This window comes from Haliotis cracherodii, unplaced genomic scaffold (assembly GCF_022045235.1).
Source record: "Haliotis cracherodii isolate W230 unplaced genomic scaffold, xgHalCrac1.p SCAF_11, whole genome shotgun sequence".
In the NCBI taxonomy this organism is placed as follows: domain Eukaryota; kingdom Metazoa; phylum Mollusca; class Gastropoda; order Lepetellida; family Haliotidae; genus Haliotis; species Haliotis cracherodii.
In genome coordinates this window covers 44,844,111-44,963,056 of record NW_027266266.1, presented here as the reverse complement: position 1 = coordinate 44,963,056, position 118,946 = coordinate 44,844,111, and the positions used below count along the sequence as shown (strand labels likewise).

The 118,946-nt window shown below is 40.3% G+C and overlaps 2 protein-coding genes and 4 pseudogenes across 2 annotated transcripts; 2 read left to right on the top strand and 4 right to left on the bottom strand.

Moving 5' to 3' along the window:
* Nucleotides 1-20,655: 20,655 nt before the first annotated feature.
* LOC139455131 (uncharacterized) lies at nt 20,656-21,143 on the bottom strand (annotated as a pseudogene).
* Nucleotides 21,144-21,431: 288 nt separating this feature from the next.
* On the bottom strand, nt 21,432-24,852 carry LOC139455130 (uncharacterized; annotated as a pseudogene).
* Nucleotides 24,853-25,606: 754 nt separating this feature from the next.
* LOC139455129 (uncharacterized) lies at nt 25,607-28,766 on the top strand (annotated as a pseudogene).
* Nucleotides 28,767-33,888: 5,122 nt separating this feature from the next.
* LOC139455853 (uncharacterized) lies at nt 33,889-54,143 on the bottom strand (annotated as a pseudogene).
* Nucleotides 54,144-57,645: 3,502 nt separating this feature from the next.
* LOC139455852 (uncharacterized) lies at nt 57,646-63,268 on the top strand. Its single transcript, XM_071237397.1, has 4 exons — nt 57,646-57,702; nt 58,670-59,141; nt 60,235-60,314; nt 62,877-63,268. The coding sequence occupies exons 2-4, from the start codon at nt 58,849-58,851 to the stop codon at nt 63,266-63,268; spliced, it is 765 nt and encodes a 254-aa protein (XP_071093498.1). The 5' UTR covers nt 57,646-57,702; nt 58,670-58,848.
* A 12,604-nt stretch (nt 63,269-75,872) lies between these two features.
* On the bottom strand, nt 75,873-114,678 carry LOC139456540 (mitogen-activated protein kinase 1-like). The gene is made up of 11 exons (XM_071238310.1): nt 114,534-114,678; nt 91,500-91,626; nt 86,767-86,822; nt 85,640-85,829; nt 83,896-84,028; nt 82,602-82,673; nt 81,483-81,562; nt 79,815-79,893; nt 78,713-78,822; nt 77,102-77,227; nt 75,873-76,292 (listed from the first exon to the last, which is right to left on the bottom strand). The coding sequence occupies exons 1-10, from the start codon at nt 114,665-114,667 to the stop codon at nt 77,105-77,107; spliced, it is 1,104 nt and encodes a 367-aa protein (XP_071094411.1). The 5' UTR covers nt 114,668-114,678; the 3' UTR covers nt 75,873-76,292; nt 77,102-77,104.
* Between the last annotated feature and the right edge of the window lie 4,268 nt (nt 114,679-118,946).

Sequence of the window (118,946 nt, the reverse complement as noted above, 5' to 3'; positions counted from 1 at the left end):
ATGCTCATGATATCAATCACTGGATTGTCTGGTCCAGACTCGATTATTTCACAGACCGCCGTCATATAGCTGGAATATTGCTGAGTGGTTGATGCATGTCATCGTTTTTCATCTTGTCAATCAGTAGATTCTCTGGTCTATACTCGATTATTTACAGTCCGCTGTCATTAGGCTGTATTATTGCCGAGTGCGGCGTTAAACAACAAACAATAACGACATCAACATTTTTGCTTTTGCTTTTCTGTCGCAAAACATGCACTACTTTGATCAATAATCAGAGTTAATGCGTTAATACTTTCTTTCTTTGTTGTTTAACGCCGCACTCTGTAATATTCCAGCTATATGACGGCGGTCAAACATTTAAGTGTTTGCCTTTCTTACCCTCTGATATTATTTTACGCCGCTTTTAGCAATATTCCTGCAATATCACGGCATCACACAATGTACCCATGTCGGGTATCGAACCCGGGTCTTCTGCGTGACGAGCGAACGCTTAAACCTCCAGGCTACCCGACCGCCCCTGTTACAAGTTGAATAAAGCCGAACCAAGTTAACTTTTCACCATAAGACGGATGAAAATAAGGGAATGAAAAAGAAAAGGCGTGTACATTTGTTTTGTTAAATTATTACTTGCACTACAATAATTAAATGTAACAAAATAGGACTGTTTCCAATACAATATCTTTTCACTTAGGTAGGTCCTAAATTATTCAACGCATACGGGTGGTCAAGTCGTCCAAGGCGCCGCAATTCCTGAATCCCAACTCTGATGATTAGCAGAAACCCAAACGTATACCAATTGTGTAGATAGATGTTCATGATGTCAATCACCGTTTGGCTGGTCCCGACTCGATTATTTACCGACCGCCGTCATATGTGTGGAATATTGCCGAGTTAAACAACAAACAAACCAAACCAATTATTCTAATGTGTCAGTCTAATATACAGGTTATCTTATTCCTTCTATATGATTTATGTCAACTCGTTTGTCCTGTCAAATAAACAAGCTATTATTAATTGGAAACATGAGATGTAAAGAAACGCGTTGAAACATTATTTTAAACAAATCCAGGAACTTAGAATCGTTTAACGTTGGTTTCAGCAACAACCATTAAGATTATTTACCCACAAACTAAATAATAAAATCAGAGCTACTTTTCACCCCGCGCCGAAAATGTGTCATGATAATAATGAGTAGTCATGCCTCCAACGTACGCTACACTTGTGATGGGTTATATTGAGGATATCTTTACAGGAAGGTACGCGATTCCATGACAGAATCCATTGCCAAACATGTGCGCTAAACTTGGAAGCGATTCTTGGACGATTGTTTTTTAGTTTGGCTCTCAACTCGTGAAAATTTAGACATTTTTCTGGAGATTATTAATACGCTCCATCCTTCCATCAGTTTTACTATGGAGTCTAGCGAGAGTGAAATTCCATTTCTGGACGTCCTTGTAGTAAAGGAAGATACTAAATTGAAAACTGATATCTACTACAAACCAACGGACACCCATCAATACCTACAATTCGGTTCATGTCACCCCAGGCATACAAGAACCAACATTCCATATTCACTTGCGCGGAGAGTATGTACCATCGTGTTGGAAACAGATAAACGAGACTTAAGATTGAAAGAATTGATGAGGTATCTCAGGAAGCTAGGATATCCGCTTCGCGTCATTAATGACGCTTTAGAAAAGTCGTTAAAAATTCCAAGACATACTCTCCTGAAACCTAATGAAAAATTATACCGTTTGTGTCCACCTTCAATCCTAATAACTGTGATATCATGCCTGTCATAAGGGACAACCTCCCAATTCTACAGCAAAGTTATAAAATGAAACAAGGACTGAATAAATTTAAAATTATAAAAAGTACCAGGCCACCAAAAAAACTCAAGCAAATTCTTTGTCCATCCAAATATTCTTGTACAGAGAGTGTACCATGTGTAAGTAGATGTAACACACCAAGATGCGGCACGTGTAACATCATAAGTGAAGGTACTACTTTCCTTTTTGCAAATGGCAAGGGTTTCGATGTGAAAGCCGACATGAACTGCCGCAGCAAAGATGTGGTGTATGTTATCAGATGTTCGGGGTGCGGCGAAAACTACATCGGTGAAACCGGCATGGAATTAAAAGATAGAGTCACTGTACACAAACAGCAGATTAGAGACCCTGATGTTCGATGCTTAGATGTCAGCAAACACATTGATGATTGCGGAACGGGAAATTTACTATTTTTCCGTTTTACAAGTAACAAGGAGCTGAGACTAGAAAAAGAACAAATGCTTATCCAATTGATGAAACCCAAATTGAACTCTAGAATGAATTATTAGATTTGTCATTTCAATCGTAAATGTTACACTGTTACTTCACAAATACTGTATATTTTAATTCAAATGTCTCCCTACAAATGTTAAATTACGTGGTGTCGTCGCTGGAGTGTGTAAATACATTATAACGTCTCACTTGTAATTTACGACGTCATCATAAGTATGACGTCATATTATATGTCATTGTCAGTTACACTGAAGAGCTGTCATAAGACAGCAAAAGTACTATGTCTGAAACTGATATAAAGAAGATGTACTAACGTGGACTATATTATTTTATTATATATATAAATATACATGAGATATTGTGGGGTCATTCATTATAACTTTGTGCAATTTTTACAATTAATGGCGACAACTTCTACAATTAGTCGACGGGAAACGAAAGTTCTCTCTTCAACGTTTTGATTCCCTTCAACGTTTAAATGTAAATCACTGGATTGTCTGGTCCAGACTCGATTATTTACAGACCGCCGTCATATAGCTGCAATATTGCTGAGTGCGGCGTAAAACAACAAAACAAAACAAAACAAATCAATGTTGAGATATTTTTATATGACAAAACAGGATTTTTTTTCCAATGGTACATTGTCGGTACAGGTCAAATTTCCCAAAGGTTTTACTCGTTAGGTTGGTTGGTTTGGTGTTTAACGCCGCACTCAGCAATATGTCAGCTATATGACGGCGGTCTGTAAATAATCGAGTCTGGACCAGACAATCCAGTGATTAATATCATGAGCATCGATCCACGCAATTGGGATCGATGACATGTATCAACAAATTTAGCGAGCCTGACCACCCGATCCCGTTAGTCGCCTTTTACGGTTGCTGAAGACCTATTCTACCCCGGAATCTTTTACTAAAGGTTTTACTCATTAAGTAGTTTTAATTTGTTTCAATATGTTGAGATATTTCTATATGACAAAAAAAAAGAATTTTTTCCAGTGGTACATTGTCTGTACAAGTCAAAATTCCCAAAGGTTTTACTCATTAAGTAGTTATAATTTGTTTCTAAATGTTGAGATATTTCTATATGACAAAAAAAGGATTTTTTTCCAAAGGTTTTACTCATTGACTAGTTTTGAACATTACTTTAAGGGCTAAATATGATACAATCCTGAGATTTAATATCACCCTGACTGTGTTACAGGTGAGTTCAGTCAGCATGAATAAGGATAGGATACTTTCTCACAGGACAATTCGTCGTCAAACTGCCATAAAGGCTGAAGAAATGTTGATAGTTTTAGAATTAGAAAAAAGAAGAAGCTTGCGATGACATAAATCAGGAAAATAATTATGGTATTCAGGACTTTGACACTTTCATGTGGAATGATGACAATTGTGCTGATCCAGTTTGTAATGTTGCCCATGAGGAAGAAGCTGTTGCAGTAAGTGATGTAGACTGTGATTCAGATGCAGGTGTTTTTGAAAATGATCCAAGCAGTGAAACCGAGTCTAGTTGTGACAGTGACGTAGAATCATTTGGCGATGAATCAGACAACTGCAGGGACAAGCTTAGAGAATGGGTCCTCAACAGTTCAACGCCATTAGCACATACAAACACCCTACTAGCACTACTCAGGCCTTTTTTCCCCTTCGCTTCCCAAGGATGGGAGAACATTGCTTCAGACAAAAAGAACATACACAATTGAAAACATAGCTGGGGGTATATAATCACCATTTTGGAATTGAAGCTGGACTCAAACTGAAACTAACAAAACTCAAGTACTTGCATCAATATGATGAACTTCTTCTTCAGCTGATAATTGATGGATTACCGCTTTTCAAAAGTACAAATCATTCATTCTGGCCCATCTTAGGACTTGTTAGACAAGAAATTGAACCTGAACCATTTGTGATCCGTTTGTGGTTGAGGTCATCAAAACCAAGTGACGTCAATTCGTACTTGCAGTATTTCATTGATATAAATGAAGACGATCATGGTCAGTGGTGTAACTGTTGGCAATAAAGTCCATAACGTTACCATAGAAAATTTTGTGTGTGATACACCTGCACGTTCAGTGGTCAAACTAAAGAAAGGTCATAGTGGCTACCATGCATGTGACTACTGTGAACAACCTGGAGAGTTTGTGATGCACAGAATGACATTTCCTGATGTTAAGGCCAGATTAAGAACAAATGTCGCTTTCGATGAGCTGGCCTGTGAAGAATATCATCGTGGTGAATCCATGTTGAGGGAATTAAACACAGGGATGGTCTCACAATTCCCTCTGGACTACATGCATCTTATTTGTTAAGGGATCGTTAAAAAAGTCTTAAACATTTCGACTAAAGAACCATTACATGTCCGCATCGGAGCTGCCACGACAAACTTGCTGTCGAATGCTATTTAGGCCCTTGGATCTTTTTTTGCCAAGAGAATTTGCACGCAAACGAAGAAGACTTGATGAAATTGAAAGATGGAAGGCTACTGAACTTAGAACATTCCTTTTATATACGGGACCTGTGTGCTTAAGAGGGAAAGTGTCCGATGTTGTCTACAAAAACTTCATGATGCTTTCATGCCTGTCGTAAAAGGCGACTAACGGGATCGGGTGGTCAGGCTCGCTGACTTGGTTGATACATGTCATCGATCCCAACTGCGTGGATCGATGGTCATGATATCAATCACTTGATTGTCTGGTCCAGACTACATTATTTACAGACCGCCGTCATATAGCTGAGTGCGGCGTAAAACAACAACCCAACTATCTAACTTAATATATAGAACGTCAACAACAGAGCGAAAATATGATTATCTGTCTCGATTATCCAGCAAAACGATTCACTTGGCTTAAACGGTTGGTTGGTTGGTTGCCGCACTCAGCAATATTCAAGCTATATGAAGGCGGTCTGGACCAGACAATCCAGTGATTGATAGCATGGGCATCGATCCACGCAATTGGGTGGCTTAAAAGGAATAATTATATGAATGATCGCTGAAAATAAGTGATGACAAATTGTGTTCGCGAAAAGGGTAAGCATGTCCAGCCCTGACAGTACCACCCGCCATTCACACAATTTGCATAAAGAGGCACGTGTTTGCTGGCTGACACCGGACCCGTGCAGATTCCGGGGTAGAATAGGTCTTCATCAACCCATGCTTGCCGTAAAAGGTGACTATGCTTGTAGTAAGACACACACAGACATGACATCCCGATTTGCATGGGGTGACACAACGAACATCACGTAGGCATTCCCACATAACGTTCATGACTACCCATGACGGTCCACCTTTAGCATTCAGACGACCGTCTACCTAAAAAAATATATCAAGGCTACCCAAGAAAAAAAACGGATCGAAATCTGACCAATCAGAAGCCTGGGTTGTCCACCAATCAGAGGCCGCGCTCAGGCCATGCTGGGCTCTGATTGGTCGAACCGGGGTTGTGCTTTCTCTCCCATGGTAAAATCCATTTCCTATGGAAAAGAAACACTGGGGTCAGTCCGTTTTAGAAAACTGAGGTGCAGGCCAGGTATCGGAACGAACCAATCGGAGCTGCTGCCTGGGGAACCAACCAGGAAGCAGGGTATCAGTGCCTCTCCTATAAAACAAGAGAACAACCATTCGAGTTGATCAGTCTCACTCGTAAAAAAGAAAGAAAATAATCAGCAGCAGCAACATGGAAGAAAACTGGGATTTGGAGATCGTCTCAGTGACGCAGCCTTTGCCAATTAAACATAGGGATGGTCACAGAATTCCCTCTTGACTATATGCATCTTATTTGTTTAGGCATCGTTAAAAAAAATCTTAAACATTTGGACTATAGGATCATTACATGTGTATATAATGTTCATGCTTTGATACACCTACCAGTATGCTCGAGGCGATTTGGGCCACTACACAACTTTTTAGTATTCTCATTTGATTCCCATTTGAAAACAACTCGTGAAGATCCGGGTAGAATATAGGTCTTCAGCAACCCATACTTGCCGTAAAAGGTGACTACGGGATCGGGTGGTCAGGCTCGCTGACTTGGTTGATGCATGTCGTCGATCCCAATTGCGTGGATCGACGCTCATGATGTTAATCACTGGTTTGTCTGGTCCAGACTCGATTATTTTACAGACCGCCGTCATTTGGCTGGTATATAGCTGAGTGCGGCGTTTAACAACAAACAAACAAAAACAAGACTATCAGAAGGCAAGTATGGAGTGCAGAAAACTGGAACATAGGCTGTCTACGGACCTTGCCACCACAGATGTTGAGTCCAGATGAAGGAAGGCGTACATTGATCAATCTGTAAGGTGCTAATTTGGGATTGTTCACTAGCCAATAAAATAGCCAGTATCGCCGTGGGTGCTTATTAAAACGTAGCGCTTATTATGTCGAATACGGTACTCGAAATCTATATTATGATACAATTCATCACGCCCATTACCATTCAGATTTTCACTGTGTACATTTTAATATTTCATGATAAAAAGTTATAATGTAATGTGCCAGAAAGATTGAAATATATGAAAAGAAAATGTTTTGCGTTTTAACTTCGTGTATGTCTATTTGCATGTTTTACTTTAAATTAAACAGGTGCGTCATCTAAGTGGATTGGGTGGGTTTTCAACGAAAGAAGTTGTTGACAGGATGATGTCACCGGTGTTTACCACTCAAATGGCACGACTCTTCAACTGGCTGGGCAAAGACCCAAACTATGGCTTGAAGAGCCTAAAAATAACATCAGCATTAAAGGGTATTAATTGTCATTAATTTTCAAATGGAAGTTACTATTTTTTTACTCTTTTTCACACACATAATTTAATATGGAGGAAATTACAAATTCAAATGTTAATACTGTCTTTCAAATTCATTCTGACAGTCTGTGTATTATCAAATAAGGGAAATGGTTTTACCCTGATTAGAATTTTCGTCATTTAATAAAGTCAATTCCATTCATTGTTTCTAATCTCAAAAGTACTTAAAGTGAAGTGTTTTTAACTAAGTTGACGCAAATACTCATTTAGTCTGATTTTTGTTCCACACAGAAGCTGGTAAATGTGAGGAAGCCGAAGCCGAACTAGAGCATGCCATACGACTGTGGGTTAAGAACGGACATGACAGAGATAGGGGGAGAAGACAAAGGGCAGAGGGAGAAGACAAAGGGCAGAGAGGAAGAGGGGTAAGATGAAATCATATACTTACATTTCTCTTAAGTTATATACTGTTATGACAGTAAATATGTTATTAAGGCCAAATTTGGAATAATTTAGACTATCTTTAGATTACACAAAATATGTGTGTGTATTGAAAATTTCTATTTTTATTTCTTAGTACTATATTTTCTACGTGCCATAACGGCTGTGTGATATATATTGTGCCAGTGCAAAAAGCATCTAACATTTTCTGAAATAGTTGGTGGGTTGGTTTGTTGTTTAACGCCGCACTCAGCAATATTACAGCTATATGGCGGCGGTTTGTAAATAATCGAGTCTGAACCAGACAATCCAGTGATTGATATCATGAGCATCGATCCACGACAACCAAGTCAGCGAGCCTGACCACCCGATCCCGTTAGTCGCCTTTTACGACAAGTATGGGTTGCTGAAGACCAATTCTACCCCAGATGTTTTTAATATAACAGTAACCAAAATGACAATATATGCAAAACAGTAACCAAAATGACAATATATGCAAAACATGTTAAGATGTAAAATACTATTTAATAACATAACAGTATTTTACATCATAATATGTTTTGCATATATTGTCATTTTGGTTATTTTTGTAAGTACTTGGCAGTGGTGTACAATTGTATCACAACCGTTTGTCTCTTTAAAATGAAGATACTTTGAAAAAATATGTTGTGCTGCTCTCACGTAATGTAACAGCAACTTTCAGCTCAGTCTGTAAATTCTTCATTTTCATAGAGGGAGGTTCAAGCCAAAGAAAGTGCTGCCCGAGCAAGGGCCACTCTCCATGACTCATCTGATTCCAACTGACTCAAATTAAAACATAATTTTACTGTATATAAGCGTAATTTGTTGTTGATGGTGTATTTGTTGGTTGGTTGGTTTGTTTGTTTGATGTTTAACACCACACTCAGCACTATTCCAGCTTTGTGACGGCGGTCTGTAAATAATCGTATTTGGACCAGACAATCCAGTGATTGACATCATGAGCATCGATCCACGCAATTGGTTTGTTTTGTTTGTTGTTTTACGCCACACTAAGCAATATTCCAGCTATGTGACGGCGGTCTGTAAATAATCGAGACATCGCAAGCAATTGGCAGTTAACAATGACATGCATCAACAAAGTGACGGTTATGATAACCGATGGATCCTATCCGCCCGACTACGCTAGTCACCTCTCACAAGAAGCATGGATAGCTGAAGATCAATTCTAACAAGGGTCCAAGGTAAGAACTAAACACAATAGCTTTACTAGCCTGGGTAAGGGAATGCCGTTGTGATGTTAAATAATTGGGAACTTTGTACCAGGCGACAGTAATTTGTATAAGCCCCGGGCTGGCAGGCTAGTGTTACGTTCTAGCCCTGAATCATTCATCAAATTCGATTGCCTCTTACGTCGCATTGTCCCCCGTTCCCACGGGTTATGCTGAAGTGGCATGCTACGAGTGGGCCAATGGCTTACCACCGTTTGTAGTAGTGGTATCCCAATTGCGCGGATAGTCTGGTCCAGACTCGATTATTTACAGACCGCTGTCATATGGCTGGAATATTGCTGAGTGCGGCGTTAAACAACAAACCCAATTGCGTAGATCGATGCTCATGATATCAATCACTGGATTGTCTGGTCCAGACTGGATTATTTACAGACCGACGTCATAGAGCTGGAATATCGCTGAGTGCGGCGTTAAACCACAAACCAACCAACCAACAAGTACCACCCGCCATTCACACAAGTTGCCTTAAAGAGGCACGTGTTTGCTGTCTGACACCGCAAAGATGTTCTCTTGCGATACGACTGAGGCATGTCAACAAACCAGACAATCAAGTGATTGACCAGACACCCCTTCACACAGTAGAAAAAGCAAACGCCCCCACCTCGTTACTGACTTTGCATTTACTTTATGACAGCTACAGGAGCTTTATTTCAAAATGATATCGCCCTCGAAAGTAAAATACTGCTAACTTCAGTTCCCTGCATTTCATGACAAATAGTTAAGTCTTTTCTAGGCATATATAAAATAGGCAGGCGGTAAATCGCAAAGAACAATAACAACGAAGTTTGATAAATCATTTGTTGCACGATTAAACATTGTTCTATCATGATGTCATTTGTGCGCTCGCAACTTGATGACTTGAAAGCTTGTACATTTTATCATCATCCTTATAAAAGAGGCCGTACATAATGTTGACATATAATATACCACTCGCAGGGAGAATAAACCACCCGGGGCTACTCCCCTCATGATATATTCTTCCTGGAGTGTTTTATTGTACGATAAACAACTTCCATTCGTTTATGTCTTAATAAGAGGTTCGCACAATATGGGCACATGGAAACTTTATTATGGATAACAAATTCAGTATTTGTAACGTCGTTTCAGGCTACTTCTTGCCCCTTCATCAGATGAATACTGAATAAGCGTTTGAGTTAATATGTACAAATACATGACATGTCTACCAAAGGTAGGATTAATGTTTTGTTTGTTTATTGTTTAACGCCGCAATCAATCTTTACAACTTTATGAAGGCGGTCTGTGAATACTCGAGTCTGGACCAGATAATCGGTGATTGACATCATGATCATCGATCCACGCAATTGGGATCGATGACATGCATCAACCAAGTCAGCGAGCCTAACCACCCGATCCCGTTAGTCACCTCTTACAAGCATTGTCGCCTTTTAAGGCAAGCATGGTTTCCTGAAGACCTATTCTACTCCGAGTCAAAATGCTCATGTACAAATATTGGTTGGTTGGTTGTTTAACGCCGCACTCAGCAATATTCCAGCTATATGACGGCGGTTAGTAAATAATCGAGTCAGGACCAGACAATACAGTAATTAATATCATGAACATCGATCACAATTTAACCTATGCCTGTATTACGTACAAAGATATCTGAATCTTCGTTTATACCATCCGCTAACAAATTGTGGAATACATTACCTCTTCAGCAAAGAAATATTGCAACCTTCTCTCGATATAAATCCAGTTTAAGAACAGATAAATCTACAGTTCCGTCATGTTTCTCATATGGTCTAAAAGAAAACAAACGGTATCGGGTGGTAAGGGTCGCTGACTTGGTTGATGCATGTCATCGATCCCAATTGCATGGATCGATGCTCATCATATTAATCACTGGATTGTCTGGTCCAGACCGCAGTCATATAGCTGGGATATTGCTGAGTATTGCTGAGTGCGGCGTTAAAAACAAACCAACCAATTTACGTTTCTTTATTTCTTTTCTTTATGAATAAGCATACATGTAAATCTATGGTAGAGGGCGTTCTAAGTTGTGATAACTTGTGCTCAATCCTTTTCATGAGAATATAATATGTTTAAACTAAACAAACACTAGGGCCAATAGAATCTGATTCTGGAGATAATCGAGACTGATTATTCTCTGGTGTTGACGTCAACGACAAATTCTTCACCGTAAAACCTGGTTAATACAACTACGTAACACGTGGTTAGTAACTGATCCTCTCCAGGTGTATAATGCTAATCTTTCAGGTGAGTACAGAGACCTTTCTCAAGGACCATGTACTGTATTGAGACCAAAATGCTTCCTTGATAAGATTTGCCCTCTATGATTCAAATACATTTTTCACGAAACACATCTGCAGCTTCGTCAGTTATGCAAATATGGACCAAAATATCGTGAGCAGCCTCCTACCAATTGGGATCACAATTTTAGAATTATTATGGATGCTGTGGAAGCTTAAGCCGATAACCTGGTCCAAAAAGAAGAAGAACCAGTTCACTGTCTATCAGTGTGGGTTGGGTCAGGGCGTGGTGCTGTCATTGGGAGAATGCACATACTGCAACCCGTGGAGATCCGGGGTAGAATAGTTCTTCAACAACCCATGCTTGCCGTAAAAGGCGACGATGCTTGTCGTAAGAGACGACTAACGGGACCGGGTGGTCAGGCTCGCTGACGTGGTTGATGCATGTCATCGTATCTCAATTGTACAGATCGATGCTCATGATGTCAATCATTGGATTGTCTGGTCCAGATTCTATCATATACAGAGCGTCGCCATATATATGGGATATTGCCGAGTGTGGGATAAAACAAGTACTTGAAGACAATATACTGTGTCTGAGTCGGGTATGCTACATGGCCATGTTAGGCTGGGGCATGGTTTTCATGATGTCAATCACTGGATTGTCTGGTCCAGACTCGATTATTTTACAGACCGCCGTCATATAGCTGGGATATTGCTGAGTGCGGCGTTAAACACCAACCTAACAAACAAACCCAAGGATAGTTTGTTCGAAACCCGGTTTGCTTATAATGTGTCAAGGTATGTCAGCACCATACCCGTAAAGGTCCGGGGTAGAAAAGGTCTTCAACAACCCATGCTTGCTGTAAAAGGCGACTATGCTTGTCGTAAAAGGTGACGAACGGGTTCGGGTGGTCATGCTCGCAGACTTGGTTGATGCATGTCATCGATCCCAATTGCGTGGATCGATGCTCATGATAATAATATGATGTTCGAATACCAATGATCCGACGATACATCATTCGTGAAGAACCCGGTTGGAATAGGTCTTCAGCAACCCATGCTTTCCGCAAGAGAAGACTAACGGGATCGGGTATTGAGGCTCGCTGACTCGCCGTCATATAGCTGGAATATTGCGTGCGGCTTTCAACAACAAACAAACAGTACATACTGTAAAAAGAGAAACAGAAACTAGGGCTGCAACGAATACACTGTGAGGCGAATACGATACGTATCACGAATATAGGGTAACGAATACGAATCCCAATTGCGTGGATCTATGATGTCAATCACTGGATTGCCTGGTCCGGACTTTACAGACAACAGCCATATAGCTGGAATATTGCGTTGAACAACATATTGGATTAGAATACGAATATTTATTCACGAATACAATACCATGCAGTTGATATATTATTTATTTTTTTTCCGTATGTGTATGGTTGTACAGGGAGTAAACAACATGACAAACATGTTGTTTGTTTTTTATTTGGAGCTGTACGTTAGTCTTTTAAATATAGCATTCTTTTACAGAAAAATCAGAGTACTACCTTGCAAAGTAATGGAAATGTGTAGGCATGCTCATGCCACCACTTGAGTGGATTGGTATTGATATCTACACAATATTCTCCGTGAAGATTCCGGGGTAGAATAGGTCTTCAGCAACCCATATGCTTGCCGTAAAAGGCGACTATGCTTGTCTTAAAATGCGACTAACGGGATCGGGTGGTCAGGCTCGCTGACTTGGTTGATGCATGTCATTGATCCCAATGGGCGATCTTTTTGATAAAAAGGGCGACAACGCCCATTTTGCATTGCTGCAAGCGACGGTCCATACCCGCTTCCGGTTTAACGGCTCATCACTTCCTTAGCTACAGCTTCGCGGTTGACAAACCTTCACTTACTTGACAGCAGCTTTGTTGTAAGTTATCATGGCATCTTGGTATGGTTCCTCGTCTGTGCCACATTGAAGACGGAATTAAGAAGAAGAGGAGCGAAGGTATCCGGGCAGAAAGTGGATTTAGTCGAAAGGTAAGATATCAAGTAATACTTGCCTTTTCGAAGCGTATTTCTCCTGTGACAATGTTCAATGTAACCAGTTACCGTTATCCGGCAATAATAATAATGGTCCAAGATAATAAAACATAATAGAACAAATTCAATTAGTTATCTATATGTATGAGATATGTATTATAAGTGTTATACATTATATATTTTATATTTTATATTTATTACACTACCTGTGCTTGAAGGATAGACCTTACATCTATTGGGAATACAGATGTTTGTCAGCTGGTTACCAGCTCGTAACGTACGTCTCCGATATATCGTCATATATTATCTAAGCATTTGTCTTTTCTTCTTATTTTTTTTTCAGGTTTGAAGGATACGCGAGAATGGCAACTTTGGTCAGAACAAACAAATGGAGGACGAGTGCCGGTAGGTAACCTCTCAAACTGTGACTGAATAATAAAATTGATGCATTTGCAGACGTGTTCATTTTTATCATTTCTTATTCTTTTAATTTTATTATTAAGATTATATTTATTTTAGATAAGTATGCAGACATAAATTAATATTTGGCAATAAATGTGTTATTTTTTCAAGGATGCGATGCTTTGTGGTTTCTCTTTGTCTTTTTCAAGGTGATATATGCAGTAGTGACTAGTGGGTGGTAATATTTTTGCTTTCAATAAACTAATCATTAACTTAAATGACGTAATTGTCGCATTATGATTTGTTTCACTTCTATTAAGTTTTGTATCCATGATCATTTTTGGTTACATTTATTGTGTTCATCTTCGTGGGTGGTAAACTTGTAGACAGATGTACTGTAAAACTGCTGTCCCTAACGTTTGTATGTCTCAATCTTAGTTTTACATTCAACTTAAAGCAAATTATCCCATATTTGTATTTCATTCTGCCACAACATGATGCAATGATTATATATGTTTTAAAATAAAGCCAACATTATCAAAGATATTATTATTCAATTTCAGAATGAAAGTACCAACCCATGACCTATTCAAGGATTTACATGCAGACATGAATGTTCCCAGCATCAACCCTAAGAACATTTCTGTTTATTTATCCCAATTTGAAAAGAAACTTGATCAAAACTGCAAGGATCTTTATACTGAAAAGTATATTGATTATATCAGAAGAACACGTGAAAAAATATTGTATATTTCAAGGCATGTTGTCGTGCACAGATGAAGTTAATAATATCATATGTCATTGTCATCACCTGTAGTGAGGGTGGTGATATTTTGGAAACACAGTGTGGATGTGCTGCTGGAATGGTACCAGCAGCACACTGTAAGCATGTTTGTGCTGTATTGTTTGGATTATCTCAGTTTTCATTGACTAAGGTGTTTACAACTTTTTTAACATGCACAGATAGATTGCAAAGTTTTAATAAGAGTAGAAGGCATCTTGGATCACCTGTGAAATCTGAAAATGTTTCTGTCAGTGTTAGTGAAATACCAAATATTGATTTTGATCCAAGACCACGTTTTTATCGTAACACTGAATGTTATGGAGATTATTTCAGAAATGTTTGTCTCAGTTATAAAGGCATGTCAACAGTACCAATTTTTCAACTATTTATTCCAGCTAATCCATATGTTGTTGTCAATGGCCATGATTACTTAAGTTTATCCCCAGAAGAACATTTCCTTAACATGCTTAAAGTTATAGGTGTATCAGAAATATCTGATAATGCTATTCCAGAAGTTGAGAGATTGACTCGTCTACAATCTAAAAGCTCAATGTGGTTTGAACAAAAACAGATTAGAATTAGTTCGTCAATGTTTGGTAAAATTTGCAATGCCACTGAGAGAAGAGATTTAAAAGCACTTGCTACAAGTTTGACAGATATGAATGACTTATCATCTCTCAAACCTATTGAACATGACAGGCATTATGAAGCTAAAGCGGTTAAATGTTTTGAAGAAGTGTCAATTTGTAAAACTAAAAAGTGTGGTTTGTTTGTTTGTAAGGACTACCCATACCTTGCAAGTTCTCCTGACCGAATTGTTGATGGCAGGTTGCTTGTAGAAGTTAAATGCCCTTATACATGTAAAGATCAATAAATAACAAATATCACAGTTCCCTACTTGGTGCACACTGGCAATGGTGAGCTAACCCTGAAACAGAATCACCAGTACTATTATCAAGTACAGGGTCAAATGCTGTGTACTGGTGCTCAAAGAGTTGAATTTGTTGTTTACACTTTGAAAGATATGAAGATTATGCCCATTCAAAGAAACGATATATTCATAAAACTAATGTTTAACAAATTACAGAAATTTTATCAGACATACTTCAGGGAGGCTTTATTAAATTCTTTTTTGTACAGGAACTACGACAAGTACAACTTCGAAGGTTAAGTATGTTGAAGTTGTCTTGCATATGAATTGCATATGAACAAGCTATAGATGAATCACTGTCATACACAGACTGGCATGGCAATTAATTGATCACATTCCTGCTTGTACAGGGTAACACACAATGAATTTTACTTAATAATCAAGCCATGCAACAGGAACTCTTCATGATACTGCATAAGGGAGACACGTAGCCCCATCATGAGATGAGATAATACTGGTACACATATTTTTTACTGATCAGCTAATGAAATAAAGAATTTATCTGAAAATAAAACATACTGCAGGAACTGCTTTCAGTCTGCCCAAATCAGGCAATGATCAGTGAAAAAGTACATTTAAAAAATTCTCTTTGTATTTCTTAAATTTGTAAAGCCATACTTATCTAAACACATAAATGTAGTAATCATCAATTCATGTGCACTTTATGTGAGATAATAATTATATGATTGGAGAACAATGAGAATATTCCACAATCAGTGTTTAATTCTATAACAACTTCACATATATACTGTCACCCTTACCAGGGCAGTGAGAGAGGAACAAATTATTTCCATATACGTACATATCAAGAATGATTATGTTATGGGTAGGCCATTTGGAAGAAACAACATTAATTGTTTTCACACTAGTGATGACATTAGCAGGAGGGTGCCCTGGAATGCACTGACATCATGTTACAATGGATACTCAAGATAATGACATTTCAGACACTGCACAAATACATTATCAGACTCACCATAAATATTTCAGGATTCCTAAACAAAATAACACAATATCAACACCACTTTGTGGCAGCCACCATTATCATGTAAGTACTGAAACAATGAAAGAATCATTATGATCTCAGTATTTGACTATTTTTGTACTTTGTTATGTAGACTAAATACAAGGGCTGTGACAATACGCCAACTGGTGATACAGTAGGTATTGTCAAGCCTTGCTCATGATCAGATACATATCACGACACTTGCATGTGCTCTTATCTGTGTGTGTACCAAATACCATTAAGGAAACTGTCATTCATTGCTTCAGCCAAATCAAGAAGAGGTTCTTCTATTTTGGGTTAAGGAAGGGCAGAAAATTGAACCCAGGATCAACAACAGATGCTTGTGGCGTTAACTTTTTTAGCTCCACGTCTGTGTACCTCTTTGAAAGACTTTTAGATTGGCAACTTTCATACTTTGTGATAGATTCTGCAAAAGTGGCCACATTGATATGTCATGTTAGAGATAGTGGTAATTGTTTTGGGAGGGCCCAGGATATTGATGAGATTCTCAGCACGAGTGATTGCGTCCGTTTTCCTCTTTTTACCTGTTGTCACATAAGGACTGTCATCACAGCTGGCTGCTGTTCCAGATAACGTTCAATTATGTCATAGGCGCTGTTCCATCATGTTTTCAGTTCTTTAATGAGCTGATGGTCAGGAAGGTGAAAAAGCTTTTGTTTCAGCTCCAACTGGTAATTTGTAGTGGTGTTCTGATGGAAAGGATTGACAACTCTGCTAACCCTCCCAGGTAGACGTTCGACTTCATTTATCTTGAGTGCTGCAAGATTAATGACGCAAAGCATCGAATGTGAGGTGTCATCTCAGCAGGGTCAACAGCCAGGCACATATCTGCTGTCTGGTGTAACAGACTGCTTCAAATCCCAGTCCTTTGTGGGTTGTTTCAACACATCAGCGACATTGGCACCAGTGTGTGCCTCAAAAATCGGGCGTGTTTGAATGACTTTATTTTGAAGTTCCCACTGATAATTAATGAAATGAGCTGTGATGTTGATGTTACTTTGTCAACTCGCGAGGTCCATGCATCAGTGTTCGGTGCATTACATAGGGAAGCTTAGAGAGCAGCCGTACTTCAATTTCTGTTTTATATCCTCATACACAGCAGGAAGAACCTTCTTGCTGAGTGTAGAACGTGATGGCAAGGTATATTTTGGATCCAGAATCTTTGACTTTCAGAGATGGAATAAGGCATCGAGTCTGTTGCTATACACAAAGCAAGACTGCGGATGATTAGTTGAGCTCATGAACTTCCTGGAGCTAGTTTTGTTTGAAAGGCCCTTTGTATGGTGAGCTGACCCGTGAACCTGTTATTACAGATCCATTCCTTCCCAAGATAAAAATAATTGTGGGATCCCACCGGGATGGCAAATCCCAGTGGGATCCCACTGGGATATGGTAATCTCAGTGGGATATATATATATTTATCATTTAAAAGTTATCCCAGTGGGCTATTCCTACAAGAAGCATATATGCATAGATCTATATCTAAAGTATGTAGCAAAGTAAATGTCTGCACAAAATCAAATCATTCGCGTTGCAAATTATGCTTTAAGAGCAGAAAACTTAATTATAATTAAGAGACTCAGGGTTTAAAATAACACAAGTCCGCTAGTCCGAAGACAAGCATAGAATTAATTAGCTCTTTCAACAACGTAGGCAGGTACATCTGCAAAGCCCTAGTCACGTCAAAATAGTTTATAAATGTATGAACCTACCGCTCATATCATTCTTGTACTTAATCTATCACATTTTACAATGTCTGGAATACGTATTCAATTTCAATTTATCATTTTTTATAGATAGATCTAGATTAAAAATATATTCACCATTTCTCGCAATGTTGTAAATAAAATTCTCGGACACATGCACACTTTGACAACATCGAACATGTCAAAGAGGACAAATAAAGACGTTGCAAGCAAATCTTTAAATATATTATACAAAGTAATAAATAAAATCAACAAAAAATGTTGTCAAACTTACATTATTACTATGTTTTCGTGCGATCGCGTGTAATGTTAGTCAAATGACATCTCGGCTTTCGTCGCCTCGATTTCTCTGCTCGGACACAATGTTTGATGCAAAAATATATGCATGAAAAATCTTTGTCACAGCTCGTATACTAGCACGATACAACCTTACGTCTAAACATGAAATTGCTGGAGGAAAGCAACCATTGCAGTAATTTAATTGGCTGCCCTAGGTCACGTGCTCAAATTTGACCAATCACGAACTTTGTAGCAGATGTCGGCAAGAAAGCGTCATTGGAAACCGATTTTTATCCAATCAAATATCATGTTACTGCTACGAAAAGACTCCAGGCGATGTTGACGACTTCCTGTCCATGCACATGGCAGGCAGATTTCGATGAACGGTTATTCACACAAAACTTCGAAAACGGAGGTTACTGAGCGGACAGCCGTTATGATCGGGAAATGGGTCATGACAGATACTATTTATATTTCTTTTTAAAACAAGTTTCTCATTACGTAAATCATTAAATAAATAGATCTAGATCTAGATGTAAAAGTAAATATAATTGAATTTTATGAAATCTTATATTTGCCGATGAAAGTCAAATATGCGCTTACTTTGGCCTCAATCTTGACGTCATGAATGTGTTAGCTTACAATTTTTTTATTTGCAACGAACTTAATTAAGTTGTAAACGCATTATTCAAATAATATGATACACATTATTTTCATAGTAGGATTATACCATATGAATAGTGTATATCATATATGTAGTAGCAAAGATGTTTTACAAGCAGATAATTTCCTTGATAGATGTTGGCTTGCTTCTATTAGTTTGTTTCATGTGCTTTTTATCTTTAAAATATATACTGGTACATAATTAACAAGAGGCACATATGGCCTGTATTGCTCACCTATATATTTACACAATCATGACAAAATATACATTTGCATTGTCCATGTATATATTCAACTGCAAATAATTCGTAATTTTGGCAAATCTGATAGCATGAACGTGTACTTCTCTAGATACAAATGTAGCATATGAATCTGAACCGTTTCCATGTTATGATCCAGGATCTAATTTTCCAGAGGCAAGGCTGGTCCCCGGGGCGAATCCTATTGGCATAGTTGTATTATTCACTTCCTAACAAACAAAAGTATACAATATATCGGTTTATTTTAGGGTGGGCATAAATTCCGTTTGCAAGTTCGTCAAGGTTCTAACTCCTTGGGGAGTGCTGGACAGATGAACAGAAGGGCCAGTCCTGCATGGTAGCATGGATGTATTGTCTAATGAAGATGAGCATGGGTATATAGCATAGGGATTTCGACGATATTTTAAGTAATTTTGACCCAAAGTCCATTCGGGTTGCATCAGACTCAAAGGCATATTTTGGTAACATGAATGTATTTGTGTTATGATGTCAAGTATATGTATATATTGATTCCAAGTTAGAATTAAATTTCTCCCATCGGCCCCACTCCATCTATACAATGACGATTTTAAAATACGGTGAAAATTACTCCATCTGTACGGCAAGACAACTTCTAAAATTTACTTGTAAATCAGCTATTAAGCCCCACCCACTTTGTTTATAAACCACTGAGTTTTCTTGGCCAAATGAGGCAGGGGGTCACACCTTTGCTTAAAAAAAAAGTTTGCTCGGCCATATTTTGGTACTAAACTTAGTACAACTCTAATCAGCCATTCTGGACTAGTCAACCAAATTAATTTTAGATAAGTAAATTAACATCCAATGGGAAATAACTTTTGTCACTATGCTGTAGTAACGGTTAAAGGGAAAAGCTGCGGTACATCACAGGATAATTATAACTTCACATGGCTATTCGGATTGAAACACACATGAAAACAAAGGCAAAGTTTTTATATACAAATTAAGTTGCTTTCAACCAAATATGGTTGATATCGAGAGTGTGTCATAGCTGTGTTATGAATTACCTGTTCATACACTTGCATTGCATCTGAATAAACGTCACAATGTCACCTTCTTTCAAAATGTTCATTTAAGATACATTTTAAAACATTTGTGCTATTATTCTTATTTGTAGCTAAATTCTGGTTATCATTAGTGCAAAAGACATATTTGCTTTTATGACGGACATGATGGACATTCCTTTCAACAACCTGTATACAGCGTTAGAAACTAAGTTTAAGTCCACTAGTCCTAAATATAATGATACATATAGCAAAATCTTTTAATATCTCAAATTTCTTCAAGTCCTTATGATACGTTAACTACTGGGCACTTTGGCAAGCACTTCAGGACTAATGCCAATTTCTAACGCTGGTATAATGTTACAACTATGAGTATTTTGTTCAAAATATAGGGCCTATAGAAATAGAATGATTTGGGGTGAGACTTTGAACTAATGCAACACAAGCAATATATTGCCTTTAACACACATTCCCCTTTCATGTAATGGCTACTTTAGGGACGGTAATAGTAATCATCATGACATAGCAATATCTTCCGCAGATTCTCTGAAGAAGAGGTTCCAACCAAAATGTCTTAGTTGTGCTCAAACTGGTTTGGTGGAATTGCAATGTACATCACATTGTTAATGTCAATTTGAATACATTTCCTGTGGATATGATCAACTGGAAGAAGTATTTCTTCTTTTGAATCTGTCACCAAAATGATGTGTTTGAAGGTCATGCCATGATATTTTTGCAGTCTGTCAGACTCAAGGCTAAAATCTCCATCAGGTCCTACTGTAGAGACATTAAACAGCTTAACAACTGCAAACATTTGTCTTCATTATCTATGAAGTACAGAACTGAACCATAACGGGTTGCAACTTTGTAGGTGAAGGAAATCGTGTACGAATTTCTGATTTTGCAACGCTGGTATTCTGCACTCCATAGATGACCTTTGTCAGTTGCACAGCGGAAGGATTTATGAACCAAGCCATGTAACTGGAATTGCTCTACAGTTGGGTCATCTGCCTTCAGTTGTCTCCACTTTCCCAGTACCTGAGCATCCTGTTTTTTCATCATCATTGGGATGGGATCCACAAATATCTTGACCTCGTGAACCGTCCCAACTATTGCTTGGACAACTTTATATGACAGTATATTTTAGTGGGTGAGTGAGTGAGTTTGATTTTACGTCGCTTTTAGCAATATTCAAGCAATATCACGGCGGGGGACACCTGAAATGGGTTTCACACATTGTACCCATATCGGGAATCGAACCCGGGTCTTCAGCGTAACGAGCGAACGCTTTAACCACTAGGCTTCCCAACCGCCCACGGTATATTTGAAGATACAGGATGATGTAATATGCTACAGCTGACCTTTCCAGTGAGCATGCTCAGCTATGCTGCTTGGTCCTCGGGCTATGAAATCCGGCACTTGAATGTGTAGGAGCCTTCTATCCATCAGTGCAATCTGGAACAACACACTAACCTTGTCAACACAGATGTTGAGGCTTACAAAGTTGTTTTCAAGACAGCAAGGATATTACTTAGAATCAAAACAAGTAGGGGTGAAACGATACAGCAAGGTCACGATACGATATGTATCACTGAAAATGCTAATTTTGCGATATTTGACTGACAAAAATGCTGATGTCATTTAATGAGTAGTAAGTGAATCGAGACAGAAAGTAACATTGTGTATCGTATCGCCACTTGAAAGCACCGGTGTAACGATGTATCGTTTCACCTTTAAGAACAAGGTCATCAAAATTACACAATTTCACAATTTTTTAAATTACACTATGAACTAAGTTTGCCCTTGGAGAAAGACATGAGTGAAAAGAAACATTGTACTTTATCTCCAATATAAAAGGATCTGTTCTTGTGTGTAGGACACAGCCAAATTTTCATCAAAGACTTAACTACTCCAAGGAGCACACAGTGCATCCAGTCGACTGGACAAATCTTGGATAAGTCCACATGCCTTAAGGCAAGAAGGGCAGAGCCACCTTTCATTCCTCTTACCTAAACATAAAAATAAATGAAAATAATTTATTTGCAAGTCTGACATGTACTGTACACAAATAGACCATAATATATATAAAAATCCAAAACTGGTGCCCACAGGATATGTCGCTTGGGTGAGATCATGCAATATATACATTGTAAATATGGCTTCTACATTGTAGATATTGCTGCATTGAAATTGCATCACAATGCTTTGAATACCATTGTGATGTCATTGGTTACCATGATGTCAATCAAATGACATTGCAAATGGTTCTGCTACTGAAGCTGTTAGCTTATACTTTTTACACTTAAGACACTGCTTATTACTGTCAACCAAACTGAAAAAGTTGGAGGAATGATGTAGGATGATAAATAGAATCTCACCCTTGTGTCTTTTGATATCAAATATTTATTTACAAACTACATAAATATGATAAATACTTACAGCTTGTCCACTTTGGACAGCTGTGCGGACATGATTCAGCATGGACTTGTGAGTTCTTTGTGAGCTTTCTCCAACTGGATAATACCTGTGCAGTGTGCAGTGGGCAAGTTGCTCCCTCTGCATGACAAACATTGCATCCATATTTGCCATTAAATTGTTTCATGTTTAAGACCATGGCTCTGGCTGGGAAGTCAACACATACGGCTAGTAGAAGTCCTTTGACGGATTTCTTTCCCAAAAAGGTGTCAATTTCAATTCCTGAACCAAAATTTGGACTTAGTTATGAAATAATATAGTTCATTCTTTCACATTGGACATGATATATACACTGGAAGTTTAAGTGTGTCCAACATTAGGTCATCATAACATTAGGTTAATAATTATATACACACAAAAATGTTTGCATGCTTGTATGATAATGATTTAGTGCACAGTTCAATTCAATTCAATTCAATTCTTTATTGTATGAAAGGCCACAGGCCCATATACAACGGAGTTACATAACATATTTTATAAAATACAAAGTCAAGGTAACAATTCACTTCGTAACAAATAAGCATTGTGTATGTACAAAGCCAGTTGATGTTGTGTTATAAGATCCTTGCAAGAGAGTAATGAAGACAATCTTTTAGCATTAAAATGAGATAGAGACCACTTCGGTAAGTACTTGTCTCTTAGATTTTCGTATATAGGGCAAATAAACATGAAATGGTATTCATCTTCGACAACAATGTCACAAAATGGGCATTATCGTATCGATTTCTCGATAGATGAAAATCTCCCTGTGTTAATTTTTACATCATTCAGGCCAAGTCTAAAACGATTAAGGGTGTTACGAGAATTCCTGTACCATAAAATTGATAAATAAGATTCTGATTCTAGCAATGACTTGGCGATAAGTATCATATCTTGAACTTTCATAATATCTGAATGCCATTTCTGATGAAACATGCCAATGGCACGCATGCGAAAGTACTTAATGAAATCATTTGCATTACCAATTGTCTGGGACAGCCAAATGAAACACAATGCACAGAACATAGCCTTTTGAAAACTATCGAGTGTCTGCATTAGACTTGCCAAATAGGTCAGCATGTTTGGTTTCTCTGATAGGCAGAACAACAGGCATGGCAGTAGGTACCTCCTTGAAAACCTGAAATATTTGTAAATTAAACTTGAAATGGCAATTGCTACATTTAAAAAGCATGAAGTGCATTTATCACAGTCACATACATTAAATAGGCAAGTGATAAAATATTGTTAATATCCTTTCATTTGTACATAATTAAAATACCTGCACCATAAATCACATAAATTTGCCAAACGATATGGCACAAGTAAGAACTGAACTATGGTCTAACAAACATACCTCAAAGCTATTGGAAGTTCATTAATAGCCAGATAGACTGGCCACAAGCTGCCTTTCTTTGATGAGGATTAGACAGCAACCCCATCTATACAGGAAACGGAATTGAATTATGCACATATCATTTTTTTCACAAACAAGTGTTCACTGGCCAAGATTTGAAATTGTTTCAAGTACAAACAGCCATCTCTACTTCCTTTAAATATGTATTGGCTGATGTCACTCATCAAGTTATCAAATCTAGAGCACTAAATAATTCCCTGTTATCTGATTGGTTGTATAATTATATCGGAAACTATGAGCACAATATGGGAATGCACTTCTCAAGAACATTATTGTTTGAAAAGAGTTTACAATTACCAGTATTCAGCAGAAAAGTAAGATGAAATCTGCTGGAAGGCTGAAAGTCTGACTGGTCACATAGTAGCTTCCTGTACTGCAATCCATCACATATATCTGCCAATTGTCCTTCTTTTGATGATTCCCTCTCCTTCGTTACAAATTTGCAGAAGTGCTCATCTGAACAAAGAAAAATAATCCATATATCATAGATATATAATTCATGTACCTGGTACATATCCTTCAAGCTACATAGGAGTACTGTGTTTAAGTATTACACAAGAGACAAAGGAGAACGCTCGACTATTTAAATCCAAATTCTAGAAAATATTGCAAATAACGTATTGACGAAAATATTTCTTTGGAAGCCACAATTCGATTCTAGACCATTTAAAGTAGAGTCATTACTTTATGATAATCTGATTACAATCCTTTGAACACGTCTTTTATCTGTTGTTCAACGTCTAAATTGTGATATTCCAACACAGAAGATTCGTCACAGTGTTGACATCTATTCCGTTCCCCTGATGGAACTTCCACCTGACAGGTCTCACAGTAGAAATGTTTTTTGGGTTCCTTAGATTTCACAGATTTTCTGAGCTGTTCCTTGATCTTGTAAACAGACATTTTCAGTGTACATGTGGCTGGAAAGAGTGACTTGACCAACAAGATCATATCGGAAAAAGCTTCTTTTGATAACGAGTGTTTGATTGCATACAACATCAACATTGTATACAGTGATGTTTTTGAATGGGGACATCCTTAAAAAATTGGACAGTCATCCTTAAATATTTCGTTTGGATACTCTTTATTTGCTTCAAATTCTTCTTCTGAAAATGCGCCATCGTCTGAAGACAATTCTTCGCTGGAACTAGAGGGCAGTGACGAGGTCGATAACGACAGAGAGTCACTTGATACATCACTGGATATGTCACTGTTAGTGTTACCGATAGATACATGTATTGAAGATTCATTTTCATGATCGGTATTGTCACCTATGTCCATGGTGCCTTGCGCAAATTGTGGAACCGCCTCACCGAAGTCGCACAGTTGTCTCATCCGTTTCTGGCCACCTACTTTACCTTGGACGGAACATTTCAATTGAGACTTTGACCTGTAATATTCTTAAGTGTTATCTGTGTGATGAATCAGTTTGTAAGCATCTTCCTGAGGCAAGGGAACTAACTGACTGTAAAAGTCCAGTTTCCACCCTTGCTGAACTAGGTTGGAATTATGGAGCTATAATTTGGCTGGACTAACGAGTCTATGCATAGTCCAATCAAATTCCTGTATATAAATCGAGCGTCGACAGATAAGTTGCAAGTAAGTAGAGAAAATGCAGCATAAACACACACAATTAATTTTTAACAATGTTTATCAAATGACTGCGGTTGGGGGGAAAGTTAACTTTCAAAACATAACCTGAGGGTTCCAGACTTTCCTCCTGCATTAATTTAAACTTATTTAAACTGACCATTGTGATATGACTAAAATACTGTTGAAAGTTCCGTTTAACTCAAGTTCACTGACTCACTCACTCACTGAAACAACTTGGTGTAACATATAGTTCTCATTTTCAGCTTAACAAAATGGATGACAAAATGTCACAACTTTTGTCTTTACGACAACAAGACCAGGAGATGTTGAGGAACATGCAGGCCCAGATTGATAACTTCAAGTCCTGCAGAGCTTGCGTAAAGGGTGTATATCGAGTGAGATTTTAGATTACAGTGATGTTAGAAATATTATTTCATATTCAGGGTTCACTCCAGGAATTTTCTGACATGGGCCCTCTATGTGAAAATTTCAAATAAACCAGAGGTACGCTCATACAGCACAATGTTAAAATGCCCCATTGTATTTGAAAATGCGGGCATTTTCTTCAAATTTTGTGCCTAAAAGCACAAGCCCCATGCATCTGTTCAAGGTCAAATGTGGAGAAAACTTTGATGGTGGTCTTCATCATGCCGATACAGCTATATATAGTTATGTTCAAATACTCCTCTTCTACTCTTTTCTTCCTCCTTAGTATTTGGTCAAAACATGTCATTTCTTCTGTTTTAGAAAATAAATGCTAATAATAGTACAATATATATGTCGGTGTAGCTTGACTTCGTTTCCATGTTTTGTTTCTAAGTATTATGTTGAACTCTTACTCATTTTTCAAAAAGAACCTGATGGCCAATGGCAGTGGAAAGTCTTGTACCATTCAGTCACCACAGGCAAGAAAAAGCCTTTTGCTTGCTTCACCCACATCACTGCCATCTCCGCCACCACCACAACCACAACTATCATCGTCATCATCATGGGTCAGTCAAGGGCAGCCTCAAGTCCTTGAGGATATATCAGACTTGGCAGAAGATATTGTCTCCACAGTTGAGCCAGGTACATATACAAGAACAATACATTGTGTTCTTGATGTATGTTAACAGCGTTAGAAATTGGCACTAGTCCTGTAGTCCTTGCCAAACTGCCCAATAGTTAAGGTATCATAGGGACTAGTAGAAATTTGCCCTTTTTAAGGGCTTTGATAAAAAATAAATTATCATTATAAGGACTTATGACTAAAAATGTCAGTTTCTACCTGATATATATATTTTACTCATCTGTCATGGCTGGTTCATTGCACAAAAGACATTTACACCTAGCTGTTATATACATATGTGCTCTTTCCAGAGAAGAAAATACTGAACTAAAGCACATCTCCAGAAAAAACATTTTGTAAATACAGTTTTATTAGATCAGTTCTCAGGCATTGCACATTTAATATTTATAAATACTGCATTTCTTCCTTCTTTTTCGATTTAATGTGGAAACGTGCTTGAACCATGTTTCCAGCTTCTGAAAATAAAACATTCACCCGAACACCCCTGCATCTCCATGGTTATGCCCAGAAACTAGGTCAATTGTGCATGACAAGCCTGCTTCAACTGACCAGGTCTGTTTCTCAACTGTTTCTGATCTCCACTGTGTGGTGATCTATTTTGACTTTAAGACTGACTTTTTTCGCCAAGATCTGTGTAGAATTACACAGCCTGTAAACATGGGCTAAAAGGACTGTCATGCAAGAATGCTGAAGCACTTATTCTACATCACACCCTCACTCCTTCTGTTGTCACTATCTACTAGTCATTGTAGCCAGTGACCAATTTCAGGAGGTTTCTTCTGCTGAAAATAACAAGAAATTAATCCTTTGGCAATAATATAGTCATATTTTCTTTTCAGTTTCAGATATTCTCCCTCTATCTGAAAGAAACCAAGGTGTGTATCCAGTTCATTGTCCATTTCTCTCTCTATGGATCGGTTACTCATGTTTCTATGGGGTTTTAAACATTCCAGTATTGAGTTTAATTTCCTTTGAAGTGTCAAAGCAGTAATTTGTGCCTTTTTGACTTAAAAATGTTTCAGTTTATCAACATTAATTGAATAATAATAACAGAATAGTACTGACTTGTCAGTACAGAAATATTCCTATAGTATGTGGATTACAGCATTTCTAGGTGATCCCAGGTATGGAATAAAGGCTAGAGCCGAGCGCCTCAGGGCTTGTGAGGAAGCCAGCACCATCCCAGTCAAGCTTGCTTAGAGCCTTCTTGTTGTGTGATATGACATGTTGAAATGTGATATAATATAGGTGTGATATATGGTACGATGGTATGTTATGATATGATAATGGTATATGAAATAATATTATATAGTATGATCTTATAATAATGATACAATATGATATGATGTTATAGAATATGTTGTATGATATAACAAGCTGTGATATGGTAAAATAGAAATTATGAAATTACAGGGTATGGTATTGTCTGTATGTGTGAAATTATGTGACTGTGTTGATATGCGATGTGGAATGACGTGAGGTGATTTGGTGAGATATGACATAAATTGTATAAAATTGTATATTCTTCAAATTGTACTATATGCCTGTGGCCTCTTCAGTACGTGAAATAAAGATTGAGCCTTCTTCCTCTGCTGATAACCAAGGAAGACTACAAGACGCTATCAGTAAAGGGAGAGGCTCGAGGTAAAAGGGCAATGGATGAGAATGTCCGACGAGCTCTGAGGTGTAAGTTGAACACAATATTATACAAACAAACCTGCATGGCAAAATTAAACTATTAAAAAGAAGTCCTCCAAGTGTGTAGACACATTACCAGGTATGTAATGTCATTAACAATATATAAATAATGACTATGTAGTTGCACATTTTCATGGGCTGGAATGTATTGTATTCATGCAGTTCTTGTCATTTCATACATGCGTCCCATTATTTGGGAATACTTTTCCTGTTTGTAATTTTGGTCACATAGCAATGATTTTCTACTTGATAACACTGAATACCTTGTTTATAAGCTTTATTGCGCCTTGTCTAATGAATGAAATTATCCATCTATATATAATTCTGTTTTTCAGCTCACATATTCCAGAAGTTTTCGGTGTCGCCCATGAAGATGGAAGAGACATGGGCAGACATTTGCAAGAAGTTAAATGAAAAAATAAGGGCGGTTAAGAATGGGAAATGTAGATTAGAGTAGAGTGCTGGGAATAAAGTTAATGTTACGGGTGGTTGGGTGGTTAAAAACAAACAGGTAATAAAATGTTAATTAAAGATAAGATTTTTATACAGGACAGTTGCTAAAGTTATTAATTACATTTGTATTTTCTTTTTTTTATTAGTTACTATTCAATGTTTTGTAGGGATACATGGGCGGACATGTGCAAGAAGATTAATGATCAAATAAGGGCGGTTAAGAATGGGAAATGTAGATTAGAGTAGAGTGTTGGGACTAAAGTTAATGTTACGGGTGATTGGGTGGTTAAAAACAACGAGATAATAAAATATTAATTATAAGATTGTTATGCAAGACAGTTTTGAAAGTTATTATTTGCATTAGAATTTTTTTTTATTAGTTATCAATATTTTGGAAAGTCATTGTGTTCATTTTTTAATACAAATCAAATGTGAATAAAATTTGCTTATCTTTGCATTCATTACAAGTCATGTCTTCTATATGTACAATTAATCCATCAAGAATTAATTAGCAGTGAAAATCGAGTTACATGTCACTGATATATGATAAATACCTGGATTCAGTTATACATTTCAGTGGAATGAATATCATATGGATTTACTGACTATATTGGTGCTAAACATCATGGACTCCTGTAAGCATGTCAAGTTTTGATTAAACAAGGTTTGGACTACCTGTGGGATGTGATTCTGACCAAGACCATGCATCCCTGGTGGGATCCAACACAAGTTTCCCACCCACTGGGATCCCAACCAAATTTCCCACTGCAAATCCCACTGAGATCCCACTGCAAGCAAATCCCAGTGGGATCCCACCGGGATCCCAACCAATTTTCCTACTGGGATCCCACAGAAATTTCCTCTAGGGTTATGTATATGTCAAGTATTTCGGTAATGTATACACTTGTATATAGCTGTAGAACATTGAAGACAGGTAATTATCCATTTATGTTACATTTAATGCACTTAATTATAATATAAATGACCATAAAAGTAAAAAATATAATTTTAAAGGTTCAAATATGCGAAGTCACAAGACCGCTACTTCCTCGGCTTATAAATAGATTTTCTAGATCTATCTGACAGCTTGTCAATAATTAATTAGCAGTGTCTTTGAAGACATCTATGCGTATAATAAGATCTTATTGATATTTTTAGGTACATGGTATACAAATGCACATGCATTCATAGTTGTAAAACAATACTTGAGAAAGTAACAAATGTAACACTTTCTTTGTAAACTACAGATTCTGATACTTTTTGGAGTTGAGTCCCGTCCGTGGTTCGAGCCCTTACTGCCAGAGTGAGGCACGTAATCGCCAGCACAAACAGTCAGCGATCTAACCCACTCAGTCTCCGAGGCTTCCACAAAGAGAAAGTCCGAAAACTGGTAGTATAGATCAAGTACTTTGTGTACCCCTCTGACAAGTGTAAATTGGCATGGCTCCCATGGCCGAACGCTATGAACACACAACACCTCACTCTGGCAGTGTGGGTTCGAATCCCGGACGGGACTCAGCCCCAACAATAGTACGAGAAACTGTACTTCAAAAAGAAAGTTTTTATCCCAAATATAACATTTGTTACATTTGACCACTTTCTAAATGGCATTGTGTGTTCTAAATACTTACCAATGTGTTAAAATCCAGGACCCCTGAAGATCCGTTGTCTTCGGCAACCCATGCTTGTCATAAGAGGCGACTTGTGAGGCGAGGTCTTGTTTGATGTATGTCATCTTATCCCAATCAAGGAAGGATTTTTTTCTACATTCAAAGAAGACCCGTGAAGATCCGGGGTAGAATAGGTCTTCAGCAACCCATGCTTGCCGTAAAAGGCGACTATGCTTGTCGTAAAAGGCGACTAACGGGATCGGGTGGTCAGGATCGCTGACTTGGTTGATGCATGTCATTGATCCCAATTGCGAGGATCGATGCTCATGAAATTAATCACTGGATTGTCTGGTCAAGACTCGTTTATTTACAGACCGCCGTCATATAGCTGGAATATTGCTGAGTGCGGCGTTAACGTTAAACAACAAACCAACCAACCAACATTCAAAGAAAATATTTGAGACAAGTAGAATTAATTCCATGTGGATTCTCAAACATGAAAGAATTTGCTGATTTTTTACAATCTCAGAAAAGAACCATTTTTCAACTTTGTACACGACTATCCCACATGACTTCAGGAAAAACTTCATTCTTGATCCATGGGGCTTTTGTAACAAAATACGGTGATCATAGATATAGTTACATATTTATTTTTTTTTCATTTTTTTTTTTTTTTTTTTTTTTTCAAAACTGAGACAAATTTAATAAAATAAATTAATATGGATAAACTGAAAGATGATATCATCTAGACACTCCATGACAGGTGACTGAATAAAACAACTGAACCACATTTGAGCTCACCACATATTTAATAGATAATTTTAAAACTATAATTGTTTCGCATATGCACTAACTGTCGAAAATGTCCAAAATTGAAAGTTTCCAAAAGGTTTGTACGAAAGGTCCACTGTGATAGTTGGTGCCATTTCAAACGTCCACCTAACACACAGTGAAGATATTTTTCAGGAAAGAAAACACAGTAGGCACACATGATCGTGGCTGCCTCAGGGCTTCTTCGTCCACAAGAATAATCTCCATATAGGCAGTGCTGATAGGGGCTGGGACAGGGGTCAGGGGGTAGGGCAGGACAGATAGGGGGTTGATGCGGATCATCCACTCAGTATCAGGGCACTGGGAGGGGAGACAGAAAAGGCAAGTGTTTAGTTGTGATTTGATTTCACCAAGTGACAGTAAACAAAACCCCAAACAAAGTAATGGCAGATATATGTTACATGATTGGCCATGGTAACTATTGCTGCAGAATAATTTGTTCAAGTAGGTTGGTTGGTTGGTTGTTTAACGCCGCACTCAGCAATATTCCAGCTATATGACGGCGGTCTGTAAATAATCGAGTCTGGACCAGACAATCCAGTGATTAATATCATGAGCATCGATCCACGCAATTGGGATCGATGACATGCATCAACCAAGTCAGCGAGCCTGACCACCCGATCCCGTTAGTCGCCTTTTACGACAAGCATAGTCGCCTTTTACGGCAAGCATGAGTTGCTGAAGACCTATTCTACCCCGGATCTTCACGGGTGTGTTCAAGTAGGAGTCCAATACATTTGTTATAAGCTGGATAAAAAGGATGTTATAGATGTCCACGAATGTACATCACAAACAGGTTGTGTCCCTACAAGGGACCTACTGGGTGGGGCGCGGGAAGAACTGTTGGGGAGACTGCCTTGGGACATCCTTTCTTGTAGAGCTTGTCTTGACCTTGGTGGTAAACCCTGGCAGCACTTGCATACATGATGCAGAAATCACCAGATGGGAGAAACACAGAGCGAAATTAGAGCAGAGACGTGAGATTTGCAACTGCAATAAACAACAAAATGGCGTCGTTTTCTATAGTTACATATCGACCCGTGAAGATTCCGGGGTAGAATAGGTCTTCAGCAACCCATGCTTGCCGTAAGAGGCGACTGATGGCATCGGGTGATCAGGCTAGCTGACTTGGTTGATTGATGCACAGGAGTCCGTATCTAAAAATAGACGCCCTCATGCATATTCATGACCTAGCCCTTCGGGCTCGCGTGTGGAGATGGTCATGAATATGCATGAGGGCGTCTATTTTTAGATACGTACTCCTGTGATTGATCCATGTCATCGTATACCGTCGTATCGATGCTTATGATGTCAATCTCTGGCTTATCTGGTCCAGGCTCGATTATTTACAGATCGCCTTCAGATATAGCTGTAATATCGCTGAGTGCGGCGTTAAACAACAACAAATTATCAACATATCTATTTTCAGAGGTTCAAGCAAATTTGTATAACAACGAAAGCGAGTGCAATCTGAAGTTTTACTGAGGAAGCAACATGTGAAATGCTTATCAATAATAGCTATATATTATTTGGGGGTAAGACATTAAGGCAAGAAGTAAATATCCCCATGGGCATCAGCTGCGCTCCCCTTCTTGCTGATCTGCTTCTTTATGCCTTGTTTGTTTGTTTGTTTGTTTGTTTGTTTCTTGTTTAACGCCGCACTCAACAATATTCCTGCTATATGACAGCGGTCTGTAAATAATCGAGTCTGGACCAGACAATCCAGTGATTGACATGCGCATCGATCCACGCAATTGGGATATGATGACATGTATCAAACCAAGTCAGCGAGCCTGACCGTCGGACCCCGTAATCGCCTCTTACGACGAGCATAGTCGCCTTTTACGGCAAGCATAGGTCGCTGAAGCATGTGGATTAGAATTTCTGCCCAGATTGGCAAAGTCAGTGAACATAAGCTTCAGATATATCGATGTTCTGATATCGTTCAATAACCATCATACAACCAATTCCCTTCCACTGACTTTCCCACCTAAACTGGAAATAAAGTGAGAACGCTTCATGTGTTTCATGTTTAGATCTTTGCTTAAAGATACAGAGTGACAAAACACTCCACAAGACTGTATGACTTGAACTTTCCAATAGTCACCTTTCCCTCTATATCGAGCGATATACCTGCAGCTGCAGCCTTGGTTTCACAACTTTGGAGGTACAGTCGAGCATGCTGATGCGAGATTTCATAGAGCGTCATACAACTCTTGCTCAGAAGTTGTTACAAATATTGTGTCAGGTGTAATACCCTATTTTGACTTGTACCGTATGTTCCCGTGTTGTTAAGGTAAACAATTGACTTGTCTTCGCATGTGTTTGTGACGCATGCCACCAGTTGGGCAGGATACCCTCACCCGGCACCCGTGAAGATCCGGGGTAGAATAGGTCTTCAGCAACCCATGCTTGTCGTAAAAGGTGACTTACGGGATCGGATGGTCAGGCACGCTGACTTGATTGATGCATGTCGTCGTATTCCAATTGTGTGGATCGATGCTCATGATGTCAATCACTGAATTTCTGGTCCAGCCTCGATTATTGACCGCCGTCATATAGCTGGAATGTTGCTGAGTGCGGCGTTCAACAACAAACCAAACCATACAATCGACTCTGTTTTTTGACAATGATGATCATGGAAAAGGTTTTGTCGCTTTTATTTACATCATTTTAATACATTTCCCTGGTAATATCCGGCGTAGGCATTATCCGATGATAGACCCAGTGCATGTAGCCGGATGTGATGTGCTGTGATACTGTGGTATAGCTGGAAGACAACAGACGAATAAGATTCATATCACAAATGATATGTCCCGCAGGGAGGCTTGGATAGTTTGTCTATGTACCCACGTGCCTCCTGGAGATCATGAATGAATTGTACCCTCTTTGTACTCCATACTAAAAGGTCAGATGCATGAATTTTCTTTCTGTGGTCTAAAATGCTTACTTGGTTGGTTGGTTTGTTGTTTAATGCCGCACTCAGCAATATTCCAGCTATATGACGGCGGTCTGTAAATAATCGAGTCTGGACCAGACAATCCAGTGATTGATATCATGAACATCGATTCACGCAATTGAGATCGATGACATGCATCAACCAAGTCAGCGAGCTTGACCACCCGATCCCGTTAGTCGCCTTTTACGACAAGCATAGTCGCCTTTTACGGAAAGCTAAAATGCTTACTGTGAGGTTGTGCAGGTTTTTAGATGGTTATTGATTAAGGATATACATTTAGGAATGGTTAGGTTGAAGCTTGTGACCAGCAAATACCATATACATGTACCTTGCTGCATATATTTAGGTCCCGTGGGTTGCCGTGGTCCTACGGCGTTGATATCGATAGGCTGGGGAACTGATGTTTGTTTGGCCCAGGATTCCGCTGCACACCGGAACCGGAAGTCATATTCACCAAGAGACCAAAACTCAGCAGGTCTCGCCTAAAAACAAAATCAATAAAGCAAACATAATAGAGACACTGTTGCAGATGGACCTTGCTTTCCAAATGTCACGCTTGCATCCCAAGTACCAAGTTGATCTTGTTCTTTTTCATACACCCAATGAAATAATTTTATATCATTGGACGTTCTGTCCCTTTTGGCACTAATGTTATTGACAAGATTCAGGAGAAACGTGGCAAATATGCGGACCTCGCTTTCGAAATATAACGCTGGCATCCCAAGTACCAAATTGTCCGACTCCTAATTGTTCTCGCGGCCTTAGGTTTGGTACCTCCCAATCTTTTGACTGACATTGGGAGAGTACCCGGGTTTGTTCCCAGGAATACAACCCTTTTTATCAATCTGGTTAATGTAGAAGGCTGCAGTGTCTTCACATTCTTCGAAAGGTCATTGTAAAAATGAATTAATTGTTTTCCTGTTCAAGGAAGGATCAGTGTTCATTCAAACTGAAATCCGGGTTAGAATAGGTCTTCAGTAACCCACACTTGCCGTAAAAGGCGACTATGCTTGTCGTAAAAGGCGACTAACGGGATCGGGTGGTCAGGCTCGCTCCCAATTGCATTGATCGATGCTCATGCTGTCAATCATTGGATTGTCTGATCCAGACTCGATTATTTACAGACCGCCGTCATATAGCTGGAATATTGCTTAGTGCAACCAATCAAACTGAAATCTCAAGTTTTTTATGAGTATACAGACCATACTGCCTATTAGGCTTATATCAACTTTGCATTCACGTAACCATCTCATTCTACCGGGTACCCATTTGCTGATGGATGATCAGAGGCATGAAACAACATGATAAAGTAGACTTTAAAAACGTTATAAACGCCAATCATCGATTTCGAATTTCTGCCGATTCAGCGTGAACAGAATTTTTAAAAAGCATGAAGTCTAACCTTAAAGTTGTCATGTATGTCGTAGTATTCCTTCTTGTTAAGACCAGTGCCATGGTATTCAACGATATTTGGCCCTCGCTTGTTGTAGAAAACGTTGTCGTAGATCTGATTGCCTTCATACAAGACACACAGTGAGTGAGTGGGTGGGTGGGTGACACCAAGAATGAGCCACGAGGTTATTTAACTTCGACTAAGTCAACAGCACATGCATCCTTGAAACGTTACGAAGTGGTTTGTCAGCACTGTGACTATTCTTTCGCGGATGATAGCACCATAATGAACAACTGATATGTGTGGTTTGTGTCTTACCCATTGGATACATAGGATGATAACACCATAATGAGTCACTGATATGTGTGGTTTCTGTCTCACCCATTGGATACATAGGATGATAGCACCATAACGAGTCACTGATATGTGTGGTTTCTGTCTCACCCATTGGATACATAGGATGATAGCACCATAACGAGATACTGATATGTGTGGTTTCTGTCTCACCCATTGGATACATAGGATGATAGCACCATAACTAGTCACTGATATGTGTGGTTTCTGTCTCACCCATTGGATACATAGGATGATAGCACCATAACGAGTCACTGATATGTGTGGTTTCTGTCTCACCCATTGGATACATAGGATGATAGCACCATAATGAGTCACTGATACGTGTGGTTTGTGTCTTACCCATTGGATACGTAGGATTATTGGAATCGATAGTGGCTAGTTTGGGGTACCTCTCTGACCACGGCTTGGTCTTGTATGGAAACACCTGAAATCAACGAGTATTGGGTGACGTGACTGTAACTTGCTCCACAGATGTGACTACGTTGGAGCGCAAAATGCCTCACGACATGACAGGTTTATCGCTAACCACGATATTTATATAACTCGAGTTATCGGGACATTCGTCCTAAAGAGTTACATCAAAAGCTGGGCCCGTCAAGATCCGGGGTAGAATAGGTCTTCAGCATGCATTGCTTGTCGTAAAAGGCGACTATGTTTGTCGTAAGAGGCGACTTTGCTTGTCGTAAAAGGCGACTAACGGGATCGGGTGGTCAGGCTCGCAGACTTGGTTGATGCATGTCATCGATCCCAATTGCTTGGATCGATGCTCATGTTGTCAATCACTAGATTCTCTGGTCCAGACTCGTTTATTTACAGAACACCGCCATATAGCTGTCTTATTGCTGAGTGGGGCGTTAAACAACAAACAAACAAACAAATCTCAGGGAGCTTGACGTCGAGGTGAAGATAAATTGAGTGAGTGAGTGAGTGAGTTGGGTTTAACGCAGCTCTGAACAGTGTTCCAGTTATATCACGGCGTGATGTGGGAGGAAAGCCCGAAGCCCGAAGTGATGCAGGTCTCAGACGTTTCACTTTAGTGAAACCCAAGAGCACGGGTATGGTGCTGTCAAACCTAGAAACATAATCGGGGAGAACCGGGAGGGGACTATAAGATAATGGCATCAATCTAGATGTGACTAATCAATAACCGACATTTTTTACAAGAGATAATATTTTTCTTTCCTAAACAATATCACTTAATAATGTACACCACATATACTATCCAACGGACTGGAGAGTGGAAGGTCGGGGGTTCGATCCCTATAAAGCTAGAGAGAGAAACTTGCTCCTGGTTATGCGTGCCTAATGACTTAGATATCACTACCTTAAGTCTGTTAAATAGCGTCACTTTGTTGCTGTCATGCAGGATACCACGGCCGTCCACGTTGAGGGGGAAGTTTACAGCGTCGTAGAAAACGTTGTAGCGTATGATGTTGTCACGGCCGCCTCCGATGTTGGCGTGGTATTGGTTCTGTCATAAAACATTATGTTGATGGTTGCATGAGATCTTGCATCCTCCATTAAGCAAAGTAGTATTATACTACTCAAAAGAAGTTAAAGAACGCACTATTCTTTCTATTCCTCTCTGTTTTCATTCTGAATGAAAATATGGATGCCAAACTCAGTTTCAGAAGAGACATTTGATTGACTGTTAATTAGAATCTTAATTCTGTGCTAATTGCAGCGAATGAGTCCAGGTATTTCCCCTAAGGGATAATACGTTGAATAATCGAGAATCGTGACTGTCATGGTTGTTCCTTTGACCGATACAAGTCATTTATTCATCTTCAGAAACATTTTCTTCATTTAGAAAGCATCTGTAGTTAATGTACCTAAATATGTTTTACTTTCATCAAGTTTTCCTTACTATATTTTTAACATATGTTAAAGGGGGACTCAGATACCCAAACAAATAGGTGCATAAAGCCGTGTAGATTTAAAAATAAGAAGACAATGGAAACGATATATGGCTCAATACAACACCTATAATGGATAAAACTATTTCGGAAAGCATTCGGAGTGTGCCTTAAGAGTAGAAGATCATAAGAGTGAGTGAGTGAGTGAGTTGGGTTTAACGCCGCTTTTAACAGTATTCCATTTATATCACGGCATGTCAGCTTAATGTGGGAGGAACGCCGAAGTGATGCGGGTCAGACGTTTACCACATCGGTGAAACCCACGAGCACGGGTATATATGGTGCTGACACACCTAGAAACATAATCGGGGCGAACCGGGATTCGAATCCACAATCATAGGTTTCTGGCGTGCTCAAGGGACGCAATTCTGCACAGCGAATCGTGGCGCCTTAGACGACTGGGCCGCCCGTGCCCCCCGAAGATCATTAGATGGAGTTCTATTCCCCACCAACCCTGGTATCATGATGACAAATCAAGAATAACAAGCATGAAATATTCATATCCCCCGCCAATATGACATGTCCGGTTGTGTGCAATGCATTAGCTCCCATGAAGTATGTTCACTGGACTTTTTGTTAATTGCGTAATTGCAGCACTAAAAAAGTTATTACTGGTGTTGTTTTACCATCTGCAGTTTATGATATAATACGTAACTGTATTTTTAATTGGTTGTGCTATCACTTAAACAATAGTCAGAGAAGTAAGGGAGTTCTTACTTTACTTAGAGATTAAGGAGAGCAGGGGTCAGCATGAGGTGTACTGAGAAATCATCTGGTGATCTGAGTAGTAGACTGGAGTCTGGAATGCTACAGCACTGGCATGATCTGGAAACAACAAGTCCAGTATAGCTCCAAGACAGTGAGTTGGTGAGTGAATGAGTTGAGTCATTATCCGCACATTAAAGAAATCTTCAAGTTTCAGCTTTTCACTTAGATCATAGTTGAAATCCCCAGTAACTAGGACATGTTCACATTCATGCTGCTTGGAGAGATCCTGAAGTTTCAATCAATCAATCAATCAAGGTTTATTTCAGAAGCAAGGCCATTGACCCATGTACAATAAATTACAAAAATCAATTTTGAGACAGATTGCGTTTTGTCTAACAAATAGAGAGTTGTATATAAACGTTGCACAATTAATCAACATCAACTGCAAATCCTGAAGTTTCTGCATGAAATGATTAAGTGAATGTGACAAACGCGTCAATGACACTTTTGGAGGAACATACACACAAGCAATGCAGAATTTGCCAACAAGAAAAGAAATGTATTCAATACTGCGAGATGACATTACATCACAAAGCTGGACACTGTTCTTGAAACATACACAGCAATACCATGTATAGTGTCTCCTGGATAGACTTGATATCCTGGCAGGTCTCTTTCAATGTAATCATTGTTGTGTGCTTCTGTGAAACACAAAACATGAAGCACACCAACAAACTTACACTGCGAGGAAGTAGGCTGGTTCGGGTGCCCCTGATCATGTTACCGGCATGCACTGCGAGGAAGTAGGGTGGTTCGGGTGCCCCTGTTCATGTTACCGGCATGCACTGCGAGGAAGTAGGCTGGTTCGGGTGCCACTGTTCATGTTACCGGCATGCACTGCGAGGAAGTAGGCTGGTTCGGGTGCCCCTGTTCATGTTACCGGCATGCACTGCGAGGAAGTAGGCTGGTTCGGGTGCCCCTGTACTTGTTACCGGCGTGCACTGCGAGGAAGTAGGCTGGTTCGGGTGCCCCTGTTCAAGTTACCGGCATGCACTGCGAGGAAGTAGGCTGGTTCGGGCGCCCCTGTTCATGTTACCAGCATGCACTGCGAGGAAGTAGGCTGGTTCGGGTGCCCCTGTTCATGTTACTGGTACCCACTGCGAGGAAGTAGGCTGGTTCGGGTGCCCCTGTTCATGTTACTGGTACCCACTGTGAGGAAGTAGGCTGGTTCGGGTGCCATTGTTTATGTTACCACCATGAATGCGATGATGTAGGTGCCACTTGTAAATTGTGTTTTCACAATAATTCACCATATACCTTGACCAAGTTCCTTTGTCAAGTGGTATACATCTCAATTATGGTAACGGTTCCCAGACAACCCTGCGTGGATGTTTTTGTAAAATATGTAAACGGTTTCCGAGTTATGCTCTTGCTAAGGAAACATTCGATAATACTCCCAAACTATCAAAAGGCACCAGTTTACCACTAGACCTATTTATATGCCAATTTTGGAAGGAATATTGTACGGTTTTCAAGATCTGTGCCAAGTTTGATGATTTTCAGTGTAAGCCAAAGTCATTGCCATGGAAACACAATTTTCTTTTTAAATCCAAAAGTATCAAAAGACACCAGTTTTCCACTTGACCTATTTATGTGACAAGTTTGGTGAAGAAATATTGTATGTTTTTCAAGATCTGCTCCGGAAACGAGGACTACCGCCAGTTTCAGTCTAAGTTCAAGTCGTTGCCATGGAAACTCGAAAAATATATTTTTCTTAAATTCCAAACTGTCAAAAGGCATCAGTTCACCACTAGACCTATCTATGTGCCAAGTTTGGTTAAGATATCTCTTTTGAACCAGAAACGAAATATGACGGACGGACGGACGGAGAGACAGACGGACGGCACCCATTCGTATGTCCCCCTTCCACTTCGTGGCGGGGGAAAAAAATCGGGGAGAATCGAGGATTGGAATACACGATCTGCGGATCCTGGCACGGGTAAGGGGTGCAAAGCTGTATCTTACAACTTACTCGTGTTTGTGACAAACAAGACTGAGAGAACAGGAGGACGGGTCGGGAGACATGGTGACTCCACTCGTTTACCTGGTAGAAGACGTTGTGTTCGATGAGGACGCCGGAGAACTGGTCGTCCAGCATGATGCCCCTGTTCTCCGCTCCCGGCATGTTCTTCACAACGTTGTGGATGTAGTTGTATCGGATCCTGGTACCACGCTGCAGATTGAATCGGCATGAATTAAAACAAGCATTGTCATCAGAACGGGTATTACTGATAGGCTTTTTACAGTGTCAGATGCCACTTTTGGACACCGTTATGTGAAGACTTTTTTATCTTTTACAAACCTATTACATGTTATACTCCGACGCAAAGTGGGGCTATTCTGGCAGCTAGGAATGTGAAGACTAACCGAAATGGGTCAATTTTAGCCAGGTCGAATTTCGTGATGGAGAGATAGTTATTTTTAACATATATTGCTGTTACTGGGGAGTTATTTCAAACCTTTTGCACCGTAAGTTCAACTTCAAACGTAACTTAACTATTGTTTTTTAAATAAAGTGTCTTGAGAAATACATTAGCTCCACGTTCTTTGCCGCAATTTTCTACAACTTGTCACCCAAAAAATTGAAAATGGCATTTTTATTCTGTATTTCCATGAAACGACATAGTTCAGTCTAAGCAGCGCAATGTAGGCAAAATTTTGCAATACAATTACATATATGTCTACGAAAGGTCATTTAACCACTTCTTTTGGACGCTTTGTAACCAGTTGTTGAAACCAGTAATCAAACTTGAATCTGGGTTATATTTGCTACGTTATCACTAAATGTGACTATATTTCGAACTATTCCAAGACGGCTAGCCTCTTTACTCATGTGTAGTTACGCGTTCCAAAAGAGTACCATTTTCAAAGCGTTCTTTACATCTAGAGATAAACTGCAATTCAAGGTAATTTAACTCAATCTGTGGTTAGATTACTTCAAATTTCAAAACCCAGTAGGTAAATCTCGTCACTGTATGAAATAACACCTTGTGTTTTCTAGCTATTCGCTAACTATAAATTGTTGGACGGATTTACTCACTGCGGACCAATCTCTCCCTGCAATTATCCCGCCGCAATCAGTACTGTTCACACACATGTGGTGGATGTGGTTGTACTCTACTGTGTTGTCGTTACCCTGGCAATCAAAAGGTTGTGAGTTGGAACACAATGTCTATACTCCTCTGGTTTGAATACACCACGTTCACACCCGCCATACGTATTTACGGGTGATGGAGAAACACTACGTATGGATCATGTTGATAACCGTTAATATCCGGGGTAGAATAGGTCTTCAGCAACCCTTGCTTGCCGTAAAAGTCGACTATGCTTGTCGTAAAAGGCGACTGACGGGATCGGGTGGTCAGGCTCGCAGACTTGGTTGATGCATGTCATCGATTCCAATTGCGTGGATCGATGCTCATGATGTCAATCAATGGATTGACTGGTCCAGACTCAATTATTTACAGACCGCCGTCAGAAAGCTGGAATATTGCTGAGTGCGGCGTTAAACAACAAACAAACAAACAAAATTGATATGTCCTAAACTTAAACCTACGAGGCATTACGTGGTATATGTCCCGAGTGAGATACTTTAGAGTATAGATTATATACATCCGTATTCATTTAGCGTACCGCCAACCACATGCCGGTGTATTGGCCGTCGTGGAGGTAGTTGTGACGGGCTACGTTACCGATGCCGTCGAAAAACACAGCGTTGTAACCAACGCCTCCGACACGGGCAAACTGTCAAATATGGTTGTCTTCAACTAGGTTGCCAGATGGCGTTAACGTCATCCGGTCTCCACCTGTAAGTGTACCAAACATAATGAAAAACATCAACAACAAAACAAAACAACATCGTCTTTTGTTTTCTTTGTTTCGGCGAAACAAAGTTGTACAAACAACAAAAACTGTGCGAACTGACCTCTGGACCTGACCTCAAAACTATCATAATTTAATTGCTGCAATTATAAACTCGGAATTTTGAACGATAGGTTGTCATCTATAGATGACTTACGGTATATACAAGAACATTAATAGTAATTAAAGAAGAATGTATGCTATTTATTGTTATTTTTATCTAAACCGGCAAAGTTCCGAAGTTCTAGCAGACCCACGGAACCAATGGCATAATGTATTCTAGGAGTTCCTCGCAGTGACGTCCAGTCATCATGCAGGATATGCCACTGGATATTCAGTCCCAGGTGACAATGTCCGAGGGTATTCACACTCCAGGTGTTCGCGAAAAGGGCAAGCAAGTAAGAATGGTTGGTTGGTTTGTTGTTTAACGCCGCACTCAGCAATATAACAGCTATATGACGGCGGTCTGTAAATAATCGAGTCTGGACCAGACAATCCAGTGATTAATATCATGAGCATCGATCCACGCAATTTGGATCGATGACATGCATCAACCAAGTCAGCGAGCCTGACCACCCGATCCCGTTAGTCGCCTTTTTCGACAAGCATAGTCGCCTTTTACGGCAAGCATGGGTTGCTGAAGACCCATTCTACCCCGGAATCTTCACGGGACCAAGTAAGAATGTGTTTGTTGCCTGAAACCGCACAGCCGTACTCTTACCATGCGACGGCGGCTTGTAAACAAACCAGACAATCAAGTGATTGGCCTGAAAGTCCAGTGACTCGATAATGTGTTTACTGATTTTGTTAAAACTGAAATGGAAATTATGAATTATAACCCAATTTTGAATTTAGAAGGATCTAATGAACATCTCTCACAATTTGAGATCCGGGGTAGAACAGGTCTTCATCAACCATGCTTGCCGTAAAAGGTGACTATGCTTGTCGTAAGAGGCGACTAACAGAATCGGGTGGTCAGCCTCGCTGCGTGGATCGATGTTCATTATGTCAATCACTGGATTGTCTGGTCCAGACTCGAATAATTACAGACCCTCGTAATGTAGCTGGAATATTGCTGAGTGTGGCGTTAAACAAACAACAAACAATTTGAACACAATATGCAATGGTTTATGAGAAGAAGGCTGATATTTTATTTCACAACTTCACAAACTACGGCGGCCATTTTCAGTGTTTCAAAATGAAAAGTTTACATCATTTTAATTAGATCTTCAGCAACCCATACTTGCCGTAAAAGACGACTATGCTTGTCGTAAATAAGGCGACTAAGGGGATCGGGTGGTCAGGCTCGCTGACTTGGTTGATACATGTCATCGGTCCCAATTGCGTGGATCGATGCGCATGATGTCAATCACTGGATTGTCTGGTCCAGACTCAATTATTTTACATACCGGCGTCATATAGCTGGAATATTGCTGAGTGCGGCGTTAAACAACAAACAAACAAACAAACATCATTTTAGCTTGGGACAGGGACAATATGTTATGTGAAAATGATACTGATATGTGATCAATAGATTTGGGGGAAAAGATAGTTTAAGTTTTAGTGCTAAGGGAAGGATAAACGCCAGACGAAGATCTGTAACCTGAGAACACACTAACGGTGTCAACGTGGTCTAAAAATACGGATGCATGAATAATGGAAACAGTAAGTAGGTGAATTATTTTGTTACCGGTCAGGTTGACGCCACCATTTGTGTAGTGGATGTCGCACCGGGATACGGTGATGTTGTTGCTGTCGCTGAAGCTAACGCCATAGGCACCTGAGGATAAAGGTAAATATTAAAACAAACAATTGACTATCAAAAAGAGACATGATAAGGGTCTATTCGGTCCGCTGGTAATATGAAATATTAAGGTGATAGGAGACTTTGAAATATCTGTATTCAATTATCAGAATTAGGTTTAATGGCTGACACTCATCTATATTTTCTTACTCATACGACCCATGAATGTCGGAAGGGGCTATTATGCTTGTCGTGAGAGGCGCTATGCTTGTCGTAAGAGGCGACGAACGGGACTGTGTGGTCAGGCTCGCTAACGTGGTTGATGAATGTCATCGTATCCCAGTTGCGTACATCTATGCTCATGATGCCAATCACTGGATTGTCTGGTCGAGACTCGGTTATTTACAGACCGCCGTCAAACAGCTGACATATTGCTGAGTGAGGCGTAAACCAACCAACAAACAAACAATCGTACAATCGTACAGCTTAAAAAATCAGGTATAATCGTCCGAAATAGTTTTAAGTACTCACCTAAATTCTTAATTTCCATGTTTTGAACGATGATGTTGTGTACACCTTCTCCAGTGATTCCCGCTTTGCGACACGCCTCCAAAGTAAACCCCTCAAATTTGAGGTTACTCACGCCTCGGTCCAAGCTGCAAAAAAACACACGTTACTCCGTGAATCAAACTATCTTTATGGAAATGCGCACCCTGGCGCCATCTTGCATAAGCCTACTCTGATGTCAATAAGTGAAAACCACACAAACATTTCCATAATCATTTTAACGTTTTCTTGACACTTTTGGTTGGGTTATAAAAGCATATGTGCACAATTACTTTCCAAAGAGACAAAGGCATGCAACGAATGATAAACTCATGGAACGAAAATGAGTCGAGACGTGGCAGACGTGACGTACATACAGTAATAATGTGCACTGCGGCGTAGAGGAAATGCATTACCCCATCCAAATAAGTCATGTTTTGCTACCTCAGTAGATAGGGTGTTCACATCAACGTCGCACATTACTTGCAGGGTGTGTTTGTTTGTTGTTTAACCAAGTCAGCGAAGCCTGACCACCTGATCCCGTTAATCGCCTCTTCCGACAAGCATAGTCGCCTTTAACGGCAAGCATGGTTGCTGAAGACCTATTCTACCCCGAATCTTCACGGATCTGCACGGTGTAGACGAACATATACCGAACACATGACTCCAGGATAGACGTTCCCTTATTTCATTCAACAGTCTTCCAAGGCAACTGCTGTGATATCCTCCAGTGACTATTTTGAGATGAGCCTGTCACGGGTTGAGCGGTGTTGGTTGTGGTATTAAGATAAGCCGGAAGTACTAGTAGAATATTTCCAAAGTTGACGCATCGCTGACAAAAATAATGTTCGATACAATTGGCTATTTTGACTTGTACCATGTTCCCGTAATTGTTTAGGTGAACAGATGACTTGCCTTTGCATGTGTTTGTGACGGAGTCACTGGGTGGGTAGAATACGCTCACCTTTTCGCGAACACTCGGTAATATCACTATTTTATAATGACTTATAAACACATGCTTCTTAATAAAGTCGGAATCATATAATATTTTCATTAGGGATTTCCTACCGTAATGGAAGTGATTTTTATCGTTTTTTATTGATTACATCGTTTGTGTTTCCCGGGAATGACTTCAAAATGAGTTCTTAAGTCTAACTACGTGCTTGAGACACACCTATGTCTTGTCATTGTCTCGTCATGGTCAGAAATAATAATAGATGAACTTTTGTTTTTGTTTCCGAAACGTTAATGGAATTTCATTTGAAACTTCCCGTGAGTTGACCATATTTTCAGTCTTAAATATTCATTGACAATGTTTCTTGTTTTACTTGTACAGGGTCAGCCCTGTTTTGTGTTCAAAAATATACTAGACCAGGGCCAATTGCCAGCCAGTCGTTGCAAGCTTGGTTCAAGTCGTTGAAACATACAAGTTGATAATGTAAATTATAAAGAGACAAGATTTTCACACAAAGTCGAACCACTGAGTGGAAAAGGACACCGGATCGGAGTGTTCCCCCGAGATAACGTAACCAAACATAAGTCACGTCTGCCTTTGGATTGGACGAAGATGGGTGCAGAGGGACAGAGAAACGTGCCTGATGCAGTCGTTGATGAGGGACACAGTGATGATGTCAGAGGAGTCCATGGTGCCGGTCTTTGTGTTGGGCCAGATGTGGAAATTCCCAAACTGACTTTTAACATTATGTGTTATGTAAGTGCGATATTTATAAGTTACAGGAAGAGGAGGAGGTGGAGGAGGAGGTGGTTCTTCTCACCGGCAGATCCAGCTCTGAGAGTCATGTTGATAACCCGGAAGTAGCCACCCTGATTGTCAGCATAGGCCAGATGGGCCGGGTTGTAATGACCTGGACATAATGGAACCAATCTAAATCGCCACACTTTGTACTGTTCACGTATAGCTGAACTTTCAAAGTAGGTCATATGCTATATCAGGGTAATATAGTCTGCATTTCAAAAGCTCAATAAAACTCTTTGCGTAATGTGATAGTAATCTATCTGCTTATTGTGACTATATTCGAATTTGTTTGGAATGAGTTTTAAACACAATCTGTTGCATACCATATTTACACGTTAAGTTCCCTGTTATTTCCGACCGCCTACGTGGTCTAGTTGGTAGAGCTTCCGCTCGGAGAGTGGAAGGTCGGTGTCAAATCCCCGGCCGCGTCAGACCAAAAGACGTTTTTAACTTGAAGCTCGGCATTAAGGGGCTAAATCAAGGACTGGTCGGCTCGAGGTCAGTATACTGTGTCTGAGTGGGGTACTCATGTTAATCTGTGGCATTGTATGTCAGTGGGCTAGCACTATAAATGGGCATCAGTCCGGACTAGTACAAGCAGCCACACACACACACGTGCATGCACGTCACTGTATGAATGCAATAATCCTGGACGCGACGTTTAACCCCATTTCACCTCACCTCACCCAGTTATTGACATCCTGCACTGTTCTACTAATAATGAGGATATTCAACAAATAGCATAGCATATTTCTGACCACTGAGTCACCGAGCTACCCAGCCACAATGGGGGATCAGTAGTACAAACAACACGGGATGTCCTTAGCTCTACTGACCTACTCTGAGTCCGTAGTTCGTGTCGTTTGCCAGAGTGAACTGATGTTTGCTGATGTCAATGTCGCTGATCCCAACACCATCATCCGCCCAGCTGAAATACCTGTACAGACAGCAGCCTTGAGAATTCTTTGACTAGACTTGAATTTCTTATTGAATCCTACATTCTTATAAATACGTTGTATAAGCAGTGACATCTTTATCATTTTACCCAACATCAATGCTACTACCGTGACATAAAACATCCATCCCATTCCATTGCACACATTCTCCATCCCATTCAACGTCATCCGTAACGTAACTGCCGCCGTTATATCTGGGTGAACGAACCACAACACCCCTGTGCTATATGCAACATCTGGGTGAACGAACCACAACACCCCTGTGCTATATGCAACATCTGGGTGAACGAACCGCAACACCCCTGTGCTATATGCAACATCTGGGTGAACGAACCACAACACCCCTATGCTACGCAGACACTTTGACCATACAGTGCGTAATCGGCTGTGGGACGCATGATTTCTTGCCTAAAGACTAGTTCGACGTAACATCTTGACACAACGTCACCTGGCTGAACGTTGGCAGTGGTGCAGACAGAGTGAGATGGACACGTGCAAGACGAAAGGCCGTTCTGTTCAGGGATGAGCTTTCCACTCCGACCTGCTAATGGACGTGCACGTGTCTACAGACGTCAGAACGAAGGATATGCCCTAAATTGTGTGCAGCAGGTCGACTGATTTGGAAGTGGGAGCGTCATGGTGGCCTGTCGGACCTGCTATTCGCTTTAGAGATGAGATCTTGCAACGGCAGGTCGTCCTGTTCATTAACGCCAACGGTGTACTTTTCCAACAAGACAACGCCTCATAGTGCACTTGTCTGCCAGGCCTTCCCACAACAAAGCAATATCCAGATGCTACGCTGGCCTGCTCGATCACCTTCCCTGGATTACCAAATGCGCCGATGGAATCCACCAGCGCATACACTCCAAGCACTGCTCATGGCACTTAAGAAACTTTGAGGCAGAACTTTCCTCAACACGTCATACAGGATCTGATTGCCTCCATGGGTCACTGCAGTCAAGTTGTCATCAATGCTCGTTGAGGCCACAACAGATCATGACGTTTTGGTTTATCATATTATCTTTACCCGACCTGCGTATGTTTTTCAGTCAGTTCACATGTGATCATGACATTTGTAATCAATCATATAACTTTGTCCATAAACTGATAAAATCTATGTTAGGTTTCTTTTTGTAGGAAGAGTTATACAATGATTCTAAACACACTGTTACTGTTTTCTGCAATAAATCCATTACGGTTGTGGAAATCACGTTGAATGTTACCAGAATCCGTAGGCCCATGGTTCCTTCTCGTGCACCCATCTGGCGTCTTCTATCGTGTTGTAGGTGAAGATCCTGCTACGTCTACCACCAGGAACAGAGACCAGGTTCAGGAATTTCTGCAAGAATTTCACACATTTGTATATTTGTTTCTTTTAGGATCCGATTTTAGAGTGTGGTCGATAAATATGTTCTACCTATTTTGCCGATAAGACACACTTTTCTATTGAATTATCACAGCAGAAACTGTGATCAAGTGAGAATTCTGTAAACAAAATATTTACCAAATAATATGATACCCACACACTAACAACACACATTTGTATGTACACTAGCGTTAGAGGCTGTGTTGTCAAACAAATATGTTTTCAGTCTATCAAGAAATGGGGCTGTTCTGAGGGCAGTTGCAAGAGCATTCCATTTCTGCGCTGCAGTTACTTCATAAGGTGGCGGGTTCCTGGATGGCTAGTACAAATGAACAAAATGTAGATGTTCTATATACACAGGGTAAGCAACTTAAAGCCAATTCTCTTTGCAATAGACAGCCAATGGAGGGATCGTAACACTTGTGTGTTATTGGATCTTCTGGAGATTGTTGATGTTATCCTTACGTATTTCCACTATCAGACTGTTGCATTAGGATGAAACTAGTGATTGTACTTGTGCTGCTGTGTCGTCACAGGATGATATATGGCTCTGATGTTCCTCAAATTGTAGTAGCAACTAAGACATAGGTAGTTAACATGATAGGTCATAGAAAGGCTGGAATCAAGGTGAAATCCCGCGTTTATGATTACAGGTGTAAATGGAATGTCGGCTTTGCCCACGGAAAGATATTTGGTGTGAAGCTTGTGAAGTGTGGATGACGGCCGGGTGATAATAGATTCAGTATTACAGTCATTCAGCTGTAACTTGTTACTTGACATCGAGAGCTTAACATAGGAAATACAGGTTTCCATGTTCCTCGCGGCATCTTGGTGTGGTGACTGGTCGATGGAAAGACCGTTCACCAGCTGTGAGTCGTCAGCGTAAAAGTGATGGAGGATATTGTGCTGATTGATAACGTCTCCGATTGGACATGTGTACAGAGTAAAGAGGACAGGCCCTAAAACAGGTCACTGAGAAAGTTAGGCTGGGTATTCCTTATAATCACACACTGTTTCCAAAGACGCTTTGCAAACGGCTCTGTGGCTTCTACTGATCTACTGTGTCAAATGCTGAAGAAGGAGCTCTCAGTACAAACAGTAAAACCAATGCCATTGTCAACAGCCAGGATGATATCATTCAGAACACGATTCAATACTGTCTCTTTTCCATGATCAGTTGATTGGATAAGCTGACTGGCATATATACATGAGGTTATTCGCTCCTAAATGCTCCATTAGTCTCTGTTTGACCGCTTTTTTCTATAATTATTTAGACAAATGTTAAATTTGATACCGATCGGTAGTTCTTCATCACACTGGAAATGAGAACAGACTTTTCAATAAAGAAATGATAACAGCTGATAACAAAACTGAATTAGAACCTCGATCCTCCCAAAGTGCTCTGTAATCCTGAGCACCGACATAAGTATTTTTAACCTGGCAGCTCTCAAAGTGTCCTGCCATGACATGGAAAAGATCAGATAATAAAGAAGAATATTAAACACACAAGGGCAGATTCAATATATTTCAAAGGGCGTTTAGAATATTATGGGATTTATCAGGTCGGTACTGGGCCAGTCTGGCTCTCCCTTCCCACCTCATCAGGGTACTGGGCCAATCTGGCTCTACCTTCCTACCTCATTAGGGCACTGGGCCAATCTGGCTCTACCTTCCTACCTCATTAGGGTACTGGGCCAATCTGGCTGGCTCCCCATTGATGAAGATCTCCAGCCATGACGTCCTGGATACGTAGAAGCCGAACTTGGACATCTGGCCGTAATCTGTGACGCCGGCACTAGGTAGGTTCAACTGCAACACCTAGAGCACAGGAACTTGAGCAGAGTACCATACTCCTGTAAGTAACATCTTCTAAACTGTGGGTTTCTATTACTCAGAGTGGGTAAATGGGTGAGGGTGGTTTAGTACTACTTTTAGCCTGATTCCAGCTATTTCCTGTTCCAACTCATTGAGGCTGCTCTCAAACCCTCTTGAGTTGTTGAATTGAAATCCCTGTCAACAGTCTGTTGCAGTAGTCCAATATCTTGCTCCATCACCATTGCTAGTGTTTCTATTATACAACCGTCACGTTTCACCATAGTCATTTAAAAGAATGACAGTATATTCATACTACCTTTGACCTTGAATTTGATGGCAGCATATTCAGCACGTTGCTGTCTGTCACGTGGGTAAACAGGTTTGCTGGGATCTGCTTGCCTCCTGTCTGGTGACATCACAACAGACGAAGGTTGGTATGTACAGAACATTAAATTGTTATATTTGTTACAATTCTCAGTGATCTAAAGGGTTAAATTCATGAGTCTGTTATATCACACTGAAAGTAAATGTGTTGGCTTTGATTGTGATTCTTTTGTTCAATTCAAATATTTTGAGGACCTGAGTTTGTTTCCAATAATAATAAACAAATGTGAAAGCACCCTTTCTATAACCATTCTGAATTCGACGACTCCGACGATAGCACGAGCGCGTGTTAATGAAGTCAAATTGTGGACCATGTGTTCGCGAAGAAATCATAAGAAATCCATAATCATAACTGCCAAAAAGCAGGATCCATTGTACGAGTCAAGTGAATACATTCATCACGAGTAGAAGCAGGCATTGGTTACAGCTGAAGGTGCATTTCCTAGCTTTGAGTGGAGAAATTGTAATTGACAGGGCTTCGACTCCTGACTGCACGCCGAACATTTTGACAGGGCAAAGCATGAACTGTTGGGAGTAGAAGACTACTGAGGGTCGTTTCATTTGCCCTGTGGATATTCAATACGTGTCCCTCTATACTTACAACGTGTGTCCCAACTCACCACGTGGACCTCCCCAGTAACCACTCTGGCCTCATCACTTACCACACGTGTCCCAACTCAGCACTTAGACCTTCCCATTCACCACGTGGAACTCACCACTTACCACGTGTGTCCCAACTCACCATGTGAACCTCCCACTAACCACGCGAACCTCCCACTAACCACGCGGACCTCCCCACTCAGCACGTGTGCCCCCACTCACAACGTGGACCTCCTGGTCCTGGTAGGCTCTGAAGGTGACAGGCTGGGAGTAGGCGTGAGTGAAGTGTAGGGTGGACTGCAGGTTGTGATAGCCTCCCATCAGCTCCACGTACACCGCTGCAGGAAGAGATGGGAGTTAGAAAGAAGTTAATTTAAAATCCATTGAATGTATTTATGTCAATCTGGCATATTTAAGACAAGTTAACAACATATAAATTAAGAAAATATATTCATACATACAAGAGTTTGAAAACAACATTCTGAAAGGTGAGCTGCAAAACCTACTCACTGTTGTCCTTGACCCCACTGCTGTCCAGTAACTGCCTGGCCTTGTCCAGGGTGGCAACCGGGTGGGCGGCATCCAACCTAAGTACAAGGCACATGTTTCTGTTTGCGGGTAGGGCACCTTTGCAGGGCATTTTAAGCACCATACAGATATACTATATCGATACAGTGATCAGTACCTTCACCTAAATATAAATTGCCAACGCAAGAGAAACAGGGTCCATTTGGCGTAAAGGGTAAATAGCTGTGGATAATATATGAATGCACCACTGACAATCAGTGATGACACCTGGTGTTCGTGAAAAGGGTAAGCATGTCCTGCCCTACCGGAAGCACCCGCCATCTATACAATTTTTCAAAAAAAAAAAAGTATTTATTGACTAACGCAGCACAGCAGTACTCCTGCCATGCGACGTCATCCTGAAAACAAACCAGACAATCAAGTGATCAATGAACCAGACAATCAGGTGACACGACAAATACAAACCAAATGTCCGGACGGTATGCCATGATGTTATGGGTGTCTTCAGAGAGTTCATGGGGTAGTTTGGTAGTGATTCATAAACACATGCTCATGATATAGTCGGAATCGTATCATCGACTCTGTTTTTGGCAGATATGTCTTGCAGGTTGTATTTACATGCCTCTTCAGACAAGGTGAGGGGGCACAGATGTTCAAGTTGTTTAAGATGTGGCAATTCTCCGTGTGTCCTTGGATTCAAATTCCGGTTTGGTCTGATTAGGTATCTGAGTTTTTTATCACCACACCCTCGTGTCTGTAGCTGCAGTCACATCTTCGCCAAGTAAACATACCTTTCAGTTAAAATTGCAATCAGAATCCAAGTATATTCTTTCTAAATTTGACGGGGGCACGGGTGGCCCAGTCGTCTAAGGCGCTGCGATTCGCTTTGCAGAGTTGCGTCCCTTGGGCACGCCAGGAACCTATGATTGTGGGTCCAAATACCGGTTAATCCCGATTATGTTTCTCTGTTTGTCAGCACCATACCCGTGCTCGTGGGTTTCACCAAAATGGCATCATTTCGGGCTTTCCTCCCACATTAAGCTGACATACCGTGTTATAACTGCAATACTGTTAAAAGCGGCGTTAAACCCAACTCACTCACACACTCTAAATTACACAGCAACTGTTCTGTAAAGGTGACAGGTTCCACTGTATAGTTTCAATTACTATTACATTACTGTTACTTTTGACAGTATGAACACCGTGAGCATTGGCACTTACACTTTGAATATCCCATTCAAATAGAATTCATAACGTTCCACAGGGTTGATCTATATTCCTGGTATTTTGGTTCTGTTCTGGTATTTGGATACCGTGCGGGTCTTATCTGACAACGAACCAAAACACCTTTGGCAATAACGAACCGTGATAAACATAACACATCGATGTTAGACGGATATTTTGCCAGGAACCCGGGATTCTACCATTCATATATGAGTGAGTGAGTGAGTGAGTGAGTGAGTGAGGTTTAACGCCGCTATTGGCAATATTCCATCAATATCACCCGTTGTACCTATGTGTTGTACCTATGTGCGAAATCGGACGGTTCTATGACGTGACGAGCGAACGGATTTTACCACTCAGCTACCCGACCGCCACCATTCATATATCAAGCATGCAGTATCAAGGATCAATAAAATTAATCTTTTATGAACAATAATACAATGTTGGTAATGTAAGCACGTTTGAGTTTGTACACTCCACAAACAGCAGTGATGTGCGTTTGAAATGGCTGTACATACAGCCTATGTGACCATTGCTAAGACAGCATCATACGTCGTTCAGTATGCAATGTATTCCGGCATATCGGCATTTGGATAAATGTCGTGCGACACCAAATAAAAACACCTTCAGCAATTTATCAACCTATATAAAAGAACTGCTTACCCTGAGTTCCCGTCTGAGCCCTTGGGGCTGACGTAGATGTGGACTGTCTTGGAGTGACCCAGGGGCAACAACAGCCCAAGACACAGAGCGACTACCCACGTCATTGCTTGGTTTCAAGTGTCACAGTCACATTACATATCGGCCCTATTACATAAAAGAATAGCTTACCCTGAGTTTCCGTCTGTTCCCTTCGGGCTGACGTAGATGTGGACTGTCTTGGAGTGACCCAGGGGCAACAACAGCCCCAGACACAGAGCGACTACCCACGTCATTGCTTGGTTTCAAGTGTCACAGTGTTGAAGATAACAAGCGTATAATGGATTATATAGACAGCTGGGTAACATGGCCTTGAACGAGATAAGGATAACAGAAGCTGCATGTATTGACAAAACAAATGTGGAAATGTCCTCCACATGTCTACCATAATACCATTCTGTTCAGTCCTGTACATTTCATCATTGGAAATCATGATCACTTATATCAATACAATAATTACGCTGAAAATCCAGACTGAATTTGATGAACGGGTTGAATTGTTTGAAGGCGGAGCAATATAAAGTTTATTATACTGCAATTATACAGTTATAATATACCGAAAGCATTTTCTAAATGGGCCAAAGCAATGAAAATACGAAAGTGGTTCAATTGATCTACATGATTCATAAAAGTTTTCAATTTTGTTAATCAATACAAATCTATAGAATATATAGTTTTCCTTGGAGAAATATATATTTTTGTCCCAGCTAAATGTTTTGATCCCAGGTTACCTGTCCCAATTTATACACGCGCTGTGAATCCATTCCAGTCAAATCCTGGTTTGCAGTGTATTCCATAACCAAATTCCAAAAAACATCGGTACAAAGAGAGAAACATAGATGGGTTCAGGAAATGTACCACGAAATTCCTGTTTAGTGACGTTCGTAAGAGACTAAAAAAGAACAGCCTGTGAACAAAATATTTCTCATTCATGAAATTATTCAAAATGCAAATATCCTAAAGAAAATAACAGTAAAACCATGCAGCCGGATTAGCCATCAGACATCACACGTGAACCATGCATAGTGCCACTCACTGACTCAATAGGTATTATTATTATTGACACAGATCTCAACGATACTGCTTATCTCTCCGCTGATTAACTCAATGTTTTGATCCTAAAACGGGACAGACGAGATCGTTGGTCTACTTTCATACAGTGTCAAATCACGCACACCCAAGATTCAAGTAGTCTCACACACAACTGAACCTTTAAAACTTTAGTTACACTGTAATAAACTCAGTCCGCCCCGATTATGTTTCTAGGTTTGTCAGCACCATACCCGTGCTCGCGAAGTGGTAAACGTCTGAGACCTGCATCACTTCCGGCTTTCCTCCCACATTAAGCTGACACGCCGCGATATAAATGGAATACTGTTAAAAGCGGCGTTAAACCCAACACACTCACTCACTACACTGTAATAAAAGACAAATACTCAAGTCGCCATGTCCAAAATAGATGTATAGTAGGATATAAGGCAGAGTGAGTGAGTGAATATGGTTTTACGCCGCTTTTAGCAATATCACGGCGGGGGACACCAGAAATGGGCTTCACACATTGTACCCATGTCGGGAATCGAACCCGGGTCTTCGGCGTGGCGAGCGAACGCTTTAACCACTAGGCTACCCGACCGCCCGGATACAAGGCAGCGGTGGGCATGGATAGATCCGCTGCCTGAAGCCGGATGTGACGTTCTGTGATGCTGTGGTGCATGGGGATTACCGGGTGTTAAAAACAACACAATCAGGCAGCGGAAAATAAATACTATCCTCAATAGTTGGACCCTTGACATACTCATTGCGTGGCAAGTCACGTGACTGAAACAAAGTCATCTGCTGATCTAGTTTGTTACACACAGGACAACAGTGTTGTTCCCCTCTATGTTATCACTTACCTTCTGTTGACACGACTTACTAATACCCCGTTCACATGCATACAGTTTACTCACATAAGTAATTTTTCACTTGTACATACGTGTGTATATGTAAATTTACTATGCATTCACACGAAAATTTACGGAAGCGTAGTAGGGCCACGGTGATTTTGATTCGTCTAAGTATCTCCTACGTAGGACTTAGTATCCCCTACCTAACACTTACTAAGTCCTACGTAGGAGATAGTTATTCTAGGCCAAACTAAGTCCTACGTAAGAGATAGTAAGTCCTACGTAGGAGATACTAAGGGGATACTAAGTCCTACGTAGGAGATACTAAGTCCTACGCAGGAGATAGTAATTCTAGGCCATACTAAGTCCTACGTAGGAGATACTGTCCTACGTAGGAGATACTAAGTCCTACGTAGAAGATACTAAGTCCTACTTAGAAGATACTAAGTCCTACGTAGAAGATACTAAGTCCTACGTAGGAGATACTTAGACAAAAAAGATCACCGTGGCCCCACTACGCTTCCGTAAAAATTAGCTAAGGTGTGTAAAAAAAACTATGTAAATGGGGTAAGGCACACATGAGAAGAGGGTTACCTTTCAGAAATCTGCACACTGGGCAACATGTGTTTAATCTAATCTATACACAAATTTTTGACTCCTTGAATCCCAAAGTAAACACCGTCCGCCCAACTCTTTTTATTGCTGTATACTGAATAGAATACAGAACTGTTGACAATTTGTTGGTGTTGGCAAATCAACAGATATATTAATTAGATCACCCTCTGACGTTGGCAGAAACGTTCACATTACAACATATACATACAGAGCAAATTTACTATTGCACTGATCCATTGAGTGAGTGAGTGAGTCTGGTTTCACGCCACTTTTAGCAATATACCAGCAATATCACGGCGGGGGACACCAGAAATGGGCTTCACGCATTGTACCCATGTCGGGAATCGAACCCGGGTCTTCGGCGTGACGAGTGAACGCTTTAACCACTAGGCTACCCGACCGCCCCGCACCTGCTCCAGACATAATGGAAATGTGTTCCTGGCGTAAATATACACACATGAGTAAACATAAAAAACTGGCTCCTTTTAAAAAATATGTAAAACAGACTACTGCACATTGTGCAGGTCCTTTGATAAAGGTATGTGTGTCAGTGTTGCGGGAAAAGGCGTAAAACCCGTCTTCCTCACCCTCGCTACAAACTCCAGACTTGTGACGTTTGTTTGGAGTGTCGCAGTCCCGCCTAACGCTACAGTAAGCAACAGACAAACAGTCAGTATATCGAGGCTGGATCAATTTGGATCATCCTGGATCAATGTGGACCGGTGGTTAACAGCATGAACAACCCACACTGTCCTGGACCGAGGACACAAAACAGCAGTTACGACAAGAATGAAACACTGTGGGCGAAATCTGCCTTGGAAACAGATAGAATCTAGTTAACATTTGAAAAAGAATAAATTTGAGGTAAGAAAATTACATGCAGTTGTAGTTCGGATTAGCGATCAGTCGACAACCGATTATTCATATTTGTTCGTAAGGGGTTACCTACCATGTATATAGAGAGAGTTTCCATGCCACGAATGCATCAGTTGATTTCTTGGCAACATTGAGTTTAAAATATTTTACGAGTGTTTCAAAATATCTCGCGAGACAGAGTTGCTTCCCCTGTGGAGACTCTCCAGGGAAGAGATTTTGCGGGAAAGAGAAATCAACATTGATGGAAACGGTAACAGAATTGTTTTTGTTTACGGTTTGTGTAAAAATTTCAGAGTGCACAATTTGTGTATGTAGGTCCAACATTGCTAAGGTACATTTATTGTGTCTTTTTACTACTGCATCTTTGTGGATGTTCTGCATGAACAGACCTGCACTCCCAATCCCAGATCATTGGGTTTCATATGTATTGTTCGCCTAGACTTATCTCCAGACTCTGCTAAATTAAAAGCATTCCATTTTAACTTTAAAAAGAAGTACGTTGTGATAGAAGAACACGCATCAGAAAATGAATAGAAATATGTTACCATCATATTTGAAAGTATTCGTGTGAATTGACCACTGCATATCAACACGTACATCCCTGTGTTATGGGTTTTCGGCCGCTTATAAAATGGGTTTTCGGCCGCTTCAGAATCATTTGTAGTTTTCTCTCTAATTACATGAACGACTTAAAACATCTCATTCACTTATAAAAGACAACTTTCTCTTGAAAACAAGCAATCATCTGAGTATGTACAATGTCTGTGTGATGCTACACTCCCGTTAAGGCGGGAGTAATCGCGATAAACATGGTCGTTCTACGACATATGACGTTCGAATACCAATGATACGACAATACATCATTCTTGAAGATCCCGTTTGGAATAGGTCTTCAGCAACCCATTCTTGCCGTAACAAGGCGACTATGCTTATCGTAAGAGGCGACTAATGTGTGGTCAGGCTCAAAACTTGGTTGATGCATGTCATTGTATCCCAATCGCATAGGTAGATCAATGCCCATGATGTCAAACACTGGTCCAGACGATTTTTTAAAAACTGCCATCATACAGTTGGAACTTTGCTGAGTGCGACATTAAACAACAAACAAAACATGTTATCCTGATTCAGGTGTGTGCTGACAGAATGAAGCGATTTCCCAATCTTGGTACACCATGATTATGATGATAACTATGCATACAAAATGTTTTTCTTTTCAGATTTGTAACAGTGGAAAGCTGATTTCACCTTGACTTTAATTGATAGTGGGACCCACTGTGCGATGTGTTTCGTGCGTTCACAGACTCCAGTCGTCATGGTGTGAATAATGACCTACCTATTCTACGACCTTTAGAAGCGTGTATCCCAGACAATTCTCATCCAAAACACTATTCAAGACATGGTGTTCGGTGGAGGCATCACAGCAGCGGCATCCGATGATGACTGGTTTGTGGAGGGCAGCGATGAGGAGGGTGGCGCCGACGAACAGAAGGATCCTCCAGTCAACTGGACCCCAGATGCCAAGGACATCCTGGCGATGTTTGAAAAACTAGACAAGGACAAGATGCTGGAGCTACGCTGGAAGTGTCCCGGGAGGAGGGCGCCGTCCCCGGAGAAAGGCAGCGCAGACTATGATGTAGGAGATGAGGAAGACATGTACAGTGATGATGACTCCAAGGAAGAAGAGATAAAGTGGGCATTATATTGATGTAGTGTCAGAAATGGGAGGAAAATGGTTTTGGGATGCAATTTTATTGAGAGAAACATAAGCAGGGCAAATATAATGACTGTACTACTTCAGTTTGTATAGGAATATTTTTCTCGAAGTAGAGACAATTTATGGATAACAACTTCTACATTTACTGTAAAGGCGATGTTTCTGTATAGATCCTTATATACCTTTACAGTAAATAAAGAAGTTGTTATCCATAAGGGGGCGGTGGGGTAGCCTAGTGGTTAAAGTGTTCGCTTGCACTCCGAACACCTGGGTTTGATTCCCCACATGGGTACAATGTGTGAAGCCCATTTCTGGTGTCGCCCTGCCGTGATATTGCTGGAATATTGCTAAAAGAGGTGTAAAACCATACTTACTCACTGTTATCCATAAATTGTCTCTACTTTGTCATCCGTCAACTTCTAAGTAATGCCTATCTAACAATTGATATTTTTCTCTCTCTCCATGAACATATCTGATTATCCCTTTCAAAACTGGAGTAGTATATTATAGCATCATCCACGGTACTGCTACTTCTCCTTACTGTGACATGAGGGGCAGTAGGGTAGCCTTGTGGTTAATGTGTTCTCTCGTCACACATAAGTCCCGGGTTCGATTCCCCACATGGGTTATATGTGTGAAGCCCATTTTCTGGTGTCTCCGCTGTGATTTTCCTGGAATATTGCTGAAATCAGCGTAAAGCCATATTCACTCACTCCTAATATAGGGATATTTACGATATGGAAACAAATTCGGCACAAGAGGTGTGTCAGTACTGTCCTCAAACTAAAATTGAAACCTGACTCACTCACTTGCATTGCTCATGAGAGTAATTTGATGGCTATTTTTAGCATGCAAATTCACAACGATGCTATGTTAGCAAATGAGTCCAGGGTTTTTATAACATCTCTCCCTATGATGTAAAGTTATAATGACGGCAGAGGAGGAGGACTTTTCATTTTAATTATACTGAGATGATCAGGCAATGCTCTGAAGATGTAGTTTTGTTTTCAGTTTCATCTCGGGTATTTTTACCAGATATCACTAATCATCAATTCATCAATTTTACAGAGCTCCTGAGATCAGCGAGTTTGACTTTGATGATTTTGGATCAGAAGCATCTGCGAAGCCCACTCCGAGGAGGACACCAGGTCTGTTGTTAAGGAATTGGTATCTGTTAGCAAGGTCTGTTGTTAGGGAATTGGTATATGCTAGTCCAGGTCTGTGTATCTGCTAGTCCAGGTCTGTTGTTAGGTGATGTGTGTCTGCTAGTCCAGATCTGTTGTTAGGGAATGTGCATCTGCTAGTCCAGGTCAGTTGTTAGGGGATGTGTATCTGCTAGTCCAGATTTGTTGTTCTGGAATTGGTATGTGCTACAATCATGACAATACCTCAGTTATATCATGACATGTCGCTATGCAGGTCTTTGACATGTATGGTGCTGACAAACCTACACCGTTAGAAATTGGCATGGATTGGGTGTCTAGTTGTGGTGTAACGATACGGCAATACAGTATTGTATCACTGTACGAGGCCCATGATACAATACATCTATTTACAACCCCTGTGGCCTGTGAAGATCCGGGGTAGAATAGGTCTTCAGCAACCCATGCTTGCCGTAAAAGGCGACTATGCTTGTCGTAACAGGCGACTAACGGGATCGGGTGGTCAGGCTCGCTGACTTGGTTGATCCATGTCATCGATTCCAATTGCGTCGATTGATGCTCATGATATAAATCACTGGATTGTCTGGTCCAGACTCGATTATTTACAGACCGCCGTCATAGCTGGAATATTGCTCAGTGCGGCGTTAAACAACAAACAAACCAACAACAACCCCTGAATCAGGATACATACAACACATTTCATTGCAAGTTATATTGGTGTAAAAACATGCGAATAATAACAGAAACACCATCTTACGCAGATTCTGTAGTATTGCATGGTTTGACATAAATAGCATAACATTCACAGTGCCCCCTGCCAATGTGTTTCTGCGATACAATATCCCATCTTTGATCTTTTGAAATTTAATAACAAATGATTTAGAGTTGTGATTCACTTGCAGAAAGAAAGAATATCAACTTTTCATGCCGCAAATGTGTCAGTTGATTTCTTTGCAATTGAGTTTAAGAAGTTTTTAAGAAGAGTGTTTCAAAATTTTGCGAGACAGAGTAGCTTCCCCTGTGGAGACTCTCCCGAGAAGAGATTTTACGGGAAAGAGAAATCAACATTGATGGAAACGGAAACGTTTTGTTTACGGTTTGTGTAAAATTACACAAAAGTGAACAATTTGCGTGTGTCGGTCCACACTTGCAAAAGTATATTTGATTAACTCTTAATGTGTCTTTTACACCTGGATCTCTGTGGTTGGTCTGCATGAACAGACTTGTACTCCCAGATCATGGAGTTTCATTGGAAAGATTAACTCCAAGATACTCCGTATCCCAACCCCAAAAGTTATATATGAATGCATTGCCGCTCAGTCCTTTTAATTATTCTGTAGTATTGCATGGTTGGACATTAAAAGCATAACATTCACAGTACCAATAAGATTGATGGTAGTCAGGTCTTTGACAGAGGAACACTCAGATATGACAAAGGCCTGATGTGTCCTGCGAGGGATATAGCCATCAACTCATTGCTTGAATGTCAGGCAATGTGTTTCAACAAGTGTACACACAGAGAAGGGCGTATTTGACTTCTGTGAGTTATCTGTATCTGGTCCTGTTTCATTAACTAATTGAGAGTAGACACTCATCACTACTCCACTACACTCCAGGCACAACATTATATCAGCTGCTGAGAAGAAGCCATTGTATTCCATGTACGACGTAGTTAAGAGTACCTGTGAAGACCCGGGGTAGAATAGGTCTTCAGCAACCCATACTTGCCGTAAAAGGTGACTATGCTTGTCGTAAGAGGCGACTAAAGGGATCGGGTGGTCAGGCTTGCTGACTTGGTTGATGCTTGTCATCGTATCCCAACTGCGTGGACTGATGCACATGATGTCAATCATTGGATTGTCTGGTCCAGACTCGATTATTTACAGACTGTTGCATATAGCTGGAACATGCTGAGTGTGGCTTTAAACAACAAATGGACGAGTAAACTTAGTTATGAGTAGATAAAGGAAGTACCTCTCATATATTGTATGGAAAAGACAACCAAATTCGCGAAATTTGTATTTTTATACACACTGCCAAGAGAAACATGAATACCATACATGTTGGTTAATATAAGAAGAATTACTCATATTCAAGAGGCATTAGATTGGTTTGATGCATAAACGAACATACAGTTATGTTGCGTGAACCAACGCTCATGAACGCATCACATGTGACGTCAGAGATGCACCATTTGTCTTGTGCAGGGTTAGCATATAAAATTTCGAAATCATGTGCAGCAATTCATAATAAGAATAAAGAGATGCAACGGTAGCACTTGACTGATCGTTAGTTTTGTCATTAAGTGGTACACATTGGAAACATCTCTTCTTAACATATCTGTACATGCTTCTCTCTATGTGTCTATGGTTGGCGTTTCTTTTGGCGTTGAGTATATTAATGTTTTACCTGACGCAGTGATATGAGAATGCTATGTAATGTTGTATTCATACTTATTTCAATAACATTTTTGCTAGTCCATTCTAGTTCCAAATTATATCTTGCCAGACTAAAAACGATAATTAAACCATAATTTTCATCATGTAGGAAGCAAGACAACGCCAAGGAGCCAGAAGAAAGTTGCGAGTATGGATAATGTTCTGAACAAGATCCGACACCAACAGATTGAAAAGGCAGCCATCAAAGAAGCTAGACGAGGAATGTCAAGGTCACCTGCAAGTCCAGCCCGGTTCCGACTGGGCATGTCCGGAAGTCCTGGTCCCGCGAGTTCACGTCGACCTGTAAGTTCCACTGGGACTCCACTGCGACCTACATATGATCCAAGTGATGACCCTTTCGCCCCATCCACCAGTTTGTTTAGAGACAGTAAAGTGCCCCCGGCGCCCACCACCTCCGAGGTGCAGGGTGTTCCGGAAGTGAAGCTAGAGCTCCCTGACGCGGCGGAACCACCCACCAGTGAAACGAAACCAAATGATTAAAGATTCAATGTTCACTGTGGTGTTTTTGTTGTCTGACGTGACGGGACGGGACGGGACCATAGTTGTCATGATGGTTGTAAATAATGAACCAGTGCTTGATAATGTGAGGTGTATGTCTGTCTGTGTGTTTCCGTCTCTGTATGTGTGTGTGTCGCGATTATTAATCAACTAAGATAGCTGCATGTGTACTATCCTTATAAAGTGAAAACATTCGTCAACAAGGAAAACCTCTTACAGTAATGACAATAATTGCAAAGTCTTTTTGTCAAGAAGGGGTCACGGATGGCCCAGTCGTCAAAGGCGCCTCGATTACCGAAGTGGTAATTGTCCGAGACCTGCATCACCTCGGGCTTTCCTCAAACATTAAGCTGGCATAATGTTAAAAGTGACGTTAAACCCAACTCACTCACTCACTCTTGCCAAGAGTTTATTGAGTTTGGATCACATGGTTACAATATGGGTGAAACTTGGCACGTAGATAGGTCTAGTGGTAAAATGCCTTTTGACAGTTTGGGATTTTTTAAGAATGTAATTTTCGAGTTTCCATGGCAACAACTTTTACTTGTGTTTTACTCAGATTGAAAATGGCGGTAGTCTTCCTTTCTGGAACAGATCTAAAATCTATAGAATATTTTTATTTGATTTTTGAAAAAAATATTTTTCGAGTTTCCATAACAACTTCGACTGAAAATTTCAGTAGTGCAGATTTGAAAACCGTACAATATTTCTTGCCTTGCACACAAACGGACATATCATATTGGCAGGCGATATGAGTATTTCGTGCTTGTTAGGTTTATGAATTCAGTCATGGGTGGTATTTTATCGTATTTTGTAGCATCTGATGCATGTTATCTTAACCAGTAAATGGACTGGACTCAGTGGTACATCCGTCCTTACAACTATCTTAATAGACTCTGCTGTGGCGGCCATATTGAAAATTGGATCAAACTGCGAACTGAACACGTTAACTTTTCATTGAGGGAATATGCATGCCATTGTACAAAATTAAGCATGAAAGGTTCTTTCCTAAAAGTTTAGGGGGTACCGAGATTCATGTACTAAAGGAGCAAGCTTCAAGGAGCCCCTGCTTATGACAATCCCTGTATGGGCAATGGCGATGCAAATGCGGATACTTGAAGGTTATGTCGGACTTTGACTGCTGCACTGATCTTTTTTCAAACCAAGTGGTGTTTGCACATCACTGGAATATTGTGTGTATTTCTCCTTTATAGCCCTGGGAGAATAATATTCAAAACCCAATTACTTTCAACTGACTTGCGTACAGAAACGCATGCATAAAATGAAAAACTAAAATTATAAAAACAGCATATGTAAATACCCAATGAAGCTTTCTCAGCATGCGTACAAAGGGAGCTAATTTCCGAAACATAATTATGAGCTAATTTACTTTCTGAGTCAAGCAACAGTTGTATACATCTAAAACATTATTTCATTTTTTTTCAGTCTGAAAATGTTCACTCTTTTTGTGAAAAACCCAATAGAGTGATGAATAGATGAGCGAAAAAATATGGGTTACCCAATGAAAAATGTAATACCGTAACCCAATTAAGATAGAAACCCCAGAGTAAAAACACAATTGCTCAAAAAGCTATCTGGAGCTCTGGGTTTGTTTAAATGCTTTGTAGGTGCAGGGATTGGTCTTGGATTCTAAACTAGGTGTCTTTGGCAGGAAAATTTGAAAGAATCATTGTTCCATTTTTTAAAAAAAAGCTCTTGTTCATTGTTTAACATCGCAAGCAGCCAGCTGTATGATGATGACCTGTGAATAATCTGGACTTGAAAATCACATGACTGATATTGTGAACAACAATCCATGCCATCAGGGTACAATGACACACAAACCAAGTCACAGAACCTGACCACCTAATCCATTAGTTGCCTCATACGGCCAGCATGGGCTTTTTGAGAGCAATTCCAGGCTGGAATCCCTGTGTGGACTCGGCGTCTGCGCAGACCAACAATAAACCCCTGACATGTCCTCAACATCCCCTATGTGTAGGACATGCTGGTTTTTTCATTGTTGCATTGAAATCCACCTAGGGACATATTTGATTTATTTTATTTGCTCGATATCCTCTTGGTATGTCCTTGAAATACTTGTCACTGATGTTGAAGGTCAAAATCACTCTCAAGTTCATACACTTAAATATGTATTATGTTCATAATTTGAGAAGTTCACAAACCAAGACTTTTCAAATCATCAATGTGGTGGCACATGGTTCTGTGCACAGGTCACAAATCAGGTGAAGTTAAGAAAATCAGTCGCGGGGAGTCCTTGGATGGGTGACCTTGTTTCGGCAGCTTGGCTCCTGAGAGTTTCTAGGGCTTCTGTCCTGCCCCACACTGTAGCAGATGTGGTGTCTCCTTAGGCAAGTGAGTTTGTTCGAAATGTGCCTCCACACCCAGCAGTGAGTGGGTAACCAGTGGGGTGGGCTGGCAATTTTGTTAAGCTTCAAGCGCCTGACAGGCAGCTTGGGTTGTATACTCCCCAGGGAGCTGAGAATGGTTGTTGTGTGCTCACTGATCCAGTGACTGGGGTAATAATAGCACTTTCAGTATGCCTGTGTGGCATGGAAATATGAGCAACATAAATGGCCTATTTACTATTATTATTATTATTATTATTATTATTATTATTATTCCACTAGTTGCTTAAGGTCCGACCGAACAAAAAACAACAACTTGGTATGTGAAATTTATTCTGCGGCAATACAAGGTCAACTAAGAATACATCAACAATGTCTAAAGTTTGGACAATATTTTTTTAAGTTCAAGAAAACTGGACCCAAAAATAAATTTCAACAAGCAGTACCCATATACATAACATTAATGAAAATTAAACTTGAAAATAAGATACAACATGTGTTTTGTCATGACACCCATTGCAGGGGCCACAGACTTGTACAATACACAAGTACTACATCAACTTGTGTATTGCAAACTCCTACCTACCTCAAGGCGTTCTCTTGTATTTCTTGGTTCACAGAACTGCTGACTCAACAGTTTGAATAAAACATTTGAAGAAGTTTTATCTTCCCACTGAACTTACTGAATATGTTGCCCAATTTCATCAAACCCCCAGTGTCAAAATGGGAAAGCAGGTAATTCACCAACTGATCAATGTTTCTGAACCGCATTGGTTTTGACAAAGATAAATTAATTCACATTTATGAGCACAATGCAAAGAAGGAAATGTTTTTTGTCTGTTCCTTAATGTACATACTCCTCCATCTTTGATAGAGATACATATTTTTTCTTTCCTTTATACACAAAACTCATTCTCATAATGTCAAGAGTATGTTTAAACAGCATGACATGTCTGATTATCCCTATCAAAAGGTGAGTGGTGTATTATTTTCATATTGAGCACAAACATGGTATTTAGATCTGCAAACCAAGGAACTCCAAAGATGGGCTGGTCATTTATTATGGAAGTGGGCCAAAGATTTGTCTTTTGTCAAATCAAATACAACCCTCCCCAAATGTTGTGTGTCTTTTCATGACCCTCCCTGTAAAGCCTAACTTTATTATTCTCCGATATTCATTTAATCAAATATCTAAATAACAAATTAAATCAATTATGTAGACCATGATCTTAATGTTTTCCCTCCCTGGATTCTCGTTGAAAAGGCACCCTTTTTTTTAAATAAATGACCGGTCCCTTCACTGCAGCCAGCAGTTGCACACGCACCTTCATGTCCATGTAAACATGTTGATGCAACCTTCTAACAGAAATACTAAGTATCAACAACTACGCCTGGGACAAGCCGTGGGGTATAACATCCATCAGACCACAAGAAGTTGATTAAATATTGCCCATCTCCATTTCAGGGGATGGCTGATTTCTTGTTATGATCAGAAATTAATCTTTTTCATGAACTATCTTGTGTAAATTTACTTAGGCCAAAACAAACTCATGTTCAGATATGCAATCCTTTTAATTAATTAAACAAAATGTATTTTGAAATTTTGAAAATAACTTGACTGTGTTGTGCTGTGACATATATATACTACTTAACTTTGGTTTGGACATTTCTGTACAAAGAGTAACAGAAATGTCTTTATCCAAAGTTGTGTTGTATATACTCTTAAATAAATTGTATACTACTCAAAAGAAGTTAAGGATCACCTGATTCTTTCATATTACTATAGTTAATCTCTCATGCCATGACAGATTAACTTTTCCATTATGAAAGAATCGGGTGATCCTTAACTTCTTTTGAGTAGTATATTTTAATTTAGAAATTGCATGCGTAGAACAAATAATTAACTTGATGTGTCCCAATGGCCCAGTTTAAGAAATGTACAGAAGCTTTCAATCTCAAGCTGTTTATGAAAAAAAACCTAAACATATCTAACGTCATTCTCACAGAGAGCAAAGGGCATAATAAAATCAACATCCAACTTAATCCAATGCTTGACCCTAATAACTACCAAAACATAACAGTCGTCACAGCACAATGACATGCAATCATTTTTGTGCAACAGTAGAAAATCCACATCAAGGCCTTCAGTTCAAATGATCACACGGACAACTGACGCATTGCAATACCAAGTTAAGGTTTGGTGGCTTGTCAAATATTGACCAGTATTATCAACTTGATACACTCTATAGGAAGAATAAACCACTGGTCTTAAACAAAGCCAAGTGCTATATTATGGAGAGTAGCACCAAGCTAGAAAGTAAGTGACAGTAATTGTCAAGAACACCATCTTTTTCTGATGAAATCATTTAATACAATAATCAATGTGTCTCAAACACATTGTCCTATGACTGTCATCTCTGACAAACTAATACTTTAGCTTTCATCAGTGGAGACAGAAGAATGTTGATATTTCACCTGAGTTGGCCAAGTCTAAATGCAATGCTTAGCTTACTATGCCATTAAACTGATAAAGCCTTGATGAAGTATGTTACAAGGCTTTATGTGGTACGGAATAAATGAAGTGAATTTGTGAAGCTTGGGCAAGAATCTAGGAACAATATCAAGCTTTGGGTCCTATTCCAAGAAGTGAACTTTTCCCAGGCATCAGGTCACTAGTTTAAGAAGAGAGCTAGTTAAGAATTAGTGTAGACAGCTCTACATGAGTTTACCAAGATATATATCCCTTTACCACCAGAACTATTATACAAGTCCTAACACTTAGAGGAACGAGACTCTGGGACCTCAAGCACAGAAATGATCAAGACTTGGTCACATTTGTTTTGCCTTAAGGATCCACTGTCTTTAAAATGAAAATTCAGAAAAAAATAGCATATCAATCGGAATGACAGTTTATTTTAAAAACGCTCCGACGGCAAAGATCACTTTGTGTCCATCGTGTTCTAAATCCAGTGCTTTAATATTGACTAATTCCCCAGCATCACGGAGTAAATAGTGCCCTATGTTTCATTGGTATGAACCATGACCTTTGTACATGTTGTAGCCCCTAGTCCACCAAGTTGTCATTCTGATACTTGGCTATAGACATGTCTGTTGCAACACCTATACACTGCTGTAGACCTTGGCTTCTTGCAGTCCTAAGATCATTAAGTTGTAATTTTTATACTATACTATAGATAGTTGCCTGTTGTAGCCCTCAGATAACTAAGTTGTAACACCTATACTTACCTATAAACTTATGCCTGTTGTAGTCCTAAGATCATTGTTATTTCTATACTTTGTTGTATACTTGATGCCTCTAGTAGCCAAAGGATCATTGTAATTTCTATACTTGGCTATAAACTTATGCCTGTTGTAGCCCTAAGATCATTGTAATTTCTATACTTTGTTGTATACTTGATGCCTCTAGTAGCCAAAGGATCATTGTAATTTCTATACTTGGCTATAAACCTATGCCTGTTGTAGCCCTAAGATCATTGTAATTTCTATGCTTTGTTGTATACATGATGCCTCTAGTAACCATAAGATCATGAAGTTAATTCTAATGCCTCTAGTAGCCATAAGATCATGATGTTTTAAGTTTAATGCTTCTGGTAGCCATAAGATCATGAAGTTTATATTTTAATGCCTCAAGTAGCTAAAGATCATGAAGTTATAATTTTGATACCTCTAGTAGCCATGAGATTGTTTTTGTACTTTTTATACTCTGCCCTGTGGGGCCTAACATCATTAATTGTAATCCTATACCTCGGCATGGCCAATGAGGTTGCAGCCCCAGAATCACTTTGTGGAATAGGACCATGTTATAGAGGAAATCAAGTAAACTTTAATGTCTATTTGGATTACACAATATCATTTTGTTACAAAAGGACCAGCCTTTTCCTTAAACTTTAGAAACAGTAACAGATCAATAAAGACGAAAAGCAGATAGAAATAACGACCACCATGCAAAGTTCTCATGCTCAGTACTCCGCCACAAGGTTCATGTTGCATGACCTACAAATGTAACGTTCGCACAACTCATTGTATTAATTCGAACATTACCTCTAGAACTGCAAATCATAAATTTTGTTAGCTGTTTTCTAAATTCATTTTTTTCCTATAATCAATAATTTAAAGGCAAAAAAAAATTATTATTTTTTTGTGCAAATACTTATTTAAAGTAACATATCTTCAATTCAACAAATTGCATCCTATGACCGATCGACACAACTCGTAACTTTATGTCATGTACATGGCCTTCGTGATTCTTCACATCTCGACAACATTGCGCAAATGTACGACTTGTATCACAAAGTAACAGACTGGAGGATTGCATCAAGATTTATTTTCGTACACATAGAAATGCATTTGGAGCTGTACTGTGTGAAATGATGATATAAACAAGAAAAGGGGATGAAACGATTCACCAAAGCGACACAAAACAATTCATAAAACATGTACACAAATCAGCAAAACATCGAACAGCATTATCTTGATATAACTGTAAGGGAAAGGTATATTATGAAACACTTAAGGCAGGACCGACCATGAACATGGAGCTGGACTAACTGGGAGGGGGGGGGGTCAACATGCACAGAGACAGTCATGGAAATTAACAACTTCGGTGTTTTTGACATGAAATCAAAACCTTTTTATTTGTATACCATGCTTAAGGCATCACAGGTCAAATTTTTCACAAAAAAATCTTATTAATGCTCCAATGAAAGGAAATCACAATTTCAATATATTTTCATGCTGTAACAAGTATTTTCAGTATGATTAATATAGTCGGCTTAATGTGGATGGAAAACTCAAAGTGACGAAGGTTTTGGACGTGAAACCCATGTACGTGAGTTTGGTGCAGGGAAACCAAGGTTCAGAATTGGCAGAATCTGGGACTCGAACCCCTAATTTACTGAATACTGGTACGGCTTAAGGATACAAATCTTCACAGCGAGTTGCACTTCTTAAACCACTGCACCACCTTTTGCCCCATAAAATCTATGAAAATAAATTTGTTACACTGAAGATGATAGAGCATGGAACAGTTTGTGACCGGTGCATCATGCTGCAGACTTTGATGTATCATTTCACCCCAGTAATAGATGAAGAGTGACTGGAATGGTACAGATATGGGCGTATTCAGAGTATGACATCATATCACATCAACTGGGGAAGAAGAAAAAAATATACACAAGTACTTCACTATAAATAACATATTAAATATTTTCCAAATATTCATTGGATTAATCGACAGTCCTGCCCATCACACTTGCCTACGTTACTTGCGTAAATGGTTACCTTGACCTCTGGATGACCGAATGATCACCTTGACCTCTGGATGTGGAATGATCACCTTGACCTCTGGATGACCAAATGATCACCTTGACCTCTGGATGACATTCAAGGTCAGATTGCAAATTTTAGATCAACCATGCTACAGTAACAGTGTTGATGTGAGCTGCAAAGTAAATCATCCCTGACAACTCCCATTCACTTTTTAGTCATAAAACAAATGTTAAGTCCCCATAAATTTGAAAGGTATGAATATTTCTATGACAAAATATAAGCATTTCGAGTGTTGGCAAAATGTACACAAGAGCCTCTCGTTTGGTAAGGATATAAGTGTACTGTGCACTGCCATGGACATATAACAGCTTAATAGTTCTGCGCAGCGTCTCTATGATAAAGCATATATTGGATGTTTAATTGTGATGTAAAAAATATAAAACATAGCTAGAACTAATGTAGAATGTGGTATTTAGGTAGTTGCAGTCCCTTACTGCTGGTAGGATATAAACTGGTAACCATGGTAACACAGACTATGTTATTGTATAATTGTCTGTATAATGGTAGTTGTTCAAAGGTTTTCCTGTTAACACTGTCAAATATTATCCATTTCACAAGTTAGCAGCAAATGGTAGAATTTTCAATGGTTAGCTATATATAGTAGAATGTTTCACACAGTTAGCGATATGGTAGAATTTCCACATGGTTGGCTATAAATGGTATAAGTTTTATACTGGTAATAGAATAAAAGATCAGCATTCTGACAAGGAAATAAACCAATACCATTATAACTACCGGTAATACAGATGGTAGACTGAGGACACACATCACTCCATCCACACATCCCATCACTACTCCCTTCTTCAGGAAACATCTTGTCAGATATTGAGGAACCAGATCTGAAACTTGGACTGGATTTGTTTAATAGTATTTCAGTAATTTTGAATAGTATTTCAGTTACATCATAATTGTAAGCTATATGTTTGAAGAAAAGCCAAAGTGCAGTAGGTTGTCGACATTTACTATTTTTGTGAAACCTACAGACATGGTACCGAAAGATTACCACAGGCATCGGTATAGTAACGACAGATCATCAAAGGCATCGGTATGGTTACGACCAACCACAGGCATCGGTATTGTTACGACACTGGTATGGTTACGACCAACCATAAGGCATCGGCATGATTACGACATCGGTATGGTTACGACCAACCACAGGCACCGGTATGGTTACGACCAACCAAAGGCACCTGTATGGTTACGACCAACCACAGGCACCGGTATGGTTACGACATCGGTATGGTTACGACCAACCACAGGCACCGGTATGGTTACGACCAACCAAAGGCACCTGTATGGTTACGACCAACCACAGGCACCGGTATGGTTACGACCAACCACAGGTACCGGTATGGTTACGACCAACCAAAGGCACCGGTATGGTTACGACCAACCACAGGCACCAATATGGTTACGACCAACCAAAGGCACCTGTATGGTTACGACCAACCACAGGCACCGGTATTGTTACGACCAACCACAGGCATCGGTATGGTTACGATCAACCACAGGCACCGTTATGGTTACGACCAACCAAAGGCACCTGTATGGTTACAACTAACCACAGGCACCGGTATGGTTACGACCAACCACAGGCATCGGTGTGGTTACACACCCAACCACAGGTACCGTTATGGTTACGACCAACCACAGGCACCGGTATGGTTATGACCAACCACAGGCACCGGTATGGTTACGACCAACCAAAGGCACCGGTATGGTTACGACCAACCACAGGCACCGGTATGGTTACGACCAACCACAGGCACCGGTATGGTTACGACCAACCACAGGCACCGGTATGGTTACGACCAACCACAGGCACCAGTAGGGTACTTAGAGACCAACCAGAAACAGCACTAAGTCAGTCCATATGGGCTGATTGTTTACATAAGGAAATCAATGATCATCCCTATCCCACCATTCATAACATAACATCTTTCCTCTTTAAAGTAAATACAGATGGCGATTTCTTACAAATGTAAAAATATGCAATTTTTCGGAAAACATTTCAAATTTAGCCAAAACCTTATAGTCCAAATGATTCCACCAGTCGAGAAGCAGCCACGTTCATATACCCTGTGTACCAAAGGGTCTTGTAGCTCCAGGGGATGCACTGCCGGCCACATCTTTCCCCAGGGAAATCAGCACACAGTGATGTGCGTCTACTAGACAGGTGTAGGACCAGTCTACTAGACCACGTGATGGCATGTACCTCTGCATCTTATCTACACACATCTGGGCTACTGGAGAGTGGAGTCCATCACAACGAAACACGGAATAGGAAAACAAACATGAAATGTCATCTAATGTATAAATAACCATTGACACACAGAAACATGAGAATGATGAAGTTTGGTAAACACTTGAATAAATACCGCAGTTAGTGGCGAAAAGAAAATATTTTTACTAATGGTTCAGTTGTAACCATGGTTACACAAGCAGAAATGATAATCCTACGAATAATGAGTTTCTTTCACAGTTGGCAATGACCAGTGTTTACATACGAGAAAGATATGAAATTTGAAGTCGTCTACACAATGAAAGAAGTGCACACAGAAAACCCCAATACGAAATACTTCCAATGAAATGCTTTAACACTGGGGACTTCAGAACAAAGTCAACTTTCATGCAATTATTATCATTGTTTATGATTGTTATGATAATTGCCATACTTAGAGGACAAGGTGAAACTTGAAATGAAGCTGAAAATATGCCAATTTCTTGTCACTATAAAATACTATTAGTACGACAACATCCCTTCATGATTGTTTGTTCGCTGACTTCTTCATAAATCTTTGGACTCATTCTCTGAAGGATGGGTATTCGGGAGGGAAGCAGGGGGACTTAGTGGGCTGTAAAGGGTATTTATCCCGGTGCTTACACTACTTTCTCTCATTTGAACACCAGCTTGAGACAAGATGCTGATCGTAGTCAACTCATGCTCCTTTTCACAAAATATACACGGCATGTCTTGTAGAACAAGTCATTTTGGCAGTACTTTACACACAAATCCAGAAACAACACGCAGAAAGGCAACTTTAAGACTCAGAGACCATTCTACCGAAGATACATAGAAATTTACATGTCTGATATGGTTGGTCGTCACAGCAGGGACAAAACTATCTATCTGTAATGAAGACAAAAAAAGACTTATTTTGCTTGTAGAAAAACAGCAAAACGCAGTACTTGTGTAGGTATCACATATATATAATATAATATATTTATATATTTCTCCAAATTTAAATACACATTTATCAAAATTGTAAGACATCTTAATGGAGGAAGCTGATATAGCACTTATACTGAATACAGAGGATGGGGATCACAAATATTTCGGATTTATTTTTTTGGGTAGTGAGACTGAGCACACAATTTCATAAAATATCCAAAAAAATATTCATGATCTCTACCTTTTCTGGTTCAGTATATAAAACAAAGATAACAAACACAGTATTGGAATCAGTCTTGTGGGGAGTAGTTTATCACAAGCGCAATACTGAAGTAGAATTTGTGATTTACATTTCAAGGAAAGAAACAATAACAGATTCAATCTTGTATACACTATCTGAAGACAATCACAATGTTTATATGATCAAGAAAGTCTAAACTTGTACTTTGTTAGCATCTTGCTTGATGGGAATTGCTGAGCTGTTGGTTCTCAGATGAGACTAAGATCCATAATTCTTTTGAAGATTCCATCAAACACAGTTGTGATTACATAAGTCTACAGGTAAGTAGCATCTCAAGCAACTCATCTCGTCATATTTTAATTTAAATCTGAAATAATTGACAATTTTCATTTTTCTTAAATTCATTTAAAACACTTTTATTTCTCATGTAGAAAAAGATACTTGTTCACATTATTGCCCCTTTTATCAATGGAGTCAATATCAGGGGGTTTCAAACAAGCTACCAACGTGCATCTTGGCACGATATAACAAAAGTCTTCAGATTTAGGTCAGGACAATACTGGCGATGCGAAAATGATCAAGATGAGAATCATTCTTATTCATACTTGTGTTAATTATCACCGGCAGATCAGGAACATCAATTCCTTATCTATTTCCCAGTTCCCGTGTCGCTACTGAAAATTCTCCCTCTGTGGATTCGTCAAAAACGTGCACCACACAAAATAGAAATCGTGGAAAAAAACAGAACAGTGAAAACTGTCTATATTTTAATCTGGGGAGAGGATAGCATCATCCATTTCCTGGTCCCGAAATTCTTCAAAGTAAGCACCATACGCCCCTAACTAAAGGCTCTCTCACCCATATAGCTTTGTAAAATGTCCTGGCCCAAACTGAAATTCTTTGGAAAGGAAGAACATTTTACAAAAAGGTGAAATCTTTTTCAAAAAATATCTTGCTTCCATTATTCACCACAGCAGTATAGCTAAGAAACCGTAACAACACAGTCCTAGTTAATAATATTAGTACAAAAGTTTGTTCTTTGCAAGATGATAACGAGGACTGAGAAATCCACGTGACAACATCGATGTATGTATACACAATTGGACCAATCATCGACTGCAAATAACAATGGACCAAACAAGATCACAGACCTCCCTCGCTATAACAACTACTGGTTCCTCTTTATAATGCACACTTCGGTATTCAACAATCGGATTTCTCGAAATGAAAGGCCAACAAACATCCCTTTGTAGGAAATGCATAAAGAGCACCATCAAGGTTTTTTGTAAATTATCTAATGACTAATAATTTAATGATGTCAATAAGTTTTTTTGTGAAAAATGATTCAATATCTCCAGCATGAAATTTCTAGAATTGATTTCTGAATGATCAATTTTCATAAAACTGATTTGGAAGGAATGAATATTTTTTTTGTTAGATAATTTTTTGCTGACAGTTTCTCCTGTACAAGAATCCTGCTGACTGGTCAGTGATGACTGACAAGAGAGGCCAAGCTTCATAACAGCGAGGGAGTGCTACTGTTTACACTTGACCTGGTCATCTAGAAGGGAACTGTTTGGACGCTGTGAATATGGTCTTCTTACGTCATCTCTGTCGTCACAGCTACGTCTCCCGCTAAGGACAGTAAGACAATATCAAACAGTGAGAGACTGTGCCGCAGCAGACACGGCCATCTATACAGGAAGTAGTAATCAGAGTTATCTCCCCTGGGTCCACCATAACTTGTACCTGATGGACGTGGAAAGTATATGGCCAGCGGCATTAAATTGAAGCTCACTCTGATGTTCTTCAATGTTCTGTCCTTGGATTCTTCATAGTGTCAGGAATATGGTTTCTAATAAATTCGCATCTGGCCTGGAAGAGTGAAACGTATGTTTGTACTGACAGTATTACTGAGGTTGGTTGGTTTGTTGTTTAACGCCCCTCTTAGCAATATTCCAGCTATATGATGGCGGTCTGTAAATAATTGAGTCTGGAACAGACAATCCAGTGATTGATATCATGAGCATCGGTCCACCCAATTCGGATCGATGACATGCATCAACCAAGTCAGCGAGCCTGACCACCCGATCCCGTAAGTCGCTTTTTACGACAAGCATAGTCACCTTTTACGGCAAGCATGGGTTGCTGAAGACTTATTCTACCCCGGAATCTTCACGGGTCGTATTACTGAGGAAACTGCTGGACATTCGAGAAGCTTGTTTTACTGGTTATTTAAACAACAACAATATTCCAGTCATCTGGAGAAGACATTCCGGAGATTGTTTGTTTGTTTGTTGTTTTAACGCCGCAGTCAGCAATATTCCAGCTATATGACGACAGTCTGTAAAAAATCGAGTCTGGACCAGATAATCCAGTAATCCAGCAATTGGGATACGATGACATGCATCAACCAAGTCAGCGAGTCTGACCACAACAGACTATATAGTCGCCTTTTACAGCAAGCATGGGTTTCTGAAGACCTATTCTACACCGGATCTTCACGGAGTCCATTCCAGTGACAGATATTATGAGCAACAATCCATGCTGTCGTGGTAGCACACTTCTTCCAGATTTTCACTAGTCTGTCACAAATAGGTATCAAGCTCGCCCAAGGGATTCAACTCTATCGCGAAATTATGTCTCCTTAGATGACTGGGCCACTGGGTGAGAGTGGTCGTTACCTTCTAGAGGTTCTTGTCCGCCCGCTCCTTGATGAGGATGGTCTCCTGAAAGATGAGCTCCTTCAGTCGCTCTTTAGGCAGATCGTCAAGCTCCATCTCGAATGTGAAGGGTTCCTCCGCCACAGGCTGAAACAAGTGAGTGACCAAGTGAGTATGGGTCAGCCTTCAAAATTAACGCCAGTTCTAACAATAAGGTTACCACTAGTCCTACAATACTCCAGTACTACAGTAATGTAACAGCCTGTCAGCTGAGTGAGTGAGTTGGGTTTAACGCCGCTTTTAAAATTATTCCAGTTATATCACAGCGTGTCAGCTTAATGTGGGAGGAAAGCTCGAAGTGAAGCAGGTCTAAGACGTTTACCACTTCGGTGAAACCCACGAGCATGGGTATGGTGCTGACAAACCTAGAAACATAATAGAGGCGAACCAGGATTCGAAACCACAATCATAGGTTTCTGGCGTGCCCAAGGGATGCAACTCTGCACAGTGAATCGCAGCGCCTTAGACGACTGGGCCACCTGTGGCCCCGCCTGTCAGCTGAATGTTGGGGAGCCTACAGCAAAGCTCCACCCAGACTTTCACCAGTTGTGTACGGGAATCGAGCCAATAAACCAATGATCATAAATGGGATGAATCTTGGACATGACATATCTCCCTTCTTCCACAGGGTCTAAGTATGGGTGAGACAGTGGCTGTAACCACAGCATCTCACCTCACCTACAGGGTCTTAGTATGGGCGAGACAGTGACCACCAAATCTCATCTCACTGCATCCACAGGGTCTACGTATGGGTGAGACAGTGGCAGTAACCACAGCAACTCACCTCACCCACAGGGTCTAAGTATGGGTGAGACAGTGGCAGTAACGATGTCATCTCACCTCACCCACAGGGTCTAAGTATGGGTGAGACAGTGGCAGTAACCATGTCATCTCACCTCATCCACAGGGTCTACATATGGGTGAGACAGTGGCAGTAACGATCTCATCTCACCTCATCCACAGGGTCTACATATGGGTGAGACAGTGGCAGTAACCATGTCATCTCACCTCATCCACAGGGTCTACATATGGGTGAGACAGTGGCAGTTACAATCTCATCTCACCTAATCCACAGGGTCTACATATGGGTGAGACAGTGGCAGTAACGATCTCATCTCACCTCATCCACAGGGTCTACATATGGGTGAGACAGTGGCAGTAACGATCTCATCTCACCTCTTCCACAGGGTCTAAGTATGGGTGAGACAGTGGCAGTAACCATGTCATCTCACCTCATCAGCTGGGTCATAGTACTGCTCTAGGTATGGGTGAGACAGTGGCAGTAACCGTGTCATCTCACCTCATCAGCTGGGTCATAGTACTGCTCTAGGTAAGGGTGAGACAGTGGCAGTAACCGTGTCATCTCACCTCATCAGCTGGGTCATAGTACTGCTCTAGGTATGGGTGAGACAGTGGCAGTAACCGTGTCATCTCACCTCATCAGCTGGGTCATAGTACTGCTCTAGGTATGGGTGAGACAGTGGCAGTAACCGTGTCATCTCACCTCATCAGCTGGGTCATAGTACTGCTCTAGGTATGGGTGAGACAGTGGCAGTAACCGTGTCATCTCACCTCATCAGCTGGGTCATAGTACTGCTCTAGGTATGGGTGAGACAGTGACTGCTCTACTGTTATCCTCTTCTGTGGGTTGAACGTCAACATTTTGTCGAGGAGATCCAGAGCTGGAAAACAGAAACAACGCGGTCATTACCGTGGAAACTATGCACTGCAATCAGTGAATGAGTGAGTGTGGTTTTATGTCGCTTTTAGCAATATTCAAGCAATATCACCCCAGGGAACACCGGAAATGGGCTTCACACATTTTATGTGGGGAAACTAAACCCAGGTCTTTGGCATGACAAGTGAATACTTTAACCACTAGGCTACCCTACCTTCCCCACTGTAATCAGGAGTACAGTGTTCATACATCTTAAGTTGCCATTATGTTGTTTTCTGCTTAACACAGAAATATTACATCACGCCAACCTTTAAATAATTGGCAATGGCAAATTAGTCGGTGACAGCGTGAAGCTTCCGTGCCATCGATACACACACAGTCTAATCTTACACTGTGACTACCTGATCTCCACCAGTGGTTAATTTGATAAGCAGAGTACTGGGAACCTATTCTTACCCAGAATCCCCCCCCCCCCCACCCCCAGTTTCCGGTAGAAGAATAATTGAAAGATTGTGTATCTTAAACTCACCACCAATGGATTACCATCTCTTGTTTGTGTTTTTTTGTAAGCTCTTTCACATAGTACTCACTAACAATTCAGTTCCATAACAAAGGCCCATAAATAATCAAGCCTGGACCAGACAATCAAGTGACTAAGAACCAACACCATCAACCAAGTCACCGAGCAATTATATCATCTCTTATGTTTGTTTTGTTTGTTGTTGAACGCCGCACTCAGCAAAATTCTGTAATATATCAAGTCTGGAACAGACAATCCAGTGATTGACATCTTGAGCATTGATCTATGCATCCATGCATCAACCAAGTCAGTGAGCCTGAGCACCCAATGCCGTTCGTCGCCTCTTACGGAAAGCATTGGTTGCTGAAGACCTATTCAAACCGGGATTTTCACCGGGTCTCAATATAATCCCTTCAGGGATAGTTCCCACACTCTTACGCCTCTGTGAACTCTACGGGGGACAGCTGTACATTTACCTTTATCATCTGCCTTAGTGAATAACCTGTTCCATGGCACCTTGGGCTTGAACGGCAGAGACTGAATATACCCACGTGCCTGGAACAAAACATGGTATGACATAAGAAGAAGTAATAATAATAATAGGCTATTTATATAGCGCATATTTCCACACCAGTCGGGGCATGCTCAAAGCGCTATTACTAGTATATAATATTACCCCGGTCCCTGGATCTGTGTGCACTCAACAATCATTCTCAGCTCCCTGAGGAGTACACAACCCAAGCTGCCTGTAAGGCAGTAGAAGGTTAACAACCACATTGCCATCTCATCCAACTGGGTACCCATTCACTCCTGGTTGAACAGAGGCACATTTCGAACAAAGTCACCTGCCTAAGCAGACACCACATGTGCTTCAGTGTGGGGCAGAACCGAAGCCCTAGAAACACTCAGCAGTCAAGCTGCCTTGACGCGGTCACCCATCCGAGGACTCTCCACGACCAACATTGCTTAACTTCCTAACTTCCACAACATGAGACAAAATGTCCGCAGCAACCATTTTTTCAAATCATATTATTCATATGGGCAAGAGCAATGGCAATCATGCAATCCCCTCGAGGGACTACACTGACAAACCAAGGCCTATAATCAGGTCAGGTGAGGTAAAATGGGGTTTAACCTTGTGTTCAAGACTATTGCAATTCCATAGCATGTTTGTTTATTTGTTTGTTGTTTAACGCAGCACTCAGCAATATTCCAGCTATATGACGATCTGTAAATAATCGAGTATGGATCAGACAATCCAGTGATCGACATCATGAGCATCGATCCCAGGAATTGAGATACAATGACATGCATCATCAAACAAGTCAGCAAGCCTGACAACCTGATCCCGTTGGTCACCTCTTACGAGAAGCATCGTCGCCTTTTAATGAGCATGGGTTGCTGAAACCTAATCTACACCGGATCTTCACGTGTGAATATGTAGCATGTATGTGTCCTCCTGCTTGTATTAGTGCAGACTAAAGTCGGCTTAACAGAGCTAGCACGCTGAGCTACCATGCTGCATTTCAACATGGACATCCAGCTCAGTCACAGTATACTGTCTCCGAGGCGATCAGTCTTTGTTTAATCCCCTTAATGTCGAGAAACAGGCAGTCCCGTCTTTTAACATCTTTTGTCATGAAGCAGCCGTTGATCGAACCACAGACCTCCTGCTCTCCAAGCAGACACTCCATCTACTAGACCATGGAGGCAGTCACCAACAATCAGGTGAGGGGAGGTGAAATTGGGTTTAACTTCGCGTCCAAGATTATTGCACTTATATAGCGACGTGCATGCACGTGTGTGTCTGTGGCTGCTTGTACTAGTCCGGACTGATGCCGATTTATAGTGCTAGCCCACTGAGATATCATGCCGCAGTTTAACATGAATACCCCACTCAGACACAGTATACTGACTCCGAGCCAACCAGTCCTTGTTTTAGCCCCTTAATGTCGAGCGCCAGACAGGGTAACAACAAGTACCATCTTTTAACGTCTTTTGGTATGACGCTGACGGGGATCTAACCCCGGACCTTCTGCTCTCCGGGCGGACGCTCTACCACAAGACCACGGAGGCGGCTCCAACAATCAGGAAAATCGGGGATTTGTACCAACGACCGACCAGCCCCTACACCAGTGATGTACCTTCTCATTGATGATACAGTTGAGATCTTCTTGACTTGGCGAACCCAGCACGCCCAGGATGTGATTTAACTGATCAAGATCTACACATGTTAAGGCATAAACAATACATAAGTTGACAAATACTCTCATTTACATACAATTTTCTGATAATTTCAACAGGAATGTAAGACATCTCTTTTATTAATTCAACCTTATTATAAGCTTTTCAGCATAGTGAGTGAGTATGGTTTTACGCCGCTTTTAGCAAAAGTCCAGCAATATCACAGTGGGGGACACCAGAAATGGGCTTCACACATTGTACCCATATCGGGATTCGAACCCGAGTCTTTGGCATGACGAGCGAACGCTTTAACCACTAGGATACCCGACAGCCCCTTTTTCAGCATGGGAAAACGGTACCAGGAAAACTTAAGATATAGACGTAGAAGAAAAAGATATTGACGTTGAAGAAAAAGAAGATAAAACACATAATTCTCAGTCCTTTGTAACATTTGTGCAAGCAGGTCTACTTGTTTGTTTGTTGTTTAACACTGTACTCAGCAATATTCCAGATACATGACAGCAACCCTTAAATATTCCAGTGAAAAATATCTATAACTGGTAACAGTTTTTGTAATTTCAAACTTTCATGTTTTGTCACAAATCTACGGAAGCCTTTTAGGGCGATCAGTTTTTGTAATTCTTTCATTGACATTTCATTGCTAGGTTGAAATTTCAAGACAATAATTTGAAATTTCAAGACACTTAGTTGAAATTTCAAGATGCTATGTTGAAATTTCAAGTTGGATCTCAAGATACTATGTTGAAATTCCAAGAAACATACTAAGTTGAAATTTCAAGATAATGAACATATGTATCTTGAACTTTCAACACAACATCTTGAAAATTCAACTGAGCATCTTGAAATTTCAAAAAACCAAACAAATGGCCCTAAAAGGCTTCTGTACAAAAACAGAAACAATCCACACAATTGGATGCTTTTAATGACATTCAAATGTCTATAGCTTCAGTTAATACAACAAACAGTGAACAAAGTATAAACTGCTATGGTAGGTGTGATGTGTCACATGGACTTTGCCCCCGACATAGATCTTGGTTACAATGGGTTATAAAGGATACAGTGTTTCCCTGGAAACAAGGGCCTGTTGGAGAGCATCTCAGCGAGGATACAGCCAACCGACCACACATCAACTGAAAACATGCTAAGGAAAACATTTGAGAACACGAAATATTTCTGACAATAATACTTTGATGAACATCTAGGTTTTCAGTTCATATCGTATTGTAGTATTTAAATTGCATTTTGAACTTGACGATTGACATTTTGTTAATAGTGGTAAAATTGTTAAGAGTGAGTCAGTGAGACTGGTTTTACGCCGCATTTAGCAATATTCCAGCAATATCACGGCGGGGGACACCACAAATGGGCTTCACACATTGTACCCATGTCGGGAATCGAACCTGGGCCTTCAGCATGACGAGCGAACGCTTTAACCACTTGGCTCCCCGACCGGCCCTAAATTGTTAAGAAGTTGGTGAAAAGTTTGGGGGCCATATTTTTATGAAAATGTTTGGAAATATTTATGACTCACACCTTGCATGTCAAGACATTTCTTTCCATCATCTGTTGTGGACTCCACATTCAGTAAATAAGTATGACGAAAATGTGTTGGGAGTGAATGTTGTTTTTGCCACAGTCGGCAATATCACAGCCATGTCAAGCAGTAAACTGTGCTGGACAAACATGTGGCTGACAGCAGGATTTGTTTGTTTGCTTGCTGTTTAACGTCACACTCAGCAATATTGCAGCTATATGACGGCGGTCTGTAAAATATCGATCCACACAAAATGAATACAACGACATGCATCAACCAAGTCAGCAAGCCTAACAACCTGATCCCGTTAGTCGCCTCTTATGACAAGCCTAGTCGCCTCTTATGACAAGCATAGTCACCTTTTACAGCAAGCATGGGTTGCTGAAGACCTGTTCTACCCCGGATCTTCAGGGGTTCTGAGAGCATGAGCACCCTTGGGCATGGTAACACAATTAGTAAGGTCACACATTGGCGTGAGTGAGTGAGTGAGTTGAGGTTAAGGCCAGTATTGACTAGTATTCCAGTTATATCACTGTGTGTCAGCTTCATGTGGAAGGAAAGCCCGAAGTGATGCAGGTCTCAGACGTTTACCACTTTGGTAAACCCATGAGCATAAGTATGGTTCTGACAAACCTAAAACCATAATTGGTGCAATCCAGGAATCGAAACCCCAATCGTAGGTTTCTGGGTGTCCAAGGGATGCAACTCTGCACAGGGAATTGTTACAGATTGTAACTATTAGCTTTGAGTATTAGCATTGTGTATTTGGGACTTATCTCATGTAGTATCTACACTGAGTGTTCTCGGGCCAAGGATACTGGACTTTGTGTACCCCTTGGAGTTGAGCATGATCTCGGGAGCGCGGTACCACCTCGTGGCAACGTATTCGGTCAGGAAACCTGTGTGGTCGTGGTCAGGGTCGGCCACTCGCGCCAAACCAAAATCACAGATCTGAAACAAAACATACACATGTCAATTTCATTCAAATCAGATCTTTTTCTTCAATACTTAACCTCTCTTTATAAAGATCTGGGGACACTTCCATTGAAGGTCATGTCAGGTGAACTTTCTAATCCAGGAAGCATTACCCATTGTGGTCCAAGAAAACTAGCTGATGAGTTCAAGTAAATACAGTGAGTAAAATAGTCTCAAAGTATTGCTGGCAGATGGTCCAGCTAGCTAAAAGTTACAAGCCAGTTTCAAATTCCGCAAGCATAAAAATGTAACAGTTTAGTTTTTGTCCCTACAATGTTTGACATGGCTAATCAAAGTTTGTTAAGTAACACAGCTTGTGATTGGCATGATTGGTTTAAGTACAAAATACAACCAATCAGAACACCTTTGTTATACCGAAAGAGGATAACTCTAATCTCGCAACCTCGATCGCTACCGAAATAAATTTTAATTCTATTTCATTTTGATGGTCATATAGATCTACAGAAATTAAAGGACTTGTTTTATGCTAATAAACAAAGAGTCATGCATAAACAATCCCCATCAAAATTCTGTAGAGAGTCACTCTTGGGACATTTCAGAACCTTGAGCCCGACCAAAATTTTGCACGTCACAGGCTAGCAGGCAGGCGGGCAGCAATTTCGCACACTGATCCTGGTTGCCTGTATGTATGGCAGACAAGTCTGGGTGATGGTAAAACAATATTGCTGACAGAGCATTGCCAACATTCCATACATTACTGACTCACACTCAGCCAGGCACACCAGTCTGGGTTTGTACATTTCTCGGACATGCCTCATACTGGTTTACCCAGGCAAACCTATACACTTTGTAATGAGTGAGCTAGTGAGGTGGGTTTAACGCCGCTTTAAACAGTATTCCAGTTATATCGCGGCGTGTCAGCTTAATGTGGGAGGAAAGCCCCAAGTGATGCAGGTCTCAGATTTTTACCACTTCGGGGAAACCCACGAGCACGGGTATGGTGCTGACAAAGCTAAAAAATATCATCGGGGTGTACCGATCATAGGTTTCATGTGTGCCTAAGGGGAGCAACTCTGCACAGCAAATTGTGGTGCCATGGATGATTTGGCCATGTGTGCCCAATAAATTCTGCAATGGAAACATGCAAACACAACTATATATGTTTGTACTGAAAGACCCATATGGGATGTGTGTGTCAATAGAGGGATGACGTCAACATGAGATCATACATTGTTTTACAGATGGATGAGAACACTTTGAGATCACATCTGTTAAGTAGGAGATAGAGGTGCAGCGATAGAAACTAACAGTTTTAGTCCACTAGTCCTTATAATGATAATATACAGCAAAACCCTTAAAAAGGGCAAATTTCTACTAGTCCTTATGATACCTTAACTATTTGGCAGTTGGGCAAGGACTATAGGACTAGTTCCAATTTCAAAAGCTTGCAGTGGTTGAAGGTCTCACCTTGAGATCACATGTTGTGTTAAGTAAGAGATTGCAGTGGTTGGAGGTCATACCTTGAGATCACATGTTGTTTTAAGTAGGAGATTGCAGTGGTTGGAGGTTTTACCTTGAGATCACATGTTGTGTTAAGTAAGAGATTGCAGTGGTTGGAGGTCTTACCTTGAGATCACATGTTGTGTTAAGTAGGAGATTGCTGGGCTTGAGGTCCCGGTGCAGCACGTTGGCAGAGTGAATGTATTTGAGGCCTCTAAGGATCTGGTAGAGGAAGTAGCAGACATGGTCGTTGCTGAGTTGCTGGGTCTTCAGCAGTTTGTACATGTCTGTCTCCATCAGGCACTGTACAATGTAGCTGTCACCGTTAAGAAAGATGCCACACAAACTGGAGAACACTGCCGAGGATGAAATATTGTTGGACGCCATAGTTGGCAATATTAGCATTAGCCATATACTGGGCGTTTTAAGAACTGTTTGTTGTTTAATGCCCCACTCAGCAATATTCCAGCTATATGACGAAGGCCTGTAAATAATCTTGTCTGAACCAGACAATCCAGTGATTGATACTGTGAGCATCAGTCCATGCTGTCGGAACACAATGCCATGCAATGAACTGCTCGGTGATTTGGTTGATGGTCTGTCATCATTCCCTTATGGTGCAGAAAAGTGCTCATAATATCAATCACTGGATTGCCTGGTCAAAGACTTGAATATTTACAGGCCGCTGTCCTATAGCTTTTTCAGTGCCGAGTGCAATGCTAAACAACAAAAGAACAACATTTTGATCGCCGAAACAACATAAGCATTGATATTGAAGGTATGCAACTTAAACACTCGACCCACTTGAGTGGGAGGAAATTGGTACTTCACATCCAGAGCCAGATTTACGCCTAGTCTTTGTTGCTCAACACGACACTCGCAATATTCAAGCCACATGAAGGCAGCCTGGTTTGTTTGCTTGTTTGTTGTTTAACATCACACTCAGCAATGTTCCAGGTACATGACGGCGGTCTGTAAATAATCGAGTCTGGACCAGACAATCCAGTGAGCTTCGATCCACGCAAGTGGGATACCATGACATGCATCAACCAAGTCAGCGAGCCTGACCACCCGATCCTGTTACTCGCCTTTTACGGCAAGCATCGGTTGCTGAAGGCCTATTCTAACTCTGATCTTCACGCGTCTGCTGGGACCCGGAATGGCCACCAGAGACAACAAGTGGATAATAATTGTGGAAAGTCCAGACCAGCAGCTCATTATGTTTTCGATTTTACTAAGGCTGTAAAGGATACACATCTTTCATTTCTTCTATGGATGGCGCTCGCAGAATATCACTGATGTTGATGATCTGAAAGGAAAGGGTGAACAGATTGATAACCGCACTTCATTTCATGCCATGTTACTTGAAGACAATGGCTCTGATGATATTGATTGATTGGTTTGTTGTTTAACGCCGCACTCAGCAATATTTCAGCTATATGACGGCGGTCTGTAAATAATCGAGTCTGGACCAGACAATCCAGTGATTAATATCATGAGCATCGATCCACGCAATTGGGATCGATGACATACATCAACCAAGTCAGCGAGCCTGACCACCCGATCCCGTTAGTCGCCTTTTATGACAAGCATAGTCGCCTTTTATGGCAAGCATGGGTTGTTGAAGACCTCTTCTACCCCGGATCTTCATGGGTCAGCTCTGATAATAAGACAGGCAGATGCTAATAGAGTGAGTTAGTGAGTGAGGTTTTATGCCGCTTTTAGCAATAATCCAGCATTATCACAACGGGGGACATCATAAATGGGCTTCACACATTGTACCCATGTTGGGAATCGAACCCGGGTCTTCGGCATGACGAACGAATGCTTTAACCACTAGGTTACCTGACCGCCCCAGGTGATAATATAACATTGATTGAACGCCGCACTCAGAAATATTGGATCTAGATTTGGGCGAACTGTAAATAATGGAGTCTTGGCCAGACAATCCAGTCATTGACATCATGAGCATCGATCCATTCAAATGGGATACGATGACATGCATTAAACCATTGACGGCTCTCTGGTCAGACGTTCCAGGGGGGCAGACAAGTGAGTGTGATTAAAACTTGGGCTGTTACAATTCACTCACGTATTTGGTGAATCGAGTCGTATCCCTTCATGAATTGAATGTTATTCGTAGCCACTAGAATCGAGAATGTATGATTCTTGAACTCGTCTGTTATTTATCAAAGCGAGATATGCAAAATGGAATATGTTCAAGCCATGTAGCAACAATTTGTGTCAATTTTCAAAGGCAACTTATGGTACTGCCAACCAAAACTTCAGGATATAAGTGGCATTGTCACGATGTACTACTTGTTTGCTTCACAAGAGACAACACTGAAATGTTTCAACCAAGGCAATTACATGACGTACATATACCTAGATTTTAATAAACTTACGTTTTACAATGACACCATGTTTTACCCCAAAAGCAAAGACAATACCAGCTGAGCACATAGGACCGGCAGTAACTTGTTATCGTATTCGTGAATAAATGTTCGTATTCATTACCTTATATTCGTGACACTTATCGTATTCGCCTCTGAGTGTATTCGTTGCAGCCCTAATTAACACTACTTTACACTAAATCTCAGCCATATCACAGTGGGTCGGTTTCACACTGGAATAAAGCCTGAAGTGATAAAGCAGGTCGTCAACATTGACCATTTTGGTTAAACCCATTAGCACAGGTATTGTACTGACAGGCCCTGGGGCTTAAACTTGATTTTGCCACAACCAAGCATACAGTCACTAGAGAAGCGTTGTATTACCGGTATACCACGTTGGAAGCGCTAATGCATACATATCAGCTGACTGACTGAGTATGGTTTTGCGCCGCTTTTAGCAATATTCCAGCAATATCACGGGTGGGGACACCAGAAATGGGCTTCACACATTGTCCCCATGTCGGGAATCGGACCCTGGTCTTCGGCGTGACGAGCGAACACTTTAACCACTAGGCTACCCGACCGCCCCGTATACATATCAGAATATGTTTGGAAAATAACAGTATATTGCAATACATTGTGGTATGTATAGCATACATGAATCAATATTGCAATAAATTGTAATACAAAAGTCAGGCCAATACCCATCACTAATAAAAGTGACCCCTTGACCTGTGCCCCGAGTTGAGTGAAGCATGTTAGCTGAATGTGACCATCTTCCCGAGGCAAGGAAGTTAACTGACTGTAAAAGTACAGCTTCCTCCCTTGCCAAACTAGACTGGAATTTCTGGGCTTGAGTGGCTATTACCAGGTGTGATGTGCCTTCTATGTCCCTCCTACTGACTAATCAGATTCCACCTCTAATATCACTTGCATTTGCTTATAACAAAATGGCAGTGCCTAGTCAAGACAATATTGTACTAAAACTTTGCAAAGTGCATCAAATCATGTGAGCACCTTCATAAGAAACATGGAACGATTTGGAAAATATCTGTTAACACCGACTTGGTGGTACACATGCTTTACAAATCCTTTAATCGACCGAAATCTGCACGGCAGTTGACAAACCAGATGTCGATTTAGATACACGATGTATAGACTCATTAGCCTAGCCAACATAAAACTCCATAATTGCAGCCTAGTTCGGCAAGGGTGGAAAGTGGGGTTTTATAGTCAGTTAACTCCCTTGGCTTGGGGAGATGAATGCGGAAAGAAAAGCAACCACATTGGTGTATCAACAATCCCAGATATATGCTGCCAGACCAAGTACGAGGGGTGTTCCTTAAAGATTTCCTCTAAACCAATTAGGGTTATCATATTTGGTTGAAATTTCACATGTGTAATGATACATGTATCTATGGGTTATGTCTGAATTTGCAGCACTGAACTATTAATCTTACCACTTTTACAGGTGTTATGATCAAGTAGGGTGTGACAATGGAGCCAGTAGAATACCGAGCAGTGATTAGGTTTTTATATTTGAAAGGTCGTACACCAAAAGAAACTTTCGATGAAATGAAAGCAACTTATGGGGAAGATGCCCCATCATATGACGTTGTTAAACACTGGCATCGCCAGTTCAAGTGTGGTCGGACATCTGTGGAAACAGCTGCCATTCCTGGTCGCCCCCATTCAGCCATTGATGAGGACACTATCCATCAAGTGGAGACCGCCATTTTGGCAGACCGACGTATAACTGTTCGCCAGTTAGCACAAGATGTCAAGATAAGTGTAGGGTCTGTGGAAAAAATCATCCATGACAATTTGAACATGCATAAGGTGTCTGCACGATGGATTCCCAGGTTGCTCACACCTTTCCAAAAGCAGGAACGAGTCAATTGCTCAAAGGATCTTTTGGACATGCGCCAAAAAAAAAAGACAAACTTTTTTTACAGACTTATCACAGAGGATGAAACATGGGTTCATCACAATGATCCTGAGACTTAAGTTCAGTCGATGCAATGGAAGCATGTGGAGTCATCCCGCCCCTGCAAAGAGGGCACGTGTCCAACCCTCTGCAGGCAAGGTCATGCTCACAGTGTTTTGGGACCAGCACGGAGTAGTGATGATGGATTTCTTGGCAAAGGGTACCACAATTACAGGAGCTTATTATGCTTCACTGCTGCGGAAATTGCGGGACGCTATCAAGCTTAAGGGGCGTGGCATGCTGACCAAGGGTGTCCGTCTCCTGCAAGACAATGCTCCAGTACACAACTCTCATGTTGCCCAGACAGAAGCGCGGTCCTGTGGCTATGAAATCCTTCCACATCCTCCTTACTCTCCTGACCTGGCACCATCTGACTTCCACCTCTTTCCAACCATGAAGTCATTTTTGAAGGGAAAACGTTTCACAGATGAAGAAACACTGATTTCTGAAGTCAAGTCCTGGTTTGAGACGCAAAATGATGGCTTTTACAAGCGAGGTCTCTATAGTTGCATAAAACGATGGGAGAAGTGTGTAACTCTTGGTGGTTCCTATGTGGAGAAAGACTAATACCTATGCCAAGTTTCATTCCACTAGGTCCATCGGAAGTGAGTCAGGGGAAATCTTTAATGAACATCCCTCGTATCACAACCAACAATCATCAGACCCTGACTCAGCTGAGGGATACAAACATGTCAGCATGGACCACTGTGCCGACCCTGTGACTCTGTGGCCACACCATGTACACTGCACTCTTGTTTTCCCAGCACAATAGCCAAAGACAAGATTTATACGTGAGGTGAAATGGGCTTAACGTCATGTTCAAAATTATTACAAATATATAGTGTTGTGTGTTGCTGCTTGTTCTAGTCCAGACCTAGTAGTGTTAAACTATAGTGCTTACCCACTGAGATAACTTTCCACAGTGAAAAATGAATACCCTACTCAGACACAGGATACTCCACCTGACCAGTCCTTGTTTTAGCCCCATAATGCCAAACACCAGGCAGGGTAAAAAGAAGTATCATGACCAGGGATCATACCACCGACCTTCCACTCTCAAGACAGACGCAGTATCCACAAGTTTTATAAGGCCAGGCTTTTTTTTATTTTTAGGATTTCGGATTTTTCAGCCCAAAGTCCAGGGTTGGAGGAGGGGGGAAAAAAGAAGAAGCTAGATGCATTTTTTTAATGCAGAATGCCTCTGGCATACTTTATGAACATATTCTGTGATCAAAAGACCGCCATTTGTGACAATAAAGCCCCTTGTAACAATAAAAATTTGACCACATACAACACGGACAATTGTCAAGGTAGGCTATTCATGTTTGGCTTCGAGATCAACAAAGATCGATTATGTATCTCTTTACTAGTTCACAAAGGTAAATTCATATGTTTTTTATTAAAAGGTGATGATAACAAATAAAATAACTGACTGCGCGACTATTGGCGGGGAAAAAAAATGTGGAAATTTGATTATTTTATTTTTTTTACATTTTCCCAAAAATCAGAGTCGGCGGGTTAGTAATCCGAAAAATATAAAACGCTTGGCCTAAAGTTCCTCATGGAAACGTTACAGTGTCGCAGAAACTTAGCCAATACAACTTACATTTTCATGCTTGAATCTGGTGAGGATCTTGATCTCTCTTAACGTTCTTTGGCAGTATGTCTGATGCTCAAACGGTGATATTTTCTTGATGGCTACTTTTGACTTTGTTTCAGTATCAATAGCAGATCTGAAAACAGATGAAAAAAGGCATAATTAACCACATCACTGGAATGTCAAGTCCAAATTACTTCAATGGTACAATTCTTCAAACCATCGATACAGCATTGTACAGTGCAAGTGTCCTTGGCCCAATGACAATGCATCAAAATTAATCATTTAATTTTGTTTTCTTAAATCAGCGTTTTTTGAAGAGGCAAGTTAATGTCCATTAACACTCATTGATACATTTGATATCAAAAGACACTCATAACACATGTTATATTTGGGATTACACTTTCTTAGTAAAGTACAGATTCTCGTACTTTTTTGGTTTGAGTTTCGTCCGGGATTCGAACCCACACTTGCCAGAGTGAGGCACCTAATCGCCAGCACACAAAGTCAGTGATCTAACCCACTCAGCCACCGAGGCTTCCACAAAAAATGAAAGTCCGACAACTGGTAGTCTAGATCACGTACCCTGAGTACACCTCTGACAAGTGTAAATTGGCACGGCTCCGATGGCCGAAAGCTATGTATGGCATTGTGTAGACATAAAAAGACACTCAGGTGAGATTCTCTATTTATCAGATTTCATTATCATACAGTAAAGTATGTTTATAACGAACACGCTTATAACGAACTGACGGATATAACAAACTGATTTTTTTGTCCCGACTATTTGCTATAGTTATGCTGTATATATGCTTATAACGAACTACCGTTATAACAAACTAAAGTTAGTGGTCCCTTCGAGTTCGTTATAACCGTAGTTTACTGTATATAAAAAAGAAACTTGTAATTTTCTCTCAAGCATGTAAAGTACATCATTAATCTTTTACACAACATATTAATGTCCATTACACCACGACCAATGGGGATCTCTGAACACTAACAAAAGGATTGTGTGACACCTCATCGATCACATCTTCTATGCCGACTTTATACAGGGCGTGACAACCTTGTTATTGTCAGAAGCCCCTGGAGAACAGATCAGCATCATTGACACAATGCTAATTGGATCTCCGAAAATATTCTTTTTCTAAACATACCGGAGCAAGAAAGGAGTTTACTACCTACCCATGATGCTCCCAGCCTATCATTCAATACACAGCCATGTCAAACATATAATAATCAATGTCTCATGAACATGATGAACATGTAAAGTATTATTCAAACCACCTTGTTAGCAGAGGCTCATGGGAAGGATACAGAGCAACATATAGGAAGTATTTACATGATTAATGATGAATCACCATTATTATCTCATATATGATAGCTACACGATAAATCACAAAGAAAAATGAAGAACGAACCGTGGTCTATTTCATGATGAAACATTGTTCTATCATGAGGTCATTTCTGGAGATTCGAACATGCGCTCCAAACTTGATGACGTCATAAATATGACGTTACTTTTGAGAGGGAAGTGTCTGTGATTGGTACCCCATAGATCATGATAGATGTTGCTGGACAGCGCAGATGAACGCAATGGCTGAAAGATCGCGACCAAAAGTGGGAGAGATATGACAATTGGTATTGGGAGAAAAGGTGCAGATAATCAACGTGAAAACTGTGAGAATACCAAACTTAACCCCCCTGTACATAAAGTGGAGTTGTCCGACATTGCTGAGGTCTGACTGTATTCCGGGAAGTCATTATTATTTAAATACAGGTAAATGTTTTTAAAGCTTGTACAATTTATTGACATCCTTAAAAAGGCTTTACAAAATGTTGATATCTCATATAAGAAATGAACGACGAGTGGGAGTTGTTTCTCGTACAATAAAACACTGCAGAAAGAACAAACCACTAAGGCCTAGTAGCATTGTTATTTAATACTTAAATAGACAACGCCGTAAAATGCTGTTTAACAATCCACAGGGTTTCAGCATTGCAATACTAAGTGCCTCATATAAGCATATTATGAGCATGGTGATGTCATCGCATTGTCATTTATTAACATAAAATTATAAAAAAGATGCAGAATGTATCTAGGAAATGTAAAATGGTATGAAAATGTATTGCCAAATATTTTTCTGACTGCATGGGTTCTAAGAGTTCTCTGATAATATGAATCTACATGTTTTTGTTAAGTATATTGTGTTTCACATATTGTCTAGATATTGCTTAATTTTGATCTATTTTTTCTCTTTGCTAATCCTTCATACTCACTTTACTGCTGCTATCTTATGCTTGGATAACTTCATCGCGATAAAGGTGAAATATCGCTCATTCACTATAAGAGTTATCAAGCCACGGTTAATGTAATATTCACTAGAGTTCTGTTAATGTAATATTCATTACAAGAGTTCTGTAAACGTAATATTCACTACAAGAGTTCTGTTAATATAATATTCACAAGAGCTCTGTTAATGTTATAGTCACTACAAGAGTTCTGTAAATGAAATATTCACAAGAGTTCTGTAAATGAAATATTCACAAGAGCTCTGTTAATGTAATATTCACTCCAAGAGTTCTGTAAATGTAATATTCACTACAGGAGTCCTGTAAATGTAATATTCACTAAAAGAGTTCTGTTAATGTAATATTTACTGGAGTTTTCCAACCACTAACTGTTTACTTCTTCTGAAATTCATTCGGAAAGTAATATCTGAACATGATAAACATCATAAGCACTTCCAACATTTCCAGTTCGCATGATCAGTGTACGTGATGCCATGGCCGATAAAGAGAACGCTTCTCAGCTTTGCCTTGTGGTAATTGGTACTCAGTCTTTGCCTGCACTTGTACCATTGTAGCAGATTCTATTCCTATCAGGGCTTGATGTAAGGAACCTGACTTAACTTGCACCAGGTACATATTGACATGAAAATCCAGTTGCACCAGACAAAACCAGCTTGCACCAGACAAAACCGGCTTGCACCAGACAAAACCGGCTTGCACCAGACAAAACCAGCTTGCACCAGACAAAACCAGCTTGCACCAGACAAAACCAGCTTGCACCCATTTATCAAAGTTGAAACATTGGCTGGTCTACTGCAAGTTTCACATAAATTAATGACGTATTGCTGTAAAACATAATAGGAACATGTGCACCAAATCTTGGAGTACCCACAGTTTGATGATGTAAAAACCCACGAAAGCATGACAACTTACACATAATGTAAGTATTAGTGATGTAGTATAGTAAACAAACCTTAGAGGTATTGAATGCACTCAAAGATTCATGTTGTGTGGACAAGTTAGGGTTAGGCAGACACAAATTAGAATTGTTTTGACATGCATGTTGACAAATATTTGGTTGCATTTTCAATAATAGGTTGCACTGGTGCATGTTTTCTTTTGTTAAAATAACTTAAAGGGCAAGTTCACACGGAAATGAACCTTTTTTTCTTGTACTTTTTCCACATTAAAAGTGTTAACATAGAAGTGTCATAGACAAAAATATAAAAACATCATATTTAATTAACATATTTTTTGCACTAAAACGATTTATATTTTTCACATTTACCAAGTGTTCTATTTCCATAACAAAAACACCATGGCTTATGTCCCTTGCAATATGACGTCATTGGTGCCAATTGATAAACATTATGACGTCATCATGCTTTGTTAGAGCCGCTTCACGTGGTGTAGGTACAGTTTTGTGATTCTAGCATCTCAGATGCCAGCCAGAATTGTGTTATGCTGAGTCACCACTGCGCCGCAGTGTGTCGTAGACCATGTTGTTTTACCGCAAACTGGTCCTTGATATCTTTAGCGTTGAGAATAGACAGGGACCCAGTTAAATTGGCACCAATTACGTCATAATCTAAGGGGGATAACTCAGGCCTATTTCGCACGTAAAACGAAGGCCTCATAACGGCATATCAATTTCACACCATTGTGAGCTTCCTACTTTCACTGTGAAAAAAAATGAGTGTATATTTTCAAACACAGATACTAACTAATTCTAAAATTGCGTTTTGTTTAGAAAAAGAAAGAAAGTGATTTTTGCGTGTAAACTTCCCCTTTAATAAGCCCTGTTTACTAGTCATATTGGGTACTCAGCGTTAGAAATTGGCACTAGTCCTGTAGTCCTTACCAAACTGCCCAATAGTAAAGGTATCCTAAGGACTAGTAGAAATTGGCCCATTTTAAGGGTTTTGCTATACGTTATCATTATAAGAACTAGTGGACAAAAACTGTTAGTTTCTAACCCTGGTACTGTCTATTGTCTGTGAATGTCAAGTCTTGTTTACGTATCGTATTGTGATCATATCCCCACGTCACTATCCAGAAATCTATCAGGTCACAATAAAGCATATCATTACTGATCTGGATACAGTTACTGGCACATGTCTCTGGACCAACATATTTGCCGATCCTTGTATACAATAACATTTTTAGAGTTTGATCAACAGTGCGAGTCAGAGGTATTGTATGTGAGGATTGTGCACTGTCACGACCTGATGTGCATGTTCAACAGCTGTGGACTGGAGCATAAAGACTGTTATCAGTGCCCAATGTATTCCAGGTGCTTCTGAAGAGGACCTGTAACAACAGCAACCCCCTCAGTGTCACCACGCCTGACCTCACCAAGATACAGGCTGGGAGACAGAATGAAGGACTGGTCTTGACACCACACACTAGTGTCACACTATATGATGTACAGCTCAGATTGGTCCACATGCTAGTCACTGGACAGCCAGGGGCTAAGCTAGGGGAAATTAAAATGGAAGCACTCATATTGCAGTACTTATTTTTCTCAAGCACTCATATTGCAGTACTTGCTTTTATTACTTGCCCGTGAAGAGAACACCCGTTTAATAAACATACAGCTTTATTACAAATTGTGTAATACCAAAACGCGTGCTTATGAACTCTCGGAACACGTTTCACGAACAAATATTGAAAGCTCTCAACATCCCCTGGCGTATTCAACGACATTGTATGTGGAGATGATAGATCACGGGGAGGAGTTTATGCACACTTGATGACCCCAGCAACCTTGTTGCTAGGCTGACGTCACATGGCATTGTTTCGCCGATGGATCTTGCAACAAAATTCCACAAATTACGTCATTGGGTATTGTGACGTCATTGTAAACTTTGAGGTGCAAGGCCCCGTTCCACAAGGCGATCGTACGGTAGGGCGACGACAGTCGTTGGTCTAAGTTAAATTATGTGAGTTGTGATAGCCTTAGCGCTACGATAAGTTTGTGGGACGAACGCCTGAATTCTAAAGGTGGACCATTGTATGATATTAAATTCATACGTTTCACCTTTTGACGTGTTTGAAGTATTATTCTGTTAAACTCAATTGGATTATGCCATTAGGATAGTGTAGGTGTCAGCCTATTTACACTCAACAGTATAATTCTAAAAACATTATAAATGACAAGTAATAAATAAAATACTAAACTCGCTCTCGTGTAAAACCAATTTTATGAATCTCGTGAATAGTTGTGGTATCTGACTCGCTTTCGCTCGTCAGATACCAGAACTATTCACTCGTTTCATAAAATTGGTGTTACACGGGAGCTCGTTTAGTATTCTATATTTCTTAAACAGTCATAACATTACCAAACACAAGCAGGCCAGAGTGAGTGAGTTGGTTTAACGCCGCTTTTAACATGTTTAACAGTATTCCAGTTATATCACGGCGTGTCAGCTTAATGTGGGAGGAAAGCCCGAAGTGATGCAGGTCTCAGACGTTTACCACTTCGGTGATACCCACGAGCACGGGTATGGTCCTGATAAACCTAGAAACATAATCGGGGCGAACCGGGATTCGAAGACACAATCATAGGTTTCTGGCGTGTTCAAGGGATGCAACTCTGCACAGCGAATCGCGGCGCCTTAGACAACTGGGCCACCCATGCCCCCAAGCAGGCCAGAGCAATATATCTTACACAGAGATATCACGAAATATCCTTACCATGTTCTGTACATAACACATTTCTATGAATCGAACAGTTTGATTATTGTGATCAAACCCAGATATCTTCATAAGATATCAATTCCAGTTGTCGTGAAGGGCCACATGGCTGTGAAAATTAAATGAATAGACCACTGAAAATCAGTGATGACACCAGGTGTTCGTGAAAAGAGTAAGGGAAGTGTAGCAGGCAAACAACAACATAGAACCAACTCATTAACCACAATTTTGACACTGGAAGGCTGTCAACCTATAAATTAACCATTTCCCTTTCTTTGTTGTTTAACGCCTCACTCAGCAATATTCCAGCTATATGACGGCGGTCTGTAAATAATTGAGTCTGGACTAGACAATCCAGTGATTGACATCATGAGCATCGATCCACACCATTGGGATACATTGACATGCATCAACCAAGCCAGTGAGCCTGACCACCCGATCCCGTGAGTTGCCTCCTACAACATGCATAGTCACCTTTTACCGCAAGCATAGTGGCCTTTTCAAGAAAGCATGGGTTTCTTAAGACCTATTCTAACTCAGATCTTCATGGTGAGCTGTAAATGTGAAAGTGTGCCAGGTCTGTCTATGATGGCTTACATACCACAGGCAAGAGTACATGCAAGTATCGTGATACGAGTTGGATCATGAGCAAGGTATCATGATATGTATCAGATCACACAGTTGGCCCTAACAAATATACATAAAATACAGTACATAAGGTGAGCTGAGGTGAGGTGAAATTGGGTTTAACATCGCGTCCAAGATTATTGCACTTATATAGCGACGTGCATGCACGTGTGTGTGTGAGGCTGCTTGTACTAGTACAGACTGATGCCCATTTTATAGTGCTAGCCCACTGAGATACCATGGCACAGTTTAACATGAATACCCCACTCAGACACAGTATACTGACTCCGAGCCGAACAGTCCTTGCTTTAGCCCCTTAATGCCGAGCGCCAGACAGGGTAACAGCAAGTACCATCTTTTAACGTCTTTTGGTATGACATGGTCGGGATACAGTACATAAAAGGAAACGTTTATGGACAATAGTTTTCTTAAAATTATATTTGTGTCTTACCTACTGCTCAAAATAGATTCTAGAAAACCTGCATACCGAAAGGGGGTTGGCAGCCTCCATATTGTTTTCTACCTAATATTATCAGTTGTTTATAAATACAGTTTGGTCAGACAAAGCAGAACAAGTAGATATGTCTCTATCTTGACTTGCAGTTGACTACAAATAAATCCTGGTCAACACAGATAAAATATAAGGAAACAATGCTCACTGTTCACAATCAGGAGTCAATTTAACTGCTAGACAGTTGGCCCATAGCCAGTTAAAATTACAAAGGGCATGCTGAAACAAATTAGATGGCTCGTCTGGCTAGTCAAAATTTCACACCTTCACTATGTCTGTTTAATTTTTTTTTTTATTGGACACTGCTCGTGAATCACGTAATTTCAATGAGAAAATATTTAGCGAGATGAGGTTGTGTGAATGGTTGGCTCAAAGGTCATCTTGGTAGAATGACGCAGCAGGCGGCCATTTTGTAATGTTCTGTACAACAACAGCATCTCTATCTGCTCATTAAATCACCACAAAATGAAGCAAAAGGAAGCCAAGATTTAATCTAAAAGTGCATGAAATGATGCTTTAGGTTAGAGGAGTTCTGAAATGTTCAGAGCACCTTGATAACGTCAGGCATGGCCTCCGACAATTACTTTTGGGCCAGTTGATTTGAAGAGTGAGTGAGTGAGTGAGTGAGTAGGGTTTTACGCCGCTTTTAGCAATATTCCAGCAATATCACGGCGGGGGACACCAGAAATGGGCTTCACATGTTAGTTTGAAGAAGGGCCAGTAACCTTTGTAAGGAGCATGCCCAGCTCGCTACATATAAGTTTGTTGTTAAATCTACCCCAGGTACATTGTATTAAAAACAGAAGACAAATAGCATTCACATGAAGGGATTTAGCCAAGATTCAAAACAAAGTGACCTTGGCAGGCAAATTGGAAAACAGATGTTATTTAGTTTTAACTTGACTTTTTAATTAAGTTCTTATTTTCTTAATTACAGACATATCTTAATGCTGTAACGCAATAATGTAACATTATACCACTTCCTCTTTCAGTTTATTGCTCCTGCGACCTTGACCAAGCCTTTACATATTTATAAATATCAGCATTATTTTGGAATGTTTTTCTTCTCACAGGGGAATAATGACCTACATTTCTAGATAAAACCATGTTCAGGCATTACTATGACCACAAAGTTGAGTAAGGCTATGATTACATATTGTGACCTGTGAAGATCCGGGTCTGAATTAGTCTTCAGCAACCCATGTTAGTCGTAAGAGGCGTCTAACAGGATCAGGTGGTCAGGTTCACTAACTCGGTTGATGCATGTCATCGATCCAAATTGAGTGGATCGATGCTCATGATGTCAATCACTGGATTGTCTGGTCCAGACTTGATTATTAACAGACCGCTGTCATATAGGTGGAATATTGCTGTGTGCCGCGTTTAACAACAAACAAACAAGCATCACATACTGCACCTTTTAAAGGTTGAAGGGGATGCATTAGCCACACGAGTGGCTTTATGAGCAGCATGGGGTGCCAATGACCTATGCTGCCCTCAGTAACCAGAGTGTGATGGACAAGGATACACGGAGTGAGTACTCCACATTTAAATTTTAATTTTCTGCATGTAGACATATTCTTATTTATTTATTTATTTATTTTTTTTTTTTTTTTTTTTTTTTAATTTATTTATTTATGGAACGTCTTGAAAATGCACTACCAAAACTACATTGCCTGCCACTGACTACTGTTTTGTAACCCTTATTTCAGTACTGTTAACCAAACATGCAAAACCCAATGTCAATTTTCTGCCATATATTATGCTTCATGTGTCCACTGTCCTCATAACTGAGCTGTCAAAAGAAATTAAAAAAGTTAGCTTCAAAGAATATCATTCCAACTATTTTTTTGGACAAACTCACTTAAACGTCAAAGATAAGTTATATAATTTGATAATATCAACCACAACACCCTATCACTGAATGCATCGAGCTAAGCAAGCCTCTCTCTTACTTAACTACCTGACCTACACAAAGCATTGACCTACATCTTCCCGGCCATCAATTGAATTCTTAACATGTTTACCGCAAACTTCCCATTTGACATAATTCATTATCTAAAACCAGCCTGGATTTATTGCCTCCGAGACAGATGCAGGAAAGTGTTGCAATCTTGTCAAAATTGTGAAACTGCCTCTCCATCCACAAAACCCCAGCCATGTGTGGACACCCCTCCAGCCTTCTCGCACCCAAAGCAAACAAGATGCCCCACCTCAATGTAATAAAACACATGTCATAGCTGAATGAGTCGTGCGTAGGTCCAATGCTGATGAAATAATACACAGCTCTCAAGCCTCGGCCTTCTAGATAACAACCAAACTCTAGCCCTTCCAATGCAGGGCCTTATAATCAATACACCGACTGGCGTTACAAGCTCATACACATATCCCGGAATATGTCACATCACTGTGAACCCCAGTTGACCCTTCCAACTGAAATGAGATAATACTATAGCAGGCAGGGGGATTTGGGGCTGTCCTCCTCCTCCTCTGACACAAGCTGTTGTCCTAGGTTGGATAGGTCCAGTTCAAGGGCATGTTTCTGTCCTCCTTGTGGTTCGAATGAGGAAGTAGGTCAGCTCAGCCCATTTCTAATGCTCAATTAGGTTCCAGATCTATAATTTAAGGATCATGTGTTTTACATCTTTGAGATCACTGTGGTGAACTAGGTCACGACCCATTTCCCTACAGCCGCATATTGTCATTATTTAATTATAATTCATAGCTTGGCGATGTGGGAAAGATGTGTCAAAATACAATGCAACACGTAAGCATCAAATAGGATGGTAATGTATTAGAAAATCGACACCCCAATGTATTTTGTCATCATCCTGGTCCTAACCCTTCTTTAATCAAGGTAATATTAAACATGGCAAAGGATGTGGAATACTGTAATTGATTAATCTTGGATATAAAAATGCATTAACTCAGGGTGCAATGCTGATCAGTTTGTTTTTTAAGGTAGACAAAAGGACCAATGCAACCATGGCAACAGAAAAACCATTAGAGAAACATAAATCATAATTATAATGCAAATATCGTGATTTCAAATAAGCTCATTTTTAAAGATGTGCAAATCCTACTCAGATCATGCCATAACAGCGCGAATCTTACCTACTTAGACCATGCCAGATCAGTGTGTAAATCTTACTTAGACCATGAGATCAGAGTGCAAATCCTACTTAGACCATGCCATCAGAGTGCAAATCCTACTTAGACCATGCCATCAGAGTGCAAATCCTACTTAGACCATGCCATCAGAATGCAAATCCTACTTAGACCATGCCATCAGAATGCAAATCCTACTTAGACCATGCCATCAGAATGCAAATCCTACTTAGACCATGCCATATCAGTGTGCAAATCTTACTTTGACCATGCCAGATCAGTGTGCAAATCTTATTTTGACCATGACAGTTCTGTGTGCAAATCCAACTTAGGCCACTCTATATCCATGTGCAAATCCTACTTAGGCCACTCTACATCCGTGTGCAAATCCTACTTAGGCCACTCTATATCCGTGTGCAAATCCAACTTAGGCCACTCTACATCCGTGTGCAAATCCAACTTAGGCCACTCTACATCTGTGTGCAAATCCTACTTAGGCCACTCTATATCCGTGTGCAAATCCTACTTAGGCCACTCAACATCCGTGTGCAAATCCTACTTAGGCCACTCTATATCCGTGTGCAAATCCAACTTAGGCCACTCTACATCCGTGTGCAAATCCTACTTAGGCCACTCTACATCCGTGTGCAAATCCTACTTAGGCCACTCAACATCCGTGTGCAAATCCTACTTAGGCCACTCTACATCCGTGTGCAAATCCTACTTTGGCCATTCTACATCCGTGTGCAAATCCTACTTAGGCCACTCAACATCCGTGTGCAAATCCTACTTAGGCCACTCTATATCCGTGTGAAAATCCTACTTAGGCCACTCTACATCCGTGTGCAAATCCTACTTAGGCCACTTAACATCCGTGTGCAAATCCTACTTAGGCCACTCTATATCCGTGTGCAAATCCTACTTAGGCCACTCTACATCCGTGTGCAAATCCTACTTAGGCCACTCTATATCCGTGTGCAAATCCTACTTAGGCCACTCTACATCCGTGTGCAAATCCTACTTAGGCCACTCTATATCCGTGTGCAAATCCTCCTTAGGCCACTCTACATCCATGTGCAAATCCTACTTAGGCCACTCTACATCCATGTGCAAATCCAACTTAGGCCGCTCTATACCCGTGTGCAAATCCAACTTAGGCCGCTCTATACCCGTGTGCAAATCCAACTTAGGCCACTCTATACCCGTGTGCAAATCCAACTTAGGCCACTCTATACCCGTGTGCAAATCCAACTTAGGCCACTCTATACCCATGTGCAAATCCAACTTAGGCCACTCTACATCCGTGTGCAAATCCTTCCTTGTCTCTGCCTCATGTCAACCAGCCCAGTTGTCCATCGAGTGAGTGAGTGAGTAGAGTTGTGTGCTGCTTCGAACAGTATTTCCTAAACATGTATACTGCTCCAAAGAAGTTAAGAACATGCGATTCTTTCTTACTACTACTATAGGTATATGCCATGCCATGACAGATAAACTATACTAATACAAAAGAATCAGGTGACCTTTAACTTCCTTTGAGTAGAATGCAATGTATTTTCTGATCACATGCCTTAATTGATCAATATTTTGCAAAAGTCAAAATGGCCGCAGTCGTTGAGGGAGCAGCACAATAGCCACCTCCATTGACAAGTCACGGGAACCAGTCACTGTCCCAGTGTTACAGGAAACCAGAGACACGTCAATATTGTTGTCAGCAAATATGAAACAGTCATCCACCCTGCATTAAGCAGCTCACCATCTATAAAACCAACAAGACTAAAACCTTTGAACAAACGAACAAATGCCCATGCGCCTGCCCCTAACATCAATTTAAGCAAAAACCCTATTTTCTTCATGGATTTTTGTGAATGTTCGGCTTAGATTTCATTAATTAACATGCTGAATCGGGTCCAATAATCTACCATATTTGCTAGACAATTGAAAAATGGACAAAAAAAACATGTTCGTCTCTTTGGTCGATAAGGCAAAGAAAGCTTTTGTAGACATGGTAGATCATTCATGTTGATAAATGATTGGGCTGCATGAATAGTTCATGTTGCAATTCCAAAATTTCAGTTCTGCAGAATTATAAAATGCACATATTTTCATATAGCTCCGTATCCATGCCAGAAATAGGCCACAACACCCTCTTGGTGCCAAACCATTATTACCCAAGTCAAAAATTCAAGTGAGCACGCAAATTACCCCCTCAACTCCCTGGGGAGTATACAACAGTGCTGCCTGTGAGGTCTGCATTCACACAACCATCTCATCGATCTGGGTACCCATTTGCTGATAGGTGAAAAGAGGCTAATTACAAACCAAAACCACTCGCCAAAAGCAAGGCTCATTCTTCAACTCGGCACAGCAGCATTGCTGTATCTATTTCACTAATGACGTGACCTGTAAAGATCCATGTTAGAATTGGTCTTCAGCAACCCCTGATGCTTGTCCTAAGAGGTGACTAACGGGATCGGGTGGTCATACTGGCTGACTTGGTTGATTCATGTCATCTGACCCCAATGCGCCAATCGATGCTCACAATATCAATCACTGGACAGCCTGGTCCAGACTCGATTATTTACAGACCGCCGTCATATGGCTGGAATATTGCTGAGTGCTGTGTTAAACAAAACAAATCTATCACTTATACACAGCCTACTAGGTGGGTACATGGTTTCACAAACATTAACTTTCGTCAACCTTCTGGCCTTGCGAGTATATTTACCATATTTACCATAATAAGCGCCTTGGGTACATAGAATACTGTAAATAAGTAAGTGTGAGTACGAAATAAATGCGAAAAGAATTTCTCGGTTCACGGCACTTGGGCAGAAACAGTGAAATAACATGGCTCACAATAAATAAACGTAACTATGCGCTAGATTTAGATAGTAACTGGTCAGTTTGTTGACACAAGTTGATCAAGCTGTCTTTGTTGTTGACACCTTGTCAAATAATGTTATAACTACATATAGTGTGAGTGAGTGAGTGAGTGAGTGAGTGAGTGAGTGAGTTGGGTTTAATGCCGCTTTCAACAATATTCCAGTTATATCACGGCATGTCAGCTTAATGTGGAAGAAAAGCTCAAAGTGATGCAGGTCTCAGACGTTTACCACGGATATGGTGCTGACAAACCTAGAAACCTAAATGGGGCGAACCAGGATTCGAACCCACAATCATAGGTTTCTGGGGTGCCCAAGGGACACAACTCTGCATAGTGAATCGGGAACCCTTAGACAACTGGGCCACCCGTGCCCCCTACAACTACAAACAAAACAGTGTTGCCAAGTAGTTTTAATAGTTCCAAGACAGGGCTACTAGCATCCGCTTCATGACGCAGTTTAGCCTTATGATCAACACACATTAATTTGGTGATGCATCAATATTTACTGTATTGACATGGCAGGCTCTTATTAAAACCATTAACAAACAGCTAAATTTGTCGTCCGAGATCGACCGGTGGTGAACCTACAATGTTTTCAATAACAGTTACCAAGCACTGATGTTTTCTGTAAATAATCTGCAACCTACACAGAAGTAGGTCGGGGATGCTTATTGAAGCATGGCACTTAATACCTTGATTATGGTACAGGAGAAAGGAACAGTTTGTATACCAGAAACCTAGTGGGCTAGCAGACGAGCGTGATTTTGAAGGCTGCCACTGTACCCTCAGCACAAACAAATACCAAGTTAGTGAGCAGCCTTATGGTTCTTACAGACGGGGGATTTAATTGTATCGGTTTTACGTGACGCACAATTGTGCGTCCATTACTCACAAATGTTGAGATTGGAAGCAGAAAGAAATATACTACATCCCAAGGGACACACAATAATATTCACTGTCCACATGATCATGATCACTGATTCATTGCAGGCTTCTTAAGTAGATGAGGTGAGGTGAAATGGGGTTTAACGTCGCACCGAAGAGTATTGCACTTATATAGCGACGTGCATGCACGTGTATGTGGCTGCTTGTACTAGTCCGGACTGATGCCGATTTATAGTGCTAGCACACTGAGACACCATTTAACATGAATACCCCACGCAGACACAGTATACTGACTCCGAGCCGACCAGTCCTTGTTTTAGCCCCTTAATGCTGAGCGCCAGACAGGGTAACAACAAGTACAATCTTTTAACGTCTTTAGCTATGACGCGGCTGGGGATCGAACCCCGGACATTCAGCTCTCCAGGCAGACGCTCTACCATTAGACCACGGAGGCGGTCTGGCTCCCTAAGTAATTATCAAAACATACATGCAGTACACTACACCATTTCATTACTTTACAGGGCCCCCATATTGCCTGTAAGGACCCTGGAGCCCCTCTTTTGTAAGTCAATTAAAGTCCTGTTGTATCAATGGAAACTTAAAGACTGTGTGATGAACACCTGACATGGACTGTCCAAACATCGATTGTATTTCTTATCAAAACTGAAAAATATTATAAAAATTAGTTTCAATCTTTGCAACATCCATACCCTTTCACATTTACTGGGACTAGCAGTGAATATTATTTGTGTCTACTCTTAATATATAAAATTATATATGAATATAAGACGCCATATTTTGTGTCAGACAAACCCTATTTACTTGATAGTGATTGGTGCACATTCCAAATGCCATCAGTATTGTGATGGGGCATTTTTCCATGTGTTACAATTGTACTCATCATAGGGAATGGTAACACAACACTGGACGTTGAAACCTGTTGACGGTCAGTTTTCCTTTTGACCTTTTGCATTCATAGCAAGAGAGTACTAATATTCCCCAAAGACATTTTGCCAGAGTTGTCTGAATTTTGTCAGTTGCCATGTTCTCTAGTCATGTCACCGATAGCGAGTCATTTTACCATGATCACATTGCTTCAGAGAGAAATGGCCAGGTAACAAAAATCTGTAAAACTACCCTACTGAAAGCAGTGAGTGAGTGAGTTTGTTTTTACGTCGCTTTAGCAATATTCCAGCAATATTATGGCGGGGGACACCAGAAATGGGCTTCACACATTGTACCCATGTCGGGAATCAAACCTGGTCTTCGGCGTGACGAGCGAACGCTTTTACCACGGGGCTACCCGACCGCCCTTACTCAAAGCAGACGACCACAGCATAATGACATGCAATCAGCCAAGTCCCCAAAACCGATTCCCAGGCACCCAATCCATGAGAGAATTCTACCCTGGAATCCAACCTGCCATCAGGCACCCATTCCAAGTTCCCCGTGAACGCCCAAAGGATCAAAATCAGAAAGCCTCGAACAACCCTAAAAAGTACTTTTTATATCAGATTTTGATTTACCATGTTACCTTCTGCTGATAGTGCTGAGGCTTGAGGCAGGTAACTTGTATACACATATTATACCTGGCTGGGTTTCAAAAAAAAAAAATCAACCTGGATGATTTTTAATATATACATTGAAGTTTTGAGGCATTTATGTTCATATAAACAAACAAAAATAGGCCACACCCAATAGCAACCTACTGCTTTCTGATTAGCTGGAAACAGGGTGGGCGGGGCTTTGGTCGCCTTATTGCGCTGATCAATTCCACTGACTTTGAATGGTCGTCTACAGTTTTGTGTGTTAATGATTAAATAAGCAGTCTGTGCAGATACTGTTGGCTTATTCTTTTATAAGAATTGACTTCTTCAACATGTTTTTTTGTTTATGGAGGTATAAACGAAAAAGAAAAAAATGTGTGCACAGTACTACACACAGTGTAAATCAGCATAGCAGATTTACATAAAGTGGGGATACACAAATTGGCACACTGGTTTTTATGTTTAGTGAGTGAGTGAGTGAGTGAGTGAGTGAGTGAGTTGAGTTTAACGCCACTTTTAACAGTATTCCAGTTATATCACAGCGTGTCAGCTTAATGTGGGAGGAAAGCCCGAAGTGATGCAGGTCTCAGATGTTTACCACTTCGGTGAAACCCACGAGCACGGGTATGGTGCTGACAAACCTAGAAACATAATCGGGGCGAACTTGGATTCGAAACCCCAATCATAGGTTTCTGGCATGCCCAAGGGACGCAACTCTGCACGAGCGAATCGCGGCGCCATAGACGACTGGACCACCTGGGCCCCCTTTTATGTTTAGAACTCCATAACAAAAGTATCGAGACCCATTTACCAAGCAGCCTGATGTTAAACTTATCCAAGAGGATAGGGCTGGGACGAGTCCAAATTTACCACACGAGTACCCCACTCCCACTGATGGTCTCAAGAGATAGGTAAAGCATGTCCGATTGGAAATCGATTGACCATACTCCTGTCAAAATAAATTAAGATACACGTATAAATCAATCTGTTCATGCATACGGTGAAGTTTACTGATGTTTTATCATTATGCAAACATATAAAGTCAGAAGGAATGTGTGCAAAGTCAGAAAGAAACATGAACACTTATCACTTATAGTGTAACCATAGTGTTCTAGATCATTTTTGCCTTTAAACAATTATATAATCACATGACTAACCACGGGTCCGGGTAGTTCTGTGGGTACCCGAGTCCTACTCAGTATGCACCCGACCCGGCTCTACAAGAGGAATAATAAATTTCAAACGTTTCAATGAGTGTCCTCATTCAAATAATTATGGGTGCAGTGATTCACTGAATGATTGGTACTCACAAAATATATAATATATCGGTAGGTCAGGCATCAATACAAATGACACAGTGATTGATATTCAGGGACTTAGCTAGGATTATAAACGATGTGCTCTTTGCAGGCAAATTGAGAACAAATTATTTTGTTCAAATTAAGTGTTCTTAACGTTCTTAGTTTCTTAAAATCAGAGATATTTTAACATCGCATTATAACACTGCAATAATTGCAAAATGTACAACAAGACTCTTCCTCTATACTTTTACTAACCTATTCAACGTAATAAACACCCAGGGCGCTCTCAAACTAAGAAATAGGGGGCTGTTATTAGAATAAAATTTTGGTGAATTTGTTGTTGTTGAAAGATCTTAAATTTCATGGTTTCTGCTGACAGCCTGAAATGATGCAAAAGAAAAGTCTATGCGTATGATACACGACAGATATATTTTTCCAGAATTTAATTGCCCATAACTAAGGGTGCATAAAACACACGAGTGCGTATTATATACCAATAAATAGGTCTTGTGTACATTGATCAATCGGAAGGGGTGTTAATTGGGATTGTTCACTAGCCAATATATTAGCAAATATTGCCGTGGGCGCTTATTAGAGCGGGGCGTTTATTACGGTGAATACGGTAGGTTCAGTCGGACAGTCGAATGTTATTTTGAATGCTCTTCCCCTTTATTGGCCCTGTTATCAGTGAAATACAAGTCACAAGCCATAACATTAGTCACAACTACATTAACACAACTGTGAATTATATAACTCCAATTTGGGAATTTTTACTGACATTTGCTGCTGACTTGTTGACAAATATCAGCATCGGAGCTAGGCTAGATTAATCCCTGATATGGTTAGCAATAGTTGGGTGTATACGTACAGATGATTGATTTGGTCCTGTTTTTAAAGTGTTAACTTTCTTCGACCTTTAAGTATTACTCCGACCATTCGTCTAAGGAATTCTATGTAAAACAAGACAAAAAGTGAGTAGGACTCACTAATACCCTCAACTTCAACAGTGAACTCCAACATATTTCTAAGTTCAAAACATGAAAAAAAATAAAAATCGATATTTACCCGAAAAATCCACTTGTCGAAATCAAACTTTGCACTGCACCTCTCCTATTGGTATATAGAAATTGTACCTCCAATTGGAAAAGAATCCATTAAGTAGTTTTTAAGTTATAGGTCGCACAAATGTTGAAGCAAAATGTTCACAACATGAAAAACATCCTATGTTTTCAGAAAATACACTCATCTAAACTAAACTTTGCACTGCACCTCTTCTATTAGTATGGACACTGTTCTCTATCTTTGAAAAGAATCCATGAAGCAGCTTTCAAGTTATGGGTCGCACAAATGTTGAAGTAAAAAAATTCTAAGTAAATGAAAAATAAGATGTATTTTTATCAGAAAATGCAAATATTGAAATGAAACTTCACACTGCACCTCTCCTATAGGTATTAAAAGTGTTCACCAAGTTTGAAAAGAATCTGCTTGGTAGTTTTCAAGTTATAGGTTGCACGCAAAAATGTCCCCAGAAGATCGGAGAGATAGACAGAAGGACTGACATAATTCCATGTTATATATATAAATTCCTTTTAGATCAGGGGTATAATAATCATGTTGATGGTGTAATAATTATTGAAACATTGATGAGTCTTTTGCCCCCTTATCGCTGTCTTCCGCAATCAATGCTATGTGAATAGTCACCGTGTGGAACAGATGTGCCACAGGTGAATGATTATCTGGGCAGTGGGATGTTTTGAGTTGTACCTTCCACAGTTGTGTATCGCATCATGTGCGTACATATAGTACCTGTTGATCTGATTTACGAAGACACTGACAACAGCTTTTAACAAAACATGGAACTGTATATACTCAAGCAGTATTTTCACATCGAACTACTTCACTGGAACATGTGACAATCAGTGAAAGCAGGTAGCACAGGAACTTCACAAGCTAACATGAAGTGGTCACTCCTAAAGGTGAGGTGAGGTGAAATGGTGTTTAACGTCGCGTCCAAGATTATTGCACTTATATAGCGACGTGCATGTACATGTGTGTGTTTGTGTGGCTGCTTGTACTAGTCTGGACTGATGCCGATTTATAGTGCTAGCCCACTGAGATACCATGCCGCAGTTTCACATGAGTACCCCACTCAGACACAGTATACTGACTCCGGGCCGACCAGTCCTTGTTTTAGACCCTTAATGCCGAGCGCCAGACAGGGTAACAACAAGTACCATCTTTTAACGTTGTTTGGTATGACGCGGTCGGGGATCGAACCCCGGACCTTCCGCTCTCCAGGCGGATGCTCTACCACTAGACCACGGAGGCAGTCTCACTCCTAAAGAAAACTAAGCAAGCCATGCAAGGTTTCATTCTATACTGGATGTCACTAGTATGACATCACATCACTCAGTGTAATGTTGTTTGTTTGTTGTTAAACGCCGCACTCAGCAATAATCCTGCTATAAGACGGTGGCCTGTAAATTATCGAGTCTGGTCCAGACAATCCAGTGATTGACATCATGAGCATCGATCCACGCAATTGGGATCGATGACATGCATCAACCAAGTCAGCGAGCCTGACCATCGGATTGCGTTCGTCACCTCTTACCACAAGCAGTCGCCTTTTACAGCAAGCATAGGTTGCTGAACACCTATTCTACCCTGGAACATCATGGGTCTCGCCTAAGGATGATACCTATATATATAATGCTGATCACTATCATAAATAACTTGATGACGTCCCCATTGTTATAATTATTGAAACATGATGAGTACTATCGCTCTCTTCCGCGATCGATGCTGTGTGAATACGGTCACGAACAGAAACAGATGTGACAGGTAATTATCTTGGTAATGTGATGCTGTGAGTTGTATATCCTTCACGGGTCCCACCTGCATGAAAATCTCAACCACAAAGACAAAGATTCCATTCATGCACAGATCGACATTTTGGAATACATCACAGGGATTTCATGGAAAAAATCCTTCATTTTCGTTTGAGTAGTAAACATAACAGTCGCGAGTATGACAGACATTGCTTACATCAAACTACTAATGACGGATTACTTTGTGATTAATTTAAATACAGTTTCAATTAATAAAAATATCTCACACTGTGAAATTTCAAATGCAGGTTTGATTACTTTTCTACATGATCTTTCATGCACAACTCGTAATTAAATGTGTGATGATAACTAGATAAGTGTGAATCCTGCAATCGTGCACCATCATGGCATGCCAATATCTAAGCATATTCGTTACAGGAGATAACAAGGGAGATAACTTCAGCGGAAAGATAAATGTAACAGCGTTTCCGGACACTTTGCCAAACAGGGTACCTATAAAGACATTAGTATTAATGCTCTAATATTGCAACAACCGAGACAAGTACTCTTATGTTCTTACATGTAGATTTCCTATGTCGAAAAAAGCCAGGAACAAGTCCTATTATTCCAGACATTCACTGAACATGCTGAAGAGATAAGGATTGTTAGGAAGTAAAGAGAGGTGCCTCTGATTAGAGCAGTGATTTATCTAAGATTCCAAACTAAGTGCCCTTGGCTTGCAATTAAGATCAAAATTGTGATATTTTTCAAAATTGGATTTTTACTGTTCTCATATTTAAAATTTCTCAGGAATTGGGAAAATTTTAATTCAAATTGGGGGATTTTTACTGTCTTTTGCTGCAATAGATAAATCCCTGTAGAGCGACTATTGGGGTTATTTTCACTATTGTAATGGTATTGTGATGGTATAAAACCAACTTTAAGCATGATAATTATTTTCATGAATGTAACAGAAATAAGGAAAGTATTGCCGACAAGGTCAAAATCGGCAATTTCTTCCCTGTCGCCACACCAACCAAAGGGATGTAGGTCTAATCTGAAGTTGTAATCCTTGCTGATCAATATAAAAATTCTGATGTGAGTTTTCTGATGCATAATTTATGTTTTATTTTTGACTAATTGTGACTACCAAAACCAACTGTGATGCATACTATCGACAACGCCATTAGCGTTTTTCAATCACTTTCAATCCCAGTACAAACCCAGGGCAAAGAATTACAATATATCAATATAGTGTTACACTCCTACATCAGATCATGGTCACAGGTCTGATTTCATAAAGGTTTTCTGAATAGATCAGGTGAATACCCACGTCTCTTCAAGCAATGGGGGGTGGGGGTTATAAAAAGAAATAATTCAAAGGTTATTTTGAATTTTGTTGTTGCCTATTGATAGTGCAGAAAAACTTGATGTTGCCAATTGATAATTCAATTTGTCAATGAGGCATTGTCATATAGTGCCATCAATTTGACACCCCTACTGCAAATTCATGTCAATTGTTATTGACATTTGACATCTGAAAATGTTAAAAGTGAAACAAAATACCATTAAAATTAAAAAAACATCTCTCAACATTAATTCCTGAGGGGGGGGGGGGGGAAAGAATAGGAAATAAGAGGGTGGCCCTGAGCAATGAACTCGACATAACCTCATGGTCCCAACTGCTATTATTGGCAGTTCCCTAAGTCTGATTAGGAACATCTTATCATGCTACTCAATCAAGCGGGCCTACAGTCCAGTGACAGTCATTAGGTTGTCTTTTATATAAGATAAGAACATGTCATAACACTGTTCAGTAGGGTTGCAATGAATATGAATATTAATTCACGAATACAATAACAAGTCAGCAGTTGATGTATTATGTGTTATATATTCAGTGAAACATTAACATAAATTTGTTGACATGGTTTGTTAATTATAATATATTATACATTTATATACTGCACTTATCCAGTTAGTACTATATATATATAGTAGTATCTGCCCAAATGCGACAATGACCAGTGACCCCAATAGTGTTAAATTAAATATTATAAGAGTGTTGTCTTTGAAGAAATCTATGCATATAATATGTTCTTATGGATATCTTTAGGTACAGGGTATGTAAATGCACATACTTGCATATTCATACCGGGGTAAATATTTGGTTCTAATGGCAATGAATAACAAATTCAATTCATGAATGGATACGGTTTGATTCACCGAAAACGCGAGTAAATCGTAACAGCCCTACTGTTCAGCCTTCACACTATTGCAAAGTTAATCCAAAAATGCAGCATGACTTTTCAAGCACAACTAAATATTCAACCATTAAGATTTTTGTAATCAAATTACTCCTACAAATTATCATTTTTTCGATAAAATAAATCAGCAATAATAAAACACAGACATAATGATGTTGTATTATTTGGAGAGATCTGCCACTGCAGTTGACTGCTATATAGATATGGTCAAAATGTACATTTTCCATAAGGCATGCAAGCATGACATTGACATCTGTTTATTTACCATGACAAACATACAAAACAGTAATTTATCTTATTCCTAATGTAGGACAGCTTCAAATTATGACATTAAGACCCTTAAATCGCACTTGGGGTCATTTCGTTTTTTAGAAAAGAATGAAAATGATATCAAAAGCCCTACCCATTATGCCTTATGACACATTGTTTATTTTTGGAAAGGTTGTTTTTTTTCTGATGGGAACAGATTATTACCAAGGATTCCTTGGTTGCTGGTGGCAATCAACATTTCTAAAGCATGTTAAGTGGCTGTTCCCTGTATCGCCTCACCCTAAATAATCTGCATTATTTCACAAATGTAAACATTTGACTGCCATTAATGAATACAGCCTGTCGAACATTTCGTAAACGACCATTGCTGCATGCTAACCTGTGTGTACCGTTAAGATCGCGCGACTGCAACGTTGGGAATGTATACTAGGTCATATGAAAAGACACAAAAACTACTGATAAGTGTTTGGCGAAACCTACTGTAAACATAGGAATGTGAGCGCATGACTGTAACTGCCGCACGCGCGACAGAGCACGAGCAGTTTCTGTCACTTTCTCGATTGACAGCTGTCCATCAGTGCAACATTTCAGGTGTGCTATGTGCGTTATGGCTTAATTAACGACAGGTGACTGGGACTGAGAGTGTTGTAGGGACTGTTTGCGGTTGAAAGGGAGGGATGACCCGGAAGCATGGGGGTGCGTTCTGGCGAGATCACTGGACCCCCGTCAATAGTCAGGTGTCACCGCGCACTCGGGGCTGCATGGCGAAAAGTCTTACGAGGTCGCCTCGTTGATGGGGTCGGGAGAGTCAATAATGCATTTATACTTACACCACCATGCCATAAGCTCCTTCTCCTATGTAGTTCAAGCTGGTATATCGAGGACCCACTTCAAATATTTGGCCTCGCACAAGTTCACCAGCGGTTTTCCCACCAGATTTCTGCTGATGTGCCGGGGCTGCCATCTTGAAACTGACGCACAGTGCTTGATCACGTGACTACACATTCGTGACGTCATACTCATGCAAGGAAGCCCTCCAAACAAAACTGATAGGTATCAAGACGACTGAGAAGGCATAATGTGCCGCAGTGTTTATGAAGCGAACTGAGCATAACCCATTTGACATTACAGAAATAGCTGCTCGGTTTTTTTTTGTTAAACGTCAGATATGTGCTCATTAACGACCAGCTGTGTGTTATTTTGAACAGCAAAGATATCACAATCAAGAATTTGATATGCACCATTATATAGGGTCGGCCTTGGAATGTCCAAATGGAAGTCCAAATTTAAAGAGTGTTCGTTTCCATATATTTGTCAATTTATAGAAGATAGATTCATACATATAGAAACCCTAAAATATTACATTTTCTTTAATGGGGAAATTTTAAACTGTGTCTACGCGGGCAATGCTCAGTTAATTAATTAATTAAAGCAATCCAAATGTCTGTCTGTCAAGGTATATCGCAACCCTGTGACGTTAAATGTACTCCTACTACTGTTTTGTCTGCACCATGTCTCCCGCGTATCTCGGGACTGACATCAAAATTAGATGGTGATCGGGTGGTCACAATGACTTCTGATATTAATCATGATTCGAAGGGAGTCGAAAACAAAATTTTCTTTGAACTGTTACCTGGGTGATTGTGTGTTCGTGTCCGGCTTACTTCACCCTCGATTATCCAGTTTATTATTCTCACTGTACAGTCTCTTATGATAAATACTCTGCACTCAATCGGCTACGTTTGGGAAGTGACGTCACGATCTCGATCTCTTTTTATCCGTAATCTCCCACATAATTTCTCTCGCGCATCAGTGTAATTTGATTAGACGTGTATTTTAACACACTGGTCGTTCGTCTTTACACTGCACCTCATATTCTACCACTAATGGGATTTCATCGGTATTTCCTGTAAAAGCAGGTCCCAAAAATACCAAATGCTTGTCTAAATTGAAGATCAGGTGGTCACAATGTCTGGCCAGCTGATGAAGTGTGTCATCGTACCCGATGGTGCGAATAGTTGCTCCTGCTGTCAACCACTTGTTTGCCCGGCCAAGATTCGAATACATTCAGGCCGCCGAAACATATTTTGACCACCTTTTAACGTCTTTTGGTATGGCGGGGCCGGGGATCGAACCACAGACCTTCCGCTGTCCGAGAAACGCTGTATCCACCAGATAACGGGTGCGGCCCTGTGTTAGAATGATGGTACATATAACTGAGACATAAAATTCCTGCTTTCGAACGTTAATTCATGTTCCCCCAAACACGATCCGAGTGTACCAAATAAATCCCCGATAACAAAACATATTTAATTGGGCGTATACATACATAGAGATGATTAAATTCCTCCTGTTATCAAAGTGTCGAGTTTCGTCGACCTTGGATATAATATAACTTCGCTAAAGGTTTGGTTTGGTTTATTTGTTGTTTAACGCCGTACTCACAAATATTCAAGCTATATGACACCGGTCTGTAAATAATCAAGTCTGGACCAGACAGTCCAGTGATACACATCATGAGCATCGATCCACGAAATTGAATGCATCAACCAGGTCAGCGAGCCTGACCACTCGATCCCGTTAGTCGCCTCTTACGACAAGCATAGTCGCCTCTTACAGCAAGCATAGGTTGCTGAAGACCTATTCTACCCCGGAACATCACGGGTCTCGTCTAAGGATGATACCTATATATATAATGCTGATCACTATCATAAATAACTTGATGACGTCCCCATTGTTATAATTATTGAAACATGATGAGTACTATCGCTCTCTTCCGCGATCGATACTGTGTGAATACGGCCACCAACGGGAACAGATGTGACAGGTAATTATCTTGGTAATGTGATGTTGTGAGTTGTATATCCTACAGTCGTGTTTCGCAATATTTGAGTACATGAGTTATAATCCGGTATACGTTGTTGATGTTGATTGTTGTTTAACGCCGCACTCACCAATATTCCAGCTTTATGACGGCGGTCTTTAAATAATCGAGTCTGTACCAGACAATCCAGTGATTGATATCATGAGCATCGATCTACGCAATTGTCCAGCCACTCGTTAGTCCAGCCAAAATGTAACTCCATAATACCAGCCTAGTTCGGCAAGGGTGGAAACTGGACTTTTATAGTCAGTTAACTCACTTATGCGTCAAAATGGACTTTTACCAAAAATATTTTAAGGCTTTTGATAGGGGCTTAATCAATTTGAGTGAGTATGGCTTTACGCCGTTTTTAAGCAATATTCCAGCAATATCACGGCGGGGGACCCCAGAAATGGGCTTCACACATTGTACCCATGTCGGGAATCGAACCCGGGTCTTCGGCGTGACGGGCGAACGCTTTAACCACTAGGCCAATTTGAGACGTCATGAACAATGGATGACGTCATATCGTATTTTTCTCAACAATGAAGCACTTTGACGTCATGCAGCTTCAATGGACCAATCAGCATTGAGGATCGCTAAAATGCACATGTGGTGTTAACTTATCAGAGTTATATCACACGATCATTCTTCTCTCACGGGTGATAATATAGAGAATCTCACCCGAGTGTCGTTTGATATCAAATATATAAACACGAGCTGATAAAAGTGGAAAAATTCCGAGGCTTGCCGAGGATTTTTTCCACTTTTATCAATGAGTGTTGAAATATTTGATATCAAAAGACACGAGGGTGAGATTTTATTTATCATCCAACATCATTCTTCCAACTTTTTCAATTTGTAGACAGTAATCAGCAGTGTCTCCAGTGTAAAAAGTACTGCTAACAGCTTCAGTAGCGGAGCCATTAGTGATGTCATTTGATTGTGACGTTATGGTAACCAAAAGTGACGTCAAAATGGTCTGCAAAGCATTGTGATGTAATTTCATTGCAGCGATATCTACAGTGTAGATATCGATTGATCTAATCCATGCGATATCTACTGTGGGAGCCAGTTTTGGATGATAGATACTGAATATTTGCTGAGTGCGAGGTAAACAACAAACAAACACATGGTTAAATTTCGATATACGTGAAGATATACATATGAATAGGTCTTAAGTAACCAATGCTTGTCCTAAGAGGCGACTAACGAGATCGAGTAGTCAGGATCGCTGACTTGGTTCATGCATGTCATCGTATCCCAATTGCGTAGATCGATGCTCATGATGTCGAACACTGGATTGTCAGGTCCAGACTCGATTATTTACAGACCAACGTCATATAGCTGGAATATTGCTATGTGGCGTTAAACAACAAACAAACAAAGAAAGCCGTCACAAAGATGGAATATTGCCGAGTAAGGCGTTCATCCGAAATCTCCATGTGAAAATGTTTCGTAAAAAATAAATTAATTATTAGATTTCTACACAAATTTATACAATATGTGAGGATGGCAGCATTGATTTTGATATCAGTTTGTACAAACTGATATTATATTAAACATTCCGTGTATATTTATCGATTCACCACAAGCATGAATGTGTGGTAGGACAATGTATTTGGTGTATTTCATGCTGTAAAGAAGGTGACACACATAGCGAATTTCTTACTTGTGGACGGGAGGTGGGGTAGCCCATTGGTTAGAGCGTTCTCCCGTCACGCCGAAGGCCCGGGTTCGATTCCCCACATTGGTACAATGTGTGAAGCCCATTACTGTTGTCCCCCGCCGTGATATTGCGGGAATATTGTTTAAAGTGTCGTAAAACCATACTCATTCTATCACTCACTTGTGGACAATAAAATATTGTGTGCTGGGGTCTTAAAATTTGGCCATAATTTGTATGAACTGAAAGTCTCCACGCCACTGCAACAAAGAATTTGACATCATTCATCATTTATTGTGCCGTCAGTACATTCACGTAATCTGACGTTCGTATTAGGTGTACAAAGGTGTCTGTCTTCCGCACCTTTAGTTTCCGGTATTTTATTATTTTGAACTGATTAAAAGTGAACGTCAATATATTTTGCCTTTATGGAAGTAAAACTCCTCCATTTATAACGTTTCTAACCCCACACGCTGTAAAATACTGCCACACAATGTTTCACAAGTTATCGTTATAAGTTTTGTGTACTTCCCGACCCGAGTATTGGTCATAATTGAATCATGCGATTGCGAAACTAGGCCAGAAATACGATGTCGTCATCGCCATCGGCAACATACACCGTGCCGTGCACCAGCTCAACATCACAGTGACGGAAATTGATAAAACGGCTTCAGATGATATTATGGATCGATAAGCGCTTTATTTAAAGGTCAA

Excerpts from the sequence above, each read along its gene's own strand:
- LOC139455852 (XM_071237397.1), top strand. The coding sequence starts at position 58,849 with ATGGTGTTCGGTGGAGGCATCACAGCAGCGGCATCCGATGATGACTGG. Across the intron at positions 59,142-60,234 it reads TCCAAGGAAGAAGAGATAAA|AGCTCCTGAGATCAGCGAGT; the intron begins GTGGGCATTATA and ends TCAATTTTACAG. Across the intron at positions 60,315-62,876 it reads CACTCCGAGGAGGACACCAG|GAAGCAAGACAACGCCAAGG; the intron begins GTCTGTTGTTAA and ends TTCATCATGTAG.
- LOC139456540 (XM_071238310.1), bottom strand. The coding sequence starts at position 114,667 with ATGGCAGCCCCGGCACATCAGCAGAAATCTGGTGGGAAAACCGCTGGT. Across the intron at positions 86,823-91,499 it reads CCAGATTCAAGCATGAAAAT|ATCATCAACATCAGTGATAT; the intron begins GTAAGTTGTATT and ends CTTTCCTTTCAG. Across the intron at positions 81,563-82,601 it reads CTTGTTTCCAGGGAAACACT|ATCTTGATCAGTTAAATCAC; the intron begins GTATCCTTTATA and ends TAACATGTGTAG.